General features: G+C 41.5%; 3 protein-coding genes across 7 annotated transcripts; all 3 read left to right on the top strand.

The window, feature by feature from the left end:
- The first annotated feature begins 3,243 nt into the window (after positions 1 to 3,243).
- On the top strand, positions 3,244 to 71,486 carry LOC120542844 (SUN domain-containing protein 1-like). Of its 5 annotated transcripts, none has more exons than XM_039775530.1 (23): positions 3,269 to 3,319; positions 15,620 to 15,716; positions 37,225 to 37,401; positions 37,661 to 37,848; positions 38,639 to 38,665; positions 38,740 to 38,934; positions 43,904 to 44,026; positions 45,928 to 46,008; positions 47,539 to 47,646; positions 47,992 to 48,090; positions 48,548 to 48,641; positions 49,130 to 49,188; positions 49,833 to 49,996; positions 54,637 to 54,897; positions 55,491 to 55,577; positions 55,829 to 55,875; positions 57,657 to 57,774; positions 58,895 to 59,149; positions 59,235 to 59,319; positions 63,990 to 64,105; positions 64,322 to 64,489; positions 69,334 to 69,426; positions 70,428 to 71,486. In XM_039775530.1, the coding sequence occupies exons 2-23, from the start codon at positions 15,634 to 15,636 to the stop codon at positions 70,542 to 70,544; spliced, it is 2,745 nt and encodes a 914-aa protein (XP_039631464.1). In that variant the 5' UTR covers positions 3,269 to 3,319; positions 15,620 to 15,633; the 3' UTR covers positions 70,545 to 71,486. The 5 variants fall into 5 exon arrangements, with proteins under 5 accessions (XP_039631468.1, XP_039631464.1, XP_039631463.1 ...); XM_039775529.1 differs by lacking the exon at positions 3,269 to 3,319 and adding an exon at positions 13,014 to 13,208; XM_039775534.1 differs by lacking the exon at positions 15,620 to 15,716 and having other exon boundaries at positions 3,244 to 3,311.
- A 6,522-nt stretch (positions 71,487 to 78,008) lies between these two features.
- On the top strand, positions 78,009 to 83,643 carry LOC120542411 (astacin-like metalloendopeptidase). Its single transcript, XM_039774879.1, has 12 exons — positions 78,009 to 78,116; positions 78,381 to 78,435; positions 78,881 to 78,928; positions 79,167 to 79,319; positions 79,423 to 79,540; positions 79,638 to 79,816; positions 79,906 to 79,987; positions 80,071 to 80,201; positions 80,786 to 80,881; positions 82,533 to 82,645; positions 83,075 to 83,295; positions 83,386 to 83,643. Exons 1-12 carry the CDS (start codon positions 78,030 to 78,032, stop codon positions 83,393 to 83,395), a joined length of 1,293 nt encoding a protein of 430 aa, XP_039630813.1. The 5' UTR covers positions 78,009 to 78,029; the 3' UTR covers positions 83,396 to 83,643.
- A 4,889-nt stretch (positions 83,644 to 88,532) lies between these two features.
- get4 (guided entry of tail-anchored proteins factor 4) lies at positions 88,533 to 113,253 on the top strand. Its single transcript, XM_039774266.1, has 9 exons — positions 88,533 to 88,764; positions 97,060 to 97,138; positions 100,191 to 100,272; positions 103,385 to 103,534; positions 104,037 to 104,175; positions 104,491 to 104,631; positions 104,738 to 104,813; positions 108,566 to 108,638; positions 112,590 to 113,253. Exons 1-9 carry the CDS (start codon positions 88,622 to 88,624, stop codon positions 112,676 to 112,678), a joined length of 972 nt encoding a protein of 323 aa, XP_039630200.1. The 5' UTR covers positions 88,533 to 88,621; the 3' UTR covers positions 112,679 to 113,253.
- Positions 113,254 to 121,896: the final 8,643 nt, after the last annotated feature.

The following is a 121,896-nucleotide window of genomic DNA, read 5'->3' as shown; positions in this document are numbered from 1 at the left end:
GACGTAGCATAACACGACACTCCACACGCCTCTACTTCCGATCCCCACTTGTCTGAATTTGTCTTCAGGGGTCACCCCTGGGGGCGGGTGACGCGCAGCTTAAAGCCATCCTGCTGAAGACACCTGGGGTCTCGTGTATAAACGGTGCGTACGCACAGAGATGTTGTGTAAGAATGTTTCCACGCTCAAATCGCGATGTATAAAACCAACACTTGGCATCTCCACGGTAGCTCATACCCTGGCGTACACACGTTCTGCGCTCGGTTTTGCAGACTGGCGGCACCCAGCGTCCAAGCAGTGCTACTGTTCCTGTGTGGCTACCCTTTCTTTTTTAGATCCACGTCCCTGATGCAGCTTTATAAATACACTGAAACTGACCGCATATTGTTGTAATTAACCAGTAACAATATAATGGTGCACAGAATGGTCGGACTATTCTAAATACCACAGCTGCTTTAGCGTTGTTACTCTCACTGCACCTTCTTCTTCTTCTTCTTCTTGTTCTTTCAGCTGCTCCCATTAGGGGTTGCCACAGTGGATCATCTTTTTCCAAATTACTCTCACGGCACCACACGGAGCAGCTGATCGGAAAGAGAATTATCAGGATACAGCATCAAGCACACGCTGCCTCAGCCATGCACACAGTCTATTTGAACTGCTTCTCATATGACACACGCTTCAGAGCCTTTCCTGTACGGACCTCGTGGTTCAGAAACTGTGGCATCTGATTGTAGTTGACCTGTAACGATATAATGGTACACGGAATGGCAAAACTATTCCAAATATCAAAGCTGCTTTAGCATTTACTGATCTCGCGGTTCAGAAAGAGTTTCATCCCAAGAACTCTAAACGCACTCAGTTAGCCCATCAGCTGCTCTTTGTAGGACTGTCTGTACTTATAAGTCCAATCACCTCGCTGGAAACTTACAATACAGTTCTAATATCACACAACCTGAGCCACTTTATAAAGCACATATACGATGATATGATGACGATATCATTTTTAAGATGAAATGCAGCAAAATATGTTGATTATATTATACAGATAAAACTTTAACTTCATTTAAATAATCTATATTAGTAATAATTAAAGGACAGCTAGCAAGGATCTGCCGCTCCGTTCACGGATTGTTCCTGCCTCTCACTGTATGCTTCACTGGGACTGGCGTGAAGGACAGAATAATTAAACATGGACTACGAAGATAGGTTTTGAAGAATCGGCGCTCTAAGCGTACAGATGGCTTAACGTCTCTTACAGAGTTGATTGTGTTGCGATTGGGTATTTGGAGAAAGAAAAGTAAGGACAGGAACTGGAGGTCCGTACGTTTGAAAGAGACGGCACTGCTGCAATAAAGTATTTCATGGAAGGTCGCGCACAATCACTGCACTGCCGTGTTCCCATGTTTAATAACCTGCTTTAACTCCTATCATCGTGAAAATGACATCACGTATACATCTCAGTGTTTTAATTATTCAGAGAGCTGGAATATCACGAATGTCATGGACTCCGTGTTCTGTCGGAGAAGAGAAAGACGGTTTAAGAAGCACGTAGTGATTGACACACAGAGCACAAAGAAGATCAAATACGAAACAAAGCATTTAATGTGCGACTTTAGTTACGATGGGATTTGAGAAACTACTAAATTAAATGATTTAAGATGAAGTTTATGAAGTTCTACTTTAATGACAAAATAAACTACGTGATTAAAGTGGAAATCTCGAGATTCAAGTTGACTTTTCGTGCTTTTCCCCCACTGTGTGCCTATTTTTTTTTTCTCTGTACCCTAATCAGCTGTCATGTGACACTCAGACGTTGGGCTACGACTCGCCTTTTCACAGTGACTTTGATATGTGACAAGTTCTTTATTTATTTCAGTCACTGTGCTACTTTGTGAACTTGAGCTCTCGACTTTCTTCAACACGCTATGTCACTCGATCAGCTTCCTTTTCTTGTTCATCCCACTGTTTAAACCAACAAATATGACGTTTTTCTTTGCCCCCACTTGGTATTCGCTGAAATTGTTCCATTTTTCCTTGTGGTTTTGCTATTTTCTTTTCACAGAACGCTGCGCTTAAGGGCTATTTATATTGATTTGCATATTCAAAGAGGTGTAATTCTGGGAGGAGTTGGGGCGGGACAGCAGGCGCGTGCACGAGCGTTACCTTTCACGCTGATCGGGATTTATGTAGCGGATGAACATGGACGTTGGCGTTCGCACAGATTTATGCATCTGGATTTTTCTGTGCGTACGCACATTTCTGCTTTTGTGCTTACGCAACGTTATAGTGCGAATTCTACGCATGACATTATGCGTGAGGCCCCTGGTGATTTACTTTTTTTCTTAAGAATATCACTTCCTGAACAAAATAGGGGCCAAAAATAGACAAAAAATGATTTCATTTTAGGTCTAGAAGGCCAAAAGTAGGAAAGGAACTGCAAACAGTTTGACGTCTGGCTTAACTAGACGTCCCCGCGAGTCCCAATGGTGTGTCACGTGTGGGGTTTTCTCATACGGGTGAGTCAGGAGGCTCCTATGAACCCAGTGTTGGCCCGGCCTGACCAGCATAAGCACACATTTCCCCAAAACAAACTGTTTTCTCTGTGTTTTTGATGGAAAAGTGATATGTGTATTGAACTAGTTGATCCTCCACAGATGAGAGTGCAATGAAAACTGAATTCAAGGCTTTTTTAAAAAGGTTTATAGATATTTAATAGATGTTAATTATTATCCTCTGGCAATGTGGTTTGTATAGAATTGACGTAAATGGTCTCTTCTATTGTTTTGTTATCTCTTTTAATACATTACGTGTTTTTAAATTATCTTCCTTATTAAATGAACCCCACCTTTACAAAATCAACTCTGCCCACCTACTTACTGTCTGACCTTTGTGCTCCAGTTTGGAAACAACACGATGCAGTAGAAAGATATAAAAGCAAAGACATGAAGAAGGTCACTGGAGCCCATTTACTTAAAGCGTTACGTGAACGAATACACACATAACTGAACATCAGTTTTAGTATGCGGTTGACTACTGACTTGGTTAATAAAGCCGTCAAAGGCGACCCGCTGCCTGGGATAGCGAAAGGCATCAGCAGTGTGCGTCATCAATCTGCGCCCGGCTAATCACTGTCCGACTCACAGGCGCCGCTGCGCGTGCACGGACAAGCCAGGCCGGCCGCGCGCCTGACTGTGTGGCGTCCACTTGGCGTCTCGGGATAAATCGGGCGGGCTGTCGTGAGCGGGAATTTGAAGAGTGTGGCGTGTGGAAGACGAGCCGAGCTGACCCGACCCGACTCTGCGAACGAACGAGTAAGTAAGTAAGTAATGGCGTTTTTATTTGGCTTATGTTGTGTTAAGGCGCACGTTTGCTTGTTCTGCCTTTAGCGTTGGTTTGTTTCACAAGTTAAATCCTGCGATACGCGAGGCTAACGGATTAAAGTTACGGAGTTGTGGTTGTGATAGAAGCGAATTCTGCTCTACTCGGCGTCGAAATAATTTCACGAAGAAGTTGGCATTTTCATGCGACTGGGGTCGTTTTGCCTTCATGTGCACCGTTAACTTTAAGATTTGCTGTTGTGACGTCATGTATAATTTTTAAATCGTGTGGCTGCCGCACCTGGATGACACGCAGAATAAAATAGAAATGAAGTTGTTTTGACAGAAAACAGATAAGACCGTTTAAAGTATCAATACATCGCGTTCGTTCTGTTGTAGCTGGCCACGTCTGGGATTGACTTCCCTAATGCTGGACTGTGAATGAAGTGGAAGGTATCAAGACGCCTTGGAGAGGCGTGTCATGGGTTCAACATTGTAGTGAAAATACCCAGCTGTTCAATGCTGCATGTAGATTTTAGAATCCTGCTCAGTTTTTCAGTACATATTTTTAATTTTATTTTCTTTTTCCAAGTAAAAGCTTTGCGCTCAGACATTGGTTGGGCGTTCCTGCGCACGCTCGTGGGCGTTGTCCTGCGGTCCCGCCTTCAACGTAATTAGCAACAGAGATGAGCCTCGTACTGTGTAGTCCCTGCCTTTACGCCAGGTGGCGCTGTATCTCTGTTTCGACGTGATTTGGAGGGGATGAATTTCAAAGCTGATGCTGATGGCTCTGTGTTTCAAATTGGATTCATTAAAGTCGTCTGGTTTTCTTTCCTATGAAACTACAAAAAACGTTAAGCAGTTAATGCTATCCACAGATCGCATACTAGTATCTGGATTTTGCATTGTTCTAAATCTAAATGTTCGCAATTAAAATTTACTTTGAAATGAGGGAGGAAAAATCCCAATCATCAGATCTGTCAAAACTGTTTAACATGATTTATTCCTTAAAGCAGAAGTGGCTAATCATACAGCTGACCCATAGCCGCATGTCTTCAGGTCTGGGAGTTTAAGTCATTAAGGATAAAAATGAACTTTGTTCTGATTGCTGTTAAAGTTCATAATGTGGTCTGTTTTAATTGACAGCTGCGGGCTTAGCATGCGATTGCTGCATATGTGTGTGTGTGTGTGTGTGTGTGTGTGTGTGTTTTTGACAATCAATGGTTTGAGATTTTGAAATTTTACTCAGACAAGTCTTTTATTTATGAATGCATGTTTCCTAAAATTAGGTTAATTATGTACAGAAGTAATTTTGATCATTGTGTCTACTCTGTCGTATGTGACTCTGCTTTTGATATGCCTTCTGACATTGAATTGAATTGATATTCTGATAAGATGCCTGCATAGCTTGGTGAATATAACTTTTTAGACGTTGTGGTTAAGAGCAAAATGCATAACAAGAAGCAAAGCTTTTACTTGTGGCAAAAGAGGAGCACACTGGGGGGTGGGGGGGGGACATTTTTTGAAAAGCTTATTAACACTTAATCAACAATTATCTCATTGAGGGACATTGAAAACTCGACTTGCTATTATTTTGGAGGCATTCGGTGGATGGAGGAGCTTGGCGAGCTGCGCTGGGCTGAATGGCCTGAATTTAACTAAGATGTCATTCTGACTGGGATGAATGCATCATGAAGACTACATTGAGGATTATAAACATTTTATTCATTTCTTTTGAGTTAACTTGTGGTCAGTCCTAATAGTAATTTTTTTAAATGTTAAGTTGATTGTTTTGCATTTTAAATAAACCTAATGGTGAAATTAACACCTTAAGCAGTCTTGAGATCACCTGATTAGGGTTGAGCTGCTAACTTACTTATTCTTCCAGAACTACTTTTTTTTTTTTTTTTTTTTCTACACTTCTCATAGCCTGTCTTTTTTTTTTTTTTTTTTATTATATATACAAGGTTTATTGCTGGCTTGCACTAATTTGGAGAGTTGCAATTTGCTCATTAAATTGCACATTGCAATTTAAACAAAATTTAAAATTTGTAGTTCTTTGTATTGCCTTTGTTCTTTTGCTGCTGCCTCACAGTTAGGAGACCAGGGTTCACTTCCTGGGTCCTCCCTGCATGGAGTTTCCATGTTCACCCCATGTCTGCGTGGGTTTCCTCCCACAGTGTGTGTGTGTGTGTGTGTGTGTGTGTGTGCGCCCTGCGGTGGGCTGGCGCCCTGCACGGGGTTTGTTCCCTGCCTTCTGCCCTGTGTTGGCTGGAAATGGCTCCAGCAGACCCCAGTGACCCTGTAGTTAGGATAATGGATGGATGTATTGCAGTGCTGTATTCAAATCTTATTTGTCTGGTTTTCATGTTTGAAATAAAAGCAGTTCATTTTTTTTTTTTTTTTTCTTGGAACCTTTTTTTAAGGTTATGAGCCATGGTGAGCTCCTAAGTATGTTGGCTGTATACCAGGGGTGGGCAAAGTCATTCCTGGAGGGCCGCAGTGGCCACGGGTTTTTGTTCCAACCCAGTTGCCTAATTAGAAAACAATCCTTGCCAATAATTACATTTCATGGCTTGTTAGTGCTTTAACTCTGCTATGTCAAGTCATTCTCATATCCTAGATTTTTTTTTCCATTCTAAGGATATCATCCAAATACTTTGAAGTGTAAAACGGATGGGTAATTCTCAATCCTTCACTTTTTTCTCTTCTCTTTCCTTCAAAGTATTTAATTAAACCAAATAGTGCACGATAAATACACACAGGTGTAAAGGGTAACAAGCAAAATGGAGAACTGCTGGTTTCTTTTGTCATTTGCATCTTATTGCTAATAAGGAGCAATTAAAAACCGAGAATGCAGCCGTTTAAGACTTGAATAAGCAATAAGGGTTCAAAGTCTTAATGAGGGAGACCACGAAAATGAAGCTGAAGTGTCACTTGAGCAATAAGAGCTTCTTGTTAAGCAATTGGGTTGGAACAAAAACCTGCAGCCGCTGCGGCCCTCCAGGAATGACTTTGCCCATCCCTGCTGTATACAGTCCTGAATGAATCGGCCATTTGCAGCATCACACACTCCAATATGCAGCACTTCAGCCAGTTTGGGTCTGCCAGTTGGCGTAACACATTGTCTAAAGTGATCGGGAGCTTAATGCTGTTCTTTTTATTGCATTATGATCCAGTTTGCCATTCTGTTTCACCTCCATAGCCGGTTTTAGTGGCCTTCCAAATCCAAACAGGTTTCTAGAATGGCAGCCAGAATTTTTGGTGGTGATCTGGATGATTTGATGAATGTGTGTTATAGGACAATGGTAAAGATCCCAAAAATCGTCACCACTGATGATGGTCACCAGTTATATGCAGCTACACTGTCCAGGAAATAGGCCAGAATTGCAGAAATGTTTTTCATCTCATGGCTTTTTACCAAAAAAAAAAACCCCCAGCAGATTCCAAAATATTATAAGTATAGGGAATGTTTCTGTAAGAAGGTGCTTTTCTATGCAGACCATTGACAGTTATTAGAAGTGGTTGCCAAAACACTGTTTTTAGGTGATGGAAATGTTTCTGAATTTTGAGAGGTTTATAACTTCTATGTTTTGTGGATGCATACGAATATAAATGTTTAATGTTCTCTTGTGTAAATATGACCAAATAAAATGTAGATCTCAAAATTTCCCTCCATGGAGACTAGAAATGGGAATAGCTCTAGAAATGCTGAGAACATACTCATCGGATCTGTCAAAACGTTTTAACGAGTTAATTCCAGCTAGTTTACAGCAAAGTTCCATACAGACTGTACTCCATCCAGGAATATGTGGAGGTGTTAGTTTCTGTACCGCAGTACTGCCCCTAAAGCAATACAGTAAATATTGTAAGCTTTAGTAAATTTTAAATATGCTCACTAAAATTTATGAATGCATTTCTAGATTTGCCCAAGTGTCAAAACATTCCAGCAGAAAGAATGGTAATCTATTTAGGGTTGTTAGTACTATTCAAAACCTGTTAGTTAGAATAGCTGACAATAGTACCAAAAACTGACACTTGGGCTCTTTTGTTTGAGATGCATTGTATGTTCTCTAAGGTCTGCATACATATCACCCTCTTTGTGATTCACAACAACATGCCGCTGTGTCATTTAGTAAGTCTTCTTTTTGGTGGATACATGGCTGCATTTGTTGGTACCCTGTGAAGAACTCGTAAACTAGGCTTTTAATATTATCCTGGCTTCTGGCACCCCAAAATCCTGACAATGTATATAGACTGTTGAGATAAAAGTGTAATTGATTACTGTATGTGAAACCTTTTTATAAGTCTTAAATTTCAGTAAATGTTTGCTGATTATTTTGAAACTTATGAAAAAAGACTTGTACTGATATGATGCTCATATCTGGTGTGGAAAGACAAATCGCCCTGGTAGTGTTTTAACAAAGAAATGCAGAGTGTCTCTTCTCAGTTGTATATAGTCTTGGTGTCAGGTGTGATAGTCATCCACCAGACTTTGGTATACAATCTGTTGCATTCTAATCTGGATGAATAGAGGTTGTGGCGTTGTTATGTAAAAGTTGCATTCTACCTCAGAATTAGATGATAAAGCAACAGGATTGTTTTTAGTAACCTAGCCAGATCTGATTGTCCATTATTGAGACTTTGGGAGTAAGCTCTAACTGTATTGTACTGAACGGGATGTGTATCTTTATCACAAAATTCCATCAGAATGGCTTTTTGGTAGAATTGTATGACATTCTAAGTGGGGAGGAGTGGTGGCTCTGAGGCTAAGGATCTGTGCTGGCAATCTGAAGGCTGCTGGTTTGAATCCTGTAAACTCCAGAAGTGACTCTACTCCATTGGGCCCTTGAGCAAAGCCCTTACCCAGGACAAAACAATTACAGGTTATGACATTAATGTGCACCCAGCCCTGCAAGCAGGGCCTTCAGCTTGTAGGGAAAACTTGGAGGTTGGTAGCACGATTGGCATTTCAGCCACTTTTTTTTTTAAATTAAAAAAAAAAAAAACGCAAAAAAAAACACACTATTCCAGTGTGGTGTTGAGGTGTCACCTGCTCCACTCCAGTCCCAATCCAGGTGGTTTGGTGTGTGGTAGGTGTGACATCGCGCTACCAGCGAATGGTCCAAACCTCTCTCTCACTCTGTCTTTAAAATGGCTATTGATTCTTAGTTAATTTAAGTCCTAATTTAGATAACTGCTGTCCATCCTCTGGGTAGTGAATTTCTACTCCCTAGAGGATTAAGAAGTAGCTAAGCAAGAAATCGGGGGGTTTAATAAGTTTTGAAACCAGTTACTTAAATTATGCTTTTCCATTGTCCTTCAATTTAGTTGCAAAGTTAGTGGTGGTACATGATAGTGTAGAATACCACAAGCCACTGACTAGTGGTGAGGCCCCCTTAAAGAAAGTGGTATATAGGAAAACAGACCCCCTGGAAGCATATATTTTTTTTTTATTTTTTTAAATACATACAACTGTTTTAAAAATGCACATTACAATAACGTTAATCTTACCATAAAACAAGTTTGCATTATCGCCACAGAATTTAATTTAGGACATTAGTAGTCTGGCATTTCTTACTGGATATAAAATGAAAACTTTTTTTTTTCCTGTTGTTGTCAGATTATGTAACATTTCCTTCCCTTAAGATGCAAGCAGAAATTACTACTTTTTTTTAGTTATACCCATCATCTTGTAAGTGAAGTGTGATCAGTGTTGGTCCTGGCGGGCTGCAGTAGCTGCAGGTTTTTGTTCATTTACATTTATTTGCTTAGTAGAACCTTTTATCCAAAGCAATTTATGAAAGAGGTAATCGTAATCGAGTAACGTTAGGCCAGCGCCTGTTTGTTCAGCAAGTGTAATAGGATAGGTACCAATAGTTGATTGCCACAAGTGAAAACATGTGATAACTCGTACTGTGCATTTACATTCACTAAAGCAATTACACTTAAATACAAAAGAATGTAAAATATTGCAGTGCGAAGGTTTTTTTTTTTTTTCCTTTTCAGTTAGACAGATATTCACAGAACAGATGGGTCTTCAATTGCTTAAATACATTGAGGGAGTCAGCACTACGGATGGAGGTGGGCAGCTCATTCCAACTTGGAACTTTGCACAAAAGTAGTCTGGATTGAGACTTGATGCCATGTAGAGGTGGCATCGCCAGATGCTTTTCCCTGGCAGACCTGAGTGGGCGAGAAGGAGCACAGCATTTCACCGGTGTCTCCATGTACTCGGATTCTGGCCCACTGACTACTTTGTAGGGAAGCATCAGGGATTTGATCTTATTGCATGCTGCTACAGGGAGCCAATGTAGCGACCTGAAGAGAGAAGTGGCATTTGCCCGTTTTGGCTGGTTAAATGCAAGATGGACTGCTGTATTCTGGATCATCAGCAGTGTATTGATGGCACATGTGGGTACTCCTGCCAGAAGTGAGTTGCAGTAGTCCAGACGTGACAAGACCAAAGAATGGACCAGAAGTTCTGCTGCATATTCTTCCAACCCAGTTGCTTAATTAGCATGCCAATAACAGATCTTCTTAAATAGTTTTGTGTTTTTTTTTCTCCTAATATCATCCAAATGATTTGAAGCCTGAAATTAATGAGTAATTTTTAGTTCTTAACTTTCTTTTCTCTTCAGTTTCGTTCCGAGTACTTTATTGGTGTTCCTTGGACACCTTTTAATTTCCTTGCAACACTGTAACTGACTTGTGAGTGATGGCAAGTGGGTATATGCTTCACTGATGATAGCGCAAAGTTGATTTCAGTTTTGTAGTTCTGCTTTGCCCCAAACAAGATTAAGGTGTTCTGTGTGGAGAGATGCTAATCAGATGGCTGGAAACTTTTTATTGACCTAGTGTTTTTCTATGATTGTGCATGCTCAGCCATAGACTGGTAGACTGGCATCCCCTTCAGAGAGACTTTCTCCCTACCAAAACAAACTTCAGCTATCTCTAAATTCTCAATGGGATTAGTTTGGATGTCAAACTAATGTATTAGGACTGTGAGGGGATAGTGCAAACAAGCTTATTATTTAAAATTTTTTATTTTTTTTTTCTTTTTCTTTCAGCCATTGTACAGCGCCTCTGGAGCAATTGAAGGTTAAGGGTCTTGCTCAGGGGCCCAGCAGAGTAGGATCTCTTTTGGCAGTGATGGGGATTTGAACTGGCAACCTTCGGGATACCAGTGCAGATCCTTCGCCTCAGAGCCTTTGTGCTATATAATGCTGAAAACTAGTTTGGATGTAGATTGATAAATCTAAATGACATTGAATATGAGCAGTCATATTTATTGTGTAGCTGTTCTTTTATCATTTGCAAAAAATGTTTCAAACATTTAAGTTGCCTCATCACATTTTGTTTCTAACTGTGTGCACAGGCCAGAAAATTGCCAATATGATGTGGGTGTGTGTATATATGTATATAATGTATACAGTGTGTGTGTGTGTGTGTGTGTGTGTGTGTTTGCATTTATTAATAATAATCATATGTATTCAAGCTTTCCTTGTCTATTAAAAATCTTTTTGGAGGAATATCATCGGCCTTGTTTTAATTTGATTTTAATGTAGTATGTGATTATGCTTTCAGATTAAATTATGATTAAAGAGTAATAACATTACAATGTAGGTAGGATTATACATTGTAAAGACCATGATCAGTTTTATTGTACCAGTATTTCATGAAATCCCATTTTATATGAGCTACATTCTAGGAAACTTCTGCACGGAAGAGATAACCAATCTGTAAATTAAATCTTGTACTGAGTCATTCATCCAAGGGTACACTTGAAAGATTTCTTTATATTATGCAGGAAATGCTATTTTTAATGTCTGGCATGAAGTGTTAACGCCAAGAAATGTTTAATACATTTCTAAATTAGGAAGGATGGTACACTTCAGCTTGTTGTTTTACCTTACTTCCTGTTCTGCTCCATGGTTTCTCTGTTTAGTTGGCATATTGGTGAGGGTTCTGAAACCTTTGTACAGATTTCCCTATTAAAGGTCTACTAGTAATGTTATTTTTCTCTCACCTTTTGTAGACAAGCTAATTGCTTTTACTTTTGGTAGATGCTCTTTATTGCTAATGTGAGAGGCATCTTGTTTTTGGAATATAAATAAAAGAGAATGGAACTGGCTTATTTACCAGCAGATTTTCCAACTGCCTTCAGACCCTATAGCTTTAGTGCTAAACTTTGAAAAAAACTTTTTTGAGTGATAAAAGTATAAAAGACTCCAAATACCTTTTAAAATAGCACACAACTAGTAACTGCAAGGAAGTAACTGAAGACAGAAGTAAATATTGTTGCTGCATTTAACAGCTTGTCCCACAAGTTGTGCTGGTACTTGAACATTCTTAAGAACAGAATAACCTGTATTATCTGTCTGTGCCTGGTAAATCTAATTGGTTACATTGACTCCTTTCCTGAAGTAAAGAGTGACTTGTGTTTATTGGGAGTCTAACCTGCCTCCCTATAATGGCCCTGGTGTTAAGAACATGTAGGCTATATTATTTGGCACTACTGTATATGTGTAGACACTATATCCAGCAAAGCATTTGGGTCAAAGCCACACAAAAGGAGTGGCCAATTGGTTTTAATGAAAATTTGCGTTACACACAGCAGTTGCCCTTCATTTTTGCAGTAGATCTCCAGAGAATACCTTTTGCCATTAGCTTGCTAACCATCATGGATTAAAACGTCAGATCTGTATACTTCAGAATATGGACAGGTTTGGTTAATTTTTATTTACTGAACATATGAATTTAGCTTGTCACAGTCTGTTTCAATACCTTCAAAGTAACCCATTTATAATAAGCATTTAAAGACATAATTACTATTGAGACAAATAAACAAATTCCCGTGAAATTTGCATTTCTTTACGAACGCCTCACTGTATAATATTTAATTACTGCAGTACATTAGGTGGTCCGCTCAAGTTGGACAATCTGGAGAAAGTCAAAAAGGCGAGATTGCGTTGGTTTGAACTTGTGCAGAGGAGAGATGATGATGGGTAAACTGGGAAAAGGATGCTAGGGATAGAGCTGTCGGACAGGAGGAAAAGAGGAATGCTTAAGAGAAGGTTTGTGGCGAGAGAGGACATGCAGGTGATGGGTGTAACAGAGCAAGGAGCAGAGGACAGGAAGATTGGGGTGAAGATAATCCGCTGTGGCAGCCACTAACGGGAGCAGCTGAAAGAAGAAGGCATCTTCACATGTAAACATTGCATCAAGTTAATCCTGTAGTGGTGCATCGGCCGGAAGACTCCGAGAGGCATTATGGATCGTTATGTATTTTTTTTTTTCTTTTTTCAAACTTCTCCAAAGCTCTACCTTGACGAATCTGTTAAGATGCCGGCCAAATTCAGGTTATTTAGCAGCACCATCCGTTTTAACTAAATTAAAATTCAATTACAACACACGCAGATGTGCCTACCCTGAAATGCGTAGTATCTCATCACGTGTGGTTAATGGCAGAGCGTGCCGTAGTGCTCCTTTTGATGGATATGTAATCGAGTATTTGTGTGTAAACAAACAGATTAGGACGGTTTGCAGATGAACTTGTTTGTGTCTCGACATTGGGGCAGGTCGATCATTTCTCACATCGCCTGTAATCTTGGATTCGACGGTCTTCCTACGGGCGCCACGGCTTGGCGGCCAATAGCGTCACAATATGCGGTGACTGTCAAGCGGTAGGCGGGGCACCTTGATACCAAAGATCCCCAGGCTTTGTTGGATTTGGGAGCCATTTTGGGATTCTTTGCTTGCGCTCGTTGATCTCGAGTTGTTGTTTCAGTTGATCGTGTCGTTTAAGAGTGTGGCTAACAAAGGTTCAGTCAGCAAGGCACTTGATAGAGCAACCACCATCACTAGGCACATGGACTGGCCGCGGAACAGGCAAGTGACGTGATCTCGCGAGTGGGGGGTCTTTTCCCTGGCAGTTCTCAGTAAAGGGGCCCTTAAAGATGCCCGATCTAGTAGTAGAAAAGCAAGCTGGTTGGTGGGAGGTCCAGGCGGTAGTTTTTTACGGATACTGTGTAAATTAAACTGGGCGTGAGTTTATGAAACAGACAGTTTAGCTCAGAGACGCTGATTGTGGTGCACGTTTCAGACTCGTCCTGCGCTCACGACTGTGGACCAATCAGAGGCCAGAAATTCGTGCCTGCGCCAGTTTTCTAATTCACTGTACGTGGAAAACAAGTAATGAGCACCGTACGCTTCTTAGATTGGGGCTAGCAGTGTCTTTTGTCGATTGGGGAGTAGTTTTGAGAGGTACCAGGCAGTGCAGAACGGGCATCGTATGTGTGCCGATTAACCCACTCGCAGCATGGGCAGCAAAGTCGAGTAATAGGGAGCGGGGAAGAATTCGCGACAATCCATGCTCCTTAGACTTCATTTGAGATTTGGGGTGGAGTGGGTGTGTGTCTCAGGTGTGTAGGATGAAGAGTAAGAAGTGTAGGTGCGCAAGGGACAGGAGGTCCGATTATTTTCGAGCCCACAGTACCATTTGTTCAGCCAGTCTCCACTAGTTGGCTCATTTTCAAATCTTGAATTCAACCTTCCTTCCTCCCCCCCCGAGTTGAATCCATTTATGTACAGGTGCCCATTAGTCATTTGACATTCTACACTGGCTTTTTGAAAGCGGTGTTGTAAAATTTAAGTTATTCCGATTTTGTTTTATGATTTCATATCCTGAAAGGTCCTCCATTTCTATTACAGCTTCCAGAAATGCAAAATTGCTCATTGGTATGTGTATCAATGCAATGTGAAATTGTTACTGAGCAAAGTGAATTGGTTTGTATGCCAAGACAGGTTACTTTGTGTTGTGCTGTCCAGCAATGTGTAATTGAACCCACCCGATTTACAGCCCCAGGTCAGTATCTGCAAGTAGCCAATTCTGGAATTTATGTGGCTGCATTCTTTACAGAACATGCTCCGATAAGACCAGGTGTGTGATTTACAATAGACTGTCAAAGGAGAATGTTGGCTTCTCTGGAGCCTTGCTGCAGGCCTTAGGCCTCAGATGGCATTCGGGAGGTTTTCGTTAAGGAGTTTATATGAGGTGGTTGACATTCAAACCCCTGCCTCCCACTCATTCATTGGAAGCATTACTTTTGCATATTCTGAGTGCATACACACTAGATAGACCAACAATGGAGATATTTTCCAACATCAGTAAATGTTTAAACTGCCATTGATTAAAAGTGCATTGCAGTTCTGCATTTTGAAGCTATGAAGCAGTTTTTAATCATACAGAATCCCACAAAAGATTGCTGTAGGAGTAACTGTCATTTCTACTTTTGCATTGGCTCTTTATTTGTTCCCAAATTTCCTTGCTAGCCTTTAAGGTTTTAATGTAGTCATACACTTGGTGGTGATTAAGTGGGAGCAAGATAAGGATTGGATTTAAAAGGAACTTCCACAATAGGCACTTCCCCACTATAGGAACTTTACTTTTAGGACCCAATGAGCTCCTGTATTGTGTAGTCCCTGGGCAACTTGCCGTCTCCAGCCACTTTTGTGTGTTGCGTTCCTACCGCACAACAGGAACTGTAATCCTCATGCAAAATGTGATATGCAAAGAATATTGATCTGCTGTGCCATGAGACATGTTTAGGAGTTAACAGAGGAACCCTGCACAGTTGCTTCGATGGTTTGCTTGGTGTGGCGTACACAGAGAGGCAGCAGTGAAGAGTGATACGATGTGAAGTGTGGTGCACCATCTTCACCAATGGCTCAAGTCCAAACTATTAACAAATTTGTAACATTGCATCAGTGCTTGTGTTCAGCCAATCGGCACAATCCATCTTCTGAGCCCCACCCACAATAGTTCCCAGTTGAATCAAAAGTACATAATCTGGAGGAGGAGCTAAAATAATAATAAAAAAGTACCAGAAATTAGAAAAGTTCTGAGTTAAAAAAAAAAAAAAAAATTGTTTGGAAGAGTCTTCTTTAACACTTTGTAACTTGTGACCATTTGGTGTTTTTAGTTGAAGTTCTGATTAAATGCAGCTTTAATCGTGAAAGTATGTTGTGAAACATTGCAAACAAAGTTTGGCATAGTAGTTGGAACTTCATTCCTGTTGCCCTTTTAAATTTAAGCACTGCTTTAGAAAGGAGGCGGCTCTTGTCTGTGGGGTGTGGTATGGGTGTTGGCTCATAATTTTGGTATGCTGTGTTTTCAGCTGCCAGCAGGAGACGGGCTAAACAATGCGTCATCTGTCAGCTTGTAGAGGAAGGGTGTATGTGCAAATGAGCGAGACTAAAGATGGAAAGCTACTTTCTTACCTTGTGTTTCATTTTTGCAGCATGAAATAAGGGAATGACCATGGATTTTTCTCATCTGCACACATACACTCCTCCACAATGTCTGCCAGAAAACACTGGCTATACATATTCCCTCAGGTGAGAGCATAGTTTTATTCCATTGTTTTTAAACAGGCATTTGGTAAATACTTTGTGTTGTGGGTGTGTTTCTAGTTGATTTTTCTTGTTCTCCTATTGCATGCCAGATCGTGTGTATGTGTGTGTGCATATGCATTTGGTCTTGTCCCTACTCTGTACCTGATTAGTAAGCACCTTTAAACATATGCCTGCAGCACATGGGACCCTTGGGTGCATTTTTATCCATTATTTTATGTTTTTGTTCTATACAAAGCTGTCCAATCAAACAGTTGTGCCCCGGGTTTTTAAGTATGTTACATATCTATTTTAGTTTATTTCATTGTTATGCAGTCCTATCTCTGTCTATTGCTTGAACTCTCATGTACTAATTTTGGAGGTATAGACATTTTTAATAATCTCCTTGAAGTATTCAAGTACAATTACTGTGGTGTACTTTTTCTTTTAATTTGACAAAATCCATAAATGTCTTCAATGGGAATTTCTGTATTTGGTAAGAAGACGTCCATGTCAAATTTTGTCAAATTGTGCATTTTATCCTGTTTCTGAGTGTTAAGTGTTACTTGAAGAGGAGTGAATGTCTTTGTTGAGTGATGTACTGGGCTTGTAAAAAATGCTGCACTGATAGAATTCTCTTTATCACAATCTAATGCATTGCACAGTTTTAATAGTTTTTACTTGTTGTTCTGCTATAAATATGCAAAAAATGAAAAGTGCTAAAGAACACCCTGGAAAGACAGTGAAATCTGCATTCAATTCCTATCCTGCAGTGACTGCCATCTGCTTGTTCTTCTGTGAGAGAGTCCGAGTTTTGTGGTTTTAGTTAATTATGTTACTACTTAACAGATGAGATGCGAGTACTGTTTCCTACTTCTCTGATGCTTACTAATAAAGGAGTCCTTTTAGACCGTGCTTCTTGTTGCATGTCTGTTCAAAACCACCTAACCACAACACCACTTGTGGGTGGAGTGAAGTGGAGGTGATTTATGAGATCTTCAAGCATGTCTTTATGCTGCTGTGCGCCTCTTGGATTGATGTGATGCTTTATTTACTTTGTTTATTTTTGAAAAATGCTTAAATGTGTAATTGAGATTCTACGTCAAAGTGATGAATTGTACATAAAATTCACAGCATAGTGTTAACTCCTATGGTGGGTACAAAAATCATATACTGTGCACCACTATTTTTCTATACTGGTTCCTTCATTTTGATTGCATAAAATGACAGGGAGTCTAATAATGTAGAGTTTGTGTTTTGGGAGAAATGCAGAGTTGCTGTCAATTTGCTATTTGGATTGCTCGTGAAGTCTAAGGTGTTATATATATATATATATATATATATATATATATATATATATATATATATATATATATATATATATATATATATATATATATATATATATATATATATATATATATATATATATATATATATATATATATATATATATATATATATATATATATATATATATATATATATATAATATAATTTCCCCACCATACATCTAAAAGGCAAATTAAACTCATTTAAGGTTGTATGAGATGACTCGAAATGAAATGCAGTCATCTCTGCCTGATCTATCAGTGTTCTTTTTGAGCTGCTTTCTTAGTTGCTTTACTCGTATTGCTTAAAGAGAGAGAATGTTTTAAGTGTGTTCTTTTTTTAGGCTTCTTTTGCTGAAACTATGCTCTTGCCAAAAATCATACAAATGGAAGTACAAAAGTTGACAGTATTTAAAGTATTGTTCCTTTTTTTTTGTGTACTTGTAATCTTGTCTTTTATGGTGTTCACATTTGGAAAGCTGCTGGACAAAGTTGTTTTGCAGCCTTGTAGTTTTCACCTTTTTACAAGAATATATGATTGTACATCTAAGCCTGGTTATTACTAGTAAAAGGGGAGTTTTTTAATACACTGTAAACATAAGTTGGATGAATGCATTAAAGTTATTCAGATTGTGCACAAACAATTTCTGATTGGCTCATGTTGAAGTGAGTGAATGATCCACCTATGATCTTTAGGGCTCTGTCACACTTCACAATTTCTCCAGGTTTTTTTTTGGCATTGTGTAATGTGACACTAGTTGTTGTAGGTATTTAGATGGAGGACACTGTTAGTCATATCAGGACTTGATTCATTATTTTAAATTTTTATGAAATGAGTTGAACTGAAGGTTACGAGAGTCAGTGGTGAATGTCTGGGGTTGCAGCTTCACAGTGACTTGCAGCCTGTTCTGAGACATTAAGCAGCTTACTTTTATTGCCTCACATCAGAAGGATTTTACCTAATGGTGACTGATTGGGCAGCTGTCAAGTCCCATTGGCTAAACAAGTGATCACCGTCCAACCTTGTCGCTCAAATGCACACAGCACTGGACTGCTTTTAGGTGTTAACAGTTTTTTGCATTTTTAAAAAAATCCCCTTTCACCAGAACCGGAATTTGGATAATCCTGGCTTGGAATGTGTTGCATTTGTAACAGTTTGATATCTGTTTTGCAAATTATAATACCAGAGTACTGATGCTGTGCCATAATTATTTATTTATTTTTTTTAAATCAATACACATAGACAGTTCAAGTTTTAATTAACATGTCCCTGGCACTTTTTTCCTTTTCCTCAGCATTGTAGATTTAAGCTTTGAAAGAAAAAGGCAGCATTGATATAAATATCGGTACTTAAAGGGCACTCCTGTCTGGGCACTGTCTGCCCTCTTAAATCACTGAGATGTACTGTATGTGTTCGGTCAGTTGGCAACTCTGAATGTATCTGGTGTGAAAATGATTGTGAGTAGTGGTAGGCTGGGGTGTACCTTGTGCCTATTGCACCCAGATAGACTTTTGCTCCCTGTGATGCTGAACTGGATAAGTGTTAAAGTGATGGTCAGGACTTGTGATAAGTGATTACTTATTGTATGCTGCTTTTATGGCCAGCTGTAAAATGTACTTCTTAATTCTAGAGAGTCATTTCATCCTTTGCTTTTACTTTTTGGCAAGGAGGAGTGATCAAGCAGGTGAAAGCTACAAGATGATAGCATGGTCTGGGAAAACAATTTCTTTAGATACGCTTACACAGTTGTATTGAAGTGGAATGCTACTGCTGTAGTAAAGTTTTATTTATACTGTATCCTAATTTCTATCCATTTTTGTTTTGAATATTTTAATGTTAATTTGAATTGAAAGTTTCAGATCTGTTGGGGTGCTGCTCTGCAACTGCTTTTACTGCCCTGTTTAACTTGTCTGTATTTCCACATCACTGCTGCATACTGCTTGTGTTTTGAAGTTGAATAATTTATCAATTAAAGGGCAGGTTTCTGTCCATTAGCTTTTTCAAAGAAAAGCTGAAGCATGGAACCAACTTCCCTGTTAGCTGGACAAACTGAAAGTATATTAGCACATGCTTTTTTTTTTTTTTAATAGCCCTTTACATTGTGGCTAACTTCAGCTAGTCTGAATGAAGCTAAGTGCCACATCTACAAGCAAGCAATTCTTAATGTTGTTGTGTGTTTATGATTAATCAAGCAAGAAAGAGGCATGCAGCACAGCTCCCACTCATGCACCACTGATGGCTACGTGGAGACGGTTTAGTACTTTCAGTTACAGTGAACCACACAGACTTGTAATACCCCAATTAATATCAAAGACACTGGCCTGGAGGTGCTAGTCTCCTCCACACACGTTCATAGCTGTGTGTAACATTTTTATGACCAGTCGCAAATGGAGAAATTCTGAGATACGTCCGCATACTAGTTTTTGATTGTTCAGACTGTCACCTGTTTCTTCTTTGCCAAGTTTGTGAAGCACCCATGTGTGAACAGACCCTTGTTCTAAATGTCATTTTTATGACCTGGCTGAAATTATAACCCATATGTATTTACAAATGTTTCTGTGTGTGCGTTTTGCATATAAGCACTGTATTTATTTTAATTTGTTATAATTGACCATTCAGTAACCTCGCGTCCTGTAGACAGAAACTATCCTGAATGTACTGAAATACCAGTGATCTTGCATTGTTTGCCAGAAGGAAGTAATGAGAAAAGTGACCGTGCAGGTTGTGTTTGGCCCTTAATTATATCTGCTGCCTTTCTAAGGCAGCGACTGTTGTAAATGCCTTGAGCAGAAGGCAGCTGAGTGTCACTAATATTCTGGGCCACCTTCTGCAGCACTTTGTGATCTTGAGCTGAACAGGTGACATGCCATGATGATATGGAGCCACTGAGGGTAGACTCCACTGTACACCTGTAGAAATTACAGAAGACAAATGGAGAAATGTGCACCTTCCTTAGAAGCTTGAGAAAATAGAGGGGTTTTTAATTGGTTTTCTTGACAACAGTCAAAGTGTGTTTTAGCTCCTTTAATTGGTGGTTGTCTGTACAAAAAATGTAAAGCTTGTCACTCTTCCACAGCATCCTATCCAATGCAGATGGCAGTGTGTTCGGCCTCCTGCTTCTTAAAGTAACTGATCGGCTACTCGGTTTTGCTGATATTAATTATGCGATTGTTGTCCTGGTACCTCTGTCAGGTAAGCCTGTTTCTCTGTAAAGGATCTGTCACATTATACAACAATTCCAGCGTTTTCCAGTCATAGCCTTTGTTTACAGAATCTTGGTAAGCTGAAGGCAGTTGGCCTCACTCATCCATGAAGTCAGTCGTGCTCTGTGACGTGCTCTGTGATGCACTCGCTGTCTTTAGTTGTAGGGGTGGGCTGTGTGCGTGTTGTGTGTGTGTGTGTTTTTTTGTGTCAGATTTCACAAGTAATGAATGCTAATCCAGAAGTACAAGTCATTCAGTGACAAGAATCAAGGAAAATGGGTGGTTTGGATTTTATAAAACAAACATCTCTGTGATGTCTCATGTTATATGGACAATGTTGGAAGCAAGAGCTGATAGTGCATTGTCGCACCCACCATACACCGAACAACCTGGATATGGCCATGACAGAAAGTAAAAGGACAGGGGGAGACCATAGAGGCTGCAACTGAAATCGCCGTACTTTTTAATCCTTTGTGTTCTGTGCCGGCTCTGTCAGCAAACATGGACTGTGCTGGAAGGTCTGTACAGTTGGTAAAATGGACATGGCCAGCAATTTGTTTTTCACCCCTTTTGTCTTTGAAATTGACCTGGTCTGATGACAAGATTGACAAGTGCAATTGGCATATCTGATCTACTCGGTGTCATGTAATGTGACACTTTAAGCTGTCTTTGTCATTGTTGGTGACAAGGTTTAAGATGGTATCTTCATCACATTTTAAATAGTTGATCTAGGAGTGTATGAGTGAAGGAGAGGAGATTGGGGCTTAAAACAATAATAATTAAAGCGCTTTGAGTAGCAAGAAAGGCTCTATGTCAATTAGACAGAGGGGAGCAACTTCAACCACCATCAATGTGTAGCACCCATCTGGATAATGCAATGGTAGCCATTATTGTGCTAGTATGCTCACCACACATTATATTTTATGTGGTGAAGGGGTGAGAGAAAGACATATAGAGATGGGGGATTGGACAAGGCTGTGATGGGCAATTTAGCCCGGACATCAGGCTCAACCCTACTCCTTTTCGAAAGATGGCCAGTGATTTTTTTTTTAATGATTACAGAGAGCCAGAACCTTTTGGTTGTACATCTCTTCCAAAGTATGGTGCCATTTGAATGTAATTGAAAGCAAACATCTCATTTTACTTGCTTGCATACTATCATGGCTAATGTGTGACAGTTTAATGTTAATGCAGTGATTGTAGAAGTAATCAGAGCTTTTGTTATTCAGGCATCACTGAATTACAGATGGTAAAGGTTTCCTCTTTGACAGACCCTCATATCTATTAATGATATAACTTGACTCCACTCTTCAGCCACTGAACACTTTAGGTCATTTGATGCAATTGTTAGCCTCTCAGTGGCTTCCTGCACATATTTACTTCTGATAGCAAGTCCTTTCCTGGTTGGTGTCTAGGTGCTAGTTTCTGTTTCTTGATTATTTAAACCAGTTGTGCTTGACAGGAGCTCCAAAACCTTAAGCATACAGTTCTGCTTCTCCTCATTGCATTCTAATCATTTTTGTTTACCCCGAGTTCAATGGTGCACAGGCAGAAACCAAATCTTGAAGTAATTATGTTCTCATTAGGGAAATGTCATAATGACGCAGAAACTTTGAAATACCACAGCATATAATTCTGATTCTAATGTCACTTGTCATAATTTTACTGAGCTCCAATAGGACATTTTTACTTGGCCAATGTTGTAAGAAAAGATTGGGGAAAATTTATATCCTAGTAGCATAGAATGTGAGGCAGGGCACCAGTTTATTGGTCACACTTGTATGGAAATGGCACCTATGCAGCACAGTTAATTAACCAAACACACACATCTTCATAAATTCAGGAGGAGCACCCATGCAATAATGAGGAGATGCAGATTCCACACAGAAGATGAGGTGTGGGGTTCAAATCCAGAGCACTTCACCCATGAGGCAACAGTGCTTGCCACTGCACAGCCAAATAATCATTGAATGTGCTGTTTATAAAGTTATTTTTTTCTATACCTGTGGTGTTTTTGAATATGCTCCTGTACACATATATAGCAGATATACTTCTAAATGTGTTTACGATTCATTGCTGATGTTTTGTTAATAATTGCATTTAAAAAATCGGTCTTGACTGTTGTCAAATTTTAAAAATCTGTTTTCCCCTTGACAGTGTGGGGAAACTCCATCTTATATGGGCCTTTCTCTGCCTATTGCAGTGTGCATGTTGCTCTTGCCACCTGAGCAACCCTGCCGAATGAAGCCTTCAAAGTGTGTTTTGAGATTTTATCTGAAATATTTTTATATTGCATGTCAGCATGCTATAAGTAAATTAGCTATACATAGCACACAAACACACACACTCGTATTGAGTAGAAATCAGTTGGCACAGAGGAGAAAAGCATAAGATAAATTCCGAAGATTATGGTGCATCCATAAACCTTATCATTTTTTTGCTGACGCAGATTTTTACTGCTTTGTAGAGAACGTTATTTTTATGGCTATCTTCTTGCCATATATGTACATTAGGACGTAAACTTTGAGAGCCAGACCTAGTACCTAGAAAACATATTGTGTTTTCGTGCAGCTGTCATTTGGCTGCACTAGAGCCTGGTGTTGCAGCTGGAAAATATTTGCTACACTGAGAAATGCATGTGTTTGTTTTTTTTTTTTGGAGCCAAAACCTTGCTGTAGGAATCGGTTACAAAGTGCATTAGTTAATGAAACTGCATTGTGGGTGTCCTTTGGGTACTAGGGGAAGGCAGGTAGAATTTGGTCAGAGTGAAACCTTAGTTTGGAAATTTGGCATCTCTCTTCACGGGCAGATATTGCAAAGGATGGAAAAGTATTAGCCAGATTTAGTGCATCTTGGAATCACTTGAAGCCTTTTTCTTTGGCATAGTCCTACTTTCTGAGCTTAGTTGGTAAAAGTTGGAAATACAGTAAATCCTTACGTGTGGATTCTTTTTCCACAAATTTTCGTATCTTTAAGCCCATTTTACGGTAGCTATGGTCTAATTCTGCCTATTTGCAGCCATACAGAGTAAAAAAAAATTCTAAGAGGCCTATCACACAGCAGCCCAGACATGAGTTTGAGTAATAACAGGTGTTTAGATTTGTGGAGTTGCATGTGCCCTACATTGAATGTACAAACAAGTGTCTACCTAGCACCAAGAGGTGCGGGTAAGCCATTGAGCCCCATTTGTGATGAGGACTGGGGCCTGCAATTGTTCCCTACAAAAGAGGAATTCCCAGTAAGTCTGAATTTTTGCTCTGATTTGCCTTTGAGTTTACCTTGTCTATGAGCATGAAGCTGTAAGAGCTACATTTTACATTGTGCCATACTGGCTATAGTAGCTGCCTGCAGAAAGGAAACCACTTGTGAGTAATAAAGGAAATTCACTGTGTGTCTGCTTGTATGTTTCGTGGTTTTTGCCTCCTTAGTAACCAGTAAACTTTGCCAGCGTGAGTCAGAGTACCTTCCAGATTAGCAAGAAATAAAATTATGGTTTAAAAAAAAAAAAAAAAATCTGTTCAACATGTGGTGTCAATTATGGGGTGGGGTCTTTCTCTGCAAAGGTTAACTGACAGCAGCACTCTTTATTTTCTGGAAAGCCTGTGTTACAGCTGCATCAGAGAGACAGTTGTGGACTTCATGTTGCCTCTGCTGTGAAGCTCGAATTGTAGAATTTAGTTTCTGTCATTCTGGCACATCCATTAAACAACTGTTCATTCCAGTAACATGATGGTCAGATTGGAGAAACAGGTTCTTATTTGTATGTCAAGTAAAATACAAATTTCCCCCAGACTTCTTTGAGAGACATGGTATGTTTAAGTAGCATTTTTGGTAATTCATTCTGTACCAAAGTAGTCTGTAAAACTACTGGATAGTTGCAGACAAAGCTGTGAATAAAAATTCTAATTGAAAAGATTTCTTTATCTGAGCTCAATTCTTGGGAAGCATTTTTATCCCATAAAATTCTATAATGAATGTGGCAGTTTACTAAATGAGAATTTTAGTTCTTCTGAATACTGTAATATTTTAATCTGTAGATTGTACTATCAGTGTCCCAATGGGGGGTGTATGATCAAGTTCCTATTTCAGACACATCAACATGCTTTCTTAAAAACAAATATTTTTATGAACAGTTTTCATTTATTTTTTGGGGGGGGGAATGTTTCACAGAATAAAAAGTCTGGAGTGTTCTCCACTCAACTCTCTCATAGAAGTAGATATAATAATTGTATTAATATGTCGGCTTGTGAAATGAAACATGTACCTTATCAAATTTCAAGTTTATTTGATAGTACTTTTACCCGATTAGGTAATTTCCAATTAGTGTTATTTTGTGCTTGTACCATGTAATTTCTTTACATTGTTGAAAAGTTAAATAACAGTTAAAAATAATACGTGCAATTTACTTAATAAATAAGACTGAACAAGATGAATAATTAGATATTGCCATAATTAATTTTCTTCTGCCTTTGCGATGTTTGCTTTTTAACTCTCATTTTTAAATAATACATTTAACTGTAGGTAATTTAAAAAAAAAATGTTCAGACAATCCAAAAAATACAGAAAACTAGTAGAAATGTCAATTCGCAAACAGTGTAAAATTGCTGAAAGCTCAAAACATAAATGAAATAAAATTCATTGAGTTAAATATAATGACAAAAGTATATGCATAACACAAATCAAAGGTACGGTATGTAAATTAAAAATTGTAAGTTATCGGTACTTTAATGATTGCTTACCGATAAACCTGCTTCAACAATATCACAGAATCGACTGTCAAGAAAACATTGAAATGTTGTCAGTCAATCAAAGCGGTGGAGTAAATTCTAGAAAATCTCTAGGTAGACACAAATTTGATGCCCATAAGTGTCAATCCTACTAGGCAATAAACTTTTATTAAACCAGATGTGTCACAATAATCCATACCAAACGTCGGGGAAAATACTTCCATATACTAACTAAAGTTATTTTGTTAAGGGCATTGATGAGTGCCAATTTTCCAGTCTTTTTGTAAAGCAGCACACATAATGTATACAAAATTTAGATTGCTCTCCACTCAACTTCCCCTATACCGGTTCAGTTAAAGTTCTGGTTGTCCTATTTATAATAAAACTACATATCTTTGTATTTTCTTGCATTATAAACAAGTGATTGAAATTTTGTAAGTTTATATGTCAAAGAACTACTTCCGTTAATCCAATGAAATTTCAAATCTGATTGTTTGTTGTGGTCAGTAATATACCACTCCCAGTCACCTGATCAAAGTCGAATGTTGTATCTAACGATAAGTGATAATCATACGAAATTTTAAATGTATTTCTATTTATATAATGGTAGTAATGCATATGTAATAATGCTGATACCTGTTAAGATACCATTTCCGGTTATCAGATTAAGGTGAAATTCTATATCTGTGTTTCTGCCCTAACTAATCTATATTAATAAAAGGCAAAGCCCTCTCTCACTCTCTCCAACTTCCCGTGTAGGTAGAAGGCTAAAATTTGGCAGGCTCATTCCTAACAGCTTACTTACAAAAGTTGGGCAGGTTTCATTTCGAAATAATGGTCATAACTGGAAGCTATTTTTCTACATAAACTGTAATGGAGTTGAGCTCGAAAGCCGTGGGGGGCGGAGTTTCGTGACATCACGCCTCCCACGTAATCACGTGAACTGACTGTCAACGCAGTACGTAGAAAACCAGGAAGAGCTCCAAAAACCGCTGAAGAAAACATGCATTACAGTAATCCCTCGCTATATCGCGCTTCGACTTTCGCGGCTTCACTCTATCGCGGATTTTAAATGTAAGCACATCTAAATATATATCACAGATTTTTCGCTGGTTCTCGGATTTCTGCAGACAGTGGGTCTTTTAATTTATGGTACACGCTTCCTCAGTTTGTTTGCCCAGTTGATTTCATACAAGGGACGCTATTGGCAGATGGCTTAGAAGCTACCCAATCAGAGCATGTATTACATATTAACTAAAACTCCTCAATGCTATAAGATATGCATCCCGCGCGGAGCTTGATTGTTTGCTTGTCTCTGCCTCTATCTTACCCTCTCTGACATTCTCTGCGCCTGACAGAAGGGGTGTGAGCAGAGGGGCTGTTTGCACAGAAGCTGTTTGCCTAGTGGATACGGACGCACCTCTAAGAAATGCCGCTTTATCGCGGTGCCTCCAAAAGCACACTTATTGATTTTTTGATTGTTTGTTTTAATCTCGCTCTCTCTCTCTCTGACGTTCTCTGCGCCTGACGGAGGAGATGTGAGCACAGAGGCTGTTTGCTTTGAAGATACTGATGTTCCTCTAAAAAAAATGCAGCGGCAAACTTAAAAGCACACGTATTGATTTTTTGATTGTTTGCTTTTCTTTGCAAGCTCTCTCTGAAATTCTCTGCTCCTGAAGAGAAGATGATCTATTTGCATTCTTTTAATTGTGAGAAAGAACTGTCATCTCTGTCTTGTCATGGAGCACAGTTTAAACTTTTGACTAAAGGGTGTTCATGTCTAGAGGGCTCTAATAATGTTAACAGTGTGGGAGAGTTTATAAGGGCTTAAAATATATAAAAATAACTACACAAACATATGGTTTCTACTTCGCTGATTTTCATCTATCGTCGGGGGTTCTGGAACGCAACCCCTGCGATCGAGGAGGGATTACTGTATATAATTCAGAAGGCAGCGAAACAATAAGAAGCGAGCGACTGACATATACGACCATGTTCATGAGTGCCGCTACTTCGGAAACAAAGCACGGTTTAAACCTAAACTTTAAATTAAGTTCATAGACAGGCTGCCGCTGGCATTTGCATGCCCACGGGTAATGCGGGATACAAGTCTAATGAGGGGACGCAGGATATAAACGAGAGTTTTGATCACTTTGTAACTAAGTTAAAATTGCAGGTGAATCCTCCAGGCACTACTTACAAAAGGTTACATTGACAATCGTGTTATTTTTAAAATAGTTCCTCTTCTTAGCACAAGCACAGCAGAGAAGCTTCGATTCATGTGCTCCAGAACGCGTTAAAAATCACGCATTTAATCACAAGCAAAGGGGAACTTCTGTCAATGCATGATTTCCTGGTACACCAATTACATTGATCAGCGGTTCCCGATTTTATTTTAACCTCGCACACCCTTGGTTTGAGAAGAAGTATGAAAAAATATGAGGTTAACACCGGAAAACAGATCACCAATTGAAGCTTTATGAATAATCGATTCACCATCAATAATTGTTTTGGTAAAGCCATACTCGGTGTAATCCTCCTTCCATTTTATAATATTTCCGCCACTAGCCATGATTTTAATGAACGGTAAAAAAGTAAGAGCGAAGCGAGGGTGATTTATTCAGGCAGGCAGGCGACAGCTCAATAACTCGAATTTGAATATAAGTAGCTTCTGTTTAGTCGCCAGAAATATCTTTGTTAGGAATGGAAGTTGAATTTAAATTAAAACTATATACCAGTTTATTCTAATTTTTTTTTTTTTTTTTAATCTCTTCAGTTAAAGTACCACTTCTGGTTGATGTATGTTTCCCAAAAGTTGCTAAACTAACACCCATATTCCAAATTTCATTTATCTAGCTGAAAGCATTCTCAAGTTATCGTGTTTTCGTACTTGCACACAAACGGACGTAATTGCAAAAGTAGTCAAAACATGTTCTGGAGCACATGAAACATGGAGGTTTATCAGAATCTCTGACAAATTTTTTGCGACCACTATACTTTCTCTATATGACGTATATTAGAAACTAATGAACTATGACTACAGCTAACTGTTGTCATTGGTAATAATTGATGGTGAATTTTATTATTGATTTATTTACATATTACATACACTTCAGTTAATTGCGTAAGAGCAATGTTAACCATATTTTGAGGTATGGTGATGGAGAATATAAATAGAGTAGTGGGTCAAAGACATGTCTTGCAGGAGTTGTAAACATGAGATATTTGGAAGTACACTCAATGACACTTTCTGGGAGTTCAAAATTCCCATCCAGCAGTGCAGAATCCAAGTTGTCATTCTCATCAGTTTGCAAAAATTCTGCAGAGTACTTCTTTCGATAGCAGTGACATTGACTCTGGACCTTTTGTTGATGCTTGATGGCGGAGTAGGCCTTCTGCCTCCTTGATGTCAACAGCAGCTGATAGTAACAAGACTTGCTGCTGTGCACTTGTTTTGTTAAATCGGTTTTAGATCATACTTGTACCCTTGTTATGAATGATTGCATTAAGCAATGAACAAACTTTTTTTTTCCTCATTATTAAATTATATTCTTGCCCTTTATTTTACAGATGCTGTATTGTTTCAATCCTGATTTAACTGATTAATTGATTAGCAAAATAGTTGTTAGTCCTAAAATAAACTGAATTTAAAATTACTGCTTGGTGATGAACCTGCATTTTTCCTGGACAATAGTTGACTCACTTTTGACTGTTGAAGCGATTCATTTGCCTAACTGGGCAAGCCCAAGTCTCCTAGTAGTGACTTTATCTGCCTTTTTTAAATATTGTTGCACTGTCTTTCGATGCAGTTCTAAAGGAACTTTGTTGGTCTTCATTAACAATATACTGTAGTTTTCAACATTGTAATTTAAGAGTGTAGATACACTCCTTAAATCGGGGGGAGTTTCTATGTGCTTCTGCACTTTTGTTTTGAGGTGGAACACTGCATCTAAAACCTCTTTCAAAGACTCATCAGCTGGACTATATTCTTCATAAATAGCTTTGAGTTTCTGAATATCCCCACATTTTGATGTGGAATGGTATTAGTAAGGGTAGGAACAGTTAGTATTGATCCAAAAATGAAATTTTCTGATTCTAAATCGCCGCTGTGTAAATAATGGTTTGATCCAGTGTATGATTTTTGACAATTAATTGGGCCATTTAAATAATCTGCCAAAACTTATGTGAAAATTTTTGTGAATATTAATCACCCATCTAAACTCTGATCATAATTTATGACAAAATCAGATAAAAAAAATGGCAAATTTTTTTAATGAACAATGAATATGGCCAGGTGGTGTGTAAATTAGCCAGAGATTAACGTTAATGGTTGCCAGCATTTTGAGACAGTTGGCCACCACTTTTTTGCCAGGTTGCCAAGAATGTCAGCCACTTTAGTGATGCACTGATTTTTCTGCAGTGGTTCATAAATAACTGGTTTTTGCTCATTATGGTTAATCAGCAGATCGGAACATAGCTTCTAGTCACTAGTTGGTTTTACGATTAAGATGAAATGTGAGCTGCACTTCCTAGGTGGTTTATTAGTTTGGTTCAAGCAAATTTAAGAATATTTTACTCCCGAAATACCATGCAAGTATGTGTGAGCTGGGTGTGCTGTGCATATAACAGAAACGTTTCTCTTCAGCTTAGGCAAATGTGAATGTGCGGGTGGGGGCATCCCACAGAACCCATGGCTGCTACAATGTCTACTCTTTGTAAGTAAATGTTAAAAGGTGTCAAGGTGAAAAAACTGCTCACTGCAACATGTACAAGAAAACAGTCTACCATGAAGGAACTAAAGCAAAGGTGTTTGCTGCTACAAATTTGATAAGACAGTTTAATATTACATCACACGGCAGAATATGCAGATTTTAAACGACTGAAACAGCACTCAACACTTTTTTTTACATTTTGATTGTCTTCAAAAGAACTAATTTTATTAATATTCCATAAATCCCAATATATTTAATTAGGAATAATTATTTTATTTGAATAAGAGGTACAAGGATGGATTGTATAGAAATTCAACAAAGTAACAAAAGAAGTGTGACTGACTATTTTTTGGGGTGGCAGGGGGGGATGTTAAACAGAAGGTAAGCAGGCAGACATGATGCACAATGAAGTTGCATTACAATATGTGGAGGATTGTCATTTACATGGCATTTGTTATACAGAATGTGTATTTATGTTCAGTTGCACACAAAATATTTAATTCCCCTTGCAAATTAGCTTTATTGTCAAAATTGACAAACGTTAAGCTGTTTGCAATAAACAAATCAAGCAAACAATTAGCAGCTCAACACAACCAATGTTTAAAGTGGTTTCTCCACATTCAACACACAACGCCACTTTTAATGTCTACTGTAGTATCAAAATTATTCAGCCCCCTATATAGAATCCCCCATAAGATTTGCAAATCTGGTGGTGTTTCAAGCACAACTGATGCTTGAGGCCTCATTATTTACATCAGGTGTGCTTGAGATCAAATACCTGGACTGGCTAGGGGTGTGTTCACAGTGACTGTTGTTTGCATGGTAGAAATATGAGTAAGTCAAGAGAATTGTCCAAAAAGTTAAAATGAAGAGGTAGAGATCATTGATTTGCACAAACAGGGAAAAGGATACAAAAAGATACCAAAGGCAGTGAATGTTCATAGAGATATTGTTGGAAGCATAGTTCACAAGTTTTAAGGACCACTGACTAAACTACTTGGACGTGGCATAAAGAGAAAGCTATCAACAGATTTCTGTGGTGGCAGGTGGCCAAAAACCCTTGATTGACTGCAAAAGACCTGTAGCACGACTTGGTGGCAGCAGGCACTGAAGTTTCAGCTTCTATAGTAAGGCGTAAACTAAACGCTGAAGGTCTCCATGCATAAATTCCAAAATGTACGCCACTACTGACCCAAAAGCACAAGAAAATTCTGCTCCAATATTGTCAAAACCATATAAATAAGCCACAGAGGTTCTGGGATTCTGTTCTGTGGAGTGATGATACAAAACTGGAACTTATTGGGACTGTGGATCAGCTGTAAATCTTGAGGAAGAAGTATGCTGAAAAGAACACCCTGCCTACAGTGAATCATGTTGGTGGCTTGGTGATGCTCTGGGGCAGCTTTGGTTCTTCTGGCACTGGAAACCTACAGCGTGTCGAGGGCAAAATAGATTCAATCAAGTTTCAAAAAATCTTAGGAGAAAATGTCATACTGTCTGTGTGGAAGATGAAGCTTGGGCTTCACTAGACCTTCCAGTAGGGCAATGATCTCAAGCATACCTCAAAGTCCACTAAGGGTTGGTTCCAGAAAATCCTGGAAAACTGTGTTTTGGCTGTCAGTCGCCTGACTTGAACCCCGTAGAAAATATCTGGTGGGATTTAAAGAAGGCAATTGCAGCACGTAGACTCGTGAATATTAAGGAGCTGGACGTCGTTGCCCATAAGAAATTGGCTAAGATTCCTCAGTAGCCCTGCCCAGAGGTTGGTGTCTGGCTATGCATCATGGTTTTACAGGGGATTGTAACAGCAAAATGTGCTCTACTAAGTACTAAAGATGCTTGTCATATAGGGGTTGAATAATTTTGTGACTGTAGTAGTCCTTAATAGTGGCGTTTTTGTGCTGAATGTGGACTGATGACTTGTAATATTAGTTGTGTTGAGCTGTTTAAATTGTTCTTGTTTGAACTATTCATTGCAAACAGCTGAAAGTAAATTGTGCCAATGAATGTAATTTGCAGTGGGGTTGAATAATTTTGAGTACATCTGTATAAGGAATCTATTATGGTATAAGTTGAAAATATTTAAATGTCTACTTTTTTTCTTTTTTTTCTTTTTTTTTTTAAATCAGTAAGGAAACCCTGTGGTGGTGTGCTCTGTGAATTTATCCATCCATTATCCAACCCGCTACATCCTAACTACAGGGTCACAGTATGCCAAATGAAAACTTATTTTGCTGAGTTTGGGGATGAACCCAACTCTGGTAGTTGATGTGCTGCTTGTCTGAGTTGTTTATTTTCATTTAATGTTACAAATGGCAGCCATATTTCAGTTACAGCAATTAAAAGATGATGCCTGGTTGCTTTGGGATACAATTTTAAAACTTGTTACGCAATGTTAGTACTATGTACTGTATTCTGTTTTTAAATTATCCTTTTGTTACTGCAATTTGCAGTTCCTCACACAATTTATTTAATATGTCTTGATTTATGAAGAAATGTAAAACGATTGGGTTTTGCCTTCACTAAAGGAAGAGTGTCCGACTTACTAAGACTTGTTTAAATATGAAGATGGAGATCCAGAGGAATAAAATTGTACCCCAAATCCAGAATACAACTGCTAAACAAACATCTTTCAGCCCGAAAAGACCCCTTTGCATAATACTTTATCCATAGGCCCTTAAACACTGAAGAAGATACTGTCCGTACAATAAATACTGTTGTGCTACTTTTTATTTTTTTTTTTTTCTGGCTTCTCATCTGAGGAAGGTACCGTTAATTGTCCCAGGTTGGACATGAATCCATCAGTGCTCATCATTTCACCCTTAATCTTGTGTGTGCGCAAACTAATAGTTAGGAACAGTGTTTTTGTAGAGGAGCTTTTGATTTATATATGGCTTAGCAAGTATGTAAAACAAATCCTAGAATATATTCGGGTGAGATGGGCACTATGATTTGGGAAATTTGCTTTTTCAATAGCCTCTTTGACAGTTTCTTGTCTTTATAATCATCTAGACTGTTTGTTAAAAGCAGTTCTTCACATTTTTGGATTTTTCATAATTGTACAATTTTTAAAGTGTAAAGTCTCATTTTAAACTATGCATGTGTGTTTTCATATAAAGATTGTGCTGTACTTATCCCCCTTTTCTAGAAAACCTAACCAAAAAAGTTATTTTTGAGCTAGTAGAGGTTAAATATGTTACTGGTATGCATGCAGTTGAAATGCTAACAGTCTTTTTGAATTGTAAACTATCCAAAAGGTAGCAGATAGTCAGTCAGTATTGATTGAATTGTTTAAAGATAGGTGAATAAGTAAAGTCATTCCCATACCAGATGGGGTAAAGAAAATCTTTATGGATTTTATACCCAATAGCAGGTCTCACATTATAGCATGCATTGGATGCTGATAACAGCCCATTAAGATAACATTCTAAGAATTATCCTCTCTAAAACATGCAGAACAAAAGCTTTGGTTTGGGCAACCTGCAGCTCAGACACCCCTGAGATTTTTGTTGTGGCTCCGTTTTAATGACAGCTTGCAAAAACCCTTTGTACCTTTTTTATGTATTGGGTGTCACATGAATACAGCCAGATTATAAGACAATGTCTCAAGTGGTTTTAAGAACTGTAATAAATCCCTGTGGGTCACTTTATTCCTAACTGCCTCTGCACATGATTGTGTTTGTCTCATGGATAGCATCTGTTGTCTACTAGGTAAAGAATGGTGATTTTACCTTTTATTTGAGTAAACTGCTTTTAATGGCTTAGTAGTCCTCATGAAAAGAATGCATTTAATTGTTTTTTTCAATGTGATTATAGGAAGATGGGTTGTTTTAATTTTGTTTGCTGTTAGAACAAAAGTAAGCAGGTACTGTATGACGGTGCATCCTTCTGGAAAAGTTGGCAAATTACATTTTAAGTGCTCCAAGTTGACAATCTTGTCGTGAAAATCAGTTCACAGCTTCCCCAACCTGATTAACTTCCAAGAATGAAACAGTAGCTGAAATGGAAATTTTAGGTTTGTGCATTTTTTTTTGTATAATTAGAAGAAACAAAACATAAATAGCAAATAAACCTCTATACAGGTGAAACAAAATGAATTCTGTCATATTTGGTGTTCCCCTGTCTGTTTTGTCAAGACATAAACCAGAATAACCCATAGGGTTGGGTACAACAACAAAAACAACATTTATTTATATAGCACATTTTCATACAAACAGTAGCTCAAAGTGCTTTACATAATAAAGAATAGAAAAATAAAAGACACAATAAGAAAACAAAATAAATCAACATTAATTAACATCGAATAAGAGTAAGGTCCAATGGCCAGGGCGGACAGAGAAAACAAACTCCAGACGGCTGGAGAAAAAATAAAATCTGTAGGGATTCCAGACCATGAGACCACCCAGTCCCCTCTGGGCATTCTACCTAACATAAATGAAACAGTCCTCTTTGGATTTAGGATTCTCACGGAAGGACTTGATGAAGATGGTCACGTAGACTTCTGCCTTTTAATCCATTCATCATTGTTGGAGCATCATGAAGCTTTGAGTAGGTGGAGGTGGCGCAGGCCACCACCACAAAGAAACAGAAAAAGAGAGTAGGGGTCAGTACGGATTTTAGAGCCACCATGAGTAGTTATTATGAGGAAATTGAACATCCAGAGTATCTGGATTAAGTTAAATAAAGTTAAATTGAAGTTCTAAAAAGGCCATGTTAAAGTAATGTGTTTTCAGCAGTGTTTTAAAGTGCTCTACTGTATCAGCCTGGCGAATTCCTATTGGCAGGCTATTCCAGATTTTAGGTGCATAACAGCAGAAGGCCGTCTGCCCGCCTCACCACTTCTTTTAAGTTTTGTTCTTGGAATTCTAAGGAGACACTCATTTGAGGATCTGAGGTTACGATTTGGAATATAAGGTGTCAGACATTCCGATATATAAGATGGGGCGAGATTATTTAAGGCTTTATAAACCATAAGCAGAATTTTAAAGTCAAAAGTACAAGCTTGTTGGTCTTGTATTTAGTAAAATTTTCCTTTAGAAGATTTACACTTTGTCTAGTTTTAACTTGTTTTTAATTTGAGAATAGTTAATATGTTATGAAAGAATTCTTTTTATATATTAAAAAAATTTTTCCAAAAAAAAAAAAAACCTTTTTTGTGCACGTAAGATTTCTTACATGGTGCCTCATACACAACTCAAGCTTTCAAGCAGCAAGGTATGAGATGACTACTGCTATTTAATACATCAGACTCTGTGTAGCTTTTAGATTCCAACAAATGGATGGAAGAATAAATGTAATATTTTGTAATGCAGTAATATCAGAATATTTGCTCATATTGTTTAGAAACCAGTATGTCAATGTTCATGTACAATAGTTGACTAATGTAGTGTTCCGGCTGATCTAATCACTACATAGATTATTTTTCCAATCTGAAATTGTTTACATATAAATTAAGGTACAGTATTTATATTTTTCACTAAAGCAACTGAGAGAGTGCTCTTTAAAAGCTTGAAAAATGATAAACCTGTTTTAAGGCACTCATTTGTTCTGCTTAAACATTTTCAAGAGTGAAAACTTGTTGTTCGCTCACTTGCTAGTCTGCAGTTACATTCCCCATGTTAAAGGCCCAGTCCTTCGCACAACTATGTGTGGGTTGGCATTCCACACACTCCTCCCAAAGGGATCACACTCTCCCTCTTGGGTGAGGATACAGTCTTAAAGTACAGTAATCCCTCCTCGATCGCGGGGGTTGCATTCCAGAACCCCCCGCGATAGGTGAAAATCCCCGAAGTAGATGCCATATGTTTGTTTGTTATTTTGATATATTTTAAGCCCTTATAAACTCCCCCACACTGTTTATAAATATTCCCTGCACAGTTATACAGCATAAACCCTTTGTATTCTCTTAGATATTAGGCAAGATTCATTGAAATGTATGTATGTAAACACACTGTTTTATATACAGTAAAACCTAAATATTATTTTAAATATATCGAGTGTCTCTGATATCACATATGTTATAGCCATTACGACAGACAGGCCACCAGCAATAAATACGTACAATTCAAGAAAAATTGTGTACAGTGACACTAAATGTACGTACATGTACTTAGTACTGTAAGTAGAAAATTAATTCTGGTTACTCACCAACAATGACAACGACTTGTCCGATAATTAGGAGTTTAGTTTTACTGCGCAACAAAGGAGAGCGTTACAACTCTTCTAAAGGAGCCTCTTCAGGCGACTGTGTAGCACCGCCATTGTTCTTCTTCAATCCAAATCCCTAAAGCAGATTCCATCCGGACTACCGCCTTATTACATCCACTTACAACTCGTTTTGCACCCTGGTTAAAAGGACACTGCGGCTGTAGAGCTTATATTCCTTTCCTACTTTTTAAATAAAAAGAATCGTAGCCTCACTAATGCCGTTATGGCGTCCTACAGCGGTGTAGCTTTCCCTTCCTTCAAAATATCCAAAACTTTTACCGTTTTGGCGATCGTTAACATCTTCCGTTGACGCTTGGGCACAGCCCCTGAAGCAGGAGCAGATGGTTTTGGAGCCATAATGAAGGGCTTGACTATGCACAAAGATAAACACAAAAGTTAACTCCTTTACACAGCGAAACACGTTGATGCTGAAAGAGTGAGACGAGATGAGACTTCCTGATTAACGCTTCGGAATCGAATTCGGCGCTCCGTCGCTGAGCCATTCAGCACACAGGAACTTAACTGCGTGCTCTGACTGGTTAGCTTCTCAGCCATCCGCCAATAGCGTCCCTTGTATGAAATCAACTGGGCAAACCAACTGAGGAAGCATGTACAGGAAGTAAAAAGACACATTGTCCTCAGAATCCGTGAAGCAGCGAAAAATCTGCGTTTATATATTTAGATATGCTTACATATAAAATCCGCGATGGAGTGAAGCCGCGAAAGTCGAAGTGCGATATAGCGAGGGATTACTGTATTCCCTGGAAGCGCTGGCATGAGTGGATTTGGATTCTGTAGGGTTAGAATTTGAGTCCAGGAAGTTCAGATGTAGAGGAGGGTAACATGGCTTTCAACTTCTCTGTTTTTGCTCTAGTTTTTCCTTGCTACATGATTTCCTTCTCCCTGCCTAAGCTTTTCCTTATGCAAGCTGAGTTCAGGGGGAAAAGTTGAAAGTGAAGCACTTAAATACTTTTATCAAAAACATTTAGGTTTTATAGCTTCATTATTGTCCAGCACAGTGATGCTTTTCACACTGGTATGTAATTTTCTGATTTACATCCTAGGAAGATGATTATACAAATCTTTTCCAAATACTGTTCTGCATGGGTTATACCTTGAGGTTGTGAAACTTTGAAAGTATTCTTGTTCATCTTGATTTATTTCCCCCCTTGGCTTATACAGTATTTTGTTTCTTGCTTGTAAAAGCTAATTAGTGTGTGTGTGTGTGTGTGTGTGTGTTTTGGGGCATTTGTTTGTTTATATATTTCTCTGTAATGGCTCTCGCATAGTGAAGCTTGTCTTTACATGCTTCTTACACTCTATTTTCTTGTAGTTCCAGCTACTCTTCAGATGCTTTGGATTTTGAGATCAAGCATAATTTAGACCCTGTGTTTGATTCTCCAAAAATGTCCCGACGTAGTTTACGCTTGCACCATAAGGATGGGTCTCCAGTGGCAAATCACTCCTTTATTTCTACAAGTGGAAGTGTGAAAAAACAAAGAGATCACAGGTATTAACGTGTTTGGTTGTGTGTTTTTTAAATATTGAGTTCTGTTATTTTATTGAAAGTTTTTACTGCTGGGGAATTTTTACTCTCTCAGACATTGAGTAAATGAAAAACAAAATTTATTCACACTTTGATTTAGATAGGAATTGAGCCTGAGTGCCAGGAGCCTTTGGAGCAGCAACACTAGGTACTGTGCAGGCCACTTTGTAAGCTTATAGATGTCCAACTCCTGATCAGTCTCCTGCTTGAAACTTTTTTTCAGGTCTTCAAGAGAGAGCAAAACCACAACCAAACACTATTCTTCTACAAGTTTACAACAGACCTCAAGAAGATCTCAGTCCAATAACTTATCACTTAACAGTGAAAGTCATGTGTGTGCCAATGACTTATCTTTAACTATGCTAGATGAGTCATCAATACAAGAAAAGACACTGGTGGGCAGTATATGGGGTAAGTGTAGTGGTGTTTTGTGTATTATTATTATTATTATTATTATTATTATTATTATTATTATTATTATTATAATAATATATTATAATAATATATATATATATATATATTTTTTTAAATGGACCCTATCAGACAGCATGGAAATTTGTTGGTAGTAATTAGTATCTCTAATTAGTTTGAAAGTTACTTAAACAGGCTGTGATATTTAATCGATCGCATCAAGTATCAGGGTTTATCAAGCTACTTGTGGCAGCTAAAACGTTTAAGCAGTTGGTCCTGCTGTCCTTGACTTTTTTTCTGTTCTTATTTCCCAACCCAAGTTAAATTTCAGCCATTTCTGGTATCCACCATTAGATCCAAACATTCTAAGCAGTTGTCCTCAAATTCTGTCTTGGAGAACCCCAAGGCAGCTATTTGGATTTGTTCCAACATTTCTGCTTTTAACTGGATTTGTACTTAAATTACACTTGCTTTTAATTCATAATTTCGGCCATCTTTGTGTCATTCCTGGAATTACAAACTTGCTTTGCCAAATTTTATTGGAATATAGTTAGCGTTTTTGTGCAATACAAGGATGAGTTATACACTATTTTTCATTTCATTTTAAGATTTGGCTGTGGGAGGAAAAAGGCCAATTATTTTAACGATAAGTTTGTTTAAAAAGAAGATTATCAAACTTTTAGCTATGAGATCCTAGAACTGAACTTGAGAACTGTTAGTTAAGAATTTCGGCTAGTTGGTTGATGTCATTAATCTATCTTGACTTCTAAAGCTGTAATTTTCTTTCTAGGACTGGATGAGGACCAAGATCTGAAAGGTAAATCCTTGTCATTGTTTGTCAGCTTTCTTCTACCAGCTGTCTCTTATCTCTTCTTTTATTTTTCTCATTAGGCGCAGATGCTACCTTTTTCCAGGCAAATGGCGATCTGCTGTCTGCAGGAACTCAGACTACCATGCTCAATGGTTACATCTGCAATGACTGCAGCATACTGTCTGAAAGGAAAGATGTGCTTACAACGCATCACGCCTCCCAAATGGCTGCTACAACTGTGTACAGCAGGAATAAGAGCCAAACACAAAAGCTGAGTAAGATATATATATATATATATATATATTTATTTATTTTTCCTCCCTATTTCTTCCTTTTGGTAACTATATGGCAGTGAAGTATTCATGCTGATACAAGCTAATTTGTTAACGCACACGGCACTAGTCTGTGTTGTGTAGTCTGCATTACTCACAACAAAAACAATTTCTAACGTGCAAATTTCATGCAAAGGTTGTCGGTCGAAGTCCTTCACAAGATGTCAAACAGATACAAGAAAAGAAAAATCATTAGATAGGAACAATAATGAATACATGGTATAGAAAAATAATGCATATTTACATAAGATAGATATATAATTAATAGAGAAGCAGAGTCCTTAAATATTCACTGGGTTTTTAAGTCTCTGAATGTAAATTCAATAATAAGGTCATATGGCCAGTGAGGACAGAGGAGAAAAAAAAAACTCCAAAAAAAGCCAGAGTTTTGAAAGAAAACATGTAAAGTTTCCAGTGTCAAAAGACCACCTAGGCCCCACTGGGCATTCAGCCTAACATATAAATGTTCAAGTTCATTGTGTTTTTGTTTTTTTTTTTTTTAAATTAAGGCTTCATCTAACATTAATTTAGTGTAGTGATATTTAGAGGTAAATCCTCCCAATTGAAAAACTGAATACCCTAAAATCTCAGACACTTTGATTTATTAGCTGACGTGTTTTTCTTATTTGTCAGTATTAAAGCTGTAGTGATTGAGGGATTCTTAGGCAGTGAATCCTTTTTTCACTTCGCTGCGGTAGTATGTACAAATGGGAGTGTACAGTTCATGCAAATGAATGTTGCAAACAGAACAGCACCAGTATACAAGCTGAAGCTGTAATCGTGTAGAGAAATTGGACTACTAGTGAATTTAAAAAGGCAGCTGCCTTGCACAGGAAAATGGGTTGATGTGGCAAGGTTAATGGAAAATGAGATGTAAAGTGGATGAATAAAGTTAGGTGAAACTCAAAAGTACTGTAGTTAGCAAGTGACTGCCTTGAGTACACATAGTACTCCCTATTCTGTTAGCTTTCCCTTACTCCTCATGATGTGGTATATAATACATACAAATTCAAGCCAGATTGGATTGTGGTGTTCTATACATAAACCTCAAAGAAAGAGGGGTAAAATACATGCAATATTGTGTAGAGCTATAATGTCCCCATGGAGGTTAAATCCACTTCAGGTCCTATGTAAAACACACGCAAAGAGTGATAGAATTATTTGGTTAGTTTAAATTCATGCCTAGTTCACTAAAGAGGTCCTTCATGGAGAGAACATTGTACATAGTTCACAATATTTTTTTCCTCAACTGTTCTCATTAAATTTCTTTAAACATTGAGTTCATTCCATGGGGCATATAAATGTGCAGCCTGTGAATGTAATAAGTTAAAGGAAACCTTGATTCAGTGTGTATTGCATTTTATCGAAGTCCTCAAACTTTGTAATGGTACACGATTATAGATCAAAGAGTTGTATTCAAATTTTGCCGAAGCTACCACTTTTACAGGATCTGCTACAGAGTGAAATTAGTAGGAATGATAGGAATTTTCTGTATAAATATAATTACCTGTTTATTCTTTTGAATTTATAGTTTCTTCTAAAATTGTGTTTTGCCTAATAAGCCAAGTCATTAAAAAAAGCAAGAATTGGTTTAAGGCAGGAATGTTCTTTTTCTCACGTGCAATTGTATGTAGCCTGAGGGGGATTGTGGGCAGTTAATGTATACAAAAAAGTACTTTTTTTTTTTTCTTTTCTTTTCTAACTTACATAGTACTTCTGATACATCTGATTAACCCTTGGCACTGTAACAGAGGTCCATTGTCCAGGGAAATTTCCCAGGTGAAGCTGGGTAACACTGCTGGTATATTCATGAGAATAAAGCTAATCGTGGCTCAGAATATTTACTTTCGTACTCTGTTCTTCAGTTATATCAGAATTTTAAGTGTTTGGTGCCTTTTACCATTTTCCTTAAACCATGGGTGCCTGAGTGACGTGAAAAAGACTGATTTTAATGTGACCTACAGTAGATATTCTAATTATGCTTTTTTTTATCTAGAGTAATCTTCACAAGAGACTGCCATGGTGTAAAAGTAGACTTTTCAGAGTTATGGGAGTGCAAATAGCAGAACACTATATACTGTACTAGAAACCCCCTTTCATGATTGATGGGGCAAATAAATAAACAATTCATGGCCATTAAAAGATCCAGTAAGGATCACCAGTGTGGTCTCTTGGAGAACTAATATAATTAAAGTATTGGCCAACAAGAAAATGCTTTGTGGTGGTGTGGGTTGGTTTTTTTTTTTTTTTTTCTATCCTCCCCTCCAGGCACATGTAGATGTCCCTCACGTATAGTGCAACTCAAGAAAACGAGCTCCTTCACAGTCACTCTTGACAGTGATCTCATCAGACTTGCAGGGAATCTTGGTGTCGTTTTTGATTCCTCCCAATCTTATTCTGCTCACGTAAACCTCTTGAGGAGATTATTTTACCTTCACCCCTGCAACATATCCCATGCTTCGCTCATTCCTTTCCTTTTCTAATACTGAGAAAATTGTCTATGCTTTTATCACATCCTGTGTCAATTATTGTAACTCCCTCCTGGCAGGTACCACTTCTAATCTTATATCACAGCTCCAGTTGATTCAAAACTGTGCTGCAAGAGTCTTAACATGAACCAGCAGACTGCAAACATATAAGACCCATCCTGCTTCGCCTTGACGGGCTCCCTGTGTCTTGCAGGATTGAATATAAAATTCTGTTATTAGCCTACAAAGCTTTAAATGGCCTCACAGCAGACAACATCAGTGGCCTTCTCCATTGCTATGCTTGTCTTCACCGTCTAAGGTCCTCTGATTCTGGCAATCTTGTTGTGCCCCACACTAACCAGCACTCTGTGTAACAGGGCATTTGGCTGTATACCACCCAGACTTTGGAATGACCTCCCGAAATTAATTAGATCAGTTGACTCCATTGACAGTTGACAGCTCATCTGTTCAGGAAGGCGTTTAACTTAAACTGACATTCTGCCCCCTTTTTCAGTCTTCCTCTCTGTCTAGATGCTCAGTATAATCTATGAGTGTGTTATATCACAAATTGTTATCTGCTAGGCTTTACTTTTAGTATTGAATTGAGTATTTTACTCAGATTTTTTTTTTTTTGTCTTTTATTCAATTATGTATCCTGTATCTATCTGTTTTAGTGTTCTATTCAGGAAACGTTTGTGTCCAAAGTTTCATATACCTGCTGTTTCTTTCTGAGACTCTGTGAAACGCCTTGTGCATGGAAAAGGTGCTATATAAATAAAATAAAGGGACATCTGCACAATTCCTCAATACTAACCAATTAAGTCTAAGGACACCTATTGAGAGCAACTCAATCATAAATCAATAATAAACCGCTATTTCTGCTGTGGGCAGCCTAGTGTGGCAGTCTTGAACATGAGCAGCTATAGGGAATTGTATGTTTTTTGCTCCAACATAATTAAAAATGCATCTTAATAGGAAGGTATTCAGTCTCATAAGTTTTTTCTGAAGTGTTACATTTTCTTGAACATTTTGCCTGTTTTGATTGCTTTGAATATTAAGATACCCCTATCATTGACCATGGATAAGTCATTGGCTAATGCACGCATCCATTGACAACCTTTCTAGGTCAATGTCAAAATCACTGGAACTATAAAGATTTGTAAATGAAAGTTTACAATAGAATTTGTATCATAGTGTGCTTCCATTAGCATAATTAATTCAGGCAACTGAAATTACTTTGCTCAGTCTGAAGATTTCAGGTTCACGTTCATTTAAGCTCAACTAGTTTTGACTTTTTGTAATGTTTATCAATCTGTTTTAATTTTAAATGTAAAATTATATTGATTTGCATTTGCACCAATTTAAGAATGGAAATGGTCCATATACTACAGTAATTATTAGTCTAAGTGATTAAATATGGAAATCTGGCATGCTCTTACACTTAAACACTTTCAAACCAGCTGAAATCCAACATCTGGTTGTGCATCGAGGACCATACATGCATAAATGCTCTTATAGGACCAATCTATAGTTGCTGGTTAATCTAAAATACATACCTCCGGAGTCTGGAAAGAAAGTCTGAGTACCTGAAAAGCAACCTGTGAAGGCTTCATGCCAGCTATAGAATTCAAACAAAGGATACAGGATACATAAAGTGATAGCATTAAGCATATGGTCACTATGTGGTCCATCTAAGGTTTACAATAAATAGAATTAGATAATTAAACAGGAAATTTGGTGGGTTATGAGCAAATCTGGCTTAATGTACAATAGTATGATTGATAATAGTAATAGTATGATTTCACAGTACACATGCTAGTACAAATTCATATCTGCTTTCATCTCATTTTTTTTTTAATTTAATTTTTTATATAACTGTTGACTATTTTATTTAGACCTAGTCCTTTGCCCTTTTTTTTGAGAATATCTTGGTAATGAATTGTGAATTCAAGATGTGCTTTTCTTTTGTTAGTCAAATCTTGCATAATCTTTTGGTGAACATTTTTGACAATTACTGTGTGAATGGATGTACTATAGAATTTGATTTAGATTTGCCTGAAAAATCAGTTCTTAACTTTGCATAAGGTCTTTTCATAAGCTGATTTGTGCTTATATGTACGTTTTATGTTGCAGTACAGAAAAGGATTTACGCACTTCTTAGACTCCTTTTTCTTTCCAGAGTATATTCTACTACAGTTGAATTAATTCAGCAAGTGGGCTTTTCAGGAATAATACTCAAAAAAAATGTGTGTTACATAAATTTGTTTGTGGAAGTTCCTGTATTGCACAATGAATGCAAATGTAATTTTATTTCCTTTAGCTAGTAAAGATTCCAGTAAAGGAAAAAGAAATGTGAATTGCTCTTAATTTTTTTGGGATTATTTCCAGCATTTATGGTATTTATTGGTTATAACTAGTTAGTGATGTGCAATCTTTCTTAATAGGCAACATCCATTTACTTGGTGACTCTTTTCTACGCACCAGCAAGTATGCTGCTGCATCACTTACGTCACTGGTGATGCAGATTTTACATCATGTAATGCTGAAGATGGGTTATGAAGCAAAAGGTATTGGATAGCACCTGATACACTTCTTGCTCTGTGCACCTCTTGCTTTCTGTCATTTTTCCATACTCTGAGCACATGGGTTCAGTATATCTTCCATTTTAAATAATTTTCTTCTTGCTTGAAAATCACTTGCTTTGGACAAGGGATTCTATTAGAGATTTGCTGGTTCAGATGTCTTTTTTTGATCATGAATGTTAACTTCCTTACTGTAAAAGGCAATTACCTCCTAAACAGACATTCCTTAAGCACACAAAACATTTTATCATGATGTACAGAAAAAAGCATCCCCTTATATCGCAGTACATTCTGAAGTCATGGAAATGCCAGCACACTATGTGTCTCATATGTTTAGCAAAGTAATAGGCCTAGCTCACATATAGTTGGGAAGACCACTTTATTTATGATTTCATTTAATACTACTGAGGAGGAAGGGTGGGGATTAGTCCCATGGAATTGATCATATTTGTAGTTAGGTATGCCACTGTTCTGAGGAAATTCTTCTGATCTGCAAAAATTGTCAAAAGTCCTGCAATATTCAATTCCATGGATCCATGAATTCAAGGGGTCTGTGACATATTGTGGACCTCCCATTAGCTAGAATCAACAGAAAATGAAATTAACCCAACCAGGTAACTTAAAACCCCACCGGTCCACTGTTTTTATACCCTTAAGGGTACAAGTTCCACAGTCAGGGGAGTTGTATGCATTTTGTTTCTAAATTGATGTAATTATTTAATTAGCATTATTTTATTTTCTTAATCTGTAGTGGTGTCCTATTAACACTTATGATTTAACTCTCTTGTCTTTTTCCTGTTTGCATTTTCTGCTCCTTTAGTCGTATCAAGTCGAGCAAATACAAGGACAAATGGCACAATATTGAAAGGTAGCAGCTCCCCAAGTTTTAGAATCCAACACACCTATTAATTACACCTTAAATATCAAGAAAAGCTGAAAAAGTGGAATATAAATCATTGTAACTATTCTGAAAAGTGAAGAGGTGAAGATTTTTTTTTTTCTCCATGTAACATACAGGAACACTTTCCGCAATTAAAAATTTAAAAAGCTAATTTTTATAGTTTTGGTGTTGACATCAAAATAAAAAAAGGAAGGAAATTAACAGTGTATTTGATTAAGGTAAAGTATAATTTGAAAGCAGAAGTTGATTGGGATAAAATCTTACAGCCATAGATATCCTAAGGGCTGAACTTGGAAGACTACATTTGTGATCTACTGTAATACATTACATTTGATTGAGTCCCCACTTCAGGATACTAAGACAGATTTGTTTCCAGTACAGTAGTTCCTCCCACTTTTTTTTTTTTTTAAATCTAGATATGACAGGACCCAAAGTCTGTACATGGCATTGAATGTGCCAGTGCATGCCAAGACAGTAATGGTAGGCAAATCAGCATGCATCATGTGATGCTTAAGTAGCTCCCCATGATAGTGATGCTATATATGTGGAAAGTTTCAAGTTTGGTGCCTCACCCAAGTTAGAAATGTTTAGCTTTGAAAGAAAAGATTCAACACATCTAAAATACACTGGAACAGAAATTATTCTGAATTGAGAAAATACATCCGTAAAATGCTAAAGATCCCCAGAAAACATCCTTTATTTTACTCATACACCATCCGATACTTTTGTGTAAGCACCTGTTTGACTGTTGCTGACAATTCATTATTTTTGCATATGGCAACTGAATCTTCTAAATTCAGTGTAAACAAATATCTCATTGTTTTCCTGGCAAACAAATCAGATCAGTCTTCATCTGTTGCTCTGACTACATGCAAATGTGACTATGCTTTGACTCTTTGCTAGTTTGGCTTTCTTTGCTGAGCATTTCTGTAAATTTTACACATGTGGACACCTCTTACTGTTAACACCTGTGGTTCCTTTACAGCTCATTCATGTTTTTGTGGTAGTATGAATGTCAAGGACTTGATAACTGGAGGTGAACATCTTGGTTTAAATGGTTCATTATGTAAGTATCCCTTTTTTGTGTCTAAAGAATATATAATTAGACATAATTTATAATCACACTTTCCTTAGTGAGCAGCAAGTAATTTCCATTTTTCTATTTAACAAAGCTTAAAGTCTTAGCCAAAAGGACTTTTTAGGGATTTAAAAGTTTTCGTAAAAATATATTTAAAGAAACTTCTTTTGATAGCTGGCTAAGACATTTGATATCTACGGGCGGGTCTAGGGTTATTCCAGTCTCAACTTTGAGTAATTTTGCAGATCCAAACAAGCACATTAAAAAAAAAACAAAAAAAAAACCCTAATGTTTCTATGCAGTTGAATTTCAATTAATTTTTCTTCTAGTGACTTCAATTTTTTATTTACACATTGATCCAGACTTGACATGGTTGAATTGCAGCAATCACTAACATTAAACCATAGTACAGCACTGTACATCCTGCACTTTTGTCATGATTATCAGTCAATTTGTTTTTTACATTTGGGTTACTGAATATAACCAGCTGTTTGTACATCTACAAAAATATGCAATGTCACAGGTAAATAGCTAGATTGGCAGCTGCTTATTATCTGATCAGTAGAAACTGCTGCTTGTAACTGCCAGGATCCTGAATACACCTTTCAGCCATGTAATCTTGGGGGTATAGCTGCTAGTAAGGGGCGGTCACAACACTCTTAAGTAATCCCTTAGCAATCAATCATCTGTTAATAGTGAGTTTTCATGTTATTATAACATTTCCAACTCTTCAGGTACTGTTTAATATCAAACTTTTGCAAGTTTAAACATTAGGTTGACATACTCATTTGTAATTTAGTTTTAAATTAGTTTTTTTTTTGTATTTTGTTATTTTGAAGTGCAGCAATATTTTATTGCTTCAGTGGCATTTTATTCAGTGTGAAATGTTTTTTCTGTAAAATAAGTAATTAAGCATGCATTTTTGCCAGTTTCTTTTTGTCTATTAACTGACATTTTCAGTGCTATTTCCAACTTGCATACAAGATTGGGTTAAACGACCGCAGGAACAGGACTTGCTTATGTATGACCCTAGGCCTGCCTGTATTGGAAATATTTAAATTGTGTGTTGCAGGTTCTTTTTTTTTTGTAAGATGTGACCTGTAGATTTTTATTTATTTATTTTTTTTTTCATAATTCAACTTAAAACGTGTTGTGTCCTTGAGGCTGTAATTATTTTAAATTGTAATTAATGTTTATTAAGTATCCCAGGAGGAGTGGAAGACAGAAGAGTCATTGTGATTTTTTTTTTTTTTTTTTAAATTAACTATTAAAAGGTTTCTTAATCATTTGTTTGACTTTTCTAGTAACGGATTATGGCATTTTTTGTGTTGCTTTACTATTTACAACTTTTTAAATTACCTTTTTAAGAGTTCTTCACTTTGCTTGTAAACCTACATTATTGATACATTGCCATCGTTGCTTTGAATACTAGTATATGAAAAATATAATTCACCTTCTTTTTGACTTTCATATACCTGGCTTTTTTAGTTTATTGTTCAATATCAATGCAACCAACAGGTGATGACTGTAAAGGGAAGAAGCACTACGAAACACAAACGTCCCAAATGCAGTCTTCAAGATATAATCGCATCACGCGGACTTTATGGCACATCATATCGTACACAGGTTGCTATTCACTTCTTGTTGATTTACTTCCCTTTAAGACAGGGTCATTTTCTGCGTACATATTCTATAGGGTGTGTGTGTGTGTTTTGTATTTTTTGTTTTGGTGGGAGATTTGTTACTTTATGATCATGAATAACTGGTATGTGGGGGTGGTATTAATAGTTTTGCAGATATAATACACTTGACTTTCAGTCAACACTGGAAAAACTATCATTTCACACAGTCATTTCAGAGCTAGTCTAGTATTTTGACTGTCCTATTTGCACATGTTACAAATTTAGAACTAAACATGACATCTTACATATGTCTATTACTTCTCCCTTTTCTTTACCCTGTTATTTTTAGGGCATTGTTTACTCCAGGTAGTGAGGACACTTGCTTCTGCTGGCTGGTTTGTAACCAGAAAGGTCATTTCTGTCTTGTGGTTGGCTATTGTATCTCCAGGTCATTCAACCTTTCAAGTATAAATTATTTTTGCATGTCCTTTTTAATATTTTAGCAATGATAGACTTAATCTTATTCTCTTAATGAATCATTCAGCTGAGAAATTTTGCTTTTACTGCTGTCTATGTGAAATTGCTTGCAAATCTATGACTTTACTGCTTTGGCAACTGTATCCTCATGCATTTAAGATTTAGAAGAAATAACTTTGCCAGCAAATTCTTGCTTTTTAAGCCTGCATCTCTTGGATAAGAAGTGTGTGGTGTACTTTCAGTCCATGCTTCTGCTCTTTTGACTAATCCTAAAACCTTTCTTTGGAAGCTTGAGTACACTGACTATTTGCATGCTCTGTAGCTGTCTGTGCTTGGTTTGCTGTAAGCTGGATACTCCTACTCGAATAGAAATCTTCCACATACATCAATTTACCCATGGTGTGTTTTTTTTTTTTTTTTATAAACAGGTAAAGCTGTATCTGGTGCATTTTGGTGGCTTGGCACTGGATGGTACCAACTGGCTACATTAATGTCTCTTCTGAATGTATTCATCCTGACAAGGTATATAACTCTTCACTTCATAGATTAATTTTAAATATCTGTGTGAATTCAAATGCAGATTTTTTCTGGTTAAATGCCAAGATACTGAGCACATCCACTCGCTAGGATAAGTAATGGTACTGTATTATGAAATATACTGTGGATCTTTTTTAACACATTTAATTCCAAAGGTAACACACTACTTGTATACTTTTTATTTACAATTGTCATGAAGATTAATTCCAGTGTAATTATCACAGCTTTTTTTTAAAGAATGATCTGTTTTAGTGTGCGAAGTGGTTTGCCACTAAAGTCTGCTTTCAGGTTCAGGCATTGGTTCTTTTAATGTTACTCCTGAAATGTACAGATTATTCATTTTATGTTTAAAAATTATGTTGATGTATGATTGGGACATTTAGACAAAGCTCTTGTAATTAAATATACTACCCCATTTAGCCTAGACAACTTAATTCATGTACATTTGTGTTATCTTCCTGTCATTTTAACAGATGCCTTCCCAAATTATTCAGATTCCTTCTGCTGCTGATACCACTTCTTCTACTGCTGGGTCAGTATTAATTGTAAAGTATTTGTATTACTGTAGGTATATCTCAATAGGCATGTATTACATACTGCATAATATTTTATTTTCATGGTGAAGTAAATTATGGGATATGATAAATTATGCAACATTTAACCAAACTTTTTTGTGTTCTAAATCAGTAATTATTTAAGAGCTGAATACTCCAATCCCTTCAGTACACATTATCAGTGTTTTCATTACTTTGGTATCCGTATGCTAAAGCTGGTGGACTAAATGCTGCTACAATCTGATCGTCATCCTTGTCCTCCCTGATTAAGCTTCACCTTAGGCTGCTTAATGAAATACTTTTACTTTTGAGGGAGACGAGAGAGAGAGAACTTTTATCAGCATGGTAGAAATTGAAATCACATTTTGTCAAAAATAAGATAGCCTTTGAAGTGTACTTTTTTCATACAACTAATATAATTGTGAAGACCATCATGATGACATGTTTGTTTCATGTTGGTAGTAAATTTAAAATGCAAGACTTAAAATTGTACATTATTTTTTTCATTTAACTCTTTTTCAGCATTGTCATTTTTACACTAGCAAAAGTCCAGGAAGATTTTTATAGGTGTACTATAATCCTCACTAAACATGTCCAACCTTTCATTATACCTCTTTTATAGGCTTGCTGTCCTGGAGTCCTTCTAGTCTACTATCCATGTTTCATCTCTTAAAGCCTGAAATGCAGACTAAAGTGGTTCCAACACCTTCCACAACACAAGCAGACGAGTCTTTGTTCATCTCTCAGGAAAAAACTGGTGATGGGACTCCTCATCCTCCTTCAGAGGTAAAATTGCATCCAAACATATATTTAAAGCAGGTTATTTTCTCTCACAAAGTTGCTTTCATTTTTTGAGCTTGGCAGTGCTAAATAGTGTTCAACTTGATAAAGGTTTGCAGTGAAGCCCAGTTTGAGTTGATATCACAAAGTAATCCGTACATCTCTACATATACTGTACATAGTGTGTGTATGTATGGCTTCAGTTAGTGAAGGACTGTGTCAGTGTGTACCTGTACCATAGAGGGGGAAATTTTCATGTCAATACACTGGTAAGAGATGCAACATTTTTGGCCATACTGCATATCCATCCTAAGGTGATGTACCCAAAATGTGTGTTTTCTCATACCTTTTATTTATTTATTTATTTTATAAAGTAATCTTTAACTTTCCTTTTGTTTCTTGTGTCCACTCAGATTAGGGTTTTATATATATAATTTTTTTTTTTTTTACTTTGTATTTGTAATTGTATATAATGTCACTTTCCTCTCACACTACTATTCAAGTATTATGTGGTAATTATAGCATCATCACATTACTCTTGGGCATCAGTATAATTTTACTAGATGGCCTTTTTTGATTAACACTAGTATTACCAAAGCCTATGAAAAAACTCTTATCCCGGCCCACTTTAAATCCCTTCGCACCTCTCCGTCTGTGTCTTTTGTGCTAAGACCGTGCATGTGTACTGAAGTGACTTTAGCTGCAGGTGAAAGCTCCTGTTGCGGCCCACGCAACTGTGTTTGATCTTGTTCAGGAAAAGATCGCAGTCGCCTCACGGGAGAAGGAGACTTTCCAAGACTATTGGACATAGGCAGAACCGTAACAACAGTATACATGTACTTTGTGAGCATGCCCGTGTCGATCAAACACAGGAAGCTCTGCAGTCTACTTGTGACTTTATGCTGTAGGATGATAAGTAAATGAATCAAGGTAAATACCATTTGATCTGGCTTTTATATAAGTAACATATTAATTATTTTTATATAAAGATCATCACAAAACATAATCACAAACAGGACTTTGCATGTTGGCGAGCTCTGTAAGCTGTGCTTTTTCTTTGAAGGACAGGTGTAGGGCAGACTGACTGGCATGATGACACCCGTCCTGTTGCTGCATCTAAATCGTGCCATCTTTCACCTTTATGCCTGGTGCAGCTGCATTTGTTCTTCTATTTGAGTGGACATCTCTTGTGGGGAGGGCTTCTGTTGTTCTCCTCTGATGTAGAACCCTCGTCCTCACCCTAGTTCACCTCTGCTATTGCACTTTCTGCCCTTTCTGATTAATATTTTATTAAAGGTAGTGGACTGTTTTTCTGTTTCAGTCATAGTATGTAGTGTTGGTGCAAAGCAAACCAAACCAAAATGTAATCTCAGAGCAGTATGAGAGAGAGGGCTGCAACTAATGATTATTTTGGTAGTCGACTAATCGTCCAATTTTTTTTTCCCTGATTAGTTGATTAGTCACAATTATTTCATGCCTGACTTTTGATGCCTGCAACTTGTGATTGCAGATCTTGCTCTGGGCTCCAGTGCGTGTCTTACCTCATCTGCTCACGTCTGTCCACCTGTGAATGTCACCCTGATATCTCTGCATTAACACGATTAATAATAATCAAATTAAAATAACAACCAGTGAAACATATGAATTTGAAAATCAGACGTTTTATGTTAGTGTGACCTTCACAATAAAAATGAAATACATTAAACAATACAAACTGAAGTGCACATAGTCTTTAAATAAAAAAAGTGCATTTAACTTAACCAAAAATGGCCACTGGTGTGTCTTAAAGTCCAAAAGTTTAAATAAAGCTTCACTTCAAATAAAATAAAACCATAGTGTAGAGTTTATAAAAGATTAAGTTTATATATTCCTGATTACAGTGCAGGAACGTGAGCATTTTGACATGCTGTGGTGTGAGGCTGGCTCTCTTCTATGAGACAATGTTCCCAGCTGCTGAGAAGAGATGCTCGGAGGGAGTAGATGTAGCAAGAATACACGAATGATTTTGCAGACAGAGAAAGATGTTTTAATCATCACACTCTAAAGGAAAAGTGTTGTAGTTTTGTAGTTTATCACATCATGTACTATATTATGCCAAAATAAAAAAAAATAACAGACTAAAATATGTGACAAGCTAATTACTGCCAGCATGGCAGAGCCGAGTATATTCGGAAAAGTACATTTGTTGAACGCTGCAACCAGCTAGAGTCGGTTTCCAGTGCAATTTGGAAGCACGCCGAAGCGGAGTATATGCGGCGCCATACATTTGGAGACGTACATTCATTGAACCCCGCAACCAGCTATATTTGCTTCACAGAGCAATTTGCCAGCACGCCGGAGCTGATCAGTCAGTGCCATATATTCGTTGAGCAGCCAGCTCACGACCACTTCGGGCCCTGGCAGAACCGCTGTCTCTGGGATTCCGCCACTGCACTAGACGAGCCTGCAATCATCAGCATTTTACCTCTGTGTGTGTTTGCATGCAGACAGTTCAAGCGCAGTTGGCTCTGTGATTTACTGAATTTTCAATGGCGTCAGTTGCACCTTGAACATCTAATAATAGATTGTTACAGTATTTTTTTTTTTTTAATTTCCAGTTCATTTCCAGTGTGTAAAATGATCAGTGTTGCAGTAATTGTGAATGCTCTTTGCATGGAAAAAAAATGTGTTCCATTAAAATGTCACATTTTCTTTGTGAATTGTGATGTTTACTTAAAAAGTGCAGCTAAAAAGTATTTGGCGTCCAGGGGTGCATTAAACTTCAAGTATGTGTCGGTTTAAGGGTTAACTATCATTGTCGAGACCTTGAAATACACATTATGGTACAAACATCAACGTTAACACATGACACTAACTACTCGGTAAAACTTGCCTCTCGAGAGACGGCGGCGGCATCACAGCTCTAGGATGCTTGCGATGGTTGGTAGGACTGTGCAGTCTTGACAAACAATAACAAACGATACTGCCCCCAGACGTTCATGTAGTGCATTGCAGTTACTAAAACCAATGTGGTTTTAGTAACTGGTTTTGTGACTGGAGCCTCTATTGAAGGTTCTGTTTATGATGCGTCGACAATAAAAAAAAAAAATAATAATAATAATCCACGCCGACGATTTTCTGTAGTCGACGTCATTGACTAGTCGTTGCAGCCCTAATGAGAGTGGATGTTCAGATTCTCATTTACATAGATTATCAAACCAAAAGCGCAGGTTGCTCTGGCTTCAGTATAACTGCTGGTCAGAGTGGAATTTAATTCCAAATGCATTTTTTTTTTTTCTTTTCTAAGACTATAAAAGCTTCAAGATTTCTGATGGCAGTTATATTGAATGACTAAGAGGCTTCAGTAATTACTTGTATGAGTTTAAGAATGTGGTGTGTTCAGGAAGAGAGTCCTGCATCTTCTCACTTTATATTTAAAAAAAAAAAAAAAATTGCTCACTAGTAAAGCGGCCTTGTACTCTGACGTAAGATTTGGGACATGAGTTTATGGTTATAGAATAGTGTCTTATTCTTGCATACAAGTCTTACAGTCCAGTGATCTGTTTTTCCCCTTTTCTGTAATTGCTTGTTCTGAAAAAGCTGCTGTGGTTAGGCTATTTTCTGCTTGAATAATATATTGTTCATCAGGGTAGAAGCCACAGGAGCCTTCTCTGTTTATATATACAGTACTTGCAATGTGACTGAATATACAGATATGAATAAACTGCCATACTCTCCATGCAGCCTTTCTTACGTAGTGCAGAGAAGGCTTTAACAAAGGCATAAACAACTAAAAAAAGTGCTTTATTATAAGGACTGTCAGTTAAACATTTTCTACAATTACTGTAGCGTCCATTCTGGCAAATGATGAGCCAGAAGCCTCTAATTGGTGGCTTTTCATGGAGAAATTAATTACTTTTCCTTCTCTCCTTTAATGTGAGGAGTGGCCAACAATGTTACAACCCCATGAGCTTGGAGAGAGGAAGGTACTTGGAGAATGACAAACACCAAAGGTCAAGATTTCCATGGTGTTCATTAATGCACTTCAGTGGTAATAAATATAATTTCAGCCCAGGAGAGACTATCAAAGATGCTCATGGGAGTGCAGACTGCAGATACTGGTGCTAATAGGCACAGATGTCTGTATTGTCCTGTAACAGGTGTATTCTCTGCCACTTACCTCATAATGGAGACATGGCAGTTTTTTTTAAACTACAGGGTGGTCCAGATCTAATTATGCAGATCCAGATCGTCTGGATGACTTTGATATATTCGGGGACGATTCCAGTTTGGTGCGAAGATGATTCTCAATGGTCTGGGATTTTTTCAGGTGATTTTCTATGTAATAAACCTAAGTTATAGCGTAATGAAAATTGCATAATTAGATCTGGACCACCCTATATTAATTTAAAAGTGTGCTTAAAGAGTTTCTGCTTGAATGGTAATTGTATTGTAATAGTTCTACCCTCTGATACAGTAACATTTGTGAATTGCTTTGTTTCTGCAAAAGATTTTTTGTATATGTATGTGAGCTTGTGTTTGTGTACTTTTACTTTTGACACCAGTTTTAAATGTACAACAATAACAAATAGAAAAGCTGCATGAAGAGAAGCATGCAAGTAAATATTTTAAATGCATAAGCTAATTACAAGTCTGTCATTTCGTAGAGTCTTTGGACAGTATCTGATGCTGGACGCATAACCGATCTGGAAAAGCAGTTGGCTTTAGTCTCTGCGAGATGCCAGAAAACCACTCAACTAAGTGAAGAACAGCATAACACTGTAGTGGCTCTGTATAATAAACTGCAGGAGAAGTTGGAACAAATGAGTGACAAGCAAGCTATGTCCCTTTGGATAACGAGCCTTTTTAATGAACAAATGACCAGTATAAAGGAAGAACTTAAAAATGATGACTCTCTACGTTCACGGGTATGTTGTTCCAATCCCTGCGTCAAAAAAGGTGCCATTTCCTAAATTTTAAGATGTACTTTTCGTTTAACCTGAGGAAATCTAGAAGGCATTCTTTCAATGTACATTTTGCTGATCAGAGTAATTTCACAGACAAAATCTCAAGCAGAAAATATGCATGTAATAACACTATGCTTAAGGACCTAGTACTGTCTGTTTTGCAGTGCATTTAAAATATCAACCCTTTTATATCATGCAGAAATGTCAGAGATGTACTTTCAAAGAATTGTGTGTGTGTGTGTGTGTGTGTGTGTGTCGCAAATCTAAGTTTTTTTGTTTTTCTTATTCTTTATAATTTGTAGCAGTAAAGGCGGACTACTCTCATGGATATGTCAGGTGTTTGTTTTTTGTCACCACCCCTGTACTTTTCAATTTAACTTTTAAGAACATTCCTAAGTACCCACTTTTACTATTCTTTACAATGCTTTAGGGTTCTAACAAGTTGTAGGTTCCTACAAGATCAGCTATGATGTTGGACTACTTGCCTATTAAATGCTGTTTTAACAGTTTTCATTGTATAGCCTTAATCAAGGTTGTTTTTCCCTTCTGTACAGGGTGACTTTTTGTCTTTGCACCATGGCCATGAGTTACGCATTATTGAACTGGAGAAACTTTTAAAGGCAGTTGCCGCCAAAGCAGAGGTATGTGCTATCCTGGGTGGGTAATTCTGGTATTCCAAAGTTTAGTTTCCTGGTCCTTGCCAGTAAAATAATTTTGGTAACTACTTAATGCAATTGTATTCGGCATAAAGATGCTACTTTAGTATTTTATTGAATTTCAAGTGATGTCATGACATTTTCCTTCATTAACATGTGTATGTCAGCTTGGTAATGCAGCTTAAAAAAAGCTAGAAATAAATCCAAAATATTTCTTTTTTGTTTCTGGCATTTAGATTCAAAGGCAGCAGGAAACTTTGTATTTGAACCGGGATGGTGGCAGGTATGCACCTCGGAAAGCATGAAATTAACAAACAAATGTTTGTTAAAAAATCCTGTTTTTCTGAATACAAATGTGTTTGTGTGTGTTTGTCTTTCCCAGTACAGTACTAATTTGCTTACATATTAGTATTCAGTCGGGGGCGTGTCTCACAAGACTGATTTTTCTGAGATTTCGAATTTTAGGGCGGGGGTATAGGATTTTCATTTTAGCTGAGTGTTCCTTGTAGTGTCCATGATGTCTTTCTGTCCAGTGTCAGTGTGTCTTGGTTCCATTTCCCCAGTAGGCCCTCAACATTTTGTAATGCAGTTATAAATGCATAAGTTCCACCTGTCAGTATCTTAAACATATTTTAGAAGGTTTTTTTATACTGTCCATAGTAGCATTTTTACATAGGACAACACAAGAATACATATCCAATCAGAGATCAAGGTCATTAAAAGTACCTACAGTATTTTTGTTTTGTTGCATAGTTTCTGTATTTACCTTTATTTTTTGCATCTCTACTGATATTGTGAACAATGTTATTTAGGAAACCACTGGGGAAAAGTTGCGTTCTGTGTGTGTGTTGTGGGGTTTTTTTTTATTTTTTATTTTTTTATTATAAAAGACCTCAAGGTACATTTAAAAATAGAAAATAGATGCAGTTGTATAGTTCTACTTTGCTGCCAGCAGATGGAGCGCTTTTTTTTTTATTTTTTTCTTGAGAACAAACTTTAAGCTAAATGAAAGGATGGGCAGGACGGACAGAGGTAGATGCATGGCTATGGGCATATCGTTAAAAGTGTTGGGAGAAATTTGTTTTGATGCATGAGTTCTCAAAAATGGATGTGTAAAATATGTAGTGATGCGAAGAGTAGTCTTTACACCGGGAATGCAGCATTTATTTGTAGAAATTGTATCGAGTAGTGCAGAATGCTGCTGTTGAAAGTGTTAATTTGAAATTTAATCACTGTTTTGTTGAAAATAGGGATGCTTTGCTACTTAGGTGACCGGTTTGGTGCAGATGGAGGAGCAGTGATAGCTAGTGTGACAGGTGTATGGAAAATTACTTGAGGAAAAGTCTGTGAAAGTTGTGTGCAGAGAAGTATGCAGTGAGATGTGCAGGATGAAAGCAAAACAGGAAGCAGGCCTTGAAAGAGAGGCTGAGAATGATGAGGTGGATGTAACGGGGGGTACAGTGGAGTGAAAAAGAAGAATTCAGAGTTAGGAGAGAGTCTATTTCTCTTCAGCACAACTACAATCCCATCCACAAAGCTAAGGTGGTTTGTGAATTTTGGAGCAAAAGGCAAAGGATGATTGGGTGAAGAGATGCACCAAGAAAGAGGTTAAGGGGACAAGGCCCAAATAGAGAGAGAAGATGATTATGGGGGTATATGGTGTTGGATGATATGAAAAATATGGATCACACCCCAAAGGACTGTAGAGAGTAGAAAATGATTGGTGGGTCAACAAGTGAACCTCTTATTTATGGTGTGTAAATTACTATTTTTCTATTAAGGTTGTATTAAGATTTAGCACCAGTGAAGTGAAGAACCAGTAAACCAAATTTATTTTACAGTGTCTTAAGTAATAACAGAAGGATACAAATAAAATGCTTTCTCATCATTATGCAAGCAACAATAAAAATTGTTGCAGTTTTCTCTGCAGAGGGTTTGTTTATGTATTATGTATCCTCTATAAATGTTTGGCTGCATTGTTAATGAATAATAACTTATGCTATACAGTTTTTTTGGGGTTTTTTTTCCCCCCATAATGTTGCTTTATTTCAACATGTCTTTCAGTGAAAGAATAAAGGATGATGGCAGCCTTATGTCTGAAATAAAGAGATTGGAGATGGAGATAAGTCAACTAAAAGTTGATTTGAATATAGTGAAGAATGTTCAACCAGCATGTGAAAAGGTAGTTTTGTTTCTGAGGACTTTCTTTCATAAACAATACATCCTTTATTACGTATAGTTACAATACAAGTTATTTATGAATCAAATGATCAGTTAATCATTTACAGGCTAGGTTATTGCTATTTTAACTTTTGTACCTACATATGATTAACACTAGAATCCCTGAAGCCTACAAAAATATTTGTGATGCCAGGCCACCTTAAATTCCCTTGCACCTCCTCATCAGTGCCTTTCTTCTGCAAGTGTGTCAATCCGCACAAGTAGTAAGCAGCCTGCTATCCCATCCCTCACTGAGGCAGCTGAAGTCGCAAAATTCTTACAGATGAAGTCGCTTTATGTAGGAGTTGGGTGTCTGGAATTGTATAGGGAAGATATTATATTGTTATATGGAATGTATACATTTCCTGTGTGTTCCATGTCTACAACAATCTGTTTAAATGTAGGATGACAGGAAATGCAAGGCAAGAAATGTTGAACACGCATAACTAAAACAGAAACGTTTTTCACGTTTTAGTAATAATGACAAAATGTTGTCGTGAAACGCTTTCACAAAAGGTGTAACAAAACAAGGGCTCGCTGTAGAGACTAGATAGCTGAACAATGTGATTTACTGTTCTTTCACATACAATAGTGATTATACCGTATAGCAATCCAATCAAGACTATGAAGTGCATAGCTATTATAAAATGGGGGTAAACCAAATAGTGTAATGTTGAGATTTTTTCCTGAAGATCAAATCCTCTGTTAGTCAATATTGGATCATCCTTTATGGTTTTTCAGTTCTGTAGAATTTGGGAAATTGCATGGTTTTCAGAGAGAGCTGGGTCTTTGTCTCAAATGACTTAGTTTTTTTTTCCTGAGAATGGATGATTGACATTAAAACAGTACTACAATACTAATACAATTAGACTTTTTATTAAACTTTGGTAAGTTGATTGTCTCCAACTTTTAAATGAGCAACTACATTATATTTGTCACACATTATATGACTGAATGTGTGGGGTTTTTTAATAGCATTTAGTGAAGTAAATTAGGGGTTTGTGTGTAATAGATGAACGTTTCAGTTTGAATTTCTTTTCCCCAGTTTGTCAATAATGATTGTTGCTCTTTGGTTTATGAAGGTGGATGCTCAAGTTAAGGATTCTCTTAAAGTACTCCTTTATGGTGCCAAAGAAGAAGAGATGCCAGACTCTTTCCTGCAGTGGCTGTCAACACAGTTTGTAAGAAAAGATGATCTTCAGGAGCAGCTGGCTGCATTAGAAATAAAGATACTGAAAAATATTACTGTTTTCGTGAGTGAAACTAAAGAAGTGCCATCAGTTGACTATGTAAAACACATTGTTGATGATGCCGGTGTTGCTGGTGTATCTGAGGAGGTGGGTTATTTAAAACCACTTTTACATTCCTATGGCTTGAGGATGGCAAGTATTCCTTATAATACTTATCCTTTTCTGTTAACAGCAAGTGCGTGTGATTGTAAACAATGCACTGAAATTGTATTCAGAAGATAAGACCGGCTTAGTAGATTATGCTTTGGAATCCGGAGGTAAGTCCCACTCCCCAATAGCCTGGCTCTTTTTGTATTAACATTAATGACTTATTAACAAATTTGTTTCAGAATTGAATCTTGGTGTATTTTTAATAAATGTTTATTTTGTAAAATAAAGCAAGAGAAATTACTTAACTAGCTGTACACACATGTGCCACATTTAAATATCAGAATTATGAAGTTTTAGTGAAAAATTAATAAATTGTCAGTCTTGTCTGTAGTGTGAAACTGAAGTGCGTTGTGTGTGTTTTAAAAAATAGTCAAAGTAGATCATGTGATAGCAGGTGCTTTTGGGAGTAGAATTATTTTTGTTCAGCAACCAAGCACAAGGTTACATTAAAATAAAAAAAATACAATAGTAATTATAAACAGTCAAACAATAAGTAATGATGTTCAAATATCCATCCATCCATCTATATTTAGTCTTCACCTCTATCCCTTTGTCCTCAAATAAGTCTAGCTCATCTTCTCTGAGCTTTCTCTAGCACTGTCATTTTCCTTTGAATAATTTGGCGGCAAAAACTGAACTTGTGTATTCCAGATAATGCCTTACTTGGTCTTTGCATAGATTAAGTATAATAGACAAAAGTGTTGTGCTATATAACATAGCATCCTGTTAGCCTGCTTAATTGCTTTTGTAAACTGTGTGGTTTTGAACAGTGATAAGTCCATTACAGCTATTTTATTCTACTCGTAAGGTGTATTTTCAAGTTTCAAACATGATTAGATTAGATATTTCTATATAACACTTTTCTAAAGCATTATTCAGACTAAGTATCAGCACCCATACAGTATCTGTACCAGAGCCCATAATGCACATTTACTGGTCTCTGACCAGACTAGTCCCATGTTTTTGCGTGATTAGACATTTGTAAGTTTCCCATCTTTAAGAATTTTCCTAATACGTAATGATTTCTGAAAAATGCTTATGAAGGGCTTATACAGTATATATGATTGCTACCTCAGAGTACTTACAGTTAAATATTAGTTGGTCCCAATGTACAGTATTTCATTTCACCCCTTTATCCTATAAACACTTTTCCTTTACTTTAGTTCCCCTGGGATAGGCTCCAGCAGACCCCTGTGACCCTGTTCAAGACTAAGCTGGTTAGAAAATGACGGACTGACTTCATTTCATGTAAAACTGATGTCTCATTTTGTGGCTTTTAGACACGGGGCATGTCATACTTGCATATTGCAGTTGCTAAAGTTGTTGCTAGATTACATTGATGGCCAGCAAGTTTGTCTTTTACGTGTCACTTTTACATACTATGTGCCAAAGTTCCAGCACAATCTGGCTTGCCCCTTTTTCTGACAGCCAATAGCATGCTGCCTGATGGAGCCAGCATTGTACAAAGAGCTAACAGCTACAGTGAGTTCAGTTACAATATTTGTCCTTTTTCATTTTCAAATTCTGTCATGGTATAAAAACATGAGACTTTGGACAAACAAGCTGCTGTTCTGGTTATGAGGTCCAAAGCATGCACATATTCCATTCTTCATTCCATGCACATATGGCCCAACACTATAGCTAAAGACTGAATCAAACCTAATTGATTTTGTCTGAGTGACTTGCAGATTAGTTGGAGTTTGTCACTGGGCATGTCACATTACACGATTGTATTCACAGGAGCATGCTGCCAACTGCCACTGACTTGCTAAGATTATGTAAATGAAGGTTTTGACTGAAAATCGCTGAAAAATGTGTGTAATGTAATATGGACTTAAACTTTTCAACCTCTATATAAGAAGTTAGTTGTTTGCACCTTTCCAATAATGCTGCTAATTAACTTTTTTTGCCTTATTTTTTTATTGACTTGACTCAAGCCCCTTAGTAGTTTCCTTAATTAGCAGCCAAACAATAATGAGACACAAAATGAGCCACCTCATGACCAGCTCGCCTGTACCCATCACACTATCTGAAAGTAAAGAAAGGTGAAGGTCTCAAAGGTTGATCTCTCAGGTCACCAAAACATTTTGATGGTATTCTAAGAAAAAACAGAAAATCAACAGACCGTTTGGAAGTGTCTGCAGTTGCAGAATAAGAGCAGAAATAAGGCATGGAATTAAATAACAGGTTTAATTAACAGCAAGAATCGGCTTCTCATTAAGAAACTGGATGGAGTGAAATCCACTTGAGTTTGAAGCTCCTGTTTAGCAGGTAATCTGTTGGCATATTTCATATGTCATTTCTATTTGGCATTCATTTTAATGAAGAAAAGAATCAATTCAGACTGAATCCTTAAACAAGTCAAGTCAAGTTGGGGAGCATGCACTATACAGTGCATTGCCACACCCACTACACGACGAAACAACTCTGGATCCCAGTTTGCGACCCCCCCCCAGGCAGACGCACGGTCTCATTCCACCCTCCGGAAATGACCCTCTATCTGCCGCAGCCAGGTGTTACGTGGGCGATCCCTTGGCCTGGTCCAGCCACTCGGGTCTCCAACAATGAGGATCTTACGAGCCGGATCACCCTCGGGGAAACGCACCACATGGCCGTAGTGTCGTAACTGACACTCTCTCACAATGCAGGTAATGTGCCTCATTCCGGACTCCATGAGCAACTGCTCATTCGACACAAAGTCAAACCAACGGTACCCAAGTATTTTCTGGAGAGAAACTGTACCAAAGGAGTCCAGTCTTCGTCTCGGGTCAATGGATAGCGTCCATGTCTCGCAACCATATAACAAGACAGGAAGCACCAGGACTCTAAAGACTTGGACAGTCGTCCTTTTTCATAGATATTGGGAGTGCCACACACCCCTTTCCAGCGACCTCATGATCCCCCATACTCTCCCAGTCCATCTACTGACTTAAAAGGAAGAGTCACCAGAGACATGAATGTCCACTGCCAAGGTAAGTAAACCTCTCAACAAGGTCAACACTTGCTTGGCCGTGCCCAAGAGGTCATTAAAGGCCTGGATCTTGGTTTTTATCCAGGGCACTCTCAAGCCCAGACACTCTGACTCCTCACTCAGTCTCTCAAGCTCCACAATCAGAGCCTCCATTGACTTTGCCGACGATGCTGTTATCTTCACAAAGTCAAGATCGGTGAGTCTTTCTTGACCAACAGATGTCCTGTCCTGGGTATGATGTTAAACTGCATCAGGCCCTGCAAGTGGTGGCACTCCAGCCACTGTAAAAAAAAAACTTCCCAAAGCTCAGAGACTACAGAAAGGACTCCTTTTTGCTCTCCATGGGAGTAGTTCTGCTGCAGTCGCCCAAAGGAAGGCTGCTCGCATCATGAATGGGGGGATGAGGGAATGCCCTCGGGAGCTCCATACCCGGAAGCGTCAAAACCATTGGAGAGCCAACAGTCGGGTCTGTTTGGGATCGTAACTGGTGTGGTGCTGAGGTGTCGCCCGCTGCGTGGCAGCACTTGGGTCCCAATTTGAGGCGGCCCATATGGGTGGGCGCATGGAACATCTTGTCTCTCCGGCAAAATGATCTTAAAAACAGAGCTATTAAAATGAAGGGAAAAGTTAATTAGCATTGAAAGCTCTTCACTGATTAAGAAAAGGGTTAGAATGAATGAAAACCTGCAGTCACTTCAGCCCTCCAGGCCCAGAGTTCGACACCCCTGACTAGATTAAGTCTTTGTTTCATTTCCTGTAATATATTGCCTGTACATACAGTATTTCTGAAAGAGACTCAAACTTCTGTCATGCAACCTCTTTTATATACATGGTGCAATTTTAAGAGAATTGAATGATGAAATGCTCACGTCTTTAACTAGACTGTAATTTTGTAAGGATAAATATTTGAAGGGAGTCAAAAAATTCCAATTTGAAAATAAGCAAACTGTTCATCTGAACAGAGGCTGAAATTTTAAGTCTGGTTACCACTGGACATGGCTATACAGAGTTTACTTTATTGCTAGTTTGTGTTAGTAAATTGAAGTATTTCCCCCAGAAGGCAGCAGTGTATGCTGGTAGTAGTGTACATCAGTGAAGCAAACAACCCACTGTCCTATAAAAATGAAACTGGACTTGATGCCCCTTTTTGGAACAGTAAAATCTGTGGGAGCAGATGTATTTAGACAATTTTTCCTTTTGGTGGTGTTTTGTCTTTTTTATATCCACACATTTGTCTTGAATTGACTTTAAGCCCATTGTGCAAAAAAAATTAAATATTCCAAAAGATCGTAGCAGTAAAACAAAAGAAGAAAGTGGCCATGGTTGCTTCATCTGTTTTCATTTTAGCCAGAAATAAAGCAGCTAATTCTAATTGTAGATATTTTTGGTATTGCCATATGTGAACTTGCATCAGGTTTCCTAAGTGCACACAAACACCATTGTTATGGGAGATTCTGAAGATCATGTGTGACTTTTGATGGCGTGGTATCATTCAAGGAAGGGCTAAAGTAACATGTTAGTTGAGAGGTCATGTTTATTTATTAAAGAGTTGGGCAAAATGAGACATTTATTAAAGACCACCCAGCTTATCCAAAAAATATTAATGTTTTATTAAAAACTACTGAATTAATATTTTGACTTTTTTAGCAGATAATGTTACTTTTAACAGTTTTGCTTGATATAATTTGTAAAACTGGATAAATGTTGTAAATTCCATTATGCATGTTTGACCATTCTGTTTGATTCTGTTTGTCTTACAAAAGGAACATAGTGTTTGTTAACTATTGTATTTGTTTTGATTTTCAGGTGGCAGCATCCTAAGTACTCGTTGTTCTGAAACCTACGAAACCAAAACTGCTCTAATGAGTCTGTTTGGTTTTCCTCTTTGGTATTTTTCACAGTCCCCAAGAGTAGTGATTCAGGTGTGTTTTTAAAATTTGAAATTTATGTTTCTGCACAAAAAGTATAAATGGTGTAACATCATAAATCTTTGGTGTAGCAGGTGCTTATTAGATTAGTCTTTTTGAATAGGTTACATATAAAAAGAGGAGCAATTATTAAAGCCCAAGTGTGTTGTGTTAGAAACTACAAAATCCAGCTTATTTTAATGACACCTATGCGTTCTTCTTTCACTACAGCCTGATGTTTATCCGGGTAACTGCTGGGCTTTTAAAGGATCTCAAGGTTACCTTGTTATTCGTCTCTCACTGGCAATCTACCCAACAGCCTTTTCAGTTGAGCACATCCCCAAGTCTCTCTCTCCCACTGGCAATATAAGCAGTGCTCCAAAAGATTTCACTGCCTATGTAAGTCTTCATTATTGCATTACATGTGTTCAGCCTGGCAGAGACCATTTTGATTGTCAATCGCAATAGTAGCTGTTGTCTGATCTTTCACTTGTGAGGTTCTTTTTGCAGTACGGAGACCAAACCTGCAAACATTTATTAACCTGAAGTCTTTCAATTTTACTGTAAAGTTTAGGAATAACCTTTTTTGTCACAATTTCTTCCCATTACTTCACTGTTGCTTTAATGTGATGGCAGAAGTCTTTGTTAAACTGCATTGCTGACATATTGGTTAAGTTGTACCTCTAAAGGGTAATTCAATTTATTGTGTGCTGCAATTTTATGATAAGAAAACAACTGAACAGAGATGTATACTGTAAGATAAAACTAGTCTCAAGGTTTTCTACAGCATATTTTGTTTTAAGTGATTGTATTCCCTTTTTGTTATAAAATAAGGCAAGGCACCAGTTATTTAGTCATCCTCATCACACTGTATGCTACTTTATTTCCATGTAATGCAGTATATTGATTTTTATTTATATAGAATTCTTATGCCTCTTCTCTCAATAATATACTTAATAATGGGATCCTCTTTAAAACTGAACATTCTTAAAGTGCAGCAACTGACACTTGGGCATTCTGTTTGCTGTACAGCCTTTATTAAATGACGTAATGGTAGTTGGGCATTTTTGAAATAACACTGTTTATCTACCCTGGATACCTGAAGATTTGCAGGATGTAATTGTCAGTTTATTTCAGCAGGCGAGACTGCTGAATTCTTTCCTTTCTTTAATAACTACCCTAAATTATCCCAATATCAATTTAAGAAAATTAGACACTTTATTTTGAAAACCTCCTTGGGATGAGACTTTGGCATTTAAAAAACAGACTTTTATTATTTTTGTAGATGCCAATGTTCATAGATTTAAAGATATCATAGTTGAAAAAGACAGAAAATAAGAGGATATTCCAATGCGCCCCCCAGTTTATTGAAGAAGTGGATAGATGGTGTGAGAACACCCCAGTGGTGACTAGAGTGCAGTTTCAAGAATATGAAACAAAGTGTCTTGTTGCTATTCAGACATTGACACAGCTGGGCTTTCTGCCGGCTTATAAATGGGTGAACTGGTGGTAATAGACGGGTGGAGTCTCAAAGTTCTTCAAGGTCAATGACTATCAGACTGTGAAGGAAACAAGCACACTCTGCCTGTTCCAGCCACATCCCTTTCCTGTGTTCACAATAAATGATTCCCCATAAACCCAGTGGAATAATCCTATTCATAACAATAGTTACATTTATCATTTGCAGAGATCTGCAATATTTTTTTTACAGTCAGTTATCTCCAAATTCTGTTTGTATTGTTAGCAAATGTAGATGAATAGCATTTAACTCGCTGCTAAAAATGTATTTTAAAAATTGTGACTCAAATTAGGCTTGCTCCAAGTGTTCAAAGATGTTTTAGCATGATTTAACACTTTATCCTGTGCCTCTTGCTCTTTATTACGTATTCTGGTTTGGTCCAAAGATTTTTCACATGAACTGCTTACAGTACTTTCTTGGAACTGATGTTAGAACAATTGGATGTCAACCCAAATGACTTTCCCAAAATCCCACTGTCTGATTGTGCCTGTTTACTGCTATTTCCAGTGTGTTTAGCCATTAAAACAGTTTCTGAAAAGGTTGCTCTAACAGGTCATTGCATAAGGTTTTACAGCTCTCATACTATGTGGATCATGAGTGTTGCTGATTTTACAACTAGAGCAGGGCTACTCAACTTCATATACCTCAGGGTCCAAAAGCTAAACATTTTCTGACATTTTTGGCGTTATTTTCTAAAAATTTAAGTTAGAATGTTTTAAAACTAGCAAATCTGCTTACAAATTTTCTTTGCTCTGCTCTTCTCTTTCTTTGGGGTTAAGTTTATTAAAAAAAATCCCAACTTCAAAAGAGTAAATGTAGCAATTGGCTCTTAGCTCAACTTTAAAGTGCAAATATAAGACTTGTAATCATAACATGTCACTAGATAACATCTGAAGATGAAGTAGTGCAAAAATATCTTAAAGGAATTATGAGTTATGTGAAAATTTACTGTAATTTAGATCTACTAACATTTTATTATCCAATCTACTTTTGCTCCTTTTAAATGCCTTCATTTAAGACAAATCTGTAATTGAATACTGCCATTCTCCACCATAAATACAAATAATACAATCGGGATGTTTACAGCATTCTCTAGTGTCTGCCTTAAACAATTTATTTATACAAAAGTAAATCCAAAAACATGTGAGAGCATTGTGCTATTTACACTTGATAATCTCCATTGCTGAAAATGCAGTTTTGCGTGAGTAACTGGACGCAAGCAAAACTTGTCTTTCTTTTCCACAAGTTAGGACCGCACTATACACTCCTGCTGATGCATAAAATATCCATATCCAGAAACTGATTCCTCCGTATGCTTAGTTATAAAGTGCAGTTAATCTGCCAATCAATGAGCTCATTTTCAAAACTGGCTTTTGAAACACTTCTTTGTGAGCTCCAAAGTAGATTTTACTTCAGTACTGAATGAATGTTAACTGCACAAATCATTGGGATCAGTGGTTTTAAGTCATTAAAACGACCGTTAAATTCTCTTGAAAAGTTCAAAAACCTAACTGTATGAACTCTGCTAGCTGGAAAGCAGCGCTCACAGCTGATCTGTTCGAGCATTCAGGGATGGAAAATGAGTAAAATAGCTTTCTTGAAGCTTTTCTTGATAAAGGAGAAGCTTGTCCTGAAAGCCAAAACATTTCTAACAAGAACAGGGAAAATTGTCTTGTTTCCTCGTAACTTCAGATTTAGTGTGTTTAAGTGCCCTGTCATGTCGGTGAGAAAAGCAACATCCAGTATGAATTTTTTATCATCTACATACGGTATATCAGTGTGCTCCCTCTGCTGAATAAACTGAAATACTGAGAGAAAATCAATACACCTTAATAAAATGCTACCTCGGCTTAATCATCGAGCTTAGGCGTGTAGGGTGAAGTCGAGGTAGTGCGTTTCATATTCCACCACTAAACACGAAACTGTCAATGCTTTAGTGATTGTCCTCGGATGTAATTTACAATTCTAACTCTTTTCCATTGTCCCGTTCAGATGTCTTTTTCACAATTTGCAATATAAGTGTTCTTGATAGAGAATACAGTGATATGCAAAAATGTGGGTATAGCTGCTGCTTTTCAGTAATGCTACGTATAAGACCTTTCTCCTACCCGACCATTGATAAGTACCGTCTGCGGTAACAGATACCAATTTACTCATATATATATATATATATATATATATATATATATATATATATATATATATATATATATATATATATATATATATATATATATATATATATATATATATATATATATATATATATATATATATATATATATATATATATAATATCAATCAAACGGAGCAAACAAATATCCTCTCCTCTTGTTTGGTCTTTAAGTGTGAGACGAGTGAGCATTTCCTCAAGATCGTGCCAATAAAAGAGGCACGCGCACACCATGACCAGTGCCATGTCTGTGAGGTATATAGAGATATAGATATAGCTGACTCTTGGTTGGCAAAACTAAAATGTTCTGCGTTACTATGGTCTTTTACAATTTTCAAAAAGATTACCGGAAATTGTTTCAGTTCCTTGGGATACTGTAGAATTTTTAGTAGTTGCAATGTTAATATCTGATCATTGATATCGGCTTTGTTTTTAAAATTGGCGAAAAGAAATTGACTACACTCCAAGAAACATATCTTAATAAGCTCACCTTCAGTAAAAGGCCTGCTGCTGTTCCACGCCATTTTATTTGTTGTGCTGAGATAGAATCACTCTCTATTTTACATGGAAGCAGATTTTTCTGGCCATGTAGGCTATCATAGAAGTGAGTGGACTTTATCCTTTCTTCTCTGAGGGGGGACATTGTTTTCTAAAGTATACGTCTCGGATAAAGCAGACATAGAGGTTTGGTTATTTCAGTGGATGCAAATTTTTCTTCCAGTGTTGTGCTAAATGTTCTATGCTCATCTGAAAGTTAGCGTTTTGCCATTTTCTTGTCGTTTTCACCAGTGGTTCTATGATCATGTTGTCTACTTCGCGTTGTGATACAGAAAGCAACTCACTTGAAATCACTTGAACTGAAAAGACGTTTAAAACACAAGTGCGCCCTCTTTTGAGGGAAAACTGAATGTGAATTTAAATTCTGAAAATGATTCAAACAAATACATTTCTTACAACGTGGAGGGCACGGAAAATGCTTCAGGGGCCACGTGTTGAGTTGCCTGGCACAAGAGCAAATAGTCTTATTTTGTTTTTTTGTTTTTTTTTTTACTGTTGCCAGATAATACAGCAGGAAAACTTTTTCATTTTACTGCAGTTAGTTGCATGTTTCTAAATAGATTGACAGTAGTTTATTTCTCTCATGGAGAACCTCTTGAGCTTCTCTAACACACACACAAGAATTACAAAAAATAGGTTTGAGTAAGGCTTTATAAAGGTGTGTATTGTTGTTGGTACAAAGGAATCTCAGTGGTGTTTGTAGATGCTAACTTGCTAAAAATATGAGTCATGAGTGTACAGACAGAAGAACCTTTGTTAATATAAATTATGCAAAGCTTCTTCTTTGACTAACCTTAATTTGTTAAAATGTCTGTCCAGGTTTGAAAGCCATTACTTGCTGCACTTAAACTATCCTTGATGCTTATTTTACAAGCAGGTAGCTGCTAATGAGCCTCATTGTTTCTGTTCTTTTAATTTACTTTTACAAATGTAAAAAGACACATCTATGCAATGTCAGTCTATATCCTTAATGTGGCTTTTTTTTATCTAAAGGGTTTGGAGGATGAAAATCAAGAAGAGGGTACTATGCTTGTGCATTTTACTTATGATGAAAGTGGAGCACCTCTGCAGACCTTTCCAGTTACCGTATGTTTCTGTTCAGTACAATTTATTAACTTTTTTTCTCAACTGGCAAATTGATGCAATTTAATATTATATTCAAAATAATTCATCTTCTGTCACTCAAAGGCAATCACTGGTGATCATGTGCCAGTTACTATATCTGCTTTTTGTCTGTATAGTACTTGCTTAAAATGGCTGTAACTATTACGGACAGTGTGTTTCAGAGAGAGTTTGTATGTGCAGTCTTAGCTATTATATCCTCTTTACTGTATGACAGTGCTCAGTTCAGATATCCATTAAAAGTTTGCTGTCCTTTCATGTGACTTCAGATACATTTTCTATTTCCTGGAAGAACAGAGACAACCTAAAGCTCAATATTTACTTAACGAATCATTTTAAATGTGAAGCTGTGAACGTAGATGTGTATGTACATTGTACATATCAAACTATAGTTATTTGTGTTCATTTGAGGTAAATCTAATGAAAATGTCAGCACAAGTAAAGCTTCTGTCCAATAATGACCTTCTGCCAACTTGAAACGTTTGACAAATATATTTAAAATAATGGGTTGAAAATTGTACTATCCTGTTGTACAACATGGACAAAGTTGTCTTATCCTTCAATAATTAACAGTTCATGGTAAACCAAATGATAAATGATCAATCTAACAAAATCACAATGGACAGATCTGGTGCAAAAGTTGAAATCCAGATAAGTAGGAAAGCTAAGGAATGTTAATGTCTATTGTCCGTAAATAGATGCATCTGTGATTGTTGACTAAGGCACATCCACCCAGCATTGAAAAGATGTTTTAGCCTGCGAAATAATTCACATTTTCAGTTATGGGTATAATTAATGATTGCTTGTTTTTTTCGGCTTATTATTAACAAGGTTTCTTCCAATGTGCCCTCTAAATTTGCCCTGCACAAATAACTGATTCCTATTAATCACTACATTTTTCACACTGTATCCAAAGACCTACACCGTGTTGCTTATTGGCACCTATTTTGTTTTCTTTTTCATAGGGTGAAAATCCGAACATCTATCAAATAATAGAAATAAGAGTGACTTCCAACTGGGGCCATCCAGAGTACACATGCTTATATCGGGTACGAGTTCATGGAACACCAAATCGAACGTGAAACACTGACTTTTCTTTAGGTTTTGTATATTTGCTCCACTGTAAATAATGGAAGATATGAAGCTGTATTTGGGAATACAGAAAGTTTTAATTTGTATAAGAATGTAAAACCAGCTTTTTGGACTAAAGGGGAAGAATATATTTTGTAAGTTTAAAGTTTTGCTTTTACCAATACTGGTGTCCATGGCACTTAACTTCAGCACTGAGGTTGCACACTTAGTCTGTCTCACTCAAGATGGGCTGAAGCTGTGACCAGATATCTACAAATTGGACTCCATGTTGACAACACTGTCTGCAGTTGCGTTATCAGAGTAAATGACTTTCTCGTTATTAACCTGCAAATAGCACTTCATACCACTAGTCCAGCCTATGCACTCACCTGTGTGTCTCATTATTAAGCTATGCTCATAACTCGATGTTTTCTTATTCTGACATGTCAATGGTTGACTGATAAACCCAGAGAATGTGCTGCTGCAGTTGATTTAATATTACTGACTGAAGTTCGTTTGTTAGAGTCCACTTTATGTCCTGGGTGGGAGATGAGCTTTAAAAGGAAGACCGACATTTTTTCAGTGTGGTACTCTTTAATCCGTATAAGCGTTTAACGCTGCAGCAGACTAGTGAGTGAGCAGGTTGCCAAATCTCATAATTTAGACATTTTTACATCCTTCCCATAAAAAGCATATCTTGCAGATTTTTGTTGAGTCAGTGTTCTGCATTGTTTTATATTTGTTTGATCTTCCCGTGTGTAAATAGCTATTGTAAGTAAGACTGCGAAGGACAGTGTTTGGTTTTAATATACATTGCACAATGCTTCTCTGGAATATTTTGTAAAAGAACTACAAGTCTAAATCGTACATTTGTTTCCATAAAACTTGTCAAGTAAAAATGAATATGCATTATCTGCTAAATATCAAAAAATAATTGGAATGTTGCTTAAAAATGGGGAAATAAGGCAGGCCAGAGAGGGAAATTTTTGTTTATAGCTATTTATTAAAGAACTAAATAGAAATTTGTGCAATCGTGTGCATTTTATAATGCTTTTCTCTGATTTGTCTGTATTTTATTCATCTTGCTTGTACTAAATGTTTCACAAGCAAATATCAAATGTTGAAATAAAGAGTTCATTTTTTTTATCTGTGCATGTGGTGATTTGGAACAAAGTAATAAAGAGGTTTTATTTTGGATTCATTGTGTTCATTGTAATTTTCTCTTGTGAATTACACAAGTAACCGGAAAAGTTTGTCTTCCTGTGCATCGAGACTTGTTTTTAATGCATTAGTGAGGCAAGCAAACATAAGACGAGGACACTTAATGTTGAAACTAGAGTCAGCAGGTGTGTGTGACCGTATGTAGGGACAGGCATCGCCCCATGTCGTACTTCAGGGCATTTATAAGTGCAAATCTTTTGGGGACTAACGACGACACCAATATGTAAAGTACCTTAAGACTCTCATAAAGGGTGTTGCAGTCTGAAATGGCACAAGAGCCCCAAGTTCAGCATGACACTCTGACCAGTGAGAGAATGCAAAGTGGATGTGCTGCCGCTGTGTGTTGTGTTCAGTTATCTGGTGTACTTCTAAGGGGCCTTTTAATGCCTGTGCATTTGTTTAGGCTCTTTTGTGACCTGCTAAGTTGTGGTGCAAAGCCTTCTGTTCTGCCAGACTAAGGCAGACTTTATTCTCTTTTTCTGAAACAACATTAGAACACATGCTTGGTGTATTTTCTATGACTGTGTACCTTAGGCTAATGAATGCGTAAATAGCCCCACACACCATGCAGAAATCGTCAGTCTGTATACAGCCGCGAGTTATTTGAGCAAATTAATAAGAGTGACATTTTGTCAGCCGACACTCACCAAGTCACTGAGGTCCTTAACATCCATCGTGCACAGAGTCGTGTCTTTGAGAAGTGCTGAGCAGGTCCTGTTGTTCATCATGGTTGTGGGTGTGTTGGTTTTTTTTTAAGATGGATTCTTGTTGCATTTCTGGCAGGAGTTTGGGAAACGCAGACTGCTCAGCTTGAGGATGTTGGCATAAAAGTTGATGAGATTGATCAACAAGGAGAGTTGTGGCCGAACAGATTTACTCCTTGAGGATTATGGCAATGGGAGGTGACACTGGCTTGATGTCCTGGACAGCCTGGATGTTCCCCCTTCTCAGATGGAACAATAAAATGGAGGGGCAGATGCAGACTGCCTTCCAGGAGTGTATGCTTCCCCGATACACTACTAAGTGGCAGCGTTCCTGGCAGCACCTGCAGGACATGCTAGGGACTGAAGTCCTTTTGGGCAGCCCTGCTAGTTTCTGTGGGTGCCACCAGGTGGAGCTGCAGGGAGTGGCCATCCCTACTGTGAGGGACTTCTGCCACACCTGTGAGGGGGCCTTTGGGTAACGCAGGGAGTCGGAAGAGGACAACAATGCTTGCTGGAGGAGATTTGGGACAAAGAAAGTGGAAGGAGGAATTTGACATGTCTGTGTGCATTGAAGGTACAAATTTTACATAAAAGTGTATTTGATCCCATGACTGGTGGTTGTGTAGTTTTAGGTCCCCTATGATGCTCTCTCCTGGCTACAAAAAAATCTAAATATAAACACATTTGAGATTTCCTTCACATTACAAAGCGCCTCACTCAAAAATAATACCAGGCCTGCTTGTGTGCCTCACTAACTGTGAATCTGCACTGTCATTCAAAGTCCCATCAGCATGTGACTGACAATTCCTGAAACTTGGAATGTCCCTGAATTGCTGCGTACCACAAATGACCACCTTGAGATGGCGCATTTGCTTCAGTCAGACACATCTGCAGAGATGCCATCTCGGAGCAATTGACTCCTCCTCACCCACTGACCACTCTAGGCAGGCATCAAGCATTTGAACTGAAGGGAACACATGACGATGTTCAAACTGGGTTACCTTTGGACTGTGCGCTGCTGCATTGAACCAATGAAGTGACCTGAAAAGAGGAGTGTCGTGTGCCACCACACATACCCCTGAATTTTGAATTGTCCACAGTGGCTTGGTGCCACATGCCAGCAGAGATTTACAGTAATCCAGCTGTGACGAGACCAGCTTCATACTCCATCAGATACGGCCTGGTCTTGAGGAAGTGGCATGCAGTGACTCTACAACACTGAGGGCCGTGGTCCCCGAGTGACAGATGGTCAGTCAACACCCCAAGGTTGGCTGAACAGACTAACGAGTTGGGATTCCAGTGATGGTCCATCCCAGATGCCTCTGAGCCCAGAGAAGTTCATGCCACTTCTGGATGTGGGTGACAGAACAGTAAAGTTTGAAGTGGCATTGGTAAGTGTCACTCGGCATTGTAGTGTTTGACAAAGGTTTGCCAAGGTGTGGCAATTTCGGCCATTGCTGGGTGACACTTCTTGATGTGGTGCCATCTGAGGGAGCCAAGATCTCCGCTGTTCAGCTTCTGCTTGCAGCCTTGCCTTTCAGATTCTTCGAATCGTTTCATCCTAATATGCACTGCAGAGGGAGAAACGTGTAAAGCCCTCCCAATCGTTCTTTGTTCTGAGACATTTCAGTGAGATCTCTCACACATTTGTTGACATACTGGAGACCCTCTGCCCATCTTTACCTTTCATATGGACAAATGTGAACAAATGACACGGAGTTGGAATCTGTTGGGTTCACAACGCTTGCAGTGAAGTTCAAGTACGTTTAAGAAACTCTGTTTGTTTGTTTGTTTATTTTACTTTTTATTTTCCTGACCGTCCCAACTTTTCCGATTTGGGGTTGTGTTTGGGTTTTCTCAAGCCCACCCTGCCTGGAAGTGCATAGGGAGGAGAGGAGAGGGCTCAGCACCCACCTTTGGGGCACCCCTGATGTCTCAACAGGCCAGGACATGCGGTGAGACTCGGACCACCTGATGGTAGTCCACGGGGCTGGTGTGGTGGACCGAGTCTCATGACGACTTTCAAACTGGGGTACCTTTGGACTGAAGTACCTTTGATGGACATTTGCGTTGTTAATAAGAATTTGTGTACCACCAAACAATTGTAATTATGGAAGGTAATCGGCTAAAATTTAAAAAGACTAATTTTAAAAAAAAAAAATCAAGACTCTGATGTCTTTACGTGTGTTTATTGGACGGACGACACGGGACACACGGCTGGTTTCTTTTCTTTTGGTTTTTCGAGTGGAGCTCGGGCAGGTGACCAGCTTGTGGTCACGTGGTGTCATTAGGCGGGCAGTGTGGTTTCAGATCCCACTATAGTGCCTCTCCCAAGCTCAACGGCCAGTGGTGGGCGCTCTTGTGCTGTTCTTTGTTTTGCCCACGTCCTTTCTTTTCTTTCTCTTAGCTGAGGGTTTTGTTTTCTTTTTCTTTTCATTCGTATTCCTTTTAAAGTCACAGATTCTATTTGTTACATTATTTTTATTTTTATTATTATTTCTTTGATCCAGCAGCAGCGCCCTATAGAAAGTGACTGACTGCCTCCCCCACCGTCGTGGGCTCCTCCTCCTCGCCTACCAACAGCGCTCATCTTCTCCAGGAGGCCTGCTGAGCTCGTTAGGCGCTGCTTTGGTTTCACCCGAAAGTTCAGCCACCTGGAGGCCGAAACAAAAGCAAAGCTGCTCTGTCACATGTGCCAAACTCTGAAGACCCCCTCGTCTTCTGCACTCTTCTTTGTCTTGCAGACTTACCTGTCCATGGAGAGATTTGCCTTTGGTGCCCATCAGCTGACACTCAGTAAGCCTCAGATGTGAGTAGAAACGTCTGTGAAAGTCTTAAAATTGAAGAAAGTTGCGATGAGCGTCGGCCCCCCTTATTCCGGTGATGGCGGGAGGTAGAAGGACATCAGCAATGAGAGGAGCTGCACTTGAAATGTTCCAAAGTCTAAATATTGTCAACTGTAACAGAAATGTAGCGTCACCATCTGAAGAAGATCCATAGGCAGCTGCTAAAGGATCACCACACATGCTTCGTTTTGTCATTTGGAACCTTCTGGGAGCAGCTTTTAGGGGGCTAGGACCACCAATAAAGAGTCAAATATCAAAGCTATGATCGCATTTGTGACCAGCAACCTCCAAATAGCAGGAAATGACATGCCACAGCCAACACCACCGATCCTCATCTTACTGAAGTTTTGTGACCCCTCATGTCCCATTAGGGGGTCAGCTTCAGTGGTCGGCTGATGCACAACCTCAAGGCCCCGCTGAAGACCACCTAATGGTTTTTTCTTAAGAGATGGAATTTCCTGCACAAAGAACGGTCCTTAAGTGACGTAAAAATTAGGTTCTGAAGACAGGTGGGGACCCCAAAAAGTTGGACATCCTGCATAGCAACACACCAAGAGGACTTGACCACTTCACTTATGTCCATGGTGACCCCTCTGGCCCCTAAGCCCACTCATATGTGGATCGACATGGACCCTCGCCTACCTCACTCCTTTAAGTGGGACATCCTCAGTCCCTGAAGTGACCCCCATGTCCTCACACTGAAATGTCTCCTCTCAAGTGGTCAGCCAGTTAGACCCCCTACCCAGTGAGCCGGCTGAAGGGCAGAGTGGACAAATTCTCCGGCTGGTGGGCCTGATTACAGTTTGGTGGCTGAAACTGCTGGACAGTAAGGAGGCAGCTCTGACCCTTGCAGGTGGATGTGGATGGACAGGTGGACCAACAGCTTCTGGAGGTGGTCTGCAGCGATTGGTCGTCTGTCTCACTGCTTGGTGCCAGCCTGTCACATGACCCTAAGACCACCAGGAATGAGTGGGGTGATCATAAGCCAATAGTCCGCTGACCTGCACTGGACACCAGCCTGGTCGGTCATCTACTTGGTTTGGGTCCCACCTTGTAACCTCAGGACCCTCCGAGTCATTTCTTTCAAACCTTCCACTAAAGGCGCTATATGAGGTTTTGCTCCCAAATGATTCCCCTGCAGTGCACTCTGGGAGTACGGCGCACAACGCTATAAGGTGCTCCCTCTGGGCCACTTTACATTGTTGTTCTGTTGTTGATTGGTCAGATGCCACCCATTCAAATGGCTCCTTTAGCTTACAGTAAGGGGGGGGAGGGGGGTGCAGCTCCGAATCGTTAGGCCTTTCCTGGAAGTCGGCCCTCTTCAGATGCTAATGCCGCCCTTTGTCTTCAGTCGCTGTGCTCTCAATTGAAACCACTGATGGTCTGCACAGCATGAAGACCCTTCTTACTTCTCAGTGGGAGGACCACCTCAGGCTTGAGGTTATATAGTGCCTTTCAGGCTCAGCAGTAACTGATCACTGTCCTCGTGTTTGCTTTGTGGGGTTCCTACTTTTGTTCTTGGATGTGTTATAACTTGCTTTGTAAGTCACCTTGGATGAAGCCATCCGCTAAATAAATTAATAATAATAATTAATAAAAACGGGTGAAACGACTCGCTGATGAACACTCAAGGTGAGCAGCTTGTGACCTCAACTCACTCCTCCAAGTCAATGGGCAGCCATCCTGGAGGAGGGCAGTGAAAATGACCCGTCACGTCGGTCACCATCATACCTGGGTGGGGCCTTCCTCTAAGGGCCACCTTTACCAGTGCACTGTTATTAAAGAGGTGGGTGACCACACTGGGTGTCCATTAAGAGCAGCAGCAACTCTACGTCCGCTTTACAGGTTGGGGGGGGCCTCAGCAGGGATGCTAATGGAGGAGCACATGGAGAACAACCAGCCTACCTGATGCCATTGACTTGGTGAAGATACAGCAAATGTGGAGAATAAAATACAATACAACAAAAAATGTACAACCGTGGGGGGGCTCATCAGGGTGGACTGAAGCAAGATGAGCAAGTGAGAGACCCCCAGGACCACTGGGGAGTTCTGGCACATGGCTCCCCTTAAAGGCGCTATATAAGTGGCATACATGAACCCAGTGTCTGACTTATACTTGGTGAGACCCTAAAATTATATGAAGTGTGGAGCCCCCCATTTCCTCCCCAGGCTAAATATACCAAAGTATTGAAGGTGAAAAGTGCAGATACATTTCAAATGAACGCATTTTACTGATTGCTTATTTAAAACTTCAAAAAAATCAAATTGTGAAATGTTGTGAGACCCTCAGCTGTGGGCTGAGTTCATGTCCCACAGCAGGGGGCCGTGCTGAGTGGGTGTTTCAATGTCCTGGGGGGGGTGTCACTCCATCTTGACTTCATATAGCGCCTTTCAGGAGGTGACACCACCCCATAATGAACAGCTGGCCTCACCTCTGCTGGAGGCTCAGCAGGCATTTAAGCCCCCAGTAAGCCCCCCACTTCATCCAGTAAACCTCACCTGATCCCCTGGCTGACTGACTGGGAGAAAAAAGCACCCCCCACTCCACCTTTACTCCCACCCCCACTGCATTCTGAGGGTTTCAGTAAATCTCAGGTGAGCTTCAGGTGGGCTGTTACAGAACAAAGGGGGCCACCTGAGCAGCAGCAGACACACCCGGTGGGATGGGATAAAAGGGCCAGCCTGTGGTGATCCACAGAAGAGCAGAAGCCTCCCAAGGGTCAACATGATGTCCAGAAGCCTCGTCGTCTTCTTCTTCTTCTTCTTCTTCCTCCTCGGTGACCCCCTGCACCTTCACGCCCTGCCGATTGAGGTGAGCCCCCTTTGGGATTTGGGGGTTTCTTGGAGGGGTTTTTAGAGTGGCCGTCTAAGTGGGCTTCTGTGGTAATCTTGTGTCTGTCACATGCTGGATAAGTGGGCTTCATTTATTCTGTGCATGTTATTTATTTATTTATTTATTTCTTGTCTCATTTTTGTTTGCTTTTGTTTCTTTGACATTTTGTAAAGTACTTTGAGCTCCAGCCTGTCCATGAAGGTGTGCGATAAAAATAAACATGTTGTTGTTGTTGTTCTACAGAAGCGGGATGCAAGCTTGGAGACGACTGTGACAGATAGCAACAGGAAGGACCCCGGTAATGAGACATGTTTGTATTGGGGGGGTGAAGGTGGGGGTCCCACATGGACCGAGCACACAGGCACCTGGCTGGCCGATGGTCTACTGCAGGTCCACGTCCTGTAAAATATGAGATGGGGAGAGCAGAAGGTGGCAGCGGTGGGATTGTGTCTGACAGAGTTGGAGACAAGCAGACCACTGCTGGAGTTGGGGGGGTGTTGTAGGGAGACTTTGCACTCACATTTGGGTCCTGGGGTGGGCTCTGCAGTGTCCACCTCAGCTGTGTACCTTCAGTCCTCCAGTCATGGGCTGCCCAGGACGGCTTCTTTACCGTCGGTCTGCACAAGCTGAGGGGTCTCTTCAGCCACCTCATTTGTCTGTATAGCGCCTTTTGTGAATTTCAATGTGTCCCCCTGTGGCTTCACTTTTGTCTGAATCAGTTTTTCTCATTCTCCCCGCAACAGGCATCACAACCACTATGGACGAAATCCTGCAAATCAACTCGGCTGACGGTGAGTCTGCGGTCAACTGTGTGTGAGGAATGGGGGTCCGGGCCGAAAAGGCAAGTGTGTGTGTGTGACTGTGTGTGAGTGTGCGTGTTCACTTGGTGAAATAGAGCATCAACGTGTGTGTAAAAGCGCGTGCACCTGTGTACATGTGAAGTGGTGTGTGTGTGTGTGTGTGTGTGTGTGCGCGCACAGCCCGGCCTGCAGGGGGCGCCGCTCCTCCTAACCCTTCGTGTCTCCACAGCTCAGCAGATCTCCGGCGGGCACATCATTCGTTACGGAGACGTGGCCGATTCGCTGATGAGGAACGCCATGATCTGTCCCGGCGACGGCTGCTTCTGGCCCAAGGCGAGCGATGGCTTCGTCTACGTGCCGTTCACGGTGTCGCCCGTCTACTGTGAGTTGTGTTCTGTGCTCTCGTGGCAGGGCGGGCGGGCAGGTGGCGTCGCCAGTCGCGTGGCGCCCCTCCCGGTCCTGACAGTTAACGTGTCCCCCCGCAGCCCCGTCCGAGGTCCGAGCCATCCAGCGCGCCATAGCGGACATCGCCAACAGCACCTGCGTTCGGCTCGTGCCGCGCACCACGGAGGTCGACTACCTGAGCTTCCAGAGCCTCGACGGGTAGGTGGCACCTCGCCAGCCGGGCAGCCTCGTCGGTGGCGCCGCGATCTCCCCCGGCCGCAGCCCTCACCGCCGCTGCCTGTCTGTCTCTTTGCAGGTGCTGGTCCTACTTCGGCATGACCGGCGGAAAGCAGGCGGTGTCCCTGAAGTCGCCCACCTGCCTACTTAAGGGGGTCGTCATTCACGAGATCATTCACGCCCTCGGCTTTTACCACGAACACAACCGCAGCGACCGCGACAAATACGTGAATGTCATCTGGAGCAACGTGCAGCCAGGTCAGGGGTCACCTGAGCGATTGGTGTTTGGGCATTCAGCCCGGGAGACCCCAGAAGTTGCTAACCCGCACCCCCTTCTCACTCCACAGGGCAGGAAGACCAGTTCAGCATCCTGCAGACGAACAACCTGAACACCAAGTACGACTACGGCTCCATCATGCACTACGGCAGGTGAGTCCCGCGCCCCCCTCCCAGAGCGGGCACCTGTGCCCACAGAAAACATGGCGCCTCATCTCTACTGCTTTCTACCACAGGTATAACTTTGCTATCAACCCATCGATGCCCACCTTGGAGCCCATTCCAAACCCTTCTGTCAGCATCGGCCAGCTGAGCGAAATGAGTGCCACCGACATCCTGAAGATCAACCGGCTCTACGGCTGTGGCGGTAGGCATGGCAGGGAGACTGTGGGGTGGGCACTAAATACGACATGGTGGGTCCTGAGCCCACCATGGACAAACTGTCCTCATAGTGGAGTGCCTTCTACATTCACTTGGTGACAGCATGCGTGGTGTGCACCAGGGGGTCGCCAGCAGGGGGCGCTGCTCACCCTGCACCTTATATGTGGGTTTTCAGAGTTGATACCAAATGTGTACCCATAGGGTCCACAGGGGTCTACAGACTCACTCCTGGATTGGTTGTGGTCCCCCTCAAGGTGGGTGGCTTTGCAGTGGGTGACACAGCAGCCCAGAATAATGGAGTAGTGAGCCTGGCACCTGCTTGTGTTCAGGGGTGTTGGTACCAGCTGGCTCTGGGCACTCGGTCTGTTAGGTGGGCTATCACACCAGTGGTCTGTACTCTTCATCAGACATTTCACAGATGAGGGGAGGCCACTGCAATGCCATCGCAGACGTCATGTCCAGACGTTCAGGTGTCGGCACCACTGAAGCCCACCAGATGTGAGCTTGTTGCCCGCCACTCAGCGCGCCTAATGTTCTTCTTCTCTCCCACCTTTGCTGTTTTTCTCACAGGTTCCTCAAATATGGAGACGGTGGTCCAGACTTCACCGAGCACAACGAAGCGCAGCACTACCACCACCACCAAGCCCACCACGATGGCTGGTCCAAGTGAGTCCTCCTCCTCTTCCTCCTCCTCCTCCGTGTTATTTGGATGTTTTCATTAAATCACCAGCTGACCAATCGATTAGCTGGCTTTTCATTGGCTGATTGACTAACGAGTTACCTCAATGCATTTGTGCCTCCTTTATATGAATTGTGGGCAGCATGGTGGCACAGTGCCACCTCTTCACAGGTCTCTTGCCCAGGTTACTGGGTGTGTGCTGTTTGCAGGCTTCCCCTGTGCCCGATATGCCAGGGCTTACTTGACTGGGGAGCTATGGGGGTCTGTGTGCCATGTGGCGGACAGGGCTAAATCCTGCCTTGTGGCCAGTGCTGCCAGGTCAGGCTCGTGCCCCGGCGGCTGCTGACTCGTTTATGGGTGCCAGGCACACGCGTGGGCACATTCCTGCTGGTTGCACAGTTCTTGGTGATATTTTTTGGTGGTATGCTGGGCTTTTTTTTGAGATTTTGAAACACTTCATGTGTCTGCCTGAACATTTCACTTTATTGAGTTGAAGTGCCCCTCATTGGCGAGACGAGCATTTCTGGCCACTCGATGGCGCTCTGCTCCCCTTGTGTCTCCCAACTTAACCTGCACACCTCCGTGAAGTGGCGGGCAGCCTAGTGGCACAGTGGCAGAGCCGCTGCCTCCAGGTGAGAAGACCAGGGTTTGTGTCCCGTGTGCAGTTTGCGTGTTCTCCCCACGGCTGAGTGAGTTTAAGTTCACAGCCCAGGGACAGGCACCTCCGGTAACCTGGCAGCGCTACCTTGGCACTGGCATGTGTGTGTGTGTGTGTGTGCCCTGCGATGTTCTTGTGCCCTGTGCCTCCCACCCAACCCCTTTGACCCCAGTCTGGATTAAGCAGGTTAGAAATGAAAATGAAGTCTTCAGGCGTGTGGCCACCAGATGGCGCTCTGCTTTCCTTTTTTCACTTTAATTTAAAACTCACACCCTGAGTGAAGCGATGCACGTGACCACCAGATGGCGCTCCATTCACCTTTCTCTACACTCACACTTTGGCAACAGAGTGAAATTACAGCCCGCAGTACCTTTGGCATCAGTTACAAAATGCCCATTGCGTGCCCAGTGGCACCATTGTTGTGTGAGGGGTATCAGATTCAAAGGGTGTTTTGTGACCAGCGACATATGGGGCAGGCTTGTGCCCACTACATGGCACTGTTTTCTCTTTTCCACATTAACTCGAGTGAAATGGTGTATCTGGCCACTAGATGGCACTCTACAGTATAAAGGCAGATTATGCACTTGACTTAAAGGGCTAAGCTGCTGCCCAGAGGCTCTGGGTGGTCTCACATTGCAGGCTGGCCGTCCCCTCCAGGTCTTGTCTGTGAAGCTGTCGGACGGACAGGTGGACAGGCAGAGCTAAGGGGGTCCCCGTGGACTGGGCTGCAGGGTCCTTGTGCTCTTACTTTGCTCAAAGACGGTTTGCATGGCAGGCTCGCTGGTGAGATGGCGTGGCTGGCGTCTCCATCGTTGGAGGGCACAGCTGCTGCAGGAATGCTGGTGTCCCCCTCAAGTGGCCTGGTGCCTCCCTCTGCTTTCACCATTGTTTCCTCCTCTTTCTGGGCTCATTTTTAAAAACAAGGAGAGCTGCTTGGCTGTCTCACCTGCCCAGCCACTCACTGTTTCATTTTCTTCCAGAATGTGCCAACGTGGTCCTGACGGCCCCATTTCAGCGCTTCAACTCGCCCAACTTCCCAAGTCTGTATCCGAACAACGCAAACTGCCAGTGGCTGATACTGGGGAAGTCAAAGGTAAGGCTGAGCAGGGGTGCAAACTGACTGTGTGCTGCTTGGGGTAGAATACAAATTGTAATCTTGGGGGGTCAAATTCAGCCTGGTACTACGCAAGTGGCGTCATTGTAGTTAGAAGCCCCAGAGTGTGTCCTCCTTTGACCTCATTGGCCCAATTGGTGCCCTCACTGGGCTGAGAGGTGGGCAGCAGCGCCATGTCCAGTGTTTCTTTGTATTTTAGGATTAAAGGCCTCATGCAAGGCGCTATATACTGTCAAGCTGCTCCGTGTGACCTCTTCAGCCCCGCCCCCTCATTTACATGCTCCTCTGCAGCTGTGACGGCCTTTGCTGAGTGGCTGGCTCTGCTGTAGTGCCCGCCTCCTGCCGTGTCACTCACTCCAGCCCATTGACTGCCAAGTGACCATTTGGTGTCGTTTGCCTCCCTGGCAGGTTCTGCTGACCTTCACCGCGATGAACATCCAGCTCACCGTAAACTGCGTGGCCGACTACGTGCGGGTGTACGACGGGAGCAGCACGCTGGCCAAGCCCCTCAGTCCCCGCCTGTGTGGCTACACCGCTCCCGCGCCGCTGACCTCGACGGGCCCCAGCGTCCTGGTGGTCTTCCACAGCGATGCCTCCCTCCAGAACTTGGGTTTCCAGATCTCCTACAGGTGAGGCCCGCCTTTTGTCTTTTGAGGGGCACACAGAAGGCACCCCTCACTGCCCAGGAAAGCCCCGCTCATGCCCCTTTTGTCTTTCAGGTTGCTATGATATACAGAGGGGACTGCCTTTGGTGAAGTTGCCCCCCATCATCCGCCTCTGTCAGCCTGCCCAGGACAACATGCAGGACGGGGGCGGGTGAATGGGACCCTCAAAAAAGGGAAAATCACAGGGAGAGGGGACACCAGGTCTGGGACTGCTAAGCTGAGGAAATGCCAGTCAGGAAGGCTGGAGAGGTGCAAGGGATTCTGGGAGATGGAGTTTTATCTGCTGCCTGCCATTTGATTGTTAATTGTTGATTATTTTACTTTATATTTTTTTTAATAAAAGTTTTAACAAAAATGAATTAAGTCTCCTTGTCATCTGACTGCCTACCACTGGACCGTCGCTGGGGATTGTGGGAAACGGGCCACCCTCTTGCACCCGAGGCCAACGTGGAGGACGTGCTGTGGGTCAGCCGTAACTTTTATGTCACCATAAAGTCCAATCAACACTCAACACGTCACCCTGGGCGGGGAAGTCAAAGAGCTGCGACCCCCCGAGCCTGCTGAGGGTTTCTAGTCGTGCGGATTCTTGGGGGTCCTTTACTTGCTTTTTAAATGTTTGCTTCCACTTTTATACTCCATCAGCCTTTGTGAGAAAACGTTCGAGGGTCTCTGCCAGGAGAGGAGAAACACGAAGAAGAAGAAGAAGAAGGTGATGAAGATCCAGCAGAGAGGAAGATCTTAAAGAGTGAGAGGAAGAAATAGAAAGACAGAAAGGGATGGAGAATAAAAGACAAGGAAGACACGAGAAAGAGTGAAGAGAAAGAAAAGGAAAAAGAGGAAGAAAGAAGAGAAACGAGGGAGGGAGAAATGAAGCACAAAGAAATTAGGAAAAGGGGGAGTCCGAGAAAAGGAAAGGCCGATTTATTTTATTAAATGTGAATAGAAATGAGTGGCGATCACCACAAGCCGCAGAAATCTGCTCAGCTGCCGAATGAAAAACGAGGACTTTGACGCCGTAATGCGAATTTCTTTCTGCCGTCTTCTGTCTTTTTAAAAAGATCGAAACCTTTCGAATTCCAATATGACGGCCAACTAACAAACCGTTCATTCGACATCCCGAGTACGTCGAGCCCCTTCAACGAGCGGGCGGCGCTCCTGCCACTCTGAGTTGGTTGGCTTAACTGTCGGGTGAACCCGAAATGACGCACGCGGCCAGTTAGTTCACTGCCAGTCAAATACAAATCATGTCACTCTTCAGTTTACTTGATTTGCACTTATCTGCGTTCTTTTATATTTTTCCACTGAAGATCCTTTTCTCAGTAAATCTGATAAGACAGTAAGACAATGAGAGTGTTGTTCGTCGTCTGTGTATTTGCACTTTCTTTTCGGCACAATTGATATTCCTGAATTTATGTAAACGAAAGAATTATGAAAATATTATTGAATTATTAAAAGAAGTGCCTTATGACTTGATCAACTGATAACCAAAAACCATATTGCATTTATGTGTCAGTTTAAATGTGTGATTTTGTTTTAATGAACTGAAACTTGAATTGTTGACTCGTTCGTTTACGCTTAGAAACCCATTTTGGAACAGCGGGTACCAAGAAGATCCGTCCGTCCATCAACCGACCCGCCATATCCTACCTACAGGGTCACGGGGTCTGCTGGAGCCAATCCCAGCCAACACAGGGCGCAAGGCAGGAAACAAACCCCGGGCAGGGTGCCAGCCCACCGCAGTGCCAATAAGATTTGCCATTTCCAAGCAGCACTTCGGCGCACTTAAACACGACGGACTGCGCCCGGACGGGTGACATTTCTTGTTTAACTGAGTCGCTGAAAGAAGAATCGGAAATAAGATGGCACGCACGAAACGTGAAACTGTAATCGTCGATTTTGAATAAACTCACTTAGTTACGGTGAATTAGGATTACAAAGAATTAAGGAAAGGGACAACATTTAGAATTCAAAAGGTGAAGTGAAAAGGCCGAGCTGGGCAGACGACAGCCGAGAGCTCCAAGGTCGGTCCGGCTCTGCGCTCTTTACTGCCGGATGGGTGCGCGCTCTGCGTCTGCGGTGCTGATTGGTGCCAACGAGACGGATTTGGGGGGGGTCAAATTTTAGATGCTAACATTCTGGACCTTTTCAAATTGTTAGAAACTCCTCCGGACAGTCCATGGCGGTGGGCAGCCCGACAATCACTGAGCACCGCAATACAAAACGCACAGAGCGGCCCTCCTCACTCCTGCCTCATCCAAACCCCACGCCTTGACGCCGTTTAATTGAAAGTCTCATCTGGAGCTGCTCTTCCTTTCATAAAAGTGCAAAAAAAAAAATCAAAAACTGACTCAAATAAATAGAAATTGAAAAAAAGATTAAAAAAAAAAGAACAAAGCAGAAAACAATGGGAGTCCGTCTGTCCTCAGGGTTGAGCAAACGGAAAGTCGAGGGCCCTCCTCTGATCCCCTGCAGGTCACCAGTCCTCACACTCAATGGTGGGCTGGGGCTCCCTAATATGGGGGTACCTGCAGATTCTGTCGGAGGGGCGTTGGTGTTTCACCCGGGCACACAGTTTATTATAAAGTTCTTTCCCTGCCACTGCATCCAAAGCACGTGTTTTAAAATCCACTGTGGCTTCCTGTACCCCATCTTGTGTTTGGAATTTTGATTGAACTACGAGGTCTGGAAAGAAAGAAAGAAGGAAAGAGAAACAGATAGTGAAGGGGCAGCAGGAGCGGAAAAAAGAGAAAGAAGGAGTAAGAGAAGGAGAGAGAGAAGAACAAAAGAAATCTGACAAAGGCGTGGAGACCACTTAGCCCTTTTGTCACTCGTTTGTTCAGCTCAGGGGTCTCCAGCTCTGGTCCGGAGGGCCGCAGGTTTTCATCCCAAGTCTTTTCTTAATCGGCGACTCGTTTTTGCTGCTAATGACCTTCTTTTGTCTTCGTTTTCATGGACCTGCTATTTAAGACTCCGCCCCCCATTGTTTAATTAGCGGCGACACAAAACGAGCCCACAAGCGCCCAGCTGACTCGTGTCCACCACACAATATCTGAGAACTGAGAAGGCTGTCCTGAATTTAGGACGCTTACCCGGGTGGTCCTGTCCTGAAGTGCCCCTAAGAGATGATGTCTGACCCTCACATCAGTGGGCAGCCCAGGGCCTCATCAGCACTCCGTTTGGACGGTGGCAGGATGAGACCACCGGGGTGGGATGGGATGGGGGGCACGGAATAAGAAACTGGTTGGAGTAGAAGGAGTCTGAGGCCCCGACTTAGCTGGGCTCACATCTCAGGTCTGTTTGGGGGCCATTGAAGGAAATAAAAAATGAAGCAGACTGAGTGTTAAAAAAAAAAAAAAGAGTTTGTTAAAATGAAGGGGCAAGAAGGACATTAGCAGCAAAAACAGGTTAGGATGAGCAGCCCCCCAGGACCGGAGCTGGACAAAGTGTGGCACACTGACAATCCACTCACGCCGGGCAAGCTGTGTGAAAATCTGGGCAGGCAAAAGTCGAGGCAGATCACAGAGACACGACGGAGCAACTGTGGAGGGAAAGTCTCGGCCCGGAGATCCACATCTGGAATGGGGCTTGCAGGACCACCCCAGTGAAGGAAAACGGCAGAGACACGGGTACGTCTGCAGCTCCGCCCAATACAATACAATACAATGTGTGCCTTTAGTGGGCTTTAACAGACCCTGCCTCTTGACAGCCCCCCAGCCTCGACCCTCTAAGAAGACAAGGAAAAACTCCCAAAAAAAACCCTTGCAGGGAAAAAATGGAAGAAACCTCGGGAAAGGCCGTTCAAAGAGAGACCCCTTACCAGGTAGGCTGGGCGTGCAGTGGGTGTCAAAAAGAAAAAGGGGGTCAATACAACACAATACAATCCACAGAACAGAACAATAAAAATAAAAATTGTACAAGTACAGAGCAGAATTTAACAGGAGATGATATCCCATAATATGATTTGGATTTGTTTCGAGTCCCGGGGACTCCCCCTATTGGCCATTCCACAGCGGAGTCAGCCCTGGGCCAGCCAATCCGATGGAAGGACCCCTCTGCCCAAAGACTCCTGCGATCCTCCATCAGAGATGACTTGACCTTAGGCAGGCCGAACAACTGGGCAGGTGGGCCGTGGAGGTCCGTCTGATCACCACACAGAACTCCAGTGTTAGACTGAACGACGGCACCGCACTCAACGTCCCTGTAGCGCCATCTGACAACGAAGCCCTCAAGAGCCCTGCTGTTGTGCCCTCATCTCCAGAGACCACCCCAGCATTTTGAAGAGCTGTGTGGCAAGTAGACGCTAGGGACAGCAACATGGCAGGGAGTGCCTTGTAACAGCGCTGACAAGTTGCATTAAGCACAGTTTGACTTGGCATTCCAGCATGTAAGCAGGGCCGGTGCCACCATTAAGGCGAATTAATAAGCATTTACCAAAGGTGCAGACCAAAACGGGGTGGGGGGTCCCAGCAGCACGGGTTGGTTATGGCACTGATGAGCTTGGCTAAGGCGCAGAATATCTAAGTGAGCAGCTTCAGAGCCAGCAGCAGGGGGCGCCTAAAACAAAAAACGACGAATTCCGTCTAGTAGGGCAATGGCGAGTGGCCCTTTTAAGGACAGCATGTCACCTAAAACAGGAGAGGGGACCATTCTGGCTATATGCTTGGCTGGAAAACCCATCAATGCTTCACCATTTTGTAACGAATAGAAGAAAGCTGACGGACGAGAGGCGCCCATTCAGTCCATTTGTCGCTCATTCATTTAGCGAATGGCTCATCTGTCCCAACATCTCATCCAGCACTTTATCGAAGGCTGTCAAGCTGTCGACATCGATATATCGGACTCATTTACACGATAGAACTAAGAATGCTGCCACATGAGACCTACAATTAATAACCGGTGCATTACTCGGAAGTCGAGATGCTCATCGATCAGAATTTCATTCACCCTCAAGCCCCGACACTCCGCTAAGCTCCATCTTGAGCCTGGCACGGTGCAGAGTTAAGAGTTAACGCTCAGTCGTCTCAGTTACCAAAGGCGACTTGCCTTATTCACCATCAGTTGAGCTGAACCTTTCTGAAATCTGCTCGGCCGACTCGTCAAATCAAACGAGATTCGCCCACTTAACTGGCCCAGTGAAATCCTCCCTCCTGCCCTCCCTCTCGAGCACCAGCACGCACTTAGGTACGAACTTACGCAAGCACGCACGTCAGTCCGCCGAGCTACGGAAAGCCGCGGGGTCCACGGCGCGCGCCCAAGTGACGGAGCTGAGCGCAGCGGCCCCGATCAGACGATGATGTCGGAGCAGGACGCCGGGAAGTGCTCCAGCGCTCGCAACCGTGGCGGCGTCCAGAGGGTTGAAGGGAAACTCCGAGCGAGTGTCGAAAAAGGCGACTATTATGAAGCTCACCAGATGTATCGCACTTTATTCTTTAGGTAAGCAAGGAGCTGTCCAAAAATTGAGAGACTACTTTAGACCAGGCCCTGCCTTCCAGACCTTTCTGCCTTTCAACCTAACAATCGCGAGTAGGCTCCGCCCCACGTGAATTTGATTGGATAAACTAGCTGTCTTGCAGGGCGGAGAGCTCCCGGGATTGTGTAAGGATCGTGTCAATCACCGACGCCTGAAGGTTGGGCCGTCTTGTGTATTCGTGCCAAACAATTTTATCATGTTTGTCTCAGTTGTTGTTGTTCAGCTTGCTACCTTGGTCAGGAATAAACGAAGCGGACATTGCTTTTTTTTTAAATAATCCGTGAAGAAAAAGGTGCTGGCCAGCGGCAGATGCAGGCAGTTTGTGTTTGATGTGATGCAGAGAGACCGGTGGGGGAGTAGGAGGTGTGAACAGGCAGGTTGCTTACTGCCCAGCACTCGGTGTGTGGCTGAGTGGACGGGGGGGACTTGTGAACTTGGCACTTGGGTGCGAGCTGACAGTTGTGAAGGGGCGCAGGGGGCTTTGGGTGGGGCTTCGGAGAACTGACCTGTTCATCTCCCCCTTCCCGTTTATCCTTGAACTTGAACTTTATAGGCACGTAGAGAATATCAAAGGGTTTGAAGGAACATATTGTGCACATAAAGCGGCTGGTGTGCACTCGCAGCCTGCCCGGATTCGCTCGCTCAGTCGGTCGGTCTTTCTGTCTTTCTTTTGCCCCCACTCGTGTTCTTCCAGGAGGAGTCGGAGGGAGCTGCAGCAGGCGACAGACACCACGACCAGCTGCCCAGTTTATCTCAATCTGTCACAACCCAAGAATGTCATGGAAGAGAAATCAGAAAATTATTAGTCATGTGGGTTCATCTGTTACTCTTGACCATTCATACACATTTGATATTTATTTGAATGCAGAAGGTGGTGCTTTTACTGTTATTTGACTTTTGTGATTCCTTAGGCTCGGAAACCACCATATTGTAATTGTATAGAGAATTCTGTCATTTGACCAGTTAGGACATGAAAGTGCCTTTCACTCGAGAAGCAAAATGTAACCAGCAGGCAGGCGGCGGATGTGTGACAAGAAGAGTGTGATTGTGTAAATGAGACACTGCGTGGCGGCGTGAGACAGGTACGAGACAGGTACGAAGGTGGAGGGGCTTTATTCAGTGGCGAGGGAGCAGGAGACTTTTTTTCCTGAATTTACACCCTCAGCCCAACTGAGACGCCAGACTTGCTTTCATAAGTAGATCAGAGATGCACAGGTGTGCTCCGTGGGCCGAGTTACATAAAATGTGACGCGATTGTCAGTCGAATAACCTGTTTTATACGGTGACATCTTCAGCAATCGTCCTTCATTCTGTCAATTTCACTCGCGCTGGTGATTTTTCAGTGTCACAGGGACATGGAACCTAAATATTTGTTCAAGTAGCTTTGTCTCATATCACTCCTGCGTGGCACTTACTGTTGTATCCCAGCTCTATTGTGTACGGTCACCTTTTACAGTAACTTTCATTCTGTCACTCAGTTTTCATGTACTGCTTTGCAAATTATTGTGCTTTTAGATAGATAGATGTGAAAGGCGCTATATAATAGATAGATAGATAGATACTTTATTAATCCCAAGGGGAAATTCCCACACTCCAGCACCAAAATACTGATAATAAAAATATTAAATATCAGAGTGAGAACAACGCAGGTATAACAGACAATAACTTTGTGTAATGTTAACGTTTAACCCCCGAGTCACATAGTGTGGGGTCTCCTCAGTCTGTCACTGAAGCTGCTCCTCTGTCTGGAGATGATCCTGTTCAGTGGATTCTCCATGATTGGCAGCAGCCTGCCCAGTGCCCGTCGCTCTGCCACGGATGTCAGACTGTCCAGCTCTGTGCCTACAGTAGAGCCTGCCTTCCTCACCAGTTTGTCCCTCTTCTTTATGCTGCCTCCCCAGCACATCACCGCGTAGAAGAGGGCGCTCGTCACAACCGTCTGGTAGAACATCTGCAGCGTCTTATTGCAGATGTTGAAGGACGCCAGCCTTCTAATGAAGTATAGTCGGCTCTGTCCTCTCAGATCATCAGTATTGGCAGTCCAGTCCAGTTTATCATCCAGCTGCACTCCCAGGTATTTCTAGGTCTGCACCCTCTGCACAGTCACCTCTGATGATCACGGGGTCCATGAGGGGCCTGAGCCTCCTAAAATCCACCACCAGCTCCTTGGTCTTACTGGTGTTCAGTTGTAGGTGGTTTGAGTCGCACCATTTAACAAAGTCCTTGATTAGGTTCCTGTACTCCTCCTCCTGTCCACTCCTGATGCAGCCCACCATAGCAGTGTCGTCAGTGAACTTTTGCACGTGGCAGGACTCTGAGTTGTATTGGAAGTCCGATGTATGTTGGCTGAACAGGACCAGTGAAAGTCCAGTCCCCTGCGGCGCTCCTGTGCTGCTGACCACAATGTCAGACCTGCAGTTCCCGAGGCGCACATCCTGAGGTCTGTCTGTAAGATAGTCCACGATCCACCGATGCCACCAGGTGTGAGTCTACTGCCATCTCTGTCAGCTTGTCCCTGAGGAGCAGAGGTTGGATGGTGTTGAAGGTGCTAGAGGAGTCCAGAAACATAATTCTAACAGGTGGGAGAGGGATCGGTGTAGCATGTAGATGATGGCATCCTCCGCTCCCACCTTCTCCTGGTATGCCAACTGCAGAGGGTCGAGGGCGTGGCGGACCTGTGGCCTCAGGTGGTGAAGCAGCAGCCGCTCCATGGTCTTCATCACATGTGACGTCAGAGCGTCATTTGCTCCATTTGACGCATTGACGTCCATGGCGATCACCCATTCTGTCAGTGAGCCTTTATTTCACATTGGACCTTTCCGCTGTCGTCACCTTTGTGTCACCTGGTTTTCTAAATCCACTTGTCTTATTTGAAGGTTGTGGGGACCTACAGGGTGTACGGCAGTAACCCACCCTTCTCTGTCCAGGCGTGCACTCTTGACATATTCTGGGCCTGTCTGTGTCCCCCAATCGACGTGAAATGTGTGTTTTCTTAAGTGAGTGCCATCAGTCCATTATCCTCTGTCATTTAATACAATTCTGAGTCACTGCAGCGGGGCATTCGTGAAATGGTTTAAGTGTGGAGACGGTCAAGGAGCAGTGGAGCAGTTGACAAACAGTTGACATGTAATGCAGGGCAGGTAAAGGAAGGAGGAAAGTAAAACACCGCAGAGTTTTCTTTTAAATCGAATCTGCAAAGGAACGCACGGAGTAAGTGGGCATGTAGTGTGGTAGACAGCAGGACTTTTGGGACCTTCAGAACTCAACCTCAGGTTATTTTGGGGCAGTCGAGTGGACAGCACTGGCGGGCTTTGTTGGGCTCAAGGGCCTGTTCTTGTCCAGATTGTTGTAATGTTCGATATGCCATCGCCAGACTAACAGCAACGATGAGTGACACAATGGTGCAGTGGCTGGCGTTGAGCAGAGTTCACCGTGAAAGGGACATTTGGGTGTCCAGTTTATTAGACGCCATCACCCAGTTCTGCTGCTTTCAGACATATAATGGAATAACCGCGTATGTGGGGTCTAATGAGCCACACCAGTGCTCAAAATAAATGACGATGGACGTGGCGTCATTTAGCTGTGTTGGGTCCAGCTTGTCTCAGAGATGCTTTTCATATGTAACCGTTTTAAACATTCATGGAGAACCGTCAATGACTTATGGACTGGCAGGTAGACGGGGCGCCATAAGCAGGTGAATAACATCAACATTCAGTGGTGGGTTTCAGTTGTCCTCGCTTTTTGACGTGTGAATGGGCCACAACAAGTGAAGACCTTGCTGGGTGTCCATGTGGGCAGAAAACAAGAACATTTGCCACCAGGGGGACCACAAAGGCATCACAAATGTACTTTTGAGGAAGTTAAAAGTGAAGACTCGGCATTTGGCACAAGCAGTGCGAGTCCATGGCGTCCTCGTGTTTGGTGTTAACGGTACATCGCCAGCGTGATGACGTCGGCAGATAGAACGGGAGGGCATGTCTGAGCATCACCACCGACCAAGTTCATTTCTTCATGGCTACAACTCATCCACACCTGGATGGACACTTTCTTTACGCGAGTGCTCAATGCCACAAGCAGGGCCGCATTCAGGCCCCTGGGTGACTGGGCTCCTTAACGGAGCGTTGATGTTACTTCTGACGGCGCGTCACGTGAGCGCTGAGTGCAGCATTTGTCACTCCTGATTTCGGATTCCCGTAGGTCATTTCGGCAAATCTTTTCTTCAACGAGCACGTTGCGCTCCCCTTAGCCCTTACAACTTGCGCAGCTACATTGTTTCATTTTGGTGGTCTTTGTATCCTGGCTTTCTTGAGCATCTTCTGGATGAGGTCTAAAGAGCTGTTGGCAGCAGCAGCAGCCGCGCAGTGCACTGATGGTCAGATGGTACGACGTTTCTGAACAAAGCATCCAGCATCTTGGCGAATCTGCGGCCAAACGAATTGGGCCTTTCTGAAGGATGAAGAAGGCTGAAAACGCTAGGTGTGCCCAAGAAAGTGCCATCTCAATGTGTCTCTTCGGTCAGCTGGTGACATCAAGGTGTTCAGGTCTGCCTCTCTGATTTTAGTTCTCGAGTGTACCAGTGATAGACTTGCTGTCGTACAGTGCGGCTCATAAATATTTGGTTTTCTCATTTTGTTCTGCACGTCACCACAGTGAATTTGAAATGAAACCACTCAGATACGCAGTTGAAGTGCAGACGTTCAGCTTTAATTCAGTGAGTTGAACAAAACGACTCAATAAAACTGTGAGGCGACTAAAACATTTTGAACCCAATCCCTTCATTTCAGGGGCTCACAAGTCACTGGACGATTGACTCAAAGGCTGTTTGATGGGCAGGTGTGTTCAAGTCCGCCGTCACGTCTTATCAGTCAAGCAGATAAAAGTTGGTCTGAGGTGCGGTGCTTCATGTTTTAAGATCTTGCTGCCAACAGACAACATGCGGTCAAAGGAGCTCTCCATGCAGGTGACAGAAGCCACCCTTAAGATGCGAAAACAGAAAAAAACAAATCTGAGAAATTACTACAATATTACGAGTGGCAAAATCTCCAGTTTGGTACATCGTGAGAAAGAAAGAGAGCAAGCACTGGTGAACTGAGCAACGCAAAAAGACCTGGACGACCACGGAGACAACAGTGCTGGATGATCGCGGAATCGTGAAGAGAAACCCGTTGACAACAGCCAGCCAAGTGAACGACACTCTCCAGGGCTTGGTCGGCGTCTCCATATCCACGTCTACCATAAAGAGAAGACTGCATGAAAGGAAATCCAGAGGGGGCACTGCAAGGTGCCAGCCACTCAGAAGCCCTCAAGAATAGAAAGGCAGGCTAGACTGGACTTTGCTAAAGAACATCTAAAAAAAACCAGCAGAGTTCTGGAAAAACATTCTGTGGCCAGATGACACCAAGATGAACCTCCACCAGAATGATGAAGGCAAGAAAAAAGGATGGAGAAGGATGGAGAAGGAAGGCGTGGAGCAGCTGATTATCCAAAGTCTGGAAAACACGGTGGAGTCGGGCAGTGTGATGGCTGCCAGTGTTTATTGATGAGGTGACACAGGACAGAAGCAGCCGAATGAATTCTGAGGTGTTCAGAGACATCAAATCGAGCTCAATGACGTCAGTTGATTCACGATGCAGATGGACAATGACCCAGAACATACTGCCAAAGCAACCCAGGAGTTTATTAAAGCAAAGAAGTGGACAATCCTTGAAAGGCCAAGTCAGTCACCTGATCTTCACCCAACTGAGCGTCCATTTCACTTGTTGAGGACTAAACTTCGGACAGAAAGGCCCACAAACAAACAGCAACTGAAAGTAAAGGCCTGGCAGAGCATTCAAGAGGAGCAAACCCAGCGTCTGGTGATGCCCAGGAGTTCTGACTTCAGGCTGGCATTGGTTTTCAACCAAGTATTAGAAATGAACATTTGATTTCCAGTTTTTTAATTTGTCCAACTACGTTTGAGCCCCTGAAATGAAGGGATTGTGTTAAATAAAATACTTCAGTTGCCTGACATTTTTATGCAATCGCTTTGTTCACCCACTGAATTAAAGCTGAAAGTCTGCACTTCAACGTCATCAGAGTTGTTTCATTTCAAATTCACGGTGGTGATGTGCAGAACAAAATGAGAAAAACGTTGTCTCTGTCCAGATATTTATGGCCGAACTGTATATGCATCTTAAAATGGAGGATTCTTGCGATGCCCAGGAGGCTGGCAAAGAGCAAAGTGAAATACAAACACTCGGCCGCATTTGAAAGTAGGGTGACGTCGTGACTCTGCCGGCCGCTCTGTCTTGTTTGTTCGCTCTTGTCGTTTATTTATTTGATTTTTTTTTCCTCCCCTGACAAACTGGTTCTGACTTACAAGTTGTATGCTTTGTACACCCTGGTACTGCGAGGATTAAAGAGTCCAGTTCTTCTGGGCCTTCCCCAGTGGTTCTTGACAGATGGCGCAATCGAAATGGAGAACAGAGTGTGCTCTCTGAGTCCAGTGCACAGGCAAATTGGGTCAGCGGGACCCCTCTATATTTTAAAAGCCAAAAACGAGCTCGGTTTAAAAAAGAAAAAAGTTCTAATGCTCCATCTTGGACACAATGCTGGAGTGTCGGACTCTTCTGATTAGTCATTTAGAATAAATGTGTGTGTGTGTGTGTGTGTTCGAACTTTTTGATGACCAAAGCATTTTGTATTTGCAGTCGCAGTGACCTTTAAGTCTAACGTGATAACGATACCAAGATCGGTGGACTGGCAGATAATTTGGAATCCGTTATATCATCACAGAAGGACTTGGACAGCAGACAGGCTTGAGAAGATGAAATGTAATGTCAGGAAATGTAAAGGAGTGACGCACAGGACGTTAAAATGTGAGGTGTGAATACACAATGGGGGTCTGAAAATCGAGAGACCACCTTATGAGGAGGAGTTAGGAGTCGTAGTGGACTCTAAGCTATCAACATCCAGACAGTGTTCAGAAGCCATGAAGAAGGCTAACGGGTTATATGGCGCCTTGACGTGTGCAGTACAAGTCACAGGAGGTGACACTCGGGCTTTATAACCCACGGGTGAGGCCTCAGCTGGAGTCCTGGGTGCAGTTTGGGTCTCCAGGAGACACAAGAGAACAAGAGAAGGTCCAGAGAAGAGCGACTACAGAGGATGAGTTATGAGGAAGATCAAAAGAGCTGAGCCTTCACAGGAGATCAGGAGGAGACCTGAGTGAAGTGTTTAAAATGATGAAGGTTATCAGTCCAGTGGATGGAGACAGTGACTTTAAAATGAGGTCATCAAGGACACGGGGACACAGCTGGAAACTTGTGAAGGGTGAATTTCACGCAAACATTAGGAAGTTTTTCTTTACACAAAGAACGACAGACACTTGGAATAACAAGAGAGCAAGTAGTGTGGCGGACAGTAAGACGTTAGGGACTCTCAAAACTCAAAATAAGTGGCGAGGACTGGCGAGCTTTGCTGGGCTGAATGGCCTGTTCTCGTTCAGAGTGTTCTAATGTTCTAACTTGTATTTCAAATACTGATACTGTTCAAGTTTGTGTCGAAATTCATTGAGCAGTTTGGCTTCAAATAAAATATCCAAGCAATTACTTTTTCAATACTGGACTGCCAACACTGATGATCTGTGCCAGACAGGGCAGAGCCGACTATACTGACATAGAAGGCTGGCGTCCTTCAACATCTGCAATAAGATGCTGCAGATGTTCTACCAGACGGCTGTGGTCAGCGCCCTCTTCTACGCGGTGGTGTGCTGGGGAGGCAGCGTAAAGAAGAAGGACAATAAAATTTGCTTTGACTCTGAGTAGCTTTTGACCCTGAAGCTAAAGCTTTATACTGTACTTGAATGTCTTGGATGGCGTGCCAGCATTCTGTGTACTTAACAGGCAATATATACGTACGAGTCGTGCATGGCGGTCTCTAAAAAACATGTATCTGGTGTTTGTGAGATTCATTTTCGCTTGTTTGATACCTCCTTTTACTTTTAAAGATAAAGCACATTTCCAGTGTTGCGTGTAGGCTGTGGTGTTGTGGTTCGTTGTCTGCACCCTCTTTTATTATCTAAATTATTATATTATTTCTAAACCCACTCAGGATCAGCAGCCTGTCCCAGCAGCATTCTGCATAAGGTGAGAGCCATCCCAACACTGCATCTTCATATTGTTCTCTCTCAGTTGAGACCTGCTTTTTGAAGGCGTGAATGTGATCAGTTTTAATATTATGTGGCAGATGAAAGCTAACGCTCGATATTCTCTACCCAGGTACATGTCCCAAGGAAAATACACAGAAGCCCGAGAGCTGATGTATTCTGGCGCATTACTTTTCTTCAGCTATAACCAGGTAAGCTGACCAATGTACACCAACACCACACTGGAAAGCCAGCCCAGTCTCTAACCCCTTGCATCATGAAAGTAACGACACGAGTTCATGGATATTCGTCACCATCTGTGGATAAGCCACATCCACAAACCTGCCTGCTGTAGTTCACAGGTACAGAAGCAGAAGCCAACACCGTGTGTGGTGCTCGTCCATTGCAGGGCCTCTTCACGCACGCAGACTAAGGTGGTTGTAGGAAACCAAATGAGCCTAACATGCGCATCTTTGGAGATGTAAGTGGAATATCAAGACAAAAAGGGGAACTCATTTTTAGTACAGTACCAGTAATGCCCGCAGTCTGTTCAGTCCTACAAATATGACAGTTATGACATATTTAATGGGCTGAAGAAAAATGAACTTCACCCTACACAACACAGCAAAGGCACCTGTTAAATCACGGAGCTCGCCATTTGAAGAGTCGAACTCCATGAGTCTGCCAGCTGAATGTCTAGAAATATTATATAATTATATGCAGTGCAGACAAAAGCGAGTCAAAGAATTTGTGCAGCAAAAATGCAAGAAGCTACAAATGTGCTCCTTAATGTTTATATTTCTCTATTGTATATCATTTTGAAATATAATTTGAATTAGTCTCTCATGAATTGTTATTTTACCACTAAATGAGTGACTCTGAAAGATGATCTTCTTATATAATAAGCTACCATGTCTGCCGGTCTGTCTGTGTGTCTGTCTGTCCAGGATTTTAAGTCAACCGTGTGACCGATTGACCTGAAGTTTGGTACTCGTATACTACGGGACGTCTACTATCCGCTTTCGGGGTAATGATTGACCTCCAAGGTTATTTCCCTTTTTATTTTATTATAGAATCAACTCTCTGCACCAGGGCAGCCGTGTGGCACATGTGTATGGGTGCCGCTCTCGCCCCTACCACCTTTGCCACCACTTCCTCTACCTCTTCATATCTTTAAAGTGCCAGCTTAACTGACAAATTAAGGAAAACGTACTAAATAATTGCAACACAAACACTGACTTAAAATCAGTTTTAAGACGAAAAGATGCCAACAAAGGAAGAGAAGCAGCGGGCCGTTAGGGTGCAGAAGAGAAGAGCTGATCAGGAAGCAGCAAGCACATCAACCTCTGAGCAAACGAATGATAAACGTACAGAGAAAGAAAGAGGAGGAGGAGAACTGGGAATGCTCAGGTCAAGCGTATTCGTTATCATTACAGCAGTGCACCGTTACTGGTATTTTATAAAAATAATTAGAACATAACATGGAAGGAGAAATCCCCGTACAGTACGTACATGGGGAGCAAACACAAACCATACAAGTGTGACTGCCCTTTGTGATTTATAGCGCCACACTGCAGACCCTCACAGATTGTCTTAAAGCATAGATAGCTTGATGTGGACCCCTCTAGCTGTGGAGGGAGACGATGCCCAGCAGGCACACCATCACAAGGCACAAAGCTTAAAACTAATAACGTCTTAACACACATGTATGAACATTATCTTCGTTTTTTGTCTCCACAGCGACTGTCTGACACGGTAAAGCAACACACTAAGTGCACCACCAGGAAGACCGTTTGGCACGCGTTGTGAATTCCTGGCCGAAAAGACAAACTGATCCTTTGAATGCATTTCTGTGTACGCCACCCAGAACCGCAGTGCTTTTCTGTGCAGGAAAGCTTTTAACGTTTTGTGCTATTTTGTGTTTTTATCTTGTTCATGTTATTCTGTGAAACACATGCATTAATAACACATTTACACACTTTGAAATGTTCATGGTAAACCGTTCAGTGCTTACGGAAAAAACTGGACCAGAAGTCGGGCTGCCTTTTCTCCGCAGTTTCTTTTAACAACAACCCATCTTTATTTCGGTCGCACATTTTCATACAGATGGTGGAGCTCAAAGTGCTTTACGTGATGAAGAAAAAGGAAAAAGAAGAATTAAAATAAGAGAACACTAATTAACATAGAATAAAAGTAAAGTCCGATGGCCAAGGAGGACAGAAAAAACAACAAAAAACTCCAGACAGCTGGAGAAAAAATAAAATGTGCAGGGGTACCAAGGCCACAAGACCACCCAGCCCCCTCTAGGCATTGTACCTAACATAAATGATCAGTCAGTTCTCATGGAAGGACTTGGTGATGACGGTCACGTGGACTTCTGGCCTTAAATCCATCAGTGGAGGGACATCACGGTGCTTTGATCAGGTCACAAATCACAGAAAACCAGAAAAAGAACAGAAGAGAGAGTAGGGCCTAGTACAGATTTTGGAGCCACCATGAATAGTAATGATCATTAATAGGATGCGCAGAGCATCAGGATTAAACTAAAATGAAGTTATGAGAAGGCCATGTTACAGTAATGAGTTTTCAGCAGTTTATTAAAGAGCTCCACCGTATCAGCCTGGTGAATTCCTAACAGCAGAAGGCTGCCCGCCCGCCTCACCACTTCTTTTAAGTTTCGCTCTTGGAATTCTAAGCAGACCCTCATTTGAAGATCTAAGGTTACGATTTGGAGTATAAGATGTCAGACACTCCGAGATATAAGATGGAGCGGATTATTGAAGGCTTTGTGAACCATCGGCAGGATTTTAAAGTCCATTCTGAATGACACAGGTGACCAGTGTAGTGACGCTCAGACTGGGGTGATGTGCTCGGATTTTCTTTTCCTAGTTAAGATTCTAGCAGCTCCATCCTGCACTCGTTGCAATCGCTTGGTGTCTTTTTTTGGGTGGTCCTGAGAGGAGTGCGTTTTAAGTTCATATTTTAATCTGAGGTGGTATTCATCGTTTTGGCATAAGCAGTAACAGAGAACAAAATTTTGTAATAGTCTTGTAACACTGTCAGAATCGAACAATTCAGTGGAAGACTCGTAAGGTTGTGCTTAGATGTCCTCAGATCCGCCATTGTAGCCGCTGTCTTGCGGTTAGGGCCCTGTGCTCTTACAGCGTAGGTAATGCGCGCCGTCTGCATCCATTAAATACAAAGACAAACTCCATTCTGTCTGTTGTGCAGTGATGAGCCCCTGCTCTGTGTTCTGTCCCACAGCAAAACAGCGCTGCCGACTTGTCGATGCTAGTGTTGGAGTCTTTGGAGAAATCGGATTCAGCCATTGCAGATTACATATTAGGTAAGTGTAAGCGTTGTGTTTAATAAGGGGCATGCTGGATGAGGGGGCTTTCTTGACTTACATTCAGAAAGTTAGTTGACTGGTCCTCAGTCTTTCTAGTGCCTTTTACGACACACGGTAACACGCAGCATCTTACGGGTCTTTAGAAATACCTGACAGAAAGCCGTGCAGATCAGTGATGTCAGCAGAAAGGCACATCAGGGCGACTTGTACAAGACAATGGGAGTCTGAAATCTTTAGGAGTGGAGTGTTACCAGGAGATGGGACTGCGGGCATTCAAATGTGACAAATGTGACTCATTAGCAGCCATTCAGGAAGACGTAGCAGAGGGTGGGCGACGTCAAAGTGATTTCAAAAGCAGTTCATTTAGGCTTTAGTGGGGTTGAAAGTCTGCCATTGTAAGCAGGTCTGTTATGTGGTGAACATTTTGGTTGTAACGTTGTCAGGGTCCACAACCCAGGTTTTGGGGACCCCTGTTGGCTGCAGATTTTTGTTCCCACCAGTTTCCCAGTCATTCAGTTCTTTACCCTCTGATTGATCTAATTCTTTAATTTGCTTGTCTCTATTTTTTATTCTGTATGTAGAAAAGAGCAGCAGTGTGACATTATGGGTTCATAAGAAATGCAGAAATATTCCTGTTTTCTGTTTTTGAAGTTCTTAACTCTCTTTTGTCATTTTCCTATTAATTTACCTTTTAGTGTGAATTTTGCCCCCTTAAAGGAACACACCACCCAAAACTGATTTAAATATATATATATATTTGTATGTTCTTTACCCCATGTGGTTTGGTTTTCTGATCGAGTGGCATCAATGCTGACCAGCGGTGTTCAAAACATTCATGACACAAATCTCAGGTTCCCCGTGTTGCGTACTCCACCTGTCCGTTATCCATTCGCGTGGTCGCGATATTTAAATGTAAACACGGTTCCAAAAGATCCGACCAGGATGCGAACAAGAAGCACGTTCACATGGGCTCAAGCTTTTTAAATGAAGACCCTCATTAACTGGCCTTCCATTGAAAGCTCAGTCCCGTGCCTCCTGCAGATTCGCTGTGTGTCTCGTTTGTGCCTGTCACCAAATGCCCGTAGTCTAAGCTGTAGTCCTTTTCAGTTGGGTGTCCTTAATTCTGCCACACGTGATGGTTGGTGCCTGGCTGGCTCTTCTAAGACTTTCCATCTCATAGGATCCCTCAAGAGTTCTTGGGCTGCCTTGGCTTTATGTATTGCTGTATTGGTGGCATTTATTTATGTAGGTTGGCAAGATATTTGTTTATTTTTGCAGCTCCAGAGGTAAGCTGTGTCATGCAGCTAAAGCAGTTGGCACGTTATGTGACTTCTAGTCATGGAGTATATCAGACTTGCTGACTGCAATACTAATTTCAGTTTATAAGTGAACATCACAACTGCATGCCGACCTTCTGCCGTAGTCTTTCCGTGTAGTCTTGCTCAGCCCTTTTTTGTGACCGTTAATGACGTGATGTACGCGGGTTCACCGGGCATGGTTCTTTTTTCCCCTATTATATTGTGGTACATAAAACTTGACCCATCAGACAGTGGAGTTTCTCTTCTGTTTGTGAGGTCCCAGACGCCGTCGCTCCTTATTCCTCGTCGCTGCTTTATATGCATTGTACTTCAGGATGAGCATCTTTTTGATTGGCCGCTCTCACGCACCCACAAAGTCCAGCAGCCCAATGACTGAAGACCAAGACCTCTTTATTTTGTCGGGTCGAGTTGTGTGGGGTATGTCGGCCGACAGGACTGGCCTCCTTGGGCACAAGCTGCTGCCTGCGTCTGACTCGCTAAGATTATGTAAATTAGGGTTAGGGCTGGAAAAGTGGACGGAGGTGACAAGGCCTCAGGTGTGCAGAGCGATTCCCGAGAAGGTCATGCATGGCCAGGCAATGACGCTGACCACCTTGAACCGATGAAGTGGTGCATGCTGCAGTACTCTCCACACTTCCATCTTCCCATGAGTCTTTCTTAAACTTTTGTAAACACTTTGTCTCAGACCCAGCTGGGGTTATTTGGGTATCCATTTTAGAAGATTAGAACACTCTGGATGAGAACCGGCCATTCAGCCCAACAAAGCTCGCCAGTCCTCTCCACTTGTTTCCTTCAGTAAAACATCAAGTCGAGTTTTGAAAGTCCCTGACTTTCATTTGTTCATTTTCTGTTTTTGGTGCCTAAGAGAATTTATTCTTTTTTCTTGTGGTTTGATCTTTGTAATTTTTTGAAGCTGTTGCTTGTGATTGTGGCTACACCTTCAGCATTGATTTCATTGGGACCATTTTTAAGTCATCAGTTGCAGTTGTTGCCAAGTACAAAAATTAATTCTTTATTTTTTCAAGGAGGGCGGCACGGTGGCACAGTGGGTAGCACTGCTGCCTCACAGTTAGGAGACCCGTCTGGGTTCGCTTCCCGGGTCCTCCCTGCATGGAGTTTGCATGTCCTCCCCGTGTCTGCGTTGGGTTTCCTCCCACAGTCCAAAGACGTGCAGGTGAGGTGCATTGGCCATCCTAAATTGTCCCGTGTGTGTGTGCCCTGCGGTGTGTCTCCTGCCTTGCGCCCTGTGTTGGCTGGGATTGGCTCCAGCAGACCCCTGTGACCCTGTAGTTAGGATATAGCGGGTTGGATAATGGATGGAGGGATGGATTTTTTCAAGGTATTCCATATTGTTTATGCAGTTATTCCCAGTTTCTGTTCCTTTGTTTTGTTTTTTGTGACCGTTTCCACACAGCGACTCCAAAAGACGAAGCCAGTGCTGGACTCCAAACCGCACCGTGACATCTGTCCACATATACTGTAGCAGGAAACAATACGCAGCAAGTGGTGTGAGAGCTTCAATGGTGGGTGATCAGCTGAAAGTGACATAAAATGGTAGAAGGTGGCATTCTGCACGTTCACCCAGCATGTGCGTCTTCTTCTTAACTTCAGCAGCAACAGCATTTGTGACTCCACACCTTCAGCGCTAATGGGGTAGCGTTGTGCCGAACGGGTTCACACTAAAAGATGAAGAGCAGCCTCCTTTTACGTATGCAGGAAGCAGCAGTGCAGGTTCTCTTAGGACGTAAGCAGGTGGAATTTGACACAAATGTGTTTTTTGTTTTTGGCAGAATGCTTGGCAAAACTGTTCAGTCTGATGGATCCAAACTCGCCTGAAAGAGTCGCCTTTGTTTCCAGAGCGCTGAAATGGTCAGCCAAAGGTTCAGGAAAGTTAGGACATCCGAAGCTCCACCAGCTTCTCGCCATTACGTTATGGAAAGGTAACGACACTGAGCACCAAAAAACAAATTGTGTGGAAGACATGCATGTGTAGATTTACAGTTAGCTCTGTTGTACCCGAGACGTCCTGGTGCCTGAGATTGTAGGCAGATTTTGTGTCGTATCTGATACTATAAGCATGTTTCTGTTTTATTCCAAAGTGATCTTGCTGCAGTTCTGGACTTTAAGCTAATTTATGCACAGAATTTTATTAAAGGCAAAGGAAGCAAATTGCAGTTTTCTTTTCCCCGCTCTTGATTCAGGAAATCATTTTGAAATTTGGACATTTGGCCGCTTTTGTTTTTAGTTGATTCATGTGTCGTACCTGCTGGGGGAGAAAGGGGGTACCAACATGAAATGTGCGGTTATTTTTGCACAGTATGTAAGTGTTTAAGTATCTGTATAAATGCTGTAGTAATTAACATTAAGAAGTAAGAAGAAAATGTATAATGTTCTACCAAGGAAGTGTGAAGTAAATGACCTTTGATTCTAATTTTCTTGTAGAGCAAAACTATGGTGAGTCTCGATACCACTTCTTGCACTCCTCAGATGGAGAAGGGTGTGCGAATATGCTGGTAGAATACTCGACATCCCGGGGTTACCGCAGTGAGGTGGACATGTTTGTCGCCCAAGCAGTCCTACAGTACGTATTCAGATCTCTGCAAATGTGCTGAATTCTTGGCGAGCTCGACTGAGTGATATTTTTGCTGGCCATCTGTAATGTCAGGCAGTAAGTGCAAAGCTTGAAGGCGGCCTGCTCAGTGTCTCAGTGTTATCGTCTCTCAAGAGGGTCCACTGTGTGGCAGACATTTAGTGCTGGCGCCTCGTTGACCTTTCTCCTGTGCACGGTGGCTTGTGAAGAATTGCCAGAATAACTGACTGAGGTTCAGTTTGTTCTCTGGGCCACCCGTGTATTCAAAGTACACGTCACATTCATGTTTTCCTTTTTCTTTTGCAGGCTTCTTTGTTTAAAAAATAAGACGGGTGCATCGGTAGTCTTCACGACGTACACAGAGAAGCATCCTTCAATAGAAAAAGGTCCACCTTTCGTTCAGCCTTTACTAAACTTTATTTGGTTCTTGTTGCTGGCAGTGGACGGGTAAGCCTTCTCTGTCGTGCAAAGGCAGAATGTTTCAAATGAAGTACTGGAGAAATAAGAGAGATTCATTGTTAATTTGCTTATTTTCTGTCTCTGTACCCAACAGGGGTAAATTAACAGTTTTCACAGTGTTATGTGAACAGTATCAGCTATCATTAAAGAGAGATCCAATGTACAATGAGGTAAGGAGTCCCATGTCACAGACGCTACCTTTGTTAAACAAATGACGATGGGGGAACATTGACTTCCATTCTAACCTCTTCACCTCCTTCACTTAACCTTTGAATTGATCGACGCTTTCCTGTTTTGGTCACCTTACTGTATTTGCTATAATAAAGGAAACATTAGATAGATACTTTATTAATCTATCTATCTATCATATAGCGCCTTTCATACCTATCTATCTATCTGTCTATCATATAGCGCCTTTCATATCTGTCTGTCTATCTATCTATCTATCTATCTATCATATAGCGCCTTTCATATCTGTCTGTCTATCTATCTATCTATCTATCTATTATCTATATCATATAGCCTTTCCTATCTACCTATCTATCTATCTATCTATCTATCTATCTATCTATCTATCTATCTATCTATCTGTCTAATCTTTCCTTTTGTAACTCTGTTCTTGGACAGTTCTTTGTTTCCCCATCTGATTATTTACTTCCTTGTCTTTAGCGTTTTGTTTGTATTTTTCATGTCTTATCACATTAGCTTTTCGTTTGTTGATGCTTGTTTTATTTTTGATTAGATTAGCCATTCTGGGCATAGCAATTAAAATTAAAAATACACTGGAATCCCCCAAATGTCCAAGATAATGTGGACTTGATGACACCTTGGACAACTGAAAACTTGGATAAAACGGATGGCCATTTCCATTTTGTGTTAAAAATTACAGATGTAATAAATGTTGCCAGTTTATATGGTGCAGTAATAATAATAATAATAATTCTTTACATTCATATATTGCTTTTCTTGCTACACAAAGCACTTTGCACAGTAAGTGAGAAGCTATTTCACCCACCATTAATGTGAAGCATCCAGCCATTCTGCGCCAGTACGCTTGCCACACATGAGCAGTTAGGTGGTGACGGGCTTAGGGTGCCCTGTTTTTGTGCCTTAGTGAATTTAATGTTCCACAGTTGACTGAGTATCAAAAAATCAACAGGTATTAAAAATATAATACTTATGTGCGCTGTAAAGTCAGTCGGTCCATCAGTCATCATCCTAACACAGGGTCACTGGGGTCTGCTGGAGCCAATCCCAGCCAGCACAAAGGCACCAGGCAGGGCACACACACCAGGGACGATTTAGGATCGCCAATCCACCTGACCAGCATGTCTGTGGGAGGAAACCCACGCAGACACGGGGAGACATGCAAACTCCACACAGGGAGGACCTGGGAAGCAAACTCAGACGGGTCTCCTAACTGCGAGGCAGCAGCGCTACCCACTGTGCCACCGTGCCACCCTGCTCTGTAAATTATGTTTGGCAAAGCATTTATGACTTACTAGCTGAAATACCCAGCGTTGCCTGGGAGGAAAATAAAGTGTTTTTTTTTTTTTTTTTAATTGTTTGAGAAAAACACAATAAAAAAAAAAACAACACAATTTTCAAAATAACAATAAATGAACAAACAATAAAGACTATGTTATCATGCTGTTGAGACTCGGAACCGGCCAACTTCATTTAATTTCAAAAGCAACAGGGGCGCGGGTGGTGGCACTCAAACATGAAGAGTGCTGGCAGTCACCTGCTGTATGCTAACTGCGTAAGCCGCACGGGATCCTACAAAGTATTGAAATCGTCAGAACTACTCTGGGCATCTCTCTGCTATGAGGATTCGTGTTGCCGACGTGCTCACATCGTTTGTGCATTAGTGGCTAAGCGACCGTCTTTCTTAGGAGGTTTCCTTTTGCCGGTGTGCTGGCCTCACTTGTGTATCCTCGGAGCTGGAGCCCTCACCCCAACTCTGCGTCTCACTTCTGGGCTGGACAGACACACAGACAGACAGACACACAGACAGACAGACACACAGACAGACAGACACACACACGCACACACACACAGACACAGACAGACACACACACACACACTCTTCCACGTGTAGAACTGGATTTCATTTCAAAAGGTGGTGGGGCTCAAACATGAAGAGTGCTGGCAGTCCCCTCCAGCTCGCCCTCTGGTGGTCGTTCCGAGTGTCAGCTGGATGATAACATGCATACCAGACCGTAAGATCACCCCCCACCGTACCCAGAAGGGGGTGGGTTACGGCCGTTTTCACCCTATGGTATTTTTAGTTGACCATTGAGAAACATTTACACCAAGTTTCATGAAAATCGCTCCAGCCGTTCGGACGTGATGCTGGAACATGAACACACACACACACACGTTGACCGTTCTGTACAGTAGATATAGATACGACAAGCCGTGTGTGACAGTGTGTTTACCTCCGACAATGCAGAACCTCAGGTAACCGGGCTTCTGCTGTAAAGTGATAGAAGTCTCCTTGGACGTCGGGGAGTCGGTCTGAACCTGTTAAGTACCTTCTAATCCATTAACTAATGAACATGGTGACAAGAACAGATAATTCGGCCCATCAAGCTCGGCCGTCCTCTTCAACTAGATTGTCTAAAATAAGACCACGTTGAGAGGTGCAGGTCCCTAAAGTCCTCCTGTCCACCGCACTAATCGGAATTTTATTCCATGTGTCTGGAGTTCTTTGTGGGAAGAAAAAGTGTATGACATTTGTGCAAAATAAATGGACCTTCTGCTTCTCTTCACAGCTCAGAGCAGGCACTCCTGAGCTGTAATTGACCTGCACGGTGACAACAGAAGAACGCTGCTAAGTAAACAATGAGTTGGTCATTATGTGTGTGAAATCTCAAACGCTGAGCGAGAATAAAGGGAAAGAGCCCTGGAGTGAGTGGCGGACACCACGGGTGGGACTCGAACAGACTTTCTTCTTAGGCCCGTCTCTTGGAGAGACACACACACTAAATGTACCGTTCACCTTCTCCGTAGCCTGCCATGCCATATTTGTCTTGAATTAGCATTCACGTGCTTATCATTTTTCAAGCCAATGTCATTACTAAAGTCTTGAAAGAAACTTACCAGAAGACGGTCTGCTTTGCAGCTACGTGTGATGCTTTCGTCTCCGCACAAATGAATTTAACGTTTCTCTGCCACAAGTCTGAGTGCTGGGCAGTGCAGAGCCAAAGGTGGTTGCTCTTTGCACCAATTCATTCCTGGGCTCTTTGGCGTTACAGAAGTAAAGATTGTTCAGTGTGGCAATCTTGATACCTGCAGCGTCTGCTTGGAGTGACGGTGACGAGCCTTTGTGCCCATGGTGGCGTGTGTAGCATTTGTGTTCAGTGTACCCCAATTCTGTAAAGACTGGAAAAGCAGATGCCGGAATAAAAGCCGTTTGTTTTGAGATCAGGGATCACCGAGCCGGTTTAGAGCAGAGCATCGCTACGTCAAACATCTGATTCTTGCACGTCTGCCTTGGTTGTTGCAGAGATGATGAAGGCCTGACGTGGCTCGTCTGTGCCCTGACCTGAGCAGCGGTCTGGGTGGCTGTTTTTATTGTGCCTGATGGTGACTGAAGTAGACTTTAGCTTCCTGTGCTCTTTAACAAAATGGATGACGGACCGCAATTCTTGTGATGTGAAGGCCTGAATGGTTTTGAGTGAAATGAATGTGCTGGACGGACATCAAAGAAAAGCAAGGCAATGTCTTTTACTTGAAATCACATAACGTAGAAGCTCAGAACCAGGCTGCTCAATAGAAGACTTCCATATTTGTATGTAATGATTGTTTTATACAAGTGCTGCATCTTCAGCTTAGATTATTGAGACTCATCTGAGAAAATGTTGGTGAGAAAATGACTAAAATAATCAAAGCAATTTATCTGGTTTTGTGCTTTCAGTACCTCGACAGAATAGGACAACTTTTCTTTGGAGTTCCACCAAAACAGCCATCTTCATATGGAGGATTGTTAGGTGAGTTTCATTAGTCCAGGTGTGACTGTGACACAGTGAACACAATGAGCTATTGTTGTTTTATTGTTTTTCTTGCCGTTAAAAAAATGTATTTTAAACGTAGTTGAAAGAGCTTGCACTGAACTATTGATGAATTGTATTTCTTTCTTTCTTTTTCACTACAATGAAGCGATCAGAAGACTTTCTCTGCTAATAACACATTTCTTAAGCTGGTAAAAATATGCATCTGTGCCTTAAACATGTCAAGGCCTGTAACGAAGTTAAATGGCTCACTGTCAGCCATCTTGTGCCGTGCAGTCCAACGCCTGGCCGCTTACAGCAGAACATCCGTCCGTCCATCCCGCTATATCCTAACTACAGGGGTCACGGGGGGGTCTGCTGGAGCCAACACAGGGCACAAGACAGGAAACAGGGCGCCAGCCCACCACAGGGCACACACACCAATCACACACTAGGGACAGTTTAGGATCGCCAAGTCACATAACCTGCCATAACATTCATACAAAACCTAAATATGGGGCTCAACTGAAACGTTTTGAGAGCACAGCTGGCGGATCCCGTTTGAAGGTTGCGTGGGGTTGCGGACCCTTTTCAGAGTGCAGTGATCCCTCGCTATATCGCGCTTGGACTTTCGCAGCTTCACTCCATCGCAGATTTTAAATGTAAGCATATCTAAATATACATCACAGATTTTTTGCTGGTTCGCGGATTTCTGCAGACAATGCGTCTTTTAATTTATGCTTCATGCTTCCTCAGTTGATTTAATACAAGGGATGCTATTGGCGGATGGCTGAGAAGCTACCCAATCAGAGCTCGTATTAACTAAAACTTCTCAATGATATACAATGTGCTTGGCACACTTGAAAGCCCAACAGCCTGTATTGATTTTTGATTGGCTGCTTTTCTCTCTCTCTCTCTCTCTCTCTGACATTCTCCGCTCCTGACGCCCACTCCTTTGAAGAGGAAGATAAGTTTGCATTCTTTTAATTGTGAGAAAGAACTGTCATCTCTGTCTTGTCATGGAGCACAGTTTAAACGTTTGACTAAAGGGTGTTATTTCATGTCTAGAGGGCTCTAATAATGTTAACAAACGTATTTAGAAGGTCGTAAACGGGTTTTCAATGCGAAAATATTCGATTTGTAAATATAGAATCCTACTTCGTGGAAATTCATTTATCTGTCTGGAGCGGATTAAGCGCGATATACGAGGGTTGACTGTACCCTCCTTTGCAGCACACTGGAGACGTCTTAAAGTCCAGAATTTTTGACGTAGTCTTCAAGGTGTCGGCCGTAGCTCCCGTCTTCATCAGAGAAAAAGAAAATCTTCGTAATCCATCTTAGAAATGCTTCCGCTGCTGACTGAATGAGCATTGCCAAAGCTTATTGAGCTTCACACCATGTTCAGTCTCATATCTTTGTCGTACCATTGAAGAGAAGTTGCTTACGGTTGATATTGCAGAATAGGAGCCAAACAATTGAGGTCGACGGCTCGGGGACCAAACGGAATGAGGCCTTGTTACTGGCGTATGGCCACCAGGCCTTGATGTTGACTCTCTCTGGGCTCCCCGCTCATACTGGGTGTGCAGTGCAGTCCGCCTTCAGATGTTTCTCGTTCCCATGATGATCTCTCTGCAGTTTTATAGTTGGCGACCTGTGTGGCGACCGGTGTGGCAGTCTGGGTCACCCTAACTAGGAAAGTCTCTCTAGAACAATGAATTGGAATTCAGGCCCCACTGTCCGTGTAAACGGTCTCCGCAGATTTGCGCTGAATACTCGCCAGTTTCCACCCGCTGCCAGTGATGTGCTTTTTGATTTTGGGATTCTCACTTGGCCTGGAGTCGGTAGATTGAGGTGTGTAAATGCGCATCCCACCTGAGGCCCGGCTCTGCCAAGTGCGTGTGCTCTCCGCCACGTTGTGTCTGAGACGTCATGCGTTTCTAGCCTTTTGGATTTGGTCGGTGGGTCACTTTTTAGTAATACGGCCACAGAAGCTTCATCCTAACTGGAGCATCGACGATTCTCTTTGAAATCCTTGAAATATTTTGTGAGCTGCTCCATTTTTTTTTACTTTCTCGTAAACGAAGCATTGTAATTCCATTTTTTTGATTTTGATGAATCTCGACATTTTAGACCTCCCTGAGTCTGAAGCTACCGTTTTTGGAGTTGTGTCTCTGTCTGTGTGTGTAGACACGATCGCTTGAGTTCGCTTTCACTTCGGTCAAGCAGATTTTGCATACAAGTGTTGGGTACAAAACGTCCATTTCTATCAAGTTGACCGGAGGTGGTCCTTCACCTTTTCTTCATGCAGCTGCAGAGTCTGATTTATTCATCTTTGCTTTTATAATAACTCTTCGCTATATTATTAATTTGATTTAGTGTGGTGTTGGTGGCTCTCTAATGTCCATCATATAAAAATATAACCCTTGTCTTGTGGTTTACTCCTCAAATATCCATCGCCGTGTCCGAGTATACGAGACAGTCCAGCGGTTTGTGTTTTTTTTAATCTCTGCCAGCGAGATGTTGCACTATAGACACGGAGGAGCGAAAGCGATAAGGTCACTGGCCTGAGAGCCACCGTGGTGGGCAGAGTTAGGACTTTCTGAGGAGTTTTCAACGCTGCACTTCACAGTTTATACCCCAACACATCCCCAGCTTACCCGGTAGCCGTGTCCGTGCCGCCAGTGCCAGCCTCTGACTTGAATCCCTGAGTGGTTACTGACTTGTCCCTCTGTTATAAAAACAAATCTTGGAAGGAGACGATACGTGATTTCCTCAGAGACACTTTAACGTCCCGTGAGACACAAGGACAGCAGCTGGTACAGGTTTTTAAATGATTGGCGCGACAAGCCAGCAGCTGATCTGACCGCATCTCCTTAGCGTGTGTTCAGCCCTCCCAGTCACAACGCGAGCGGCAGAGACGAGAAGTTAGCTGGCACGAGCAAAGCAAGTCCATCCATCATCCAACCTGCTACATCCTCACTACTGGGCCAATCCCAGCCAACACGGGGCACAAGGCAGGGCACCAGCTCACCGCAGGGCACACCAAGCACACACCAGAGACCATTTAGAATCGCCAATGCGCTAACCTGCATGTCTTTGGGAGGAAACCCACGCAGACACGGGGAGAACATGCAAACTCCACACAGGGAGGACCCGGGAAGTGAACCCAGACGGGTCTCCTAACTGGGAGGCAGCAGCGCTACCCACTGCGCCACCGTGTCACCCTGCTCTGTAAAGTATGTTTGGCGAAGCCTTTATGACTTGTTGCCTGGGAGGCTAATAGTGTTGTTTTTTTTTAAATTGTACCCACTCCACCACCGTGCCGCCTGCAAAGCAAGTCTTTTAATAATAATATTCTATTAGAATTGACTTTATTTGCCATTTACAATTTCTTGTATGTGGAAATTATTTTTTGCTGTCCCCAACTTACTCAGTTTTAGGGTCAGAGCGCAGGGTCAGCTATTCGTACCGCAGTCCTGGCACATTTGCAGGCTAAGGGCTTTGCTCGAGGGCCCAACGGAGTGGCATTCCTTCTGTCACTGCCAGGATTTGAGATACCAGCCCAGATCCTTGAGCCACAGGCCTCGACGATCCTCGTGTCTTTTCAAGACGTGTTCCGTTACTGAGGCGTTTGGCGTAAATCACTGCTGTCTCGTACCTGGCGTCATCACGTAACGGTCAGGGAGCGATGGAGGGTCGAAGGTAAGCAGGCCTCGTGTTTCAGGCCAGTGCTTTGGGCGGGTACAATAAAAGTGTTCACCATTGGCGTTTAGAGAGGGCACAAAGATGGCTCTGAGTGTAAATCTTACTCATCTCAACCCGGTGTGGTCGGCGGAGCTCTTTGGAGTGTTGCTTTTCTGTTTCACTCTCCAGATTCCTGTCGATCCTCAAATCCTTTCTTCCTGGTGTGTGTGTGTGTGTTTGGTTCTCAACTGTCTTCTCTGATCGCAGGAAACCTTCTGAACAGCCTGATGGGCTCTGGTGACGAGGACGACGCTGACGAAAGGCAGGATGACAGCAGTCCCATCGAGCTCGACTGAACACGACTGCAGCGGCGTATTAGGACTGCATGGATCTGACACGATATTTTAATAATAAAAAAAAAAAAGCCAATTATTCTGAACTTCTGTGTTGCGTCACAGCAGCGGGGGAGGGGCTTTCGTTTTTTTTTTTTTGTTTTTTTATTTTGAAATTGGGTGCCGACGAATGATGACGTAGTTGATGGCTGGCCGGCACGGAGGCGCTCTAGTAAACCTGCAGGTGCATGCTGGGAGTGGGTGGGGCTTTAGAAATCCAGCAAATCGCGTCTACTGGTGACGCTGGCGAGGGTGCCCATCACGTCAGCTAAACGTCCCCGTCCCGAGCAGAGGCTGCACTTCAGCAATAACAGCCGAGGCTGACCCTCCGTATCATCCGGGTGACCGAAGCCCATTCGCTCGTTTAGAGGCTTTACAGTCCGCAGAGGCTCCGGCCGTTCACCCACCTGTCCATTACTTTTTGGATGTCATTGTGTGGTGGTCTCTGCCCATTTTGAGCCGTGCCACACACGTTTAGCTCCTGCTTGACAGATGCGTTTGCCACTAACTGGCAAGGACAAGAATACTGCGGGGTTTGCCATTCAATAAGTTACAAATGGAGGCGACGCCCGAGTCCCGAGTCCGAATGAAGCCCAAGGCCTTTTAGCTCAGCTGAGGGGGGATGTTTTCTGGTTTTTTGTTTTTTTTATTTTATTTTATTTTTAAACTGTTTATTGTACTTTAGTTACAGTTGGAGATGTTTGTATTTAGAAATCTGAATGAATTCCTAAATAAACACATTGAAGATCAGCGGCCCGTATGCCTTTGTCCACTGTGTCCGAGAAGGAGAGGACGGGACTTTGGTGCTCAGCTCTGGGCCAGACTCTCTGAAGACGTCCATTGTGATCGTCATGTCTTCTGTGTGTGCACAATAGCATTATTAAGACCAATCTGGTACAGTCTGTACAGTGGGGGGGGTTTGATCTCCTGCTGAATTTCTACGTTTGCTCGCTGACAAAGAAATGAACCGTCTGTCATTTATATGGAGAGAGTCGGAATATCAAGCAGAATTAGGACTTCAATCAATCAATCAATCAATCAACATTTATTTATAGAGCACATAGTCATACAAAACATGGAGCTCAACGTGCTTTACAAAATGAAGAATAGAAAAATAGAAGACACAATAAAAAATAAACACATTAATTAACATAGAATAAGAGTGAGGTCCGATGGCCAGGGGGGGGACAGAAAAAACAAAAAAAAACTCCAAAGGCTGGAGAAAAAAAATAAAATCTGTAGGGGATCCAGATCACGAGACCACCTGACCACGAGACCACCTGACCAGTCCCCTCTGACTTGATCAACTACAACCAGCCAGAATTGTGTGTGTGCCAATCAATCAATCAATCAATCGTAGACACTCCTGATCTCAACTTGTTCAGCCCTCCTCTTCACAACGCGAGTGGCAGAGACGTGAAGTGGCTGGTGGGCGAAGAAAGCAACGGGGACCCCCTAGTGTGTGTATTAGTTATGTGGCCGGGACGCCAGCGTGACCATAAGTGGCAGCCCCCCCTGCTGAGCCCTTGTGGGCCGTTGTGCTGCCAGAAACGAGTAATCAAGAACCTGGAGCCCCGGCGGGTGTGTTGTGTTCTAAAAGGAGCCGAAGAGGAAGAAGAAGGACGATGACGACGACCACCACCACCCGAGGGAGAATGGAAGAAAAGTATCGCGTGTGAGTCGTTTGTGCCTGTGGGGACGGGAAGGCATTGTCCCCAGGTGAAGAAAATGACAATCAAACATTTACGTGTGCGCCTCCTGGTCGGGCTGAGCGTTGATATAGCGCCTTTTGTCACTTTGTATTTCTGTTCTTCTTAGTACAGCATATTGTGGTGCGCGTTTGCTAATTTAGGAAGGTTGTGCCTGATAAATAATGAATGACCAGCTTGTATATTTTTTATTGATGAAGTTACGTGTTACATGAAAAGGTGGATCAGCTGAATCTAAAGGACATTTCATTATTGTACATGATTGGGACAGTGGTTTTTATTTTATTATTTGTAATACTTCAAGTTGTATGCACCCCAGGGTGTGTGTATAGAAGTCCGTCTTTAGGCCATTTAGGGGTAAATCTCGTCGTCGCCCATCCCATGTAATGGCGGTCAGAGTTAGGAAGCGCTTTCTGCACAGAGGTGGGGCTGCACGAGCCTTTGGAGACGTGGGACCAGCACAATGGACACGATGTCCGGTCAGGGGCTTTGACCTCCCACTCCGTGAAGCAGCAGCAAGTGCAGCACTCGGCCCTTCACTCAATGCGCCAGGCTTTGCTTTATGAGCTCCTGTTTAACGAGCGTCGCCCCCCACCCGCCGGTGCCTGCAGCCTGCACTGTAACCAGCAGAGGGCGCCAGAGCGCAGCACTTCATCGGCGTCGCAGCCGCAGTTTGATTTGAAATGGCGCTGAGCGGAGAGGCAGTGCAGCCGCCACTTTCATCGCTTCATCATTTCTTCTGCCCAATGTCCTGATCCACATCCACCGGTCTACAGACACACAGGGTGTAATGTGAACGCTCACCTAACATTTTCTATTCTTCTACACCCTTTTAAAATTCTCATAACTCCAGTTCTTAAGTCTAAGCCATGAGGCTTACTTAGAAACTACAGCAGACTATTTTGCCAAACAACATCTATTGTTTTTAGTGCTTTTATTTAATAAACTCAGTCCCTCCGGGGCCGGGGTATGTTTTTTTTTTTTTTTTTTTTATTTCTTCTCTTTAATCTTGTCACATTAGGAGCTCAGGCAGGTGAAATGACTCCTTCAGGGTCACACGGAGAGAGAGCCATTGGTGACGAGTGACCTGTCAGTCTTGTGATTTACACTTTAGCCACTAGGGGGCTACCCCGTCGGAACAGGTGAAGGTGACAATGGCGAGGTGAACGATGATGATGGGAAGTCCTCCGCACGAGGGAGGGCGCTCTTCGGCCCAGTCGTCAGCCCTCTTTTACTGCTTGGGGGGTCAGTCTACTCCTATAACGGTGGGCTTGCTTCATGTATGCCACGTCTTTAGGTAAACTACTCGGACCAGACAGCATGATGCCGCTGCCTCTGCCGCTACTTCATTGATCCTGCGTTCACATCCTTGCTCCTGGCTGTTGCCTGATGTTGAGTTTGCGTGTCCTGCCTTTTCCTCCCACATCCCATAATGTCTGTATTTTAGGTTAACTGATGATTCTAAATTGGTGCCCCGTGACTGTGGGTGCTACTGGACCAAGGGATAGATTTGGCATCCCATCCACAATCGGTTCCTGCCTTAATCCTTCATGCTGCCAGGATAGGCTCAAGCCCACCACAACCTTAACATGGAAGAGAAGGTTTGAGAATATCTGTTATGGAAATGAATGCATTTAAAAATGGCAGGATAGATGAATTGCAGCGCCTCATTTGGCCCCATAATAGAAATGATTGGCTTATTGTAGGGGTGAAGACCCCGCAGCTCCAATGCGTACTGTATGTCTGCCTCTCCTTCTGCCTTCTTCTTACTGAATGCGTCAGCGATTGGCAGCCATGAGCACCATGCCCACTGCTATGCAGAAGAGCCTGGCACTGCCCTGTTTTGGCCCCTTGTCCTACTCCTCTTGGTCCGCATGTCCCACAAGTGGCGTCGCTGAGTTCGTGTCACTCGGGGCGGGGCTTCAGTTTGCCGCCTTCCAACATATCTGAATATGTTAATTTATTTAAATAGAAAATGAAAACAACGTAGAGAGAAAAGTTCAGATACATTTTGTATAAATTTAGATAGATAGATAGATACTTTATTAATCCCAAGGGGAAATTCACATAATCCAGCAGCAGTATACTGATAGATTTATTTATATAGGGACAATTTTTCACATATAATTATTTATAAGCAGGGCCGGAACAAGCAAACAAGGCACCTACCTCGGGTGAACAATGGAAAAGGGAGCCAAATTGATGAAAAATGAAAATTAATAAATCGAAAAAAGCCAAATGTATGTTTGCGATGCTCGTCAAATACCGCAAGGAAACTCGTATGATATGAGGAGTACAGTATATTAGATATTAGATATTAGATATTAGATATTTGAATAGCATAACTGAGATGGAGATCTGGAAAGCTATATGGGATTTCGTCCGAATTCGAATTTGTGAAAAAATAAAGTCGATGGATAGAGAAAATGTAAAAAAGCAGCTTGTGATTTATCCCTTAAATATCCACACGATGTAAACTCTGTAGAATTCTTATCCGAAATAAATAATCAGCTTTAAAAATCAGGCAATGACGTGAATTGCAGACCTTAAAGCAGCTACACGTGTAGCGATTCAGGAATTGAATTTAGTTCCGTCCTGTCCACATGTAGACGTGGCATCGAGAACATCCCTAAAACCACCTGTGACTGTGGCGTCGGGTGAAAGAGGCAGCTTTAGTAAAAACTAAAAATGACCAAAACAAATTTAAGATCGTCAGGAAAAATCAATCGAACAGGAACTGACAAAACAAACTCATTTGGATAAAATAATTGATGAATTTGCTTCACTAAAAGCAAGAAAAGTAAAAAATTATATTGGGCATTTATTTATCGTCCATCCATTATCCAACCCGCTATATCTCAACACAGGGTCACGGGGGTCTGCTGGAGCCAATCCCAGCCAACACAGGGAGCAAGGCAGGAAACAAACCCCGGACAGGGCGCCAGCCCTCCGCAGGACACACACACACACACACACACACACACACACACCAGGGACAACTTCGGATCGCCAATGTCTTTGGACTGTGGGAGGAAACCCACGCAGACACGGGGAGAACACCGAAGCGAACCCGGGCTCCTTACTGCGAGGCAGCAGCGCTACCACTGCGCCACCGTGCCCACCAGGGTCTTAAAATGAACGTCTCATTTACTAGACTTTCTCAAACCCCGTCATGTAGCTTCGTATTCAGGGTTTTCCGACCCAGTTGTTCATCGCTTCTTTAACTGACTTCCTCTTGCGCTTACTTAAAAATAATAAAAAAATATAAAAAACTATAAACATTGGGGCGCAAATGTGCCCTCCTGCCCAAGGTGAGGTACCTGTGGCCCGGCTCTGCTCTGATGACCCGAGGAGCCGCCGCGCTGCTGTTCCGATTCTTAGTTTCATAAACCTGAACCAGTGGAGTGAACACGTGACAGACATGCGCAGTAACGCATTCGGATTGATAACGAAACGAAAGTCGAAATTGTAAAGGAGTTGTTCGGTTCTCATCGGTGTAACGTTTAGGTTTATTTTACGTTTTACGTGTCTGACGCCGCCGCAGAAGGACAGTCTGAAAATGATCTTTGAAGCATTTGTGGGTAACCATCAGAGATTTTGACTTTTTTCATTCATTTTTCCGAACCCTGCTGCTTACACACGAATTGTGCTGAGCCTTTGGGCCAAAAATAAAAATGTGCCCCCCATGGCGGACCGCCCCCCTAGCTACACCACTGGTCCCACCTGTGCTCTCCACTTTTAAAGTCCATCTTCCCTGCTCCTCTTCTTTATGTCCCATACGGTCTGTGCTTCTTTTTATGTATTTTTTCATTTTTAATAACGAGCCCCTAACAGGAATAAGCAGCTGGTTTACTAATGTCTTAAATAAATAAATACATGAGTTTGTGCGGTTAATCTTTGACTACAATGTCCTTCTACTCAGCTATGGTTGCTCTCCCCAGTTGCCATGTGAACTCAGTGACTGTGGGACCTGCTAACCTTCTCATCTGCCAGCTCACCTGCTCGCGCGGCAGTTCGCTGTGAAGTGTGCGATGACCCATTCGGCCACCAGATGGCGCTCTACACACGTGAATAGGCCGGCTGCGCTGTGCTCGCTCTTGTAGTCGACGCCGCCATCTCTTCACAGCCCTGCAGAGGAACCTGAACGAACTCAGATGATGTGCTTCTCGGCCCATAGAAGTCCTTCTTTTTATTGTTGTGTTCTGATTGTTTTCAAGATGGAACAGAGGCAGAGAGTGGCACACTGGTGGTGCTGCCACCTCACAACAAGGAAACTCGGGATTGGCTCCCTGGGTGCCCCCTATAGTGAGTTTGCTGTGTAGGTCCCCTCTGGGTTCTCTGGTTTCCTCCCACAGTCCAGAGACGTGTAGGTTAGGCGGATTGGCGATGCCAGTATGGCCCTGATGGGTGTGCATGGGTACTTTGGTCCTGTCAGTCTGGCACTCTGACCAGAGATTGGGGCTCTGCATGGCACCTGACGATTGCTGGGAGAGGCTTTGGCTTCTCTGGTTTATCTAATTTAATTTAATAAGCAGGTTTAGAAAATGGAAGATGAAATTCAATCAGTGCCCCCCCAGAGACAAACCCACCTGCCCACACTAGGCCCTTATTATATATACCGTAGATATCGTTGGAATATGAGGGGGAGCGGGAAATCCACCCTGACAGCAGAGGATGGCACTAAACTGAAATAAGATGGGTAGGAAAAAAACACATTGATGGGCAAATGGCGGGATGAGAAGAAAAGATGAACGGGGTAACAGATGGACAGATAGAGCAGAGCTGACTCCGGGTGTAGAACCCCAGTGACGGCTAACGTGATGACGCTTTGTTATTTCTCATCATTGCCAGGTTGTGCTCATGCCATCATGATAAGCAGGCATCTATCTATAATAGATAGATAGTGAAAGGCGCTATATAATACATAGATAGATAGAGAGATAGATAGATAGATAGATAGATAGATAGATAGATAGAAAGGCTATATAATAGATAGACAGATAGAGTGAAAGGCACTATATAATAAATAGATAGATAGAAAGGCACTATATGATAGACAGATAGATAGAGAGATAGACAGATAGATAGATAGATAGTGAAAGGCGCTATATAATAGATAGATAGATAAATATGTGAAAGGCGCTATATAATAGATAGATAGAAAGGCACTATATAATAGATAGAGAGATAGATAGATAGATAGATAGAAAGGTGCAATATAAAGATAGATAGATAGATAGTGAAATAGCTATATAATAGATAAATAGATAGATAGTGAAAGGCACTATATAATAATAGACAGATAGACAGAGTAAAAGGCACTATATGATAGAGAGATAATTTCATGATAAAAGGTCCCAAAATATTTACAACTCCTAAGCACATGTGGCACCTTCATGTCATCTCTAGGTGACACTCTATAAAAGGCTTTTGATTTCCTTTTGTGACTGGCACTGCCCAGTGGTCTGTTTTCAGAAGGTCCAACTCCTTTTAATTGCCCCGTTCAGCAGATTGGTGTAATTGGCAGGACCCCCATGAACACAGACGCAGATCTCAAGCCTGCAGGCTGCATTTCCATTTTCCCCTTCCTGACATTCCGGATCAATCTGTCATAAAGACAATGAGCACAATAAGGGGACGATCACAGGGAAGATGAAATGCTCTTAACAGCTGACAGATGCTTTGTAATTCATGTCGAGTGCAGGAAGCTTTTCTTGCTCTCAGATGTCTTGTGACATTTTCTGTTCAATAAGCCATTGTGTAAAGTTTCACATTGAACGCAATGGCATTTCTCTTTGATGACTTTTTGCAGTCACAAAGCTCAAGATATGTGAGCAACACACACGACAAGACGAACAACAGCAGGCGAATGTGACATCAGCTGTGAGACTGGCTGAGACTGACATTGGGCGTCACCAGAATCCAGCTCCGCCCCAACATCTAGCCTCACCTCAAAGTGATTCCAGCCCTAAATATCAAGCCCCACCCCAAATATCCAGCACCACCCTTCTCAAGCATCTGGCTCCACCCCAAATCTCTTGTCCCCACCCCCAGGCAGACGCAAGGTGCACTCAGAATGACTAGTGGGTGTGAAGTAAGGGACCAGGGCATGAAACTTGTCCCCAGTAAGTCAGACATCAAGTAACCCAAGCCTGAACCGCTGTCAGGACACGAATCAGAGCATCGATAACCAGAACTTTCCGATTAACAAATGACAAGCGCTTGAAGAGTTTGAATGTATACAAATCTACAAACTCTGTGTATGATGCCAACCTAAATATGGTCATGCCAATTATGTCATGTGATGTGGCTTTTGGTGCCACACCTTCTAGCAATGGCATGTTGTTGAATGGCACCCACAGAAAAACAAAAACACGACATGGGGAAATATTTCAATTCCTTCAAAATGAATGAAAAATGAAAAGCTAATGTATAATTTGGATAATTTGGAATCGACTCCCTAAGAAACCCATAGGAGATCCAGACAGGCTGGAGCAAAAATAAGGAATGTGACAAAGAAACGTAAAAGGAAATCAGATCGTGACAGCAGAGATGGTCCTGTGCCAGCTCCGGTGGTGCTTTGTAAACTGGGCAGACACGGCCTCTGTTGGCATAAAAATCACAAAAAGGCACAAGACGACGTTCTTCATGCCCTCAGATTTCTGTGCAGTGGTTGTTTGTAATTCAGGAGATGGGGGGGGGGTGTTGGGGGTCCTAATGAGTCGCTTGAGAAAAGAAGAAAGTGTTGGGGGGCAAACAGAATAGCAGGGTACTTCAGTTGTGGGAGGAGCCTAATAAAGATTAAAATGGAAGGGGGTGTTGAGCCTAAGAAAGTTAAAGACTGAGGGTGCAGGGGGTCCTGAATGGCCTGCTAAAAAACACAAGGCCCGGACAGGCAGGAGGGGAGGCGGGGGGCTTCATAACTCGACAGTCTGTGTGGCGGTCATAAAAAGTCTGGTGGGGTGGAAAAGAAGAGTACAGAGTAGGGGTACAGGGGTCCTATGGAGCTTCAGAAAGTGGTGGTGCCTAATATGGGGGTGTTGGGGGGCTACAAAAATCACATGTAGGGTTGGAGCTTAAAACAGTTAAATATACAGGCTGGTCATTTTGGGGGTCCCACAATACCAGATTTGTGGCGGGAGCCGAAAAGCAGAGACTAGAAGTGCAGGTGTGCACTGGGGGGGTCCTAAAGAATGTGGATATGAAGCCTAATAAAAGTGAGAGTGCAGCCCACCGGGAGATGGGGTGGAGGTTTATCCCCAGGGTCCCTTTTACAATTTTTCCGGTTACTCCCCTGACACTCAAACTCCTTTCCTGAAAAAGAAAACGAGAAGCCGGTGGAGATCTCCCTAGAAGGCCCGCGCCCAGGCTTCTGCACGGCGACAGGCGCCATTCACGTGTCTGTGCCCTGAGATGAGCGGCACCACCGGATTCTGTGATGTGTAAACACAGACACAAGTGGTGGGTTGTGGG

This window comes from Polypterus senegalus, chromosome 13, assembly GCF_016835505.1.
Source record: "Polypterus senegalus isolate Bchr_013 chromosome 13, ASM1683550v1, whole genome shotgun sequence".
Classification (NCBI taxonomy): domain Eukaryota; kingdom Metazoa; phylum Chordata; class Cladistia; order Polypteriformes; family Polypteridae; genus Polypterus; species Polypterus senegalus.
This window is presented reverse-complemented; position numbering and strand designations above follow the sequence as displayed.

Coding starts and splice junctions, on each gene's coding strand:
- LOC120542844 (XM_039775530.1), top strand. CDS start 15,634: ATGACCATGGATTTTTCTCATCTGCACACATACACTCCTCCACAATGT. Junction 38,666..38,739: donor TGAGGACCAAGATCTGAAAG/GTAAATCCTTGT, acceptor TTTTCTCATTAG/GCGCAGATGCTACCTTTTTC. Junction 49,997..54,636: donor CTCCTCATCCTCCTTCAGAG/GTAAAATTGCAT, acceptor GTCATTTCGTAG/AGTCTTTGGACAGTATCTGA.
- get4 (XM_039774266.1), top strand. CDS start 88,622: ATGATGTCGGAGCAGGACGCCGGGAAGTGCTCCAGCGCTCGCAACCGT. Junction 97,139..100,190: donor TTTTCTTCAGCTATAACCAG/GTAAGCTGACCA, acceptor TCTGTCCCACAG/CAAAACAGCGCTGCCGACTT. Junction 108,639..112,589: donor TTCATATGGAGGATTGTTAG/GTGAGTTTCATT, acceptor CTCTGATCGCAG/GAAACCTTCTGAACAGCCTG.
- LOC120542411 (XM_039774879.1), top strand. CDS start 78,030: ATGATGTCCAGAAGCCTCGTCGTCTTCTTCTTCTTCTTCTTCTTCCTC. Junction 78,436..78,880: donor TAGCAACAGGAAGGACCCCG/GTAATGAGACAT, acceptor TCCCCGCAACAG/GCATCACAACCACTATGGAC. Junction 79,988..80,070: donor TCCATCATGCACTACGGCAG/GTGAGTCCCGCG, acceptor TTTCTACCACAG/GTATAACTTTGCTATCAACC.